The sequence below is a fragment of the Micrasema longulum genome, unplaced genomic scaffold (genome assembly GCF_059751315.1).
Source record: "Micrasema longulum isolate JH-2025_06_02 unplaced genomic scaffold, ASM5975131v1 h1tg002204l, whole genome shotgun sequence".
In the NCBI taxonomy this organism is placed as follows: Eukaryota; Metazoa; Arthropoda; class Insecta; order Trichoptera; family Brachycentridae; genus Micrasema; species Micrasema longulum.
Genome location: NW_028279367.1, coordinates 4,189 through 148,367, shown reverse-complemented (window position 1 = coordinate 148,367; position 144,179 = coordinate 4,189). Strand labels below are relative to the sequence as shown.

At 31.7% G+C, this 144,179-nt stretch overlaps 4 protein-coding genes and 1 long non-coding RNA gene across 8 annotated transcripts; 3 read left to right on the top strand and 2 right to left on the bottom strand.

The window, feature by feature from the left end:
* Positions 1-155: 155 nt before the first annotated feature.
* On the bottom strand, positions 156-29,059 carry nebu (solute carrier family 2 member nebulosa). Of its 2 annotated transcripts, none has more exons than XM_088239628.1 (3): positions 28,822-29,059; positions 3,494-3,611; positions 156-1,505 (listed from the first exon to the last, which is right to left on the bottom strand). In XM_088239628.1, exons 2-3 carry the CDS (start codon positions 3,588-3,590, stop codon positions 157-159), a joined length of 1,446 nt encoding a protein of 481 aa, XP_088095754.1. In that variant the 5' UTR covers positions 3,591-3,611; positions 28,822-29,059; the 3' UTR covers position 156. The 2 variants fall into 2 exon arrangements, with proteins under 2 accessions (XP_088095754.1, XP_088095753.1); XM_088239627.1 differs by lacking the exon at positions 28,822-29,059 and adding an exon at positions 4,551-4,765.
* Positions 6,566-8,469, top strand: LOC148272740 (uncharacterized). The gene is made up of 2 exons (XR_015824786.1): positions 6,566-7,907; positions 8,033-8,469. It is a non-coding gene; the product is annotated as an uncharacterized LOC148272740 (long non-coding RNA).
* A 53,126-nt stretch (positions 29,060-82,185) lies between the features above and the next one.
* Positions 82,186-89,228, top strand: brn (beta-1,3-galactosyltransferase brn). 2 transcript variants are annotated; one of them, XM_088239634.1, is made up of 4 exons: positions 82,186-82,259; positions 83,083-84,005; positions 85,800-85,971; positions 87,933-89,228. In XM_088239634.1, the coding sequence occupies exons 2-4, from the start codon at positions 83,165-83,167 to the stop codon at positions 88,123-88,125; spliced, it is 1,206 nt and encodes a 401-aa protein (XP_088095760.1). In that variant the 5' UTR covers positions 82,186-82,259; positions 83,083-83,164; the 3' UTR covers positions 88,126-89,228. The 2 variants fall into 2 exon arrangements, with proteins under 2 accessions (XP_088095760.1, XP_088095759.1); XM_088239633.1 differs by lacking the exon at positions 82,186-82,259 and adding an exon at positions 82,529-82,620.
* A 5,728-nt stretch (positions 89,229-94,956) lies between these two features.
* Positions 94,957-139,618, bottom strand: LOC148272736 (TBC1 domain family member 12-like). Of its 2 annotated transcripts, none has more exons than XM_088239631.1 (6): positions 139,560-139,618; positions 106,670-106,939; positions 99,423-99,629; positions 97,238-97,937; positions 95,586-95,922; positions 94,957-95,334 (listed from the first exon to the last, which is right to left on the bottom strand). In XM_088239631.1, exons 1-6 carry the CDS (start codon positions 139,571-139,573, stop codon positions 95,120-95,122), a joined length of 1,743 nt encoding a protein of 580 aa, XP_088095757.1. In that variant the 5' UTR covers positions 139,574-139,618; the 3' UTR covers positions 94,957-95,119. The 2 variants fall into 2 exon arrangements, with proteins under 2 accessions (XP_088095757.1, XP_088095756.1); XM_088239630.1 differs by lacking the exon at positions 139,560-139,618 and adding an exon at positions 111,322-111,488.
* Positions 111,631-115,165, top strand: LOC148272737 (polyprenol dehydrogenase-like). The gene is made up of 3 exons (XM_088239635.1): positions 111,631-111,725; positions 112,047-113,040; positions 114,155-115,165. Exons 2-3 carry the CDS (start codon positions 112,324-112,326, stop codon positions 114,506-114,508), a joined length of 1,071 nt encoding a protein of 356 aa, XP_088095761.1. The 5' UTR covers positions 111,631-111,725; positions 112,047-112,323; the 3' UTR covers positions 114,509-115,165.
* Positions 139,619-144,179: the final 4,561 nt, after the last annotated feature.

Genomic DNA, 144,179 nt, shown 5'->3' with positions numbered 1-144,179 from the left:
AAAATATCATTTAAATATTATTTCAGTTTTAAAACTGACCAAAAAGATTTACGTATCAAGTTGATAAGTCATTCTATCCAAAGATGAATAAAACATCAACATGAATTATGATAAAACATGCATTTATATCAAGTAAGAAAAACATTTATAATAGCTTTATTTATTTTCATTTTTCTCAGTAATAGGAGCCTCACCTCCAAGCATTGCTTGGATCTCATCGAGACTTTTACCCTTAGTTTCGGGAACAAAGAAGAACACTAAGGGTACACTGATTAAAGAAATAGCCGCAAAGAACCAAAAAACTCCATCACTACCCATGCTGTCCCGCATCATATTGAAAGTTCTCGTGATAATGAATGCCAAAACCCAATTGAAAGTTCCAGCAGTGGAACTGATGAATGCTTTAATGTTAGAAGTACATAGTTCTCCAGAAATCATCCAAGGAATTGGCCCAAAACCGAGAGAGAAACTAACAATGAATATACACAGGGATACAAGAGGTAGCCAAGACAAACTGGCTGCCAGATCCGGATTTGAACCATCATATTTAATATTAAAGTAAACTCCGAGAGCTATGCCACAAACCGACATCATGAATCCAGAAAACAAAAGCAAAACTTTCCTTCCCAACATATCAACAACCACCGTTGATATAAGTGTAGCAGCCACTTGTACTACACCGATAATGATTGAAGATATTTTACTCGAAATATCGGCACCAGATGACTCAAAAATATCTTCCGTATTGAATAAAACAGCGTTAATACCGGAAAATTGTTGGAAGAACATTAAACTGTAGCAAATTACAAGAGCTTTGATTGCACTTTTGTTGGAAAATGATTCTACAAAGGACATAGGATTGTTTTGAGAATCATTGACTTTTCTTTGAATATTTTGCAATTCAGTTTCAGAATCATATTTGTCACCTCTCAGGCGAATCAAAGCTTGTTTAGCTTCTTCCAAACGGTTATGAGATACAAGGAAGTGTGGAGTCTCAGGCATAAAGAAGAATACTATGGCAAAAATTATCGGAACAACCATACAGATAAGATTGAATGCAAACAGGGAAATATAACTGCCGACAGCATACGCAAATAGAATACCGACAGTTATCATGAGTTGGAAGAAGCTTCCTAGAGTACCTCGAATTTCATCCTGAGCTATTTCGCTGGTGTAGGTCGGAGCAGTAACACAAAATGCTCCACCTGCAAAGCCAACGACAAACCTTCCAACCATTATCATGGGAACATTTACAGCCGTCACCAAGAGAATCCAACCGACAACAAATGGTATCGCCAATAGTAACATGGTTAATTTTCTTCCCAGTTTATCCATAATGAAACCGATTGGGATGCAGATAAAAGCAGCTCCAAGGGTCGCCAAGGAACCGATCCAATCTGCTTCATTATCAGACACGGGGAAACCATATTCTCCATCCTTCAGTCTGGGGTTAGCAGGAGCGGACCATCCCAGTACAGTACCAGTGGCCAATGCACCCAAAGTAGCTGAAATAGAGGCATTTGTTATAAATTAGTATTTCTATAGTAATTAGTGTTGAACAACATGTTTTTTAGTAGAATAACATCGGTTATTAATTGTAATAAAATCCTAATTGTAGTTTACTAATTTGTTTTAAGCTACAACTATGTGAAAATAATTTGGTTAACTGTATCAATTGGATGTTCGCCCATTTTAGGGGTCTTATTTTACAAACTTCTAATGGATATGAGTCCGCGATACTACCACAGGACCACAAGCTGATTCAATAGTTTAGAGGTCTTCATATTAATGAACATTAGGAACATTAGTACCAATAAATTACAATACCTACTTCAATGAATGTTAATAAAATTTAAGCCACGCGATAATATCTCCTCACAGAGTGTCGTCTGTTATTTCACACCTGTCGCCCATAATCTTGACGCAGAATACAGGAAAGATGGAATATTCCTATCAGATATTCACATTGTCATAAAAAGTAGTTATTATGCGCCAGTGTTCTTAGACTTTGCAACAATGGTGATTGGACGCATCAAAGTAATTAACCAAAATCAATGATCATTCTTCCTATTTCCAAGAGAATAAATTGTGATTTTTCCAGAGTACCATAGCTTAGTACATGACATATCTACAGGCCTCCCAATAAAAAAATGTCTCTTTTTAATTAATGCATCGCTGTTGTAAAAATAATACTCTTTACTAGCAGGCAAAAGTCCACTATTGCCAACATTCAACCCTTCAGACCTCATGTAATCTGCCAGTGTTTTATCGGCCCTTTGGGCATCGGCTGATTAGAATCTCGGGCACCTAGAAATATCGTCCCTTTGGACCTTAGAATTTATTTTTTGTTTATAGAAGTAATCTAAATGTAATAAATAATAATCTATCACTTAAAATAATGCTACAAAAACCACACAAAATTTACCGAAATATGTAATATCCATGCAAAAACATCGGTTAGTAAGCAATTAAATTGAAAAGTGAAGAATCTGTAATTTAAAATGATAACAGTCAGTTGTGGATGACTGTTACATAATGGTAAGTTCGGCCCTTCGAGGGACATTTAATCGGCCCCATGGGTCTTAATGAACCTGTTCTCATGGCCTTATTAAATCAGTCCTACAAGCCTCAGTTTATTGGCTCTTAAGGCCTTGGTTAATAAGGATCTCGGATGCGCTACATAAGTACAAAGAATACAAATTAAAATCAATATTTATGAATCTAATAATAAAAATAAAAAAGACATGTTATTTAGGATACAACTGAATTATTTTAGAAATGTAGAAAAATAATTAATTCTAGGGGAATATATAAATACTATATTGTACAATTCATTGATTTGTCAGAAAATAATCATAATATTATTATGAATTATTATAATCTAAAATGTAATAATACATTTAAAAGAATTGTAAAATATTTTCATCGTTCATCTTTAAAAATAAATTTAGAGGTGTGTGATAATAAGCTTCTTCTTCTTCTTATCGTTCCTCTCCCCGACGGAGGTTGGATATCATCGTAGCAATTAGTGATAATAATAATAATAATAGCATCATAGTGATAAAAATAATTGAAAAATATTCTCATTACTCAATTTACACAAAACAAATACAGAGAGATAATTATTATTAAGCATGGTATAATTGTATCTTATAAATTTATAAATGTCTGTTGGCTTTCCAATGAAATAAAATAAAATAAAAAAATAAAATAAAAAATAAAATTTATTATAAACACGTGCATAGGCAGAAGTAAAAAGGGTAAACACAATACGGCAATTTTGTTTAATAGCTTTAATTTTTTTTTATTTACTGTGTTGCATTAATATCTTTCTAGCAGAGTTAAATTATGAAGATAGTAACATGGACCCTAATCGGCAAATTAATATAAAACTGGAAGAAATTGTACAAAAAACAGACGGGCCTCTGATTGAAAGAATAATATAATAGATTATGTGCAGATAGTACAAAATACAATTTGAACATGTAACTACCTGCTAAAGCTGCAATATACTGTGGCAATTTCTTCCCCGGATATGCACCATTATCAACTAATTGTTGTTGTGATATTCCTATGGGCGGATTCTCCATTGTGCCGGAGGTTTCTGGTCTCTAAAATAAAGAAATCAAACACTTATTAATTATAATTTAATTTGAGCAGAATATTAGTAAAATGGTTGGAGCGATGCGGATGGCAGTGTGCTGGGAGAGGTGGAGGACAAATATCCATAACATGTTGAAGACAAAGTGAGAGGGTGGTGAGAAGAACGGCGCAGATTATGATGATTAGTGAATGGTGAAAATATAGAGCAATTGGTGTTGTATGCTAAGACCTTTGAAAATCTCCCTTGGTAATATAGACGAGAATAAAATGTGAGCATAATTTTTTTTAATACTTTCAAGTATTTTTACTTTGATTTTTTCAAATAAATGGTAATTTCACATATTAGTTGAAAAATACATTAATACAATAATAAAAATACAGGTTAGTAGAGACGTTATAAGTGAAAGATAGCATTGAACATTTAAAAAAAAAAAAAACTACAAGTTTTATATTTATATAGTTGGATAATTTATATGGTGCCATTTTCGTGAAAATCTGAATATGAGATTAATCGTATGTATTCATTGATCAGATCAATAGTGTGAAAAAAATGTACATAATTTCTTTGAATGTAAAAAAAAACTTTATATTATAAAAACTTTAAATAACAATATTAGATTGCTTATTGCTTTTGAGCTAATATATTTGAAGAAATGTATTTTAAAAACATCAAATATTAAAACATGTGAAAGTGATTATTTGTAAGATTTTAAATACTTCAAAATAAACAAATACACCTAAATGAATACATATATTATATTATACCCATACTATTCAATATTACACAGCTGAATATTATACAGTAAGATAGTATTTTTAGAGGCCATAACAGAGGAATAGTAAAATAACTTTATAGCATTTAAACGTGCAGAAGTGGGTAATAATTACTGATCATTTTAAATAAATCAATGTATATGGCAAATGTATTTTAAACTGATAAATTATACCCATTGTGATGTGTTTCCATAGCTTGCTGGTATATAAGCTATAAGACGTTGTTGTTCTTCACTGTTTTCCATGTTTAAGGATGTATGTAAACTGTATTTTTATAAATATTTACGAACAACACGGTTGTCTACGTAGTATTTTGATAAGATTCGATAACAAATAATAACAACAAAATCGATTGTTTGCCGTTGGCTGTCACCTGTCATTTGTCAACCCAACGAAAATTGTCAACATGAACATATTCAGTGTTACCTTTATAAAAATTAATGCTTTATTTTGTAAGTAAGTATCTACGTGGTAATAATGCTAGAATATTGATGTCTACAGGCGCACAAAAGAAAAAATGATGAGTGTATGTTGGAGTAATTGATTTATTCCTTTTTAGTGGGTAAATGAGTTCGGTTTTCACATTAAAACATTCTTTTTTCTCAACAAAAATATTTACGGCAGACCTTATTTTATGGAGCCCCTTATTTTGTCAATTCCGCACAGTATTATTTTTAATATACAAAGATACACAACGGATTAAGATTTTTTTTAAAATATACTGTTTTATTGGTGTAAACTGTGGTTAACTTCTAAGTTGATAATCATTGAATGGTTTTGCTCATATGGGTGACTATTAGCTAATAGCCAATGGCTTATTATTATTCTAAGGATTGAATCAATGACGTATTAGACACGTTACAAGTGCGTAATACTTATAAATCGTCACTATAGATCGTTTTTGTCCAACATATCATTTTGAACGAAATTGAGTTAAGAGTTAAGCGTACAGGAGTTCTAAGAAATCCTTAATTTATAAAATTCAAAGGGATAATGTTTATTTTAAAAATTGTTTTAGGGGTTATTTCACAAATTTCGTCTTAAGTTGTGGTCATCATTTATGCCTATTTTGTAAAAATAACTTTAAAAATCTATTTCTACAGATTTGTGTTTTGGTATGTTGGACAAAAACAACGATATGCTATTTTATTTACCTTCTTGGCATTTTTTTTGCAGACAAATATTTGCACGCATATCGTGATTTGCTATTTCTATTTTTCATATTGTTGAGGACAGGGTAATATTTCCAATATCCAAGATGGAACCATTAAAAGAATAACTTGCCTACTAGGTACGTCAGTGGGTTGATTATAATTTTGTATCCACGTAAAATGAATAATTGTACAGAGCACCTCGTTGCTGATATTTTGGGATTGATGACCCCAATAAATACCTCTCTTATTTAGCAGACAGACGTAGTGCATAATTTACGAAAGGAAAGCAGTGTCGAATTAAGGATACTTTTATATTTTATAAATTATTTGTTATGTTAAAAATAATGTCAAATTCATTGACGTATGATAAACAAACTTGTTTTTTCCTCACTAAATGCAATTCAGTTTTGGCAAAGATTGCGTTGCCTTCACCAATTTGAAAAAAAGAAATAACAAAGCACAATATAATAATATGTTTACGTCAACGCGGTTTGACATTTCTCTATAAAAACGTATTCTCATATTTTCTTCCTGGATTATGACACTATGACTGACTGATTTTTTTACACACTATAGATCGGCGTGCATTGGCATTACTATTGGCGTGTCTCTATAGTTTTTTTTTGTAATTTTTTTACTATGGGAACTACAACCATCCAAAAATCCTTAAAAACGCTTGATTTTATCTGCCGTCTTCGGACGTACGGTATACAAATATGATAATTGAACGTAGTTATGCAGAAAGCAGCCAGCCATAGAAAAGTGAAACTGAGATAATAGCACTTTTATGAAAAGAGTTCATAATTATTTAAAATGATTTAGATTTCTACACAACAGTTGGAATGTTTTTCAATTTGACAAATGATAAACAATAAATACATTAGTTTTTAAATAATATACAAGAATTTAATTAACCGGTTTCAATGATTTTTAAGGTACCGTAAGATTTTTCTAGTGTTGTGGGTGTTTTCTGCAAATTGAGAAACGCCGTTTTTGTGATCGACACTATTTTCAGAAGGTGATTATTATTTTTTTTTGTATGAAAGTGGTTTGGCTGTTTTTAGCAGAACATAGAATTGACATTAATGCACCCGATAACACCAATATCCGAGTTTTTCAAAATTGTGGACTGGCTGCTTTCTGCATAACTACGTTAAATTATTATTCATATCCGCTCCCTAGAAGGAGAATATGGTATAAAAAGCCTCTGGGCATATCTGTTAGCTGCCATCTGCCGAGGAACAGTCAGCAGTGGACGTTCATGACGAAAAATTAGTTGTTTCAAATATATTATAGTTAAAAGTTCGGTTCTGTTTTTTTTTCTTCAATTAACCGGTCTAGTGATGAAAATTTTCATGCGAATCTTGGGAAGTGCAGATAAGTACTTTCCCTCGTTCCTGTAGTCGAACCACTGACCAGTCGCTCTGCACGCAAAAGGGTCAACGAACCCTTATACATTATTTATATGTAATTATTCGAATTGCCGAATTCCCAGACGGCGAAGGTACAGTCTGTTAACTTCACTATTGTTCCCACTATCCTCGGAAAAAAATATTGTGCATATTTAAATTCTAAAAAAACATGTAAATGTTTCCATAAACACTAGGCAGGGCAGAATTCTTTTTTGGGTTTCGCTATTCTAATATCAAAAAAAGGGTGTAAAATGGAGTAGAAACTAAGTGTATTTAAAAAAAAAAAAAATTGAAACTCGTCTTCTGTCTCCGGATTGGTTTTGAAATTTCAGAAAAATATTTTTTTATCAATTTTTTAGTTGGTATTAATGATTCTGTAACTAAAGATAATATCTTTATTTTCAAAGTTTAATAGGCTTGAAATAGTCTTAACTTTAAACATGACCTGAATAAGCCTTTGTTTTGACATATTAGTTGTGGTAAGAGGATGGGAACTCCAAACTCTACTCGGTCACCACAAATCACGCGCCAGCCATTTAACTGAGTGCTCACGTTTGGGCATCTCATCGATGTGTATCGAAATCGGAAATTATCATTAAGTTTGTGCTTGATGCTATGAATGATATAAAAAACAATGTGTTGCCAACTTATGCAGAAGTAATTAAGTTTTAAGAGTAGACGAGACCTGCCTTAATGAGCAAGATAAATATTCAAAATTTTCGAAAACAAGTGACATTGCATCCAACGAAATAAATGACGTAATAATTAACATATTTTCCAACTGTGATGTATGTTTATAATATGTCAATTCTTGTGTGCAAAAATCTTTAAGATAACGAAGAAAAATATAAAATAATTCCGTCGCAGTAGTAAAGTGTTCCTACTCCTGAGATCGCAACTGCCCGTGTGAGAGGAGAACATCTTAATTGATCAGCGAACATTGAAAAAGACGATAGAAACACAGGTATAACCATAACTGCCCAATCAAAAATTTCCAAAAAAACAGCCCTGCTATGGTAAAAAAAATACTGCGTTTTTAATTTATTATTTAAAATTTGAATGTAATAACCCGCTGAATCTCTATTTTAGCTTATCAGCATGTCAGATAGAAATGATATGGGAGGAAGTAATAAATGATACTCCACAACACCAAGACTTTTGAGAAGAGAAGAGGATTGCGGAAAAATCCATTTTTGTATTTTTTTCTTGGTGGGAATCGAATTTATAACAAAAGAATATCGAATTTTTCGATTTTTTCGATTTTTTTAACGTCTTTTATGTCTGATTCAATAACATCCAATATCACGATCATCTCCAAAACTGCAACACTAATTTGTAACAAAGGCCTGACACTAATAAAGATTTTTCGAAATACATGAAAATTTTCGATTGGTTTGGAATATTCGAAAGAGCAGCAGCAGCTATTGCTTCAGCAGTTCTGCACAATATCAAATCTGACGTTCTTATCTCGTCACATAATCTAATCATCAAACTCAACTGAAAATTTTGGCAACAAGGACTTTGGCAACAAGGACCTAGGCAACTTATGTTGTTTTTATATGCTTCAACTTGGTTTATTATTAAGATGGTTCCAGACATCTGTGGCAGTTAATTTTATTGTCAGTATAAGCCGACAATGGAAGCTTTTTTATGGGCGAGCCTTTATCTTCATATCGATAGCAAGGAGTTCCTCCACAACTACCAGGCATTATTGTTTAATGTTTTGTCTTAGAAAATTAATTTTTAAATAATTAATTTTTTTTTCGAATTCCACTTTAGATTTTGCGTTTTAAACAGGTCTAAAAAATGTTTACTCCCGACATGTTCTGCTGTTTTTTTTCAACTAGTATCTTATCAATAAAAACCAAATGAACTCATCAAAACCAAATGACCTTAAATCGAAAACATACTCAGAGGGAAATTGTCGGATTTTCAAAAGCATCTGGTGGAATTCGCAGAATGCCGGATTCCAAAAGCTCGCACAATGCGGAAAGAAAATGTATTTTTTCAGGTTTATAATTTATAAACAAACTTCGAAGTCACCGTTTACCAAAATTTTATAAACTGATAAATGAATATAGCCTAACCCTTAATAATTTAATAATAATTGCCTAACAAAAATATTATGTCGTTTATAACACATGGAAGTGAAAGTGGAGTGCCTCTTTTGCGTTTGCACTGTAACCCTATCATGTTATAAATATCCAAGCAGTCAATAATATCTGTGAAGAATATCAATGAAGCCTCAATAACATTGGTTTCCAAAAAGCAAAAAAAATATTTTTTTTAGCTCAAATAGCAACTTCTGTGTTATTCCACAGATCGTAGAAAAACATTTTTTTTGGTTATTAATTGGAAAGTATCAGTTTACCTATGTAACTGAGTAATATTTTTTTCCCATTAGAATACTTCAAAACGTATCTTTAACTACTATTTTAATTTATAAATGGGAAATTTTAATCAAGTTACATGCCTGTGTAAAGAGATAGATAATGGTATTAAAAAAAAAGTCAATCCGGTGACAGAAGATGTTATCTAATATTTATAAAACTTTTTAAAAGATCTCATTTAGCATTCTTTTTTCATTATTACAATTAGAAAAAAATATCTCCATACATTGGATGGCCCAGCCTAATACACACGGGACAGCAGTGGCGAACAGTGACCTTTTTAACAGGTAAGCTATATTTTTTTTCATAATTTGTACCTGCATGTATATACATATAAGTAATAAAGTATATACATGTACATTAGAGTGGGCCGATGATGTATGAAGTTTTTTATTTTTTTAGACATCAAAGTGAAAGGGGCCTAAAAAGTTGCATTTTGGATCACATTGAACGTAAAAATGATTAAAAAAATATTCTATACTACTTTTGGCCCTCAACCGAGGTTGGAAGTTTGTAACTGTCTGAACATTTTGTTAATTATCTATAGGTATATTGATAAAATTATTTTTTTGCTAGTAAAGATATAACTTAATCACATTACAAATTCGAACACGTTTTAAAACTACCGAAATGCAAAAAGATTACATTCCGCGGAACTGATTCCGTTGAGCGCCTGGCTAATATAGACGAAAACAATGGCTCATTAAAACAATGCTACCCATTTATTACAAAACAAAGTGCAACTCACACCCTTAGATGCTTATTTAATAAGGTTTAATGCACATTATATAATTTAATTGGACTGATTTTCTTGCTTAAATACGAAATGACAGCCGGTTGAGGGCAAAAACTTTACTTTTTCGAAAATTTCAAGCTCTGGTTGAGAGCCAAAAGTAGTATCAAATATTTTTTTAAATATTTTTGCATTCCGAGTAATTCAAAGGGCAACTTTTTAGACCCCTTTCATTTCAAAATTCGAAAAAAATAATATTGGCTCACACTAATGTACATGGTTCGTTTCCTTCTAAAAATGAATAATGCCAAAAATTAACGCTGCACCGAGCGGATATTAGCCCTTTTACAACACGGCGCCGCCACTGTTTTATAATTTGATTAGCCAATATGTAATCCGGCTAAAATTACAATCCGGCTGCGACATCATTTCTCTATCCGTATCCAGTGGTACATAGAACACCGCATTGACATTCCATTCGCTTACCTTGTGTATTTTTGTTACATGAAAGGTGTGGTGATCAGTCTTACGCTTCTGGCGCCAGTCTAGGGACAATGAAATATTGTAGTGACGAATCACCTTTAAAACCGATTTTCCACGTTCACCCTGCCAGGAATCGATCTAGGACCTCAAGTATGGTAAGCGAATGCGCTAACCACTACGCTAAGAGGCAGACTTATTTCTTTTTTCGGGATTTTTATCTAAGAGTAGTCGAAAACACTGTTCTAGTGCAAACAAAATAGTAAAAATGTTGAAATAAAACTGGTTTACAAAACAATATACACGTTCAAAAATACGAGGATAATGATTTGGTAAATAACAGAAAGCATAAATAGATTTGCAGGACCAAATGGCAAAACTAACAAGGAAAATTATTGCCAAACTTGTTCTAAGATGGCCGGCTGAAAAATAAATCTGAATATGGTTAGTACCTTGAGTAGATTGATTGCATTTTAACTTCAGTATTTATCCTAAGTCGGTTTTTCCAATTCTCTGTTCTGTGGAATTTCCAATATTTCCAATAACTGCACAGTACACAGATTTTTATTTATTTATTTAATTTTAAAATACTAATGATCAGTGAGTTTTTTTTACCATACAAGAGGTCTTGGGCTCAATTCCCGACATGATTGATATGAAATATTTATTTATATAAAATGTGTTTTTAGACTAGAATATTTCATTGTCCTTGGACTGCCACCTTAAGCGTACAAACTAAAGTGATCATCTTACCTTCATGTAACAAAAAATGATTAGGATACACAGCGATTAGTGTTCCAATGCAATGTCATAGGGCATTGCATTGGAACATGTAACTTGAATGAAAATTGCCTTTAACCTTATGGTAAAAGAAAATATGAGAAGAAAAACAGCCACTTGTACCACTTCATGTTTACACATTTAAAATTAATCCTAAGGTAACACTCAAAATTGTATGTTTAAAGCTGCGTGTGTTTTACACGAGGACAATACAATAAACAGGACAATACCTTCTTGTCCCAGATCCAGAAACAGCCTCGACCGCGCACGACAGGTCCGTGGGACAATACAACAATTCGACCGCGCGTAGTTCAATCGTGAGTCGTGAGACGCTGTGACAATGTCCTGTCCATCGAATTTATGTTCACACTAGGACAATAGGTTTGAAGCTGTGACAAAACAAGATTGTCCTGTCCTCTTGTAAACTACGCACAAGAATTAAATCAGTAAAAAAACATTAAATTGTTCCCCAGTGCAATCAGCTAATAATGACTTGTACCTCAAATTTCAACTATTCAAGTTTTTTTTTTTTAATAATGCTAATTTCGTAAACTTTGCTCGATGTATCAATAAAAATAATCGAATACCTAAAGATTAATTATGATATGCATAAGAAATTATTCCACGTCGGTATGTTGTATGTAAGTAGTATCTAAAAATAATATCTGCTTAACCATCACGCTTATCTAAAAATTTAGTCACAGAAATACAGAGTTTTAACACTTTTCTTGTAATATTATAATGTAAAATAGATCTTTAATATTTTTCAAGTTTATTTTTTAAACTGAGTATCCTACATACTTCAAGTGAAACAAAATGCCTGCTTATGAATATCAATCGTCCAGTTTTTCTTGAATGAGTTTTCTGTGGTTTTTTCTACATTAGACAAATGCGGAGAGGCTCCTATAAAGGTCGACGGGTGCAGACGTATGATGATGATAATAACTGTCTAGGGCAGTGTTTCCCAAGGTGGGGCGTACGCCCCACCGGTGGCATAACGCTTCAGAGGTGGGGCACCACGCTTCAGAGATGAGACACGTCGGCATTCCACATGTAAAGGGGAATACTCATCGGTCATACAAAAAAATGCCTGAGATGTACAAAATTGAAATATACGCCAAATTGTATTTAAAATAGAATGAAACCCGTTACAATTGCAATAATTATCTAAAAACACGGAAACTGTGCAGGATGTAGGAATAATGGCGTGGATTTGTGAAGAAACTAACACAAAATATCCTAATATTACTTTGCATGCCAGAAAATTATTATTACCATTTCCCACATGTTATTTGGTGGAATGTGGTTTTAGCGCCATAAGCGATTTACTCATTAAAAAACGAAATCGATTGGATATAACTAATAGAGGTATAGAGAGGACCTAAGACTGAAATGAACTAAGTTAGATTCGGACACCAAATTTCTTTGTAGCAAGCGTAACTGAATTTAATCATGAATTAGGCGTCAAGATATGTGTGTTTGTACTCAATTTTAATTGTCACTCGTGTTTTATTATTGTTTTCATTTTTATTTTATTCTACTTTATTACATTTTCAATTTGTGTTTTGTAATCATTTCAGTTATAATATATGTATTAGAATAGGTTTTATTTCATTCCATTAGGGGTTAATATGTTTACAAACAAATTACAATATGATTTGAAAATTTACCTGCTGTTTAATTAAAAAAGATGCCGGTGGGGCATCTGACTTTTGAAAAGACTACGGTGGTGTACTTTTATTATTATTATGATCGCAAAGTGCAAAAGATCTGTAAATCAGTTTTTCACAAATTTTCAAAGCAAATGATTTTGGAGTAAGGTTCCCTTTGATTTTATTGTGCTCATATATTACCAACATTTCCGTGAAAACATTAATATCTTTATATATATAATTTTTCTGTACGTGTGATGTCACTGAACTCCTCCTAAACGGCTAAACTGATTTACGAGCGGTTTTCAACGAAATGTAGATGTTTGCTCTGCGCGTGTTCTTAGATATTAAAATCTTCAATCGAATCCATTAAATAAATAGGAGCATAAATATTTTTCACACCGACCTACCAGGGTTGCATTCAACGAGAATGCATACACAAAACAAATGGAAGGATGTTTTTTATTTGCGTTTAAAAAAAGTTTATTTTTGAATGTTTAGAAACAACATTCGCTTTTTATGGATCCCAATCAAATTCTTTCTTTACATTCCTTATATAATTTTTTCCAATTTATTTCTTTTTACTGGATTTTTGCTAACACTAAAATAATATTAACTGACAATAAATACATTTTTGAAAATCGCATTAATGAATAGAGTGCTCCCCTGTTAGTGAGAAGAGCCGAGTTTGACATTTGCAAAAATAATTCTATATTTGAAAATGAATTATTATATATTTTGGAATTCAACCACAAACAAGTACCCATGTACCTACTTGTCAATGAAAAGTCTTTTTCCAAGGCAGGAAAGCATACGTTCGGGCAGGACAACGTCTGTCGGGTCCGCTAGTGTATTATAAATTATAATGTATGCAGCTGTTAGTCTGCTGTATTGTTAACATATTGTATAATAAATGTTATATTACTAAACTTACTTGTCAGCACGTAAAACATTATTTAAATCATTATTAGATACACAGGTACTTGGTTTTCAACAGTAAAAAAAAATCAGGTAGTATTTTAATCAGCTTATTATGCTAGTTGCTTTCGTAGGCAATTTATTCCTACCTACTCAAACTGCCATGAACAGGTTTACAACACATTTGCCTGAGAGATCGCATAAACTTTTTACTCATCATTTTAAAAACTAAATTTTAAGTCTTGTGATAATGGACAAATTTTGATAAAATTATTAACAAAAGTTCATATCATTATTTTTTGGTATGTGTATTTTTGTACATACACAAATCTGGATTTCTCCCGAGGGGGTTTCTCATTTAATAAGATATATACAAGAATCAAAATGGTACCAGTGTCGATATTCGCTAATAAGCGGAATGGGGAATGTTGTAAAAAACGTAAAGTGGCCACTCAACCCAGCCAATGACAGGTCATAAGCCCTGTAAACGCTCGAATATCGATAATCCTGAATTTGAAAAAATTCTACCTCATCTCTGTAGGAATATTGATAAAAAATAAAAAAAAAAGTTCATATGATCAATAAACCGTGGAGGGCACTGATGCCTTCAAAACTACACAATATTGAGTGTTAACATAAGTTGTGCTCGTTTTCTTCCAAGTGAAGAGAATAACAAAATACAACAAAAAAATTCAACGAGTTGTAAATAACTCAATTTTAGAAAATAGGAATCAAAGTGGGGTGGAGTGAGATTTGAACCACAAACCTTTGAGCCGTGAGTTCGAGATACTAGTCACGGCACCACAACCCGATTCAAGCCATTTTACTTAACAATATATTTTAAGGGCTGTAATCAAATGAAATGATTCATTATGTAACATAAAAGTAAACACAATATCTGTTGCTGTTTTTGGCTACTGAAGAGGAAAAAAATACACTTACTGTTTTGCAGAATAGAGCAGGGCTATGAAAGAAATTTTGATAAAGAATAGATACACTAGGATAAAGTTAATATTGAAACAAACAAAAATTATGACAATACGTCAATTGATATATTTTAATGAAATATTTTTTTTTTTTAAATGATTAATGGTTATACCTCAAAAGTTTTGACTAAAAAGGTTTTTTCTAATCAATGTAAACACGGATATGAAACAAAATATAAAAATGAAGTAAGGCTGCCATTTCGTAAGAAGACAAATTCACAGAACTTGTTGATGCATCGAGCAGTAGTTATATTTTAAGGAAATACCATTAGAAATAAGAGAATGAAAAAAAAATTCGTTTAAATGTAAGTTAAAAAAAACATGTGTGTAGCAGATAAGTTAGCTCTTAAAAAGTAATCTCATTCGAGTAGGCTTTAAATAAGTTTTTTTTAAGTGTACGTATATTGTTTAGAAATGTTTATAATTAGTATGTGTTTTAAAAATAGTTAGATATAAGTTAATATTAGGGACATTCATAGATTATGTTTGTACTATTTAAAGACTTTATAAATTTTTTTAAAATAAAATTAAAAAAAATATCCTGTAAAGCAAAGTTTTTCTTTCGTTCTCATTTTTAAATTTGGATACAAACCGGTACAGCTTTTGCTAACACCTAATACATAGATAAAAAGGATAGGCGTTATCAAATAATTAAATTTAAAAAAAATCGAACTATTTCATTTTGTTAACGACGTTTATCAAAGTAAAATTATGTTTGTAGCTTATAATAATAAAAGTCTAAGTTATATTTTTATACTTTTTGTAAGTCTTTTATCGTTCATAATATTCGCAGTTCCCGAGTACTCGAAGATAATGTTAGTTGATCTAATACCCCAATAAACTGTCTTATATAATATAATGATGATAAAGCATTATTAGGCATTCTTGGATAAGCCTGATTGTTTATTGTATTATGGAAACGTGATTGATAGGAACATTTTCACGGTGGGCTTGGTATTCGATCAGGTTAACGACGTTAGTCGTAAACTTTATAGCAGTTTGCACTCACTTAAAAAATTACAGAATCTCTTGCCAATTAACGTTAAGCAAACATTAGTCCAGAGCTTACTTCTTCCACTCCTTGACTGCAGATGTACGTTATCCAGATGCCAACTTTGAATTACTTGATACGTTGTAACGACTGCAGAATGTTTGTATACGTTATATCTTTGATCTTCGCAAATTCGACCACATAACCGAATATCGCACGCAACTACACTAGCTCAGTACCAGGCATAGAAGAAAAATTCACATTCTATAACTTCTTCATAATTTTCAAATAATCCCACTTCGCCTGTTTATCTGTGAGAGCTCTTCCAACCTCATATCAAAAATCACAACACGGACTGTATGTTCGTTTTAGTAACGATAGAACCCTTTTTATACCTTTTCATCGCTTTAATTTTCTTGCCTTCTCTTTTACAGTAGTAACTGCTTGAATGTGGAATAATTTACCCACTAATGTTAGAGACACCCCTTCTTTATTTACATTTAAGCCAATATTGAAATGTCACTTTCTGCCGACTGGATGCGATTAAACAAATTAAGTTTGAATATTTTGTTTGAATATAAGTTTGAATATGAAAAAAACATCATATATGATTTTTGGGAACAAACAGGATTTGAAAATTAATATTTCTCTAGGAACTGGCTATATTGAAAAGACCAATGTTACTAAATACTTAGGACTATATATTGACTCTCAACTTTCATGGAAATACCAATATGAACATGTTAAATCAAAAATAGTACCCGTAACTGGCGTTTTGCATAGACTTCGTGGTCTGCTTCCTCACTCTGTTTTGTTTGCCGTCTATTACGCTATGATACATTCTCACCTATCCTATTTATGCTGTATTTGGGGTTTCGCTAACAAAAACCAGATTTCTGAGATTCAAGTTCTTCAAAACCGAGCTCTGAGAAGCATTCTTGGTTTGAAATGGGATTCCCATGTCAAGGATATTTATCGTAACACAAAAATACTTCCTTTCAAGGTAATGGCACTGTATGACATCACTAACACTATTTCAAACATCATAAACTTTTCTGCTCACACAAATTTAAAACTTACATTTAATCATGAAATTCACAACTATAATACACGACATGCAAAAAATCTTCACATTTCTAAATTTTGTTCCACGAAGTTCGGCAAAAGGTCTCTGGATTACATTGGTCGTATACAATTTAATAAACTGCCTGATGACCTTAAAAAGGAAATGTCGAGTGGTAAATCTCAAAGACCAGAAATGAAGACCTATTTCTTGAATCTTTTTGAAAGTGATAGTTTTTAGCTCAGTTTCTGTGAATAGTCTATATATTGTGTTTTAGGTTTAAATGTTTTTCTTTTCTTTTTTTTAATATTAAGTTCACAGAATGTTTAAATGTTTTTATTTTCTTTTTTAATATTAATTTCACAGAATGTTTAAATGTTTTTCTTTTCTTTTTTAATATTAAGTTCACAGATTGTTTGAATGTTTTTATTTTCTTCTTTAATATTAAGTTTACAGATTGTTTAAATGTTTTCTTTCCTTTTTTAATATTAAGTTCATAGATTGTTAAAATTTGTTAAAATTTTTATTGTTTAAATGTATACTATGTATTGTTACAAGAAATGTACTATTTTTTTTATGTACCGTCCCAAATGAGTTTTCTCGTACAACTCCTGGGAATATAATATCATGATATTCATGTCTTATATGTTTTATAATAAATAAAAAAAAAAAAAAAAAAAAAAAAAAAATATTTAAGTTCTTCCTGTATCCTTATTCATTCCTTCCCATCCTCTCTGGATTGTAAAGTGTTAATTTTATATGTATATCCATTTATATATTTTTAGTTACTCTTTGTTTTTATTTTGCATAAAATCATAAGATTCAATATGTCAATGTACTTGTAATTTTCTCAAACTGAACGGTTTGGGTAGGTAGGAAGAAATGGCCTTAAGGCAATGTGCCCGCCCTTATATGTTTATTTATTGTATATGTATATAAAAAGTGTTCAAAAATATATATGTTTATATATATATATTCTTCTCATATAGAAAAAAGACCCACCCAATAAAATAAATAGTAAATAAAATTTTATGTAAATTTATTTCAACAGAGAGAAAAAATCGAAAGATCGAATTCGGGTTCTCAAGGATTGTAGGTGAACGCCTATCACTACATTAAGAGGATATGCGGTGAAAGTTTTGATGAATAGATATTTTCTGCCACTCTCTCGCAAATGCCTCCCGTGCATGTCAGACTGATTATGCATAATCAAAATCGACGTTCCATTGTCCCGTTTTCAATAATAAAGTTATTTTATTTAATAAATAAATAAAGTCATTTTTTTTTATTTTTTAAATAAATGCAAAAGAGAAATACTTGAGTTCTTATAATTAACTAAAATATTTAAATTTTCAGCCCATTTACTAAAAGTCGTAAATAACTTGTGCTGGAAAAATGGAAATCGAATTGTGGTAGAGTGGGATTTGAATCCCGGACTCGTGAGTCAAATGATTACTTAATTTTAATTAAAGTCAATAAATCATGTGATAATATTTATACGACGTTATATATTTTTATGGTAATTCTTATTGCACATAATTTACAATGCATATAAGTTTAACACGAGTAGCAAATGGACATGAAATACGAACGAATGATATGTTTTATGACGCCATACACGTCAAAATGTCATTATAATGTATGCATAATATTCGTGTTTTGATTGTGTGACGTTTTGGAATTGGAATTTGCATTTCCGTGAAAAATACGAACATCTCTATTCAGTAAATTGATGTTTTTTTTTTTTTAATGTTTCTTCTTAACTTCAAATCTATCAAACTAACAATACTTACATGTAAAACAAAAAAGGCATTTTATTAGATAATTAAAGTAAGAGTATAGAGTCTTTATTCAACAAAGTACACATTTTTACAAAAATAATACATTATAAAAAGAAAACAAAGTATTAATCATATTTTGCCCCGATAAACTATTAAATTATAGTTTGTCATCGGGTGCTCAGACATTAGTTTTAATTAAGAATCAAATAAAAAAGTACAGACATAATATTGTACACATATTTTTATTTTATTGATTTATTTAACACTTTATATACACATACAATATATATATACATATAAGGATGGGCATATTGCCTTAAGGCAATTTTTTCCTACCTACCCAAACGTAGAGAGAGAGATAGTAGATTGTCTTATAAAATAATTACCATATATTATTTTGATTTTGATGCTTTAAAAAATAAAACCTATTATTTAGAAGAAAGAGCAGAAAAAACTCAACAAAACTAGATAAAACGATTTGAAATATTTTTTTGAAAAGTAGGAAAAAAGAGAAAAATAATACAATTAAATTTAAAGAATAGCCTGAATAAAGAATAGCTTGAATAAAGTTTAAACATAAAAATATAGATACATGCATAAATAGTGGGTGCTCATAAATGTAACCAAAGCAAGATAAAAAATAAAACAAAGTAAATCAAAAATTTCAATTCACATCTACAGAAAAGAAAAAATAACAATAAAAAAACAAATTAAAAATACCCATTAAAATTAAGGTCTAAAATATGTAAATAAAATAAAAAAGAAAGAAAAGAAAAGGTTAAAAAGAAAAAAGAAAAGTGACACTTAAATCCACAAATTTGGAATAACCAGTCACCGGTTTCATCGCTTTCGCCACATCTTCGAATGTGTTATCTTTATTTATGTGTGTTATACAAAAACAGTCGGGATTAAGAATTAAAATTACATAATTGTAATTTAATAAAATTATTTTTATTTATATCGACAGTGGAAAGAAAAAAAAAACTCACATTCATGTAGCAACTTTACAAAAGAGCCAATTAAATGAAGAAAAAAAAAACATTAAGCATTACAAAAATAAATGCAAACAAATGGTCCTTGTAGCCACGAATTTTAAGATGATCTAACTTATTTATAATTTAATGAATCTAACTTATTTATAATTGAATAAATATATCACAAATAATACGCAAACAAAGTCCTTTTCATCAAAGATGGTATAATAATTATCTTTCTAATTACGTAGATACTATAATATTACGTACATTAATATGTATGAACTTTTATCTCAAACGTAAAAAAATGTTATCAAACAAAATTATTACGGTATATAGTACCGATCAATTGATTTTCTGATCTACCAAATTAATAAATATGGAGATATATCGAAGCTAAGATAAAAAAGATACGTTTGTTAAGTGTTGACATTAAAGAAAAGATTAATCTAGATACGAAAAAAAAAGATTAGGTACTTTTTGTCTTATAAATATTTTTATCACAAAAAACTCCCAAGTGGGAGGGTATAGTGAAATAAGTCACAAAATAGTTGAAATTAGATTTAAACGCCATATGATTCTATTTTTATTTATTTTTCGATGTAAGTGGTCAGTTAAGTACAGGGTTCAATCTTCTTAAGAGGAAACGCGGTCTGACTTTTCTTCGTACAAACCTATTCCCATATTTTCTCCCTGGATTATGGCACTAGATTAGGGTTGCCATTTGTCCCGATACATCGGTACTGTCACCGTTTTTGAGTTCTCTGTCCCGACGTCCCGATGAAACCTATTATGTCCCGATATGGACTTATACAGTGCAACGCTGTTAATCAACAAAAATCTTCCACGGCCTTACTGACAACGAATGTGAAATTAAGGTGGCAAATGGTTTCAGCAATTGATGCATCTAAAGAACTTCATAGAAATTGAACTTGCCTCGATAAAGAGGAAGTCGATAGGTTTTGTGAAAGAAAAATGTTTTTTTTTTAATTTTTGAAATTGGGCTAGTATTTAATTTGCATTCCTGCTCATAAAACCATAGTGGAAAAAGTTATATCATTGATGTTCGTCCAGTAAAAAGTAACGATAAAAAATATCGTCTGCTGCCAGGGACTGTAAAATCAATATTGCTGTAATGCGTTAATATTAAGTCATAGAAAATACACGGCCAGCGGTACTTCTTCCGCAAGAAGCACCACATCAAATGTAAGAAAAACATTTATATTATATTTCTGAAAAACCGTTACAAAATTCCTCTTTTTGCCTCTGTATATCCCCAATCCAGAACGTCCCGACGAGACCCTAGCGAAATATGGCAACCCTACACTAGATCAGTGTTTTTTTTACACAATATAGATATTTACTATTGGTGCGTCTTTATCGTTTTTGTTTGTTTGATAAATTGTTTATTATAGGAACTAGGACCATCCAAAAACCCTTAAAAGCGTCCAGTTTTATCTGCCGTCTTCGGACGTACGGTATGCAAAGATAAAAACTATTTTTGAAAATCGCAAAAGATATTGAAATAGATCATCTCACTCTGTCGATCGATTTTGTTGATTTCAGCTAGGCATAATCAGTCCGACGTGCAATTACAATCAGATGAACCTCTTCACAACAGTAAAGATTTCAGCTCTTTAACTTCACTCATATCAACAGACGAAAGAATTAGAGGACTATGAAAGTTCAAACATGGCAAGTGGCCACTTAAACCAGTCATTGAATGCTCGTAAGCCCTGTAAATGCCTAGACTTCTATATTTCATTCCTTAAGAGGTTATCTATCTTTGTTGTAATATTTTAAAATATAATATATCAAATTGATTTATTTAATGCATGGTAAGCGAAATAACCAGTATGCAATCTCCCTTTGCAGGGTTTTTAGTGAGAGTGGCCGCTGAAAAAATCTAAATTTATTACTCCCAAATAGATTGATTGCGTCTGTCACTTTTACTCGCGCACATGAATCCGAGTCTTATTATTGTGGTATCAACGCTAATCCAGGGTCGTTTTCATCTGTCAAAATTTGGCCAATTGCTAGCCCAGTAATTGAACGCCCGTACTCTAAAACTGTAATAACGAATAGTCAAATAATTGTAAAAATCCAATTGGTTTGAGACTTCTATTACATATTTTAAAAGATGGCCCGAAGAGCCGAATTTCGTTGAATGTAACAGTGGGCAAAATTTTCAAATAATTTCAAAATAATAAAATAAATTAAAGCCAATCTAATTTAATTTAATCGTGCCATGTAGATTTACACGAAACGTTTGAAATAGGCCATTCTATTTCGGATATCAGACGACTGGTTTGTTTATTTGTAAATTCTAGTAATAATGAACTTAATTAACCGCCTGGCATCCCATCAGACGTCAGACTATGACGCTCGGCACTTACCCATCCGAGCTTAAGGGGGGTATTTAGGGTCCCCCAGGGGTGCTATTCCGAATCTTCTTAACATATAACGAAATAATGCCTCCGCCCCTTTTTTCCATCAACTGTTTGTGAAAGGCGATAAAAAAAACGTAGAACTGAGATGGACCTTGTATGCATTTTCAAAATAAGTGATGTCCCATCACTGTTGCAATCAATTTATTTTCATGATCCCAACGATGTCACCAGAAGTCAAAATCTGCTGTTTGTTAAATCTTCTAAGAGCAACTTTTGTTTTTATGCCTTTCTTTGGGATAGATCTTCCGGCTTTTCGTAGATCTCTTCGCCACTAAAACAGTTTGGGATGAAGATGGATTGGCACGGTTTAGCTCAAAGTCTTATATGTTCATCGAGTTTATAAATATATTGTTCACTATTATTTTATTGCCCTTGTTTGTCTTTGCTACATAGCTTTATGTTCTTTTTCTTCAGTTTCTTGCATAAAAGTTTCTTCATATAACTGTTGTAATTGGCTAGGGCCGTATATGTAATAAATGAATAAATAAAAGTATATATTATGTTGAAGATTCCCTGAAAATATTATCTTGTTTAATTCTGTGTCCAGGCGGATAAAGATTACAGTTTTTTGTGTGAAATAGAACCAGATCCACACACGAGCGTTTTCGACTCGATGGCTACTGTTAGGTAAAAATCCTGAATAATGAAGTCGAGTGGAGATAAGTTCGCCTCGCCTCGTTGTGTAGTGGCTGGTGCGTTAGCCTACCATTCTTGAGGTACTGGGTTCAATTTCTGGCTGGGTAAATGTAAAATATTGATTTTAAAGATTGCTTAAACTTCAACATTTCATTGTTTTTGGACTGGCTGGCTCCTGAAGCGTAGGACCGATCACCTTACCTTCAAATAACAAATTATCGAAATACGCTGCATTTGGTTTAAAAATACAGTGCCCTAAAGCGGAATTATTGTGATGATAAATACCAGGATTATTTACTATTTCAATTAGTATTTGAGCTAAAGTAATTGAATATTTTTTTCTGGAATTGATTGCTAATATTTTTAAAAATTAAATTTAAGTATTGACATATTAAAACTATGAAAGAATATGGACATGCGTGTGTGTTTTTTTATTTTTATTATCTATTAACGATAACATAATATCTATAGATAGTGCGGCAGTAAATGTCATATTTTATTAGAAGGTATGGCTGAACAAGTAAAATTCCATTATTATATTACTGTAATTTCTAATTTATTTATTATACATATGGCCTAAGCCAAATACAATAGTTATATAAAGAAACGTATGTACAAAAAACTGACAAACATAACATAAAACTGTGCAGCGAAGACAAACAGGGGTAATAAAATAATAGTATACAATATTTTCATAAACACGATCAACAGATAAGACTTCGAGATAACCATTGCCAATCCATTTTCATCCCACACGGTTTTAGTGGCGAAGGATCTACGAAAAACCAAAAGTTCTATCCCAAATAATTCCAAGTTGTATGACGAATTGACTAATCCACACAATCTGGACGTTGGGAACATAAAAAGAAATTGATTGCAATGAATGTATCGTTTTTTGTTTTCTATCTGACGACGAAGTAGGATTTCACGTGTAAATACTCGTAGGAGCCCATTGCAGATATAGTAAAACCAACTGACAAAATTGACAATATTTTGTATTCAAAGATTTACTCTATGAGCGTTTTGTGTTATTTTTCAAACTGTTGATATTTTTAATTGGTAAAAAAAGGTTCATGGGTTATATTTACTAAAGTTTGCTTCACTTTTAAAATGTCGGTTAGTTCACTTCAGCTCCAATTGGCTCATGCGGTATATTTATTTATTGTGGAAATCGTACAGCTTTTTTAATAAACACAAAATGCAAGAAAAAAATTTAAAAATAAATAATGTTAGTTTATCCAGAGAATGCGCATCTTGAACATATATCTTTTAATATTTTACCGTTTTTGCTTGTATATGTAATTTTTAATACTATTTAAATGTTATTTGTGTTTTTTTTATACTTTTTTTGGCTTGTATACATAATTTCAATACGTTTTTGATAAAAAAAAACTAACCTGTATTGGGTGTGCGCATATTTTGTTAATTAAAAAAAATGATTTTATTTTGTACTAGTTCAGTATGTATTAATACATATATGTAATTTTTAAACTTTTTCAATTTTCTTTCCCAGATTGCATAATGTAAACATTATTTTGAATTTATTTCCATGCCTAGTATTCTGTTTATTTTGTTATTTTCAAGTATTTTTCATACCCTTTTTAATTTGTAGTATATCATAATTTTAATTTTTCTGCTTTTGTAAATAATATAGTTTAAAATATAAAAACGTCTTTAAATAAATTTGTTATCTGTATGTCCCTAAATGAGTTTTTTTTTTAAAAACTCCTTGCGAATATTGTATATAATTATGTATAATATGTTTTCAATTTAATAAAAAAAAAAAAAAAAGAAAGACCAATTACAGATTTATCATGAATTTTTCATGAATATAGAAGGAGAGGGGAAAAAAATAAACACTATTTTTTTAAATTATAATAATTAAATAAAAAGTACATAAAAGGGAGGAGGCATGGTAAAATCGCAACTCTACTTTCCTTCCCTCTCTCTGCTTCCATAAACATTTATATGTATTACTAAAAATTCACAACTAACAATAAATCATGAGGTACAGGTAGTAAATATATGTAAAAGTAAAAGTTAAAACTTAAGCAGGAGATACATTTTGAATGTCTTTAACAGATCCGATAAAACCATAGTATTTACAGTGTAATATGTCGATGTCATTATAGGTAGTCTGTATTCTTCGAAGAGTGCTATTTTTATATAATTAGTCTGAGCTCGGAATGTCGACGAGTACAGAATAACGAGTTCTACGGACAGGGACTCAATATTAAATGCTTCTAACAATATCTGGGCTTTCGATTAGGTTATTAATTATTAGTTAATTTTAATTATTATTATGAATTAATGTCCATCTTCAAGTATTTGATGGACTTGATCGCGCCATGTCTTTCTCGGTCTTCCTCGTTTTCTGCATCCATCAACATTTGCATCGTAGATCCTTTTAGCCGTTCTTTCGCTGTCCATTCGCTCTACATGTCCAAACCAACGCAGCACCCCTTTCTTGATTCTGTCAATAATGCATGTCTCAGCCTTACACACTTCACGGATCTCGACATTTGTGCACCTATCATACATCGTTTTACCACACATTCGCCTGAGGGATCGCATTTCGACAGCATTCAACCCACTTTCATCATTATTTTTCCAATAAAAATAAATACATCGCTTATATTTTTTAAAGCAGGTTACCACAAAATAAATTCTCAAGAGGAAAGTGTATTACAAAATAATTAATTGTAATAAAAAATACAAACATTGGAAGCTTCAAATTATACATAGATTGCCGTAACACATAACCATAAATTCATGGGGTAATTATTAAAACTATGTTACTTAAAAATCAGTATTTATGAGTTATCCACTAAAAACTATTTTTTTTAACCTCCTCCGTGAATGCTACAAATAGAAAAGTCATGCATTCCAATCATCATAGTATGATTGTAATGAATCACTATTTGCCTATTTGTGGCATTCACGGAGGAAGATACAAATATGTATTTTTAGTGGGTAACTCAAAAATGTTGATTTTAAAGTTAATTCGTGGAGAAAGATACAAAAATGTGTTTTTTGTGAGTATTTCAAAAAAGTTCATAATGTAGTTACTTAGTTGTATGAGAATCGTTTGATGGACAGCTAGCATAAGTGAGAAAACACACGATTTTTGTTATTTTTATAATTTATTTTTCAACAAAATTCCCTTTTAGGGCAATACTATTTTCAAGACGACTTACCAACTTCTTTATCCTTCCGAAAAGTAATTTTTCTTGAGCTCTTCAAAATAGCGAGAAGTTTTGGTCGTCAGGTCATCGTTTGTTGTAAAACGGCGTCCTCCGAGACATTTTCTTGGGTTTAGGAACAGGAAGAAGTCGCAAGGGGCTATATCTGATGAGTACGGTGGGTGGTCGATCAATTCGTAGCCTAATTGGTTTAATTTTTCCTACACGATGCCGACAGACGATCTGTGAGCTGGTGCGCTGTCACGGAAGAGAACATTTTTTGCGAGCCAAACCACGGCGTTTTTTATTCGATTCGGCGTCGAAACGGTTTAATAATTCTGCGTAGCAATCTTCAGTTATTTTTTTATCCTTTGCCAGTAATTAGTAAGAATAATACCTTCCGCATCTTAAAAAACAATTGTCATCACCTTATTGGTTGATCGGGTTGACTGCCTTCTTCTGTGGGCCATCGCCGCGTCTTCTTCACTGCTTGGACTGTTCTTTCGTCTCCGGTGAAATTATATCAACAGTGAAATATCGACGAAAAGATCCTACAGATCACATTTTATCTTTGCTGAAAGAATCCGTCACACGTGTGCGTTTTCGGTCGATAGTAAGCAAACGCCGCATCCATCGCGCAGATAGCTTTTTCATATCCAAATGTTTGTGTATGATACACGCTCAGTTGACATGTTTGCAGCCTCTGCTAGCTCACGGATTTTGATTCAACGGTTTACCATAATCACATCATGGATTTTGTTGACGATTTCTGGTGAAGTGACGATATTTGAGGGCCCTGGGTGGTCATCATCAAAAACACTAGTACGACCACGAACAAAATCAGCTTTAGAAAATGTTACTGTTGCTGACGACGCAACGGTGCAAACTCAACATGAAGAGCATCCAGTTCGGCTTTAATCTCTCCATTGGTTTTCCCTTTCTTAAAAAGGAACTTAATCAATGAACGATATTCGACTTTTTCCATTTTTCAACACACAAGTTTCTTGCTTGCGACGGCCGAAAAAACCAAACTTGTTTTATATTTATTATTTATATATGTATAATCCCTAACAGTAGAGTACAAGGTGCTATGTATATTTCCTAAGATTATTTTTTTGTTGCATCTATCTATGTAGGTAAACCCGTACCAAAATATATGCATGTTGTATATGTATGGTGTGGTATCGGTAGGGTATTGCACCCGCAGGCAGCACAGCAGAAAGCGACAGCAAGGCGATCCACGGCCACTCACTCAAATATTTTTATATTCACCTGAATGACACAACTATCATCGCTCACCATACCTCCAACAAGTACACTTATATACATGTTTATTAAACTAATTGTTATTTTTGCTTTAAATTTTGATAGACGTTATGTGTTGGATGGCAGATGTCTTAACTAATATGGCGTTCATTGTCACGTAACGCCTTCTATTGAATTTTAGCTTTCCGTCAAACGATTCTCGTAGTAATTACCCCACGAATTTAGTTTTCGAAATTTTCTTAAATCAACGTATTGATAGAACTGTTCTTAATTGTAAACAACCTATAAAAATAACTGCACAATTGCAACATAAAACCGTTATTTAAAAGTAAATCATAAATTTAAAAAAGTGATGCAATATTTTCGTAAAAGTTAACAAATAATAAACGGCAAAATACGGTTGCCGATAAAAATAGTCATAAAAATCAATTCAATTTTAAATCAAGTAATCAATTGGCGCAAGGATTTAGAGTACTGATTTCCAAATGTAAGACCAGACGTGTGAATTTAAGAAACATTTTTTCTGAAAAGTACTTTGAATTTTGAGTTAACAAAATTAGAGAGAAAAATTATATCTATATCTTATAACTAGCTTTTAATTTAAACTAAGTTAATAATTACTTCTTCAATAAATGCTGAATATTTGTATATTTGTATATAACCACTTATCGACTTTTCTATGTCTACCGGTTTCGAGACGTATCCGTCTTTTCGTCAGGGTACTAATTACACTGACATGTAAATATCATAATCAATCCCTTTCCGCACATAATGGTGCATACGGCACTGCATTGGTATACCAATCGCAGCGTATCTTAATCATTATTTTGTTACATTAAGGCAATATGATCAGTCTTACGCTTTAGGTGCCAGTCCAGGGACTATGAAATATTTCAGTGTAAAAACACCATTTTGCATATTTCATGTCAACAATGTCGGGGATTGAACCTGAGACCTCTTGCATGGCAGGCAAACGCGCTGACTATTAGACTACGAGGTGGACCGTAATTTACACACGCACCTTAACCATATTTGTTGAACAAAAATACTAAACTGGTGATAGGACACATGCTATTAGAAGCTAACGTGCACTAAATTAAACAAAAAAACTGTTAGATCTTCACAATATTTGACATATATTGATAAGCCAGCTGGTTTTAAATTTTTGTGCAACTACTATAGTGGAAGTGTTTAGTGGGATTGGCATGTCAGTTTAATTCGTGTCCTGACGAAGAGATCAGTACGTCTTGAAACCAGTAGACATATAAAAGTCGCTAAGTGGTTATATACAAATATTTATTGAAATGTTTGACCGCAAAGTTAAGTCTTTATTTATGTATATTTTTTTTTTACTTAGGTTTTATACATAAAAATACTATAATTTTTATTCAGTTTTTGTACATTATTTTCATAAATAAATGTGCAAATGCGTCTAGAAATAAATGTTGTTTTATCCGTGTCCATAAAAATGAGTCTAAACTATATTATGTAGTTTATTTTATTTTACAAAATAATGTGTAGTACCTATTTTTCTTAAATAAATAAAACCATGTGAGACATTAAAATTAAATCATAAGGAAAATAATTTTAACTCACCCTTTTAAGAAAAAAAATCAAATCCAATTTCAGTTGCACAGAAATGTAAGAATCTCACGCATAAAAAACCGATATGAAAAGTTAATAAGTCTCTTTTAAGCGTTCATATTGCACTAACGAGAGAAAAACATTGCAATTGTAATAGATAAACTTTCTTGAATCGTTTTTCCGAACAGAGAAATCAGATCAGCCCACGTTCAACCAACCGGTACCGCTGAACAAAACCGACTGACCACAATGCACAATCCTCAATACCCACTTCACAAGCCACAATCATCGAGTACGAAAATGATTGTTAGCGAGTTTATATACTTAAGTCATTTTGTTATAAACCGCATATCTGCCTATTGTTATAATTGCTTGACGTAGACTCCTTGTTATCAGAAAATAATAATGCACTCATTATAAAACTCCCACTAAATATAATTGCTAATAACTTTGTACATACGAGTACATGCTTTAATTATTGGAAATTTTAATTTTTTACATTAAAAATAATATTCGCCCACTGGAGTGGAGTGTCCCATGCCGAAGGACACATTTTCAATTTTTTTAAATATGCCCTAAATACATATTTTATTTTATTTTATTTATTTCGAATACAAACAAATGTACAGGTTAAATGAATATGAATATAAACTATAAAAAAATGTATACATAGCAGGGCCTGCCATCTGATAATATGTATTTACTAAATTATACTGCAATAAAGCGACGACGGTTTAAACTATATAAATAATAAATATATCATGCATTAAAATAAAATAAATATGGACAAAACAAGGAGGTAGTGGGAAGAAAAGAAGGAAATTGATAAGGAGTGGTGAAGGATGATTGAAGGAAAGTAGGAGTGGAAAATTGCACATTATTTAATGATTAACAGCAAGAAAAACGGTTAAACATAGGGTGGGTTGTGGTCCCGTGGCTAGTGTCTCGGACTCACGGCTCTAAGGTCCGTAGTTCGAATTCCACTCTACCTCACCTTGATTCCCAATTTTTCAAAGTGAGTTATTTACAACTTGTTGAAAATATCCCTCAAAATGAAATATTTGGGTATATCATAAGAACGCAAATATTTCTTTATCTTTGAAAAAAAAAAAAAAAAAAGTCCTGTTCTTTTTTTCTTCCTAGTCGGTCTCTCATGATTGAGCATCGTGATCATCATGTCGTACTCTCGAAACTTCAGTTCTCCACTTGTCTCGGCATTTCTGAGAGCTGTCGCAAAGGAAGAGCCCGCTGCAGTTTTTATCTGGTCAGACCAACGCATGGGAGACCTCCTTCGTCCTTTTCTTCCCTCTACGCTACCAACCACAACAAGCTTCTCCAAGCAATCTTCTTCTCTCCTTGCGAGGTGACCAAAATATCGAAGAACTCTTCTAAGGGATATGGTCAAGAGTCTGTCAGTTAGCTTCAATTTCTGAAGAATGGAGGCGGCGGTGCGTCTGACTGTTCAGGGTTTTCTTACCATATGCCTCCAGCACCACATCTTAAAAACATCTATCATGTTGCATTATTTTGCCCTTATAGTTCATGTTTCCACCCAATATAAAAACAATTGGAAGTTCTGACTTATCTCATTTTTGTCGTTCTGTAATCTACAATGTATTTTGCTTCTTCTACAGGTAAAATCACTAACATGTTTTTCCCGACTCTGGCTGATGCAGCAAACTTCCGTCATCATCACCAAAGTACTTTCGAAACAACCCAATTTTTTACCGGACACGGAGCTATGAGAAGTTATTTATATAGGTTAAAATTAAGGAATGATGACTATTGTCCATGCAATGATATTTCTTTACAGAGTATCGAACATCTGTTATTTCAGTGCCCACTTTTCAGTTTACAACGCCATTATCTTGAAGCAGAATGCAGGAAAGATGGAATATCCTTAACAGATATCCACACTGTAGTTAAAAGCAGTTATCACGCGCCATTGTTTTTGAACTTTGCAACTTTGTAATAAACCAAAATCAGTGATCGAACATCCCATTTCCAAGACAAACAACAACGATTTTTTCCGAGTACCTTAGCCTTGTACATGACACGTAAGGCCACTAAATACAGGGGTCCAAATATACATTTAAAAAAATTAAAAATAAATAAAATCCTATAAAAACACCTTTTTACCTATTCGGCCTGATCCATTCATCAATCCGCTTTCAACCTACCTCGTTAAAGTAAGATTACTTAATTGCCTTTATGGGCAATGGAAGTAGGTTGTATAACAGGGAAATATCACATACATACTACGAATACCGATAAAAATATATGAGATTGATTACGAATAATTAATTGTATTTTCAATATCAATGTGAGTATTGTAGAGAAATGTTTTCATACATAAATTAAAAAAGGAACTTAAAAAAAAATACGTCGCTAGAATAACGCAACATGTTTGGCCCTGACAGTTGTGACGTCAAGATTCGTGACAATGTTCTAAACGAATTTAAATGGGCAGGAACACATAAACATGAATCGTGACGTATTAGGGGCGTGGCCAATGGAATGACCGTTTTTGCGGGAATTCAAACTTACGTACGATACTTACGATAATGCGATAGTTCTCATTTTTTTTGTGTGATAAAGTGTTAGATTGTTATAGATAAATGTATTATAAATATACATTATACATGTATATGACAATCTTACACTTTATCACACAAAAAAATTAGAACTATCGCATTATCGTAAGTATTTATAATTGAATAAGATTTACGAAACATAAAACTATTCATTAATATAAAAATACTATAAAATATGCTTTATTGTTATAGAAAAAAAGACATTTATTTATCGATTGAAATAATTTTTTTGTTAGCTAAAGCGAAATCAAGAGAAAAAAGAGTAAATTTTTAATATTTCGTAAGCGGTAAACATTTTTCTAAATATGATAAACCTTTATTGTGTTCTATCACCTCTTTTTTTTAAGTCTATTGTCTGTGTGTCGAAGAAGCTTGTTCTGACTGAGACTTTCAGAAAAAAAAAATATTAAAGTTTTTTTTGCAATGGTTATTTGCTTTTAATGTATCATATTATCACACTATGATTTTTATAGGTTTTGTATTTCTGAAATTAATCCCCTTGTGACGTTTCAAGTCCTCTTCCAGTTCTTCTCGGTTAGATCTGCCGATTAGTCCGTTGACGATAAATAAACCGGAAATCTTCCATAACTATCTTATCATTGGTTGATTCATATGAGTTAGTGACGTCGTTCTAGGGTTGTTAAAAGTGGACGAATTTACATAAATCAATAAATATATCTCAAAGAAAAAATGATTAACCATTCTTGATCCATCATTATTTCTAGCAGGGGTGCTGGATTACAACACCCTCGAATCTCGTGATCAAATTTTTATTGGGAAACATTTGTATAAGCCGATTTCTGGAAGTATGTACAATCCAAATACACTGAAAGAGATTAGTTTGTATGTTCAGAATAATTATACTAGAGCGAAATCTCATGCACAGTTTTACACACCTAGAAGCCGTACACATGCAAGTCAGAGTTCACCCATTAATAGGGCAATTCGCTTGCTGAATGCGGCTTCTGTGGATAATATGGATCGATTTTTCTGCACATATCGGCAGTTTAGCAGCTATCTGCTTTCTATGCGCGATGAAGTAAACAGCTTGTAAAGTAATGCAGACTACAATTTGTCAAATAAATAAATAAGTGAATTTTCGATGATTGAATCGACGATTACGTATTATCTGTTTTGTATGTTTATTTGTTTAATGACTGAATTTCGGGGAAAGATAAAAAGGTGCGCGATAAAATATTGGTATATTTTATAAATTCATGTAAGGTAGTAGGTACCGATGTACATACAGGTGTTAATAAATTCATACAAATACATTCTTTCAAATTTTCAAGAACTCGTATTCATAACGTTGATTCGATAAAGATTGACGCAAATATTGAACATGTTGTCAGAAGTATTTAAACAAATCAGTAAATATTCCAAAAATATTATAAGAAAGATTTTTTTTTTATATGAGAGTGAAAATAATTTGCCGTGAGAGACAATTTTGATGAATTAGTATTTAAATATTGTTTTTTTGTCCCTTTCTCGCAAATCAAGATCTTCACAGGTCGCAGTGACGTCAGGAGCTTGCAAAGCACTGACCCCCACCACCAAGAATAAGTAGACATAGTAGAAATATAGTGAAAAACGTAATAAAATACATAATAAAAGAACATCGTAAAATACATGTTTAATAACTCAGTAAAATACAAAGTAAAAACAAAATATATAAAAAGTATTAGGAAAGGGGGAAATTTTGGCTGTAGCTGTACCTTTATCCGAACTTCACCCTTAATGAGAAACCACAGAAAACTCATTCAAGAGAAGTCTGACTATTGATAGACATCCGTAGGCGTACTGTTGCACTCGAAGCAGATAATATTTTGTCGTGTCTGTAAAATTTGTACAATACCTTTTTGATCACGTTCTAATTTTAATCCAAACTTCAACTCAGATTCTGCGTTCGCATGCAAATACTACGAGCAAATGGAAAAAATCGTCAGTAATAACATTTTTAAGACGAAAATTCCAATTAGAGACTTTCGGATTCAAGAATCCATTATTTTTCTGATTCAGAATCTGCGCGCGCGTGATCATATTATTATTAATTGTGCGCAAAACGCGTATTTTTCAACGCAGACTTTGGCCGATTTCACACGTATCTCCAAATCCACACATCACGGTAAAATTAGAGTGGGCTGACATATAGTAGTGGGATTGCAAAATTGTAGATCGGTAAATTTCTAAACTGTGCAGGAAAATAAAATAATTCAAGCATGAAAAAAACAAATGGAACCCCGTATATGGCTATTTTGAAAGAAGCTCTAGAGAGATATACTATTTTGTCGTATGAAAGAGCATCAGACTTATCAGAGTAGCGTGTATTATGTAAAAATGTTCGTTTTGAAAAAGGGACAGATGTACCATTTTGCCATCACGCTACTGATCTATTTTTTTTACAGTAAACATAAGAGGTAAAACAGAGTACTTAAAAAATAAAGCAAAATTACATAGCAATAAAATACATATTAATAGTTAACAAAAAAAATCCCACAAAGGCATGGCCTGTTCGTGAGTATACAAGAAAATTCTAATGAATTTTTGCTCCTATAATAAATAATAGACAGTTAAAATATTTTTGTGTAACATAAGAAAGAGAAAATAAAATATTCTGTAAGAGATTATATGGTATTTTTTTATAGTAATTAAAAAAAGGAAATAAAAATATATTATTTTATATTTACTTAAAATTTATTCAGCAGCTACTCTCAAGTAAAAAATCTGCAAAACGCTCGAGTGAAGATTAGGCAGCCTCGTGGTGTACTGGTTACTGCATTTGCCAGCAATTAAATAAATAAATCATTATTCCATGTCATATGAGGTGCCCGTAGGTCATCCAGGTATCTCTGTCGGCTGCCAGCTCCTGTACATCCTTGAAAGACAGGTTCGTGTCCCATAGTTCTGACATAAACTGCCGACAAACCGTCAGCATTGGACGTCCAGAACGTCGAGAACCTGATGCCTCGTGAAATAGGCAACCGTGGTTGAGGCTCTCAGGAGGCATTCGCAGTATATGGCCTAGCTAACCGTATCGCCTCCGCTTGACGACAGTTGACGCGGTAGTTTTATCGTTCATTCTCTTATTACTTCATTCCTTACAAAGTCAAACCACCACACAGACTCGGGCTCTTTTGAGGCATCTATTTTCGAAACTCAGAATAGCGTTGTTTTGGAACCAAGTGAGGTACCACAATTCGCTTAAGTAAAGGAGATCGAGTATTGAATTTGGTTTTCACTGAGTAAATCCAATCTACAGACAGCCTTCATACTGTTGAATGTGGCGCCTGCTATTCCTAGCCGCATTCCCAGTTACTTTTTAAAACTGCCATTTTCCGTAACATATACTCCGAGGTATTTGAAACTTTCGACCATATCGACGACTTGGTTTGACAAAGTCAGATCAAAAGAGTCAAATAAATAAAAATGATACAAAAATAAGTATCTATTATGTTACAATAAATATCAATCTGCCCTACGTTATTTTATTTTTATTTGTTTATTTAAATTTTTGTTCATACTTCAAGTTGTACGTTAGCGGGCTTAATGGCAATTTCTCTCAGTCAACCAATAAAATACATGTGTTATTTATATAATTTAAGTTTCAAAAAATAACATTGAAAAAAAAACTTATTACACGCAAAAATAGAAATACCAATATCAATATCATTTTATCGTGCCGTGTGGATTTTAACCATGTGTTAAATGGGCCATATTCGTATTTCAAAGCAAAAATAATTGTACCGGTAAAACCGGCGGCCTTCGTGGTGTAGTGGTCAAGACGCTTGACTCACACACGGAAGGTTCCAAGTTCGTTTCCCGTTGAGAACACAAAAATCAAATAGGATTTTTCCTAAGCCTGGGTGTTCTGTGATGTAATTTACCACTGTAATTGAGCCTCCTGTGCAAAAAAAAGGCAATAAAATTTGTTGAAAATTCACTAAAATATTTTTCAACGATGGAGTATTTCACATCAATAAAAGTTTCAACTCTTTTACTTCACTATATTTTTTTATAATTTGGGTTTTTAAACATAGGCGGAATGGTAAATGTCACACAGTGTGAGAAGTGGCCATTCAAATCAGTTAATGACAGGTCATAAGTCCTGTAAATACCTAGGCTTCCATATTCATTTCGCAAAAATGATTTTATTCTCCTCGTTTTTCAATTCCTGTTACAGGGTCATTTGTATTGGGTCAAAATACTAGGTATGACCGATATAATATGTGACTAAATTTTATATGTTAAATTAAAATTTATCGTTGATTTAAATAATTAAGTATAAGTGTTCCAGAACGTGCTTAGTGGTTAGGTACGTGCTAAATCCAAGGTGACCGATTCGATTCCGGGTCAAACATATTTTACCTTAGCACTATCCTATTTGTAGATCTAGTTTACTAATATTTTATTGAATGAATTCTTTGGAAAACCCCACGATTTATTTTTTGCAAAATAGGTCTCATCAGAAAACATTTAAATAAATTAAAATGCATATCTATATTATTAAAAATCTGGAGAATTATTTTGAAATAAGTGGATTATTTAAAAGATCATAAAATGAGATGATGAGAATGGAGGCTGCACAAAATCGCTTATATGAATGATTCGCCCGTGCATGCCAGCAGTTTTGTTCACAATAGGTATACCTTGCTTACCTGTTTCGCGCTTTTAGATGTCACCAAATAAGGCTAATTGTAGTTTTTATATTTATTAAAATATTGCTTCATACACATTGGTACTTACGATTTAAATAAATTCGTAGTGATATAATTAATAGAAATCCGTTAGATATATAATTGCGACGTAAAAATGTCATGAACGCTATTGGTACCGTTTTACTTGGAAAGTTGTCTTACTGTGCGATCAAGCGATTACTAGAAAATCTTTCAAATTAGTATTTACTAACCCGTACTAGAGAAATGTTTAATTAATTGATTACATATCGAGAAATTCATTACGAACGGGCACATCATGTACACTTTGGCACTTTATTTTCACCATGCAGTAATTTCCACACTGAATATTATATTATTTTCTAGAGTGGTAATTACAAAATTAAGTGGTAATTAAATAAGTGCCTACACCTATAAAATTCAAGAAAAATTGTATGCACTTACAAAAAAAAATCGATTTAATAAAAACAAAAGAGGATTATTCAATTGTAATGGTTATCTACGCATGTCTACCAATTAATAAATGATTCGCCTTCAGTCTGTAGTTAACGCAACAAATAGACTAATTTTTAGAATTTCAGTCATATCACTCCACTGCTTCGGGAATAGGGAAATATCACATGCTAAGAATACCGATACAAATATATGAGATTGATTTAAAATAATTAGTTGTATTTTCAATATCAATGTATTGTAGAAAAATGTTTTCATACATAAATTAAAAAAGGAACTAAAAAAAAAATACGTCGCTAGAAAAACACAACATGTTTGGCCTTGCCAGTTGTGACGTCAAGACTCGTGACAATGTTCTTAACGAATTTAAAGGAGCAGGAACAAATAAACATGAATCGTGACGTATTAGGGGTGTGGCGAATGGAATGACCGTTTTTGCGGGAATTAAAAGTTACAAATTTAAAAGTATTTTTTATGCTACTAATAATTAGCAAACAAAATTTTTTTTTAATGGTCAGTATTTCATAGACCTTTATTACCTTAAAATGTTTTAGAAACGTGTTTTTTCTTTATTGCACTGTCTACATTTTCCACAGAGAATGGAATACGAACCCTATAAGTCATTGTAAAACTCTGCTCCAGAATATCTAAAAGAGCCAAGCATTTCAGATGAACAAGCCGACTGACGTACTTTTTTATTTGTTTTTTTATTATTATTTATAAATCATATTTTACAAAGTATTTAAAAAAGTATAATACATATTAATTACATTTACAGGAGTTACTTCAACTAAATTCGGAACTTAAATAATATTACAATTATTTTTATGCACATATTCAGTGCAACAAAGAAATAAAGCATTTAACATCTTTATAACTAAATAAATCACAAAATATTTCTTTCACATACAAAATAAAAATATGAAAATGCTTTCAAGAACGGAGAAAGTGGTAAATTACAACTATCTAAATAGATACATTACATTTCACTTAACTCAAAATTATACCGTCGGCGTCGGTCGGTGTGCATTACCGCCAATCCACAATTTTGGCAATTTTTTTTTTTTTTTCTTACGGGATGTTTCCTAATCATACGATACGCGTGGGATCAATAGTAGGAGAACTTTCTGAAGAAGAACAGTGTTTGATTGCATTTTAACAACATTTTCACTTCCTCCTGGGATAAGTTGATTTAGTAGATTGGCGGTAATGCACGCCGACCGACGATATGCATTCTTTTTCGCAGATTCAATCCTGGGCAAAGTCCTACATCTCGTTTTCCACTGCTCTCTATTCCCTGCAGCCCTCTTCCGCTCAACAACTTTTGCTCCAAATACTCCCGTCTGGGGCATTCTCTTGGATTTGCCCCTCAGCCATTACCTTTCGCGACCCTCATCGCGCATAATGTGGCCGATCCATTGGGCTCGACTCTCTAAGATGGTTTTGAACGGGTGCCTCCCGTCTTCGAGTCTGCTGAGAACCTCGTCATTAGTGATGTGGTCTCTCCAGAAAATTCTTAATATTCTTCTGTAGCACCACATCTCAAAGGCCTCTCGTCTTTTTTTACCTCTTTCGGTAAGGCACCATGTCTCATATCCGTACATCAATATGATCCATAAAAATGTTTTGAAAAGTTGCTTGCGGAGTTTTAGGTTTATGTTATTAGACTCAAAAATCATTGTTTTTTATTGAACGCAAGCCTTGCTTTATGCATAGTTGACTTCTCTTTTTGTTCTACCATCCCAGGTGATCCTGCTTCCAAGGTACACAAACTCTTTCGCGATTTTCAGAGTTGCTCATAATATTACAACATTTATTTTCTGCTCATTACGGAATAAGATGTGTATTTGTATCATTTTACTAGAGGAGTTTTGTGAAAAAGTGGTAACAGATCGATTTAAAGAGTTCTCATTCATCAACAGGTTTATCTGACCCGGCAATGTAAGAATATGTGGCATGTGCGCTAGATCTGCATATATTATTTTGCAATTCCGGAAAAAATCGGTTGCAATAAATTTAACCCTGCAACTTCCTCTTTCCGGGTGACCAGGTTCTACGTCTAGGTAATTATCCATTCAGCTATCACAAGTACGAGTATAAATGATTTAATAGCGGTCCCAAGAATTCAACAAACTAACGCTAGATTGATAACATACTATACACCTTTCAAGGTAAAGAAAATATGCATATATTGTTTGGTATTTATCAAATTACACATTACGAGTACGTTATAAATTATAGACTTATAAGTCGTAAACAACGTTTTGAGTTTGTTCAAATTTTTTTAGACATGAACTGGATTCAACCCCCTGGGAGCTGTTCAGCTCTTTAACTTTACAAACATCAACAGATGGAAGAATTGAAGGAATGCAGATGTTAAAATATGGGCAAAATGGTGAATGTTACACAGTGTGTAAAGTGGCCACTTAAACTAGCCAATTACAGATCATAAGCCCCGCAAACGCCCAGACTTCTGTATTCCCTTCTTCATCTCTGTTGTTTTTCTTTTTGCGGTGCTTTATCAGGTCGCCCGGACGTTGGCGATTACACAGCAAAAGCTTCTCTATCCTGCGCTACTCCGAGACCAGGACAACTGCTTGTTGGATATACTCGCCATAGTGATTCCTAGGAAAAGATAACCAGAGCGGTTTCCTGTTGCCGTCTCTAGTAGATTTTTCTGTCAGGCCTACCTTCCCTTAACTGGTTGATTCTAGTTTGGAGGCGCCAGAAACTCTCGTTATTTGCAGTGATCACAACGTTGTGAGTGTGATCTCATTGCCCAGGGTTCGCGACGTGAACGCTAACGAATTGGACTAGTCAGTAGTATTGCCGGTGGAATGCAACTGGGCATTCGCAGCATTCAATGGAATCACAACCTCCAGCAAGATGTGACTCACTGCGATCCTACTGACGCATGACGGTTCGAACCTCTCTCTGTTTTAATTATGTTAATATTAACAGCTTCCTAGGGCGTTAAGTCCAGTCCTTGTCTACAAACATTTGGACAAACTCAAAACATTATTGATAATTTGATAAATCCACCTGGTCCAAGAAAAAGAAGATGCATTTTTTAAAAATATTTTCAGGCGTTGCCTAGTATGTGGGTGAAATAATTCAATCAGATAAATCTCACACACATCAGTAAAGGTTTCAGCTCTTTAACTTTACAAACATCAACAGATGGAAGAATTGAAGGAATGTAGGTTTTGAAATATAGACAGAATAATGAATGTTACACAGTGTGTAAAGTGGCCACTTAAATCAGCCAATTACTAGTCATAAGCCCAGTAGATGCCTATACTTCTATATTCCCTTTTCTAAAATGTTTTCTGTTTTAATTAGTTATTTTAAGAACATACCTATAAATAAATTAATTAAAACAATATTTCTACATTTTTTTGTTTCTACGGCGTAAATGTCTAAGGAAAGTGGTATTTACATGTACATATTATAAAGACAAATGTGAGTATTACTCACAAAAAACCCGGCAAAATCCAAAATCTAAAAAAATGAAAAAAGAATTGAAACTTATTCAGAAAACAATTATTTACAATAATTATAACATTGTCAGTTCAAAATACGGCTTTATTTGTGAGAATCTGACGTTCAAATTATTGAGTTTGCTGCAAACATGGCAACCACTATTTAAAAAAAATCATTTTTTTTAATATTTGAGGCACTTACTTTGGGAATAATTTTTATGTATGAGTTTTTTTAGAGATAAATAAAACAACTTTGTTTTATGAACCACTTTATTTATTTACACCACTGACTAGTTTCCGCAACAACACGTTTCCCTCTTCAGGGTTATTTAAAATCTAAAGTTATTAAATAACCCTAAAGATCTTCAATTTTTATATTTTGGTAATTCTTTTATATTTAATAAGTTAAAGTTCCTATAGCGCGCATCGAAGAACTGTTACACATAACTTAAGTTTTGATATGGGCGCATGACTATGGCTTAGTAATAAATTCTAAAGAAACTAAAATTGTTCACGTATCCTTACCATATATTACTAAATGTAAATTTGAAATAGAAATACAAGCTCATATAAGTTTTTGCCTTCATTTAAATTTAAATATAGAATCAGATAAATGTAATTGTCATATTATAGATGTTTTAAATAATCATAAATATTTAGGATTAATCATTGATTCTAAATTTAGCTGGGGTGTTCATATTGATGGAATCTGCGACAGATTAGGGTACTGGCTTAAGGTGATTAATGAAATCAAAAGCATACTACCTTTCAAAACGTTAAGATACATATATCCCTCGCTCATTGAATCCATTATATCTTACGGAGTGCGTGTCTGGGGTCTCACCTTCCAGTCTCATCTGGGTAAAATTTATGATATTCAGGTGAAACTATTGAGGGGGATTGTACCGGATAGCATAATCCGTGAGACGAAACATATGAGCGAAGGTGTATATTTTAAATTCTGTAATGTCCTGCCGGTAAAACAACTTTGTGACTACAAATTGATTGTAGATCACGTTGTTGATCCGGAATATAAAAAAAAGAGTTTCTCACACTCACAACACTAGATTAAAAATTAGAGGCTCCCTGTTTGTTCCCCTAATCACAAATTACTTCGGGGAGCGAGCATTAAATTGCTTCGTTCCAAGATTGTTCAATGATCTCCCATAAACCATCATTAACATGAAAGATCTTTAAATGAAAAAAAAGAACTGAAGAAATATCTTCTAGATACTTTATAGTGCCTGTTTAAAAATAAAATAAATGTAATATAAACCTGTCATAAAAAAAAATGTGTCCCACCGAAAAGTCTTTAGACTTAGTGGGTAACAAATTCTTATATGTATTTTTTAATTATAAAATAAACGCTGCTCTGCAGCACTGAAACTGAAAAATAACTCTGGATAGGGAAACGTGTTGTTGCCGAAAATAGTCGGTGGAGTAAATAAATAAAGTGTTTCAAAAAATCAAGTAGCTTTATTTATCTCTCAAAAATATTATATATGGCAACCTCTACTTGAGTATTGCAAAGTTGGCAATCTTCTACATTAAATTCATTATTTCCGTATTGTTTCTTAACATTATTATGAATTTCATATTGAGATACAAAGATAAAGAGCTTCTTTAGCGAATTATTACTACGCTAGTTGTTATTCTGTTGTAAAAAGTAGTAAAAAGTAGTAAAGTACGTAATAATGCTTCCATAAGTCAAATCACATTTGAGATTAAAATTCAGATGAAAACCGACAAGAAAAATCCTCCATAATCTCTGGCGAATAAACTGAGCAAACATTTTTTTCATAATGATAAGTAAGAATTAAATGATAGTCTTTGCGAATAATCATATAAGTTTACTGCTATCGTTAAACTGAACAAAAAGTTGCGATGGTTTTCACGGTCACTGTTATCAATATGTTTCTTTTTTGGGTGTTGGATTTGTTCCGACGTTCCGACGTTTTCGACACTCACTTTACCCTGAAGATGGCTCCTGCAATGGTAGCCGAAACGTCGGAACGAATCCAACACACACGGTTTCACCCAAAAAAGAAACATATTGAATAAAAAGTGTTTCTGAAAATATTTCTAATAATGCATGCAATATTGAAAAAAAACTTTAATCGTTATTTAAATTCTTTAATTGAGTATCGAAAACTATTTTAACCACAAAAAAAAAATATATATAAAATTCATTACCCTATTCACTACTTGGTGAGCAAGAGAAAATGATGACAAAATTCTTTCGAACATTTTTATTATTTATTTTATTTAGTTCTATGATTAACATGGTCTAATATATATTTACAACACAATATTTACATCTATACTTATTCTAACATTATTTATCACTATTATACACTATTATACACTTAATATCCTAATTTATAATATTCACTGTTTCATATGTACATTTTCATTCATTATATTTACTATTTACTTTTTTTATTTTTTTATTATTACCTAATATTTTTCACATATATACTTTTTACATTTAATTTTAAATATATTAACATTTATTTCATTTTTTATGCTTTCTGGCATTTCCTCAAATAATTGTATTCCCTTGTACATAAGGCAGTTCTGGGACATTGCTTTTGATTTCTTTTCCAGTCTTATATTTTTAGATCCTCTTGTTGCATAGTTATGAAAGAACTCATTATTTTTTTAGGTTATTTTGAAAATATCTCGGAACTATTCCTTTGATAATTTTGTTTATTTCATTAGCAACATTGAATTTGATTCTTCGATCAATTGTCATGATATCTAGAAGTTGAATCATTTTCTTAACTTTTGTTCGTCTCCCACATCTTAATATTATCCTCATCGCTTTGTTTTGTATTATTTGGAGTCTCTTTAGATCTCCCTCATTACTTAAATATAAAATACTGGAGCAATAATCAATGTGGGGAACGATAATACTTTTAAATATCAGCAGAGAGGTTTTAATGTCTAATTTATTCCTTATTCTTCCTAACAGGGATACCTTCCTAATATTTTGGATCACATAGGACACGTGGCGTTCGAAGTGGCCGTTTTTGGCATTATTCATTTGAAAAGGAATTGGCCAGTGCTCAGTGTTGACATTTCAATAATAATGGATGTTTCTGCTGAATGTTATTATGGTATTTTTTAATAAACTTTCGTACAAGTGTTGTATTAAAATTGTGTAGAATATTACTACGTGTATGGCGAATGTATTGTTTGAGTTGATTTTCACATAACCACGAAAAAAATGTGTTTTAAAATTATTTATTTATTTATTGACTTAAAGGCAGCTTATTAAATTTTATTTGAGACATGAGTCCCAACTCCATGGAACTTAAAGTCCTGTGTTGAGTTGAGACGAGCGATTAGTTAACCCAGACATATGAGTATATCATCACAAATATTATATAGGATCAGAAAAAATACACACAACACAACAATAATAATAATAATAATGATAATAAAACAAATATATGGCGCATCAATATGGTAAACAGTAAACTCAAACATTCTGAAAATCATTAAGGAGTTACCCACTCAAATCCCTCCCACTAAGGAAAATCCAATCCATAACTCCTCTTTTGAATATAGTTTTTGTCCTTGAGAGCTTAATACACTCTTCCAAAATATTGAACACTTTGGGTTTGACAAATGAGAGATATCTCTGAGCAAAAGTTGTCCGGGTTTTGGGTATGACATAATTTGTGTTTTGGGGAAAATCTCGTATGAACATTTTGCTGAGATTGCTTATTTATTATGTACTTATGGGTAGGAACAAATTGATAAACACTTTTTGTAGATTACCTATTCAAAAAAATCACCGCTTGCCACTGATGTAAGTGAATCTTGTAACCAATAATATTATTTTGGAATGTATTTTGTGTAAGTTAATAGTTTTATAATACGTTTGTTCTAAATAAATAAAATAAAATATGCACGTTTAGATGTGAATAAGAGAATGGTGATGATGATATGCATAATGTTCGGACCAATTCTAAACAGTAAATTTATATATACCTATCCATATCTGTCCTACTTTCCATTTTCTAGCGCACTCCACGCAACAATTATAACGCGTGTAGTGCCTGTCAAAAACACTTTTAATTCAGTACACTAATAATATTCTACGAGCGAAGGGCTTTCAACATACAAGAGCAACAACGGAGCTGTGCCAGCGTCTATCTAGACCGCCATCTCCATACAAGCTGTGCCAGCGTCGCGAGACCGCCAGCTTCCCCGTCAGGTGGCGGCATCACGTCACGCCTCATCATCAGCAGTTTAGTGGAGTTGCGCAACCTTCCTACCCCAACAATACAGCCCACTCCCTAAATTATCCTCCTCGGGAGGAAGTATTTCTTCACACCTCATCCACTCCTCAACGCGTAGTATCAACGAGAAACTTCAGCCCAACGGAAAATTGGATACAAGAAATGTTTTATTACATACAATAAATGTTACATTGTACGGCAATTTCCTGAAAATGTACGAAAAAGATAATAAAAAACATTTTGATAAAAATGAACTACTTTTATCGACGTCACTGGTTCATACAAATCAACCAATGATGAGACAGTTATGGAAGATTTCCTATTAATAAAATTGATAAAACACGAGACGATTAGTTGCAATTGCAGTTAATTGTTGTTAATGATAAAAGGTTACTTCTTTATGTAATTCTGTATCAAACCAATACAGTCTGCCTTGAATAATTTCTAACTAACGCCATTTTATCTAAAAGAATTATTGAATCGAATTCAACTTTTCTTAAGTCGTTCACTAATACAAGTTTCCATTTCACAACTTAACTATGTAAATTTATGACGTATTCATTTCATTTGTATGCACAAATAGCGTGCCAGTATTGCGTTTCGGACCTTTACTTTACGCGAATATAGTTCATCAAATACCTTGTATAAATAATAAGTAATTTTATTTGTGTTATTGAAAGGGAAATATCGAATTATGATTATGATTATGAAATTTTATAATGCTTGTATACATAAATATGTACGAGGGTGGGTATATTGCCTTAAGGCAACTTTTTAATGCTTACCTTAACCACTTAAACTCTAAACTTCATTGACAAATAGTTTATTTTTTTAAAATGTAAATAGGGGCTAGATTTCTTATTGTCCATGCGCTCTGTAGCTGCAAGACGTGCTGTTATCTAGCTCATATATATCATAATTGTTATATATTATAATTGGAGACGAGGAACTTGAATCCCATCCGTCCATGCGCTCTGTAGCTGCAAGACGTGCTGGGATATTTATTTACTGTACAGCGCCCTTGAGGTGATTTTCACAAAAATGGCGCTATTTAAATTATCCAAACATTGTTATTATTAACCGTTCAATTTAAGAAAATTCACACTACATAAATATTAACATAAAATAGGCATAATTAACTTATTTTATATTGTTAATATTTAGCATTAACGTAGTCAAACGTTAAAATAAATTTTACTAAATCCATGTGATAATATGAAACAGCGAGTCATAGCGACGTGAAATTTGAACACGTCTTCTATAACATGCGATTACTAAAACAAAAATGCTATGCCAAAATGATCTCAAAAGAAACAAAAAATTAAACAGTAAGTCGTAGCAATGTGAAATTTGGACACGTTATTCTAGTTGCGATTTTTTGGTCAACGGTTCTTTTTTTGAGTCAAAATTTTCTTGGTAATCCTCGAAAAAGAATCAAACTTTTCAACGGTAAGTAAAGACGTGAAATTTAGAATCAACTAGTATTTTTATTTTTCTTAATCTTTGTTTTTCATTTTTGTATAAAATTGTAAGATTCAATATGTCCATTTACTTGTAGTTTTCTCAAACTGAACGATTTGGGTAGGTAGGAAGAAATTGCCTTACGGCAATATGCCCGCCCTTATATGATTATAAACTGAATATTTATACAAAGAGTTAAATAAATAAATAATTAAATTGAAATTGAAATTTTGAAACCAATTGCAGTGTTTTTGAGAAGTTGTAGAGTCATGAACGTTAAAATCCATATGCAAAATGTCATTTCTTCAACAAACGCCCAGTTTCCGAAACAATTTTTTCTTGTTAAATTTAGAATACACATGCAAAATGTCCATACGTGATCAACCGTTCTGTTTTCGAGGCAAATTTTTCTCGAACATCTGTTGTACCGTTCATTTAATTGTATTATTATCTAACGTGAAATTTAAAATCGTCACTAGAAATGCTTGATCAACCGCGGTGTTTTTGAACCAAATTTGTTAACACTTTCAGACCTGGTGTTCATTTAAATATTCACGAAATTTAAGATTAATTTACTAACATACTTATTGAAATTAAGGAGATGGAGTGTATTTATTAACTACTAGTATCCAAAGTACGTCTCTAGGTAGTTGACATTACACAAAGTATTTGATTTAAAATATTTATGGACAATTCTTGATGGAATTCCATTGTGATGATGTAATAACTTATGTTTATATAAAGGTTTTTAATTAAAAATACTTGGTACACCTCCACTTATATGTTTGACCAATTAGCGCTTTCACCCTCTTGTGGGAATCTTCAGACTAGTGAATATTATACAGTATAAGGATAATTTATTTAAAACTTATTATTATCTTAAGTGAAGGTACATTTAAAAATAAGTTGAAAGATATACAATACGCAATATTTCAATGAAACAGAGTGGGACAAATTATTGAAACACGTGTTGCCAGTGTACTGTAAGAGAGGATTCTATTCTTTAAAAAATAACATTTATTGTTTTACTACAATGTATGGGGTCCGACTAAGCGGACTAATAAGGTTGAGCTTTTGAATTGTATCTGCTGATTTATTAAAACTCTATCGCCATTATTACTCTGTATAACATTTACCAGCCTAAAGATGCCAATATGAAAGCGCTAATTGGTCAAACAAATAAGATTTTAATGAGTAACTTATATGTAAATATAAGTTATTACATCATTACACAAAGTAGTTTGTTTTTTAGTTTTTCAGCTGGCTTCTGCCTAGTTTGTTCGCAAAATTCCTGTCGTCCTTATTGTTATTCCTTTTTCTTTTTATTTACAAATAAAAAAAAATAAAACCATACAGCAATTAATTAAGGTCTGAAAGGGTAAACGAGTCAAGTGAATATATTTTTCTCAAAACTACGTATTGTACGTTTTTTAAAAACCGCATTCATGAATAATGTGCATCCCTGTTGGTGAGAAGAGCCGAGTTTGACATATGCAAATAGAATTCTATATTTGAAAATTAATTATTTTATGTTTTGGAATTTAACCATTAACAAGTACCTAGGTACCTTCTTATCAATGAAAAGTATTTTTCCAAGATAGTAGCAGACGGGCAGGACAACGTCTGTCGGGTCCGCTTGTATGTATATAAATTGTATATGGTTATAAAGTGTAAATAAATAATTGAAATTTCTGTAAACATTTGGACGAACTCAAAATACTGGTATAAGATATTAAAGTGGCACCCAACATTGTTGAAATAATTGTTTGATAACTTTTGCATTAGAAATAATGCTTTTATCATAATAAAAACTTAACTACATTCTCTATTCAGGTCTTTAAATTGATACGCCTGACTGATCGCTTACATAATATTAAAATATCACATTGTACGTAACTAAAATATTAAAATGTTTGCAAAATCTAGTTTCTTGACCTGTTAGATAATTAATTCACGAATAACTTAGGAAATTAATAATTGATTTAAGGTTTATTTATTTATTTACATAGCCTGTAAATTTACAATAAGCTCTTTCTACAGGAAATATTTTTTTTCAATATTAATACAAGTTTTAAATTATTATTTTTTATACTTACGCACCCACACACACGCTCTCTCTCCCTTTCACACATACACACATTCACACATTCACATTCACACATGCAATTACGTAAACTCTTTTCTTATATATTATGTATTATTAGATTTACAGTGGATTTTTTGTATTGGCTCAAGTATTGTTAATATATTTCTACTTATTTTTTTATGTAATAGCTGTAAAAATCCCAAATAAAATAAATATAAACATGAATAAATAATAAAATATTAAACTAAGCCAAAATGTTTAAGTATCGTACTCGTATTATCAGCAATGTGATTTTTTAACGTTTTGTATTTCGGAAAGTACATCGCGTGAGTCTTTAATAATAAATATTCATTAAAAACATTACAACACATGTATGTGTACAGACAAGTTTTTTGATTAACATCGACCCTTTGCAAAATGGTGGCAAGAAAAATATGAAATCTTAAATTGGCCCTTTTAGATCCAAGCCACAGAATTAATACCGATGGCGACGGAGCTGTCGTGCCCAGTTTGTCAATATTATTGTTATCCTCAATTAGTATTTACATTACAGTTCGCAATTCAACAGTTCATATTGACGTCGATTCGCCACAAATAAAGAACAATGTCGAGGAAGTGAATAGTTTATTGCCAGTAGGTATTCGCGCTGGTAGACATACAAATCGATGCAGTTTTTCTGAATTCGAGGCAATCAAAACATTAGGAAGATTAATTTAAATCCGATTTCAAGGTTAAGGACAAGCGGACAATATTCAATGATATTTTTGATATCAATGAATTTTATACATTATTTGTAATTTTGCAGGAAACTGTCACGCTTCTGTAAATAGCGTAATTATTATCATAAAAAATATGCAATTAGTAGCATTTAACTGTCTCTTTCTACTTATTTCGACTATTATAGCATAGGTAATTTATTTAACAACTATTATAGCATACGTAATTTATAATTTAATACGTGACTTCTGTAGAGCAGGTAATGGTTAAAATGCTTGCTCGCATATTAGGGTTACGGTTTTAATTCTCAATGGGATCACAATTGTGATAAATATGATGTTATTTTTTTGTGTTATAATTTTACTGACTTAACACTTTATATACATACATATAAGGAGGAATATTGCTTTAGGCATTTTTTTCCTACCTACCTAAACTGATCAATTGGAGAAAATAAATACTAGGCGCAATATTCTAAACTTATAATATTAGAAATCAAACACTGAGTTGAGTCTACTACTTTATTTTTACAAATATAAAGACATTTGTTTGAAAATGCCCTAACAAGGCGAAACAATTGACACGAAATTTTTGTTTTTATATTTGTAAAAATAAAATAAAGTGTTCAGTAGACTCAAATCAGTGTTAGATTTCTAATATTATAAGCTTAAATATGGAGTTCTACAAAAAAAACACCAAATCAATCAACACAATATTGTAGTTATATAAATACAGAATCTTACTTATTTATTTATCCATACGCCCAATGGGCATTTTTAAGGACATAATTACACATATAAAATTATTATAAAGGAAAGTAGAAAGACAATGGTATATAGTAGACTTGGTAGGAATGGAAGCGGGAGAGAGGTGTTTATAATTTAATTGGATTCAGGGATCATATGAAAGAAGACAACTTGTTATGAAAGAAATCAAGACTGGTATGTTTGTTGGCAGACCTAAGAATTCTGGGCATAGGGGAATGAAAACCATAGTTAGTTCTATGGTTTTCTGTATGAAAGAGTAAGTTTTATGCATTTAATGATACAGTTTATTTTATAGAAACGAAAATTGACTAAAAATCTACACTATACTATGAAGAGAGGATTCACTATCATAAATTTACATTTTCTCCTCTTACAGCGCAAAAAACATAGATATTTCCAAACAACATATTATTTATGTACTGACAGTGGTTAAAGCGAATCTCATTGTTTTTAAATTGAATTATTTAATATAAATACACAAAATCTTTTTCTGTGTAAACACCTCACTGGTCACAACCCGTTTATAGGCATTTTTTTAGAGGAATGACTTACTAAGCCTCAAATTTAGAGGCAATTCAGAAATTTATAAAAAAATACAATAATTATCGTAACACCCAGATTTTTTTTCGCAATCAACTAACAGTATTTATTTTCAGTTCCTTGTTTGATTAGTATCCAAGTAAAAAAATATATATTATGATAAAATTATAGGACAGAAAGAAAACAATTGAAAATAAAAAAGTAAAAAATATACGAAAGGGAGAAGACGTGGATTAGAACTAGTTAGTTTATATAAAGAAAATTATGAAACTCCCTACACTCTTCCCTTCTCCCTCTGTTTCCATGTACTTTTGTATTTGTAACTAAAATTTCAAATCAATATATTAGATTAGGTTGTATATGTAAAAGTTGAGCAGAAGATAAATTTAGGAGGTATTTGTTATCAATATGTCGATCTCACTAAAACTGTCATTGTATGTAGGTACGTAGGTAGTCTGAATTCTTCGAAGAGTGCTGTTTTTTTTATGTAATTGGTATGCGAGTGTGGTATGTCGAAGAGTGCATAATGACGAGTTCTACGAACAGGGACTCAATGAGAAATGTTTCCGACAATTTGTGGGCAGATGATTTACAATTTTAAAGAAAACTTTTATCCAAGTTGGTAAATTTTATGATTCCTGTGAAAAATTACGTGCGTACGATAATATCTATCCACCTATCTGGCTTTCTCTATGTTGAACAATATAACTTTGGACATTGTCATTTTTCACGTCTCTGAGGGAGTTTTTCGTTACAAGATTCTCTAAGTTTTTTAACGTATTAATCTCTGGATATTATGTATATACTTATGTGTTATTTTTATTTATTCCTTATTTACAGACCTTATTTATAGACGACAGAATTTGATTCACGATACGGCACTACGCGATTTAAGGAGTACCGCTTTACCCACCGTTAAACTACTGGGAGTCATCCTTAATTCTGACCTTTCTCTTGACGCTCAAGTTAGTAGAACGATAAGTTCATGCTTTTACCAGCTGAGACAGATTAAATGCATACGCAAAAATTTGCCAGTTGATGCCGCCCGTCAATTAATAAATGCGTATGTAGTGTCAAGAGTCGATTATTGTAATGGTATCTACGCAGGTCTACCAATGAATAAAATGACTCCCCTACAATCTGTACTGAATGCCGCAGCGAGACTTGTTTTTGGAATCTCTGAATTCAGTCACATCACTCCACTACTTCGGGAATTGCACTGGCTACGTTTTCCACAGAGGGTGGAATAAAAATCTGTTGGCTTATGTATACGTCACTGCACAACTCTGCTCCAGAATATCAAAGGGAACTCTGTATTCCAGATAAACTAGCTGAAAGACGTCTTACGCTTATATCAGCTACATCCACGTTGAAAGGAAAAGTTATTATACCTCTACGCAAACAGCGCTCTAAATTCGGCGAACGTGCATTTGCGGTCGCAGGCCCTACGGCATGGAATGTTCTCCCAGCAGAAGTCCGAAACTGTGAGAGTAAGTGATGTTTCGGAAGAAACTTAAAACCCACTTGTTCTCTAAATCATTTGAATTAATTCTTAGCATGTGGTGACAAAGTACATTATTTTTCTAAAATAAAAAGCTAAAATTAAATTTATTTTTTTATGTTATCACTTTGTAAACCGCCCTTGAGGTATTATATTACGAAACTGGCGCTATATAAGTTATCCATAATTATTATTTTCGTTTTTATTTGAATTACTTCTACCTATATGTATGAATTAAGATATTCCATTTTGTAATGTACGTATGCATGAATAAATAAATTGAAATTGAAAAAATAAAAACACCATAATAAAATGAAGTTATTTTATGGTGGACGTTACGACCATTTTAAACATCTCAAAATAAAACCATAGCATCGAATTCGTAAACATATACAATAATATACATTTATTAAACAAATGAATTACCGAAAAGCGGAAACATACAATTTCACACCTATTAAATCTTAAATTACACGGCGCACCATAACACAAGTATAAATTATATGTTTACAATAATAACAAGTTATCATTTTTTAAGTAAATGGACTCGTTACAAAAGAGGCGACTTAATTATGGTTTATTTTTTCTTTATAAATCTTGAATGGTTCGGAATTGGAAACATTGGATTACGCTGACCTCTTCATTATATTAGACTTACTTTACTTTTTCCACGTGTTTTCCACGTATCTGACACATCACCATGTAGTGATGTGTCCAGACTCCAGACCCTAAGTACAAACATAAAAATAAAATCGCTTTAATGAAATTTTATCTACTACCTTTGGTTTAAAATCTTCTCCTTATATTGCTTTTTCAAATTTGAAATATTACTTGCTATACCTGTTATTCTTTCTTATTTCTCTGCTGCATTGACATGTTTTTATACTTTTAAACTATTTTTAATTACTTATATTGTATATGTATGAGTATATAAAATCAATATATTGCTGCTCTTACTATAATGTGTCATTAATTTTGAAGAAGTTTTTAAATTGACTTAAATTTATTGTCTTATTTAAAGATTCTTCTCATCGTTTCTTTGAATCCCTTAAAATATGGATGTGTATATTTATGTTTTTCCTTTTTAAAAATGTTATTATTATTTTATTTTATTTTTACATCTGAGCATGTTTTTCATTCTTTATTTTAATTCTTAATTTATTATTACCTTACCATTTTTTTTTACTTCAATTTTAATTTTTAAACAACTTCTATTTATGTTTTTTTTCTTTCTCTTTTTTGTACATTAATTAATAGCCTTACATATAATTACTTTATAATATGGAAACTTCACTGGTCCATTAGAGTTAAGTCTAACTGCGTAAAATATAAAACTATGTAACTGTACTGTATGTTTCCTAAATAAAAGAAAAAAATAATAACAATTACGAACAGAATTCATTCTATAGATGCCTTATGCTGTAAATAATTCGTTTCCTTAATTCATTCGTATCGTATAAGAGGGAACGAGAGCGAAATATGGTTTTGATTGCGTTGGAATTAGATGGATATATGACAAACGAACGAACTTACGAAACGAGATAGTGACAAAATAAGCTTGCTGTACAACTGTACATTCTGTAATAACTATTGTCAAGAAATATAGACCTTTAGTCGTGCATGCATATAAGAGATTTATGCATTCCATTAAAAAATATAACTCGTATTTTTCATTGTATTTTTGTTTTGTATGAGTAGATATGTACGAGTAAGTCATTTATGATCAATGTAATTTTTTTTTAAACTGCGATTATTTCTAAAAAAATACATAAATATTTGAGTTCTTATAATTTACCAAAATATTTTAATGCCGGAGGGCATTTTCAACGAGTTGTAAATAACTCACTATTAGCAAATAGGAATCGAGTTGGGGTCGAGTGGAGTTCGAACTTCGGACCTCTGATCTGTGAGGCCGCCATACTAACCACGGGACCACAACCCGATTCGTTTGTTTTCGAAGGCAAGAAGGTCGGTGGGATTTATTAATTTACTATCGTCGACTGTATAATCGCTCTCCTAGCACAAGAGCTTGCATATTTCTGAAGAGGCACAACGCAGCACCAGCGTAAGCAAAACGTTCGATTAAAATTTTATGATATTAATTAAATAATAATTAAATACTTACAAACATTTTAAACATAATTGTAACTTTATCATCATCATCATTTCGGTTCCCATATCCAGAGAACGTTAGCTAACATTCGTGGGCTGTGACAAATGGCACTAATCATTTGATCGTTTCCCTAGCCAGCTCTGAATAAGTTTTTTTTCTGTATCCAGAAGACTTCAATTATAAGCGAATTAAACTCCATTTTAAGCAAGCCATATGACTATTATTATGTAGATCTGCTGGCGCTCCGCTGCGCCCGCTTTTACCTTAACACTCGATTTCTCGATTAAAAATAACATGGTCTCAACTTAATATAAAAAAATGAACGCGTCGTCGTAAAAATCACAGGCATTCGAGAAGAATAAAAAAATAGGGTAGGCTTAGAGGCTCGCCAGATTTGACATAGAATAGTAGAATAGAAATGAATGATTTGTGTCCGATTAGACCCAGTAGTTTTGTATTATATCCTATCGATTATGTGAAAAGTATTTACGCCATTAAAAAAAAAACTATCTTGTATTTGAAAAAAAAAACATTGTATTTTATTTTTTATTTTTATTTATTAAGGAAAAACAACAGTTGTCATATAAGAATACAAAATATAAAAAATAGTACATACATCCAGTTAAAGTTTTTCACAAATATAATGAGAGAACATGTTACAGAAAAGAGAAAAACAATATATTATATAAGACATGAGAAAAAAAAGAGCTCGTTAGAAGGTTAAGGAATGAGGAAATAGAGTGAAAGGGTGGAAGAGAGGGATTTTTATAATATAGTTGACCAATTCAAAATTTTGAAACAATAAAATAAACATATTTAAAGGAACATAAACTTATTACACACTGACAAATGTTTCATTTCACAGTGTTTCAAAAAGTTTTTTTGAAGTCACAAAATTTTGTACTAAAAATATCTAAATGGGGACAAAGTAAATTAAATTTGGAGCAGCTACGATAAATAAATGAGTTTTAAACATAATTTTATTTGGGCAATGAATAGTAAAAAAAATTAACTTGTCGTGTTGACTTTACGGGACAATTGATTGAAATGCGCTCCAAGAGATATGGACTATCGATAAAATTGTTTAAAATTTCGAAGAGGAAAGACAGATCAGAAATGCTTCTACGTTTAGTAAAGGAAGTTAAACTATGAAAGGAAGAAAAGTCTTCATACGAGTCAAAATATGTAAGAGATTTTCGATCCAGAAGTTTAAGGAATCTATTCTGTATTCTATCTAGTTGTGATATATAAATTGTATATCGAGGATTCCAAACAACAGATGTATGTGTATTACTGATCTTTACGGGTGAATTTCTGAATTCATTTAATAGGTAAGTGAGTTTTAATATAAATCTCCATCAGCAAGCCACAGAAAGTGGCTTGGCGGGATTTTAGTTACTTGTAAAAAAATCATTGAAATGTTAAGAGAGTAAAAATGTATTTAAATGATGCATTAATGAAATACAGCATCTAATCACGTTTGAATTATATGTCTTGGCCACGAAGGTATTTCATTTGACCGTTGCAGACGTCCTGTAGCCAATATTCTTGATTAATTTATTCTGTTTTTATTTTATGTCTTGTATATTTTTTATCCTGACTACATTCCTTCGTTTTATTAGTCTACAACCAGATTTAATTAAATTTAGAAAAAGACGTCGTCGCACAAACGTCCAGATCACAATTTTAGGACGCCATGATATTTTCTTTAAAAACCAATTAGGTATATAATATTATCAATATTTTGAGTTTGTCCGAATTTTCGTAGACAAGGACTGGATTCAACTCCCTGGGGAGCTGTTTATATTAACATATTACAACAGAGATGAAGAACATTTAAGAGAAGGTAATATAGAAGTATAGGCATCTACAGGGCTTATGACCTGTCAATGGCTGGTTTAAGTGGCCACTTTACACACTGTGTAACATTCACCATTCTGCCCATATTTGAACATCTATATTCCTTCTATTCTTTCATCTGTTGATGTTTGTGAAGTCAAAGAGCTGAAACCTTTATTTATTTATATTAAAAATTAATAAAAGTTAAGGTGAAAAGATGATAAACAAAAAAAAATGGCGTTGTTATGTGTTCTGATAGATTTTCGGTTTCCGGGTAGCCATGTTTTTCAGTGTTTAGCGTATTTTGACAGGTACGGGGTTCTTCTTTTAAATGTCAGGAAAACTTACAGTCTCGAACTCGTGACGTCGAAGTGGAGTAATTTTTAAAAACACAAAACTTAAAAAAAATCGTCGCGCTGATAATACGATGCACATACTGTATTATTTGTACCTTACATTAGTTTGTCCTTGTCCAGATGGATAAATAATACAGTTCTGTGTGTGAAATAGAGCCAGAACCCTGGACGAGTGTTTTCAAATCGATGGCTACTATTGCGTAGAAATAAAAAAAAAAGGAAATCTAGTGGAGATATGGAGGGGTTGGCGTGTTCGCCTTCCATGCTTGAGCTACCGGGTTCGATTCCTGGTAGACACTAAAAATTAGGTTAAAAGGTGTTTTTATACTGTAATATTCAATGTGCGTGAACTGGCACTTGAAGTGTAAAACTAATCACTTTGCCTGCCAAGTAAAAAAAACGATCCAGATACACTACAATAAGAGTACAAATTGAGTGCTCTATGCACTTCTGGGTACGATTAAGGAAATGATGATGTCGTTTATCTGAGAGATTGATATTTTCGTAATTTTTTCCAAGATTACCGAATCCATATTTTTTATTCCTGGTACGCATACAGAACAGGCATAATTAGATTAACTAATATATTTATAAGTAATAAAAACTATGTTTGATTTTAATCAAATATTGTTGAATTACTACCTGGTAAAAGAAGAAGTATAAAAATTGGAAAATTATTCCAGGCGTTGCCTAGTAGGTGATTTGGTTCAGACGGATGAATCTCACCCACGTGATAAAGGTTTCAGCTCTTTTACTTCACAAAAGTCAACAGATGGAAGAGTTGAGGAAATGTGGATGTTCAAACATGGGCAGAATGGTGAATGTTACACAGTGTGTAAAGTGGCCACTTAAACCAGCCAATGACAGGTCATAAGCCCTGTAAATGCCTAGACTTCCATATTTCTTTCTCAAAAACTTTTTCCCTCTCTGTTGAAATAAATTTAAATAAAAACTATTTTTAAATTAAAATTTGTTGCAACAGAGAGGGAAAATTTTTTGGAGAAGGGAATATGGAAGTCTAGACATTTACAGGGCTTACGACCTGTCATTGGCTGGTTTAAGTGGCCACTTTACCCACTGCGTTACATTCACTATTCTGCCTTTGTTCAAACATCCACATTTCCTCAGCTCTTCCATCTGTTGAATTTTGTAAAGTAAACGAGCCTAATCCTTTATCATGTAGGTGAGATTCATCCGGCTGAACCTATTCACCTACTAGGCAACGCTTGAAAACAATTTTCATATTTGTATACTTCCTTTTTTAACAGTTAGTTAATTCGGCAATGTTTTGAGTTCGTCCAAATGTTTGTAGACAGGCTGGATTTCCTCCCTTGGGAGTTATTTAAATCTAAATTTGTGGCAACAGAGAGGGAAAACATTTTTGAGAGGGGAGTATGGAAGTCTAACCATTTACAGGGCTTATGACTTGTCATTGGCCACTTTGGACACTGTGTTCAAGCATCCACATTTCCTCAAATCTTCCATCCGTTGACTTTTGTGAAGTAAAATAGTTGAAACCTCTATCATGCGGATGAGATTCATCGGGCTGGATTAAATTAATTAAAATTATATTAAATGAGTCATCTAATTTATTCAAGCCGAATGCTGTGCTATACGACGCGTTGTCACGTTGCAACTTATCCAATAGTAGGAGACAGGCTCGTTGTCGTAGTTTATTGGCATCATATAAAATTTAAAAAATCTATTTATATGCAAGAGCTGTACCTTCTTGGAACAACAATACCTGTTTGTCGTCCAAACTCAATTCAATAATTATCGACTAATTTCGTCCTCAGAGGTAAAAAGTCACTTAGAGGACACCAGGGGCGAATCGTCCAAATAAGCGGTTATGCACAGCTTACCATTATATTTTACTTTCGATAATAATGTTTTATAGTAACCATGTTTATAGGAAAATAAAGAAAATAATTGTTATTTATTATAAATCTCAACCACCGTTTATATCTTCCTACAAAAAATATATCGTGGGCATACAAGAGAAATTGACCAAGTGACAAAATCAATAATGTTCAGGGGAGTCATTTTAGTGTTTTTCTAGAGTTCAATTGCTTCTCAAAGATCAGATTTTTCAAGTAGGTGGTTAATAATTGTACATTATATGTACGGTACTTTCAACTTCAATGTAAAGAATAAACGTATTTCAAAAACATTAACACTTTTAAATAAAATTTAAAAAAATAAAAACTTAGTAAATTTTGCCTGTAAAATTTGGCACGAAATTTTGTAGATGAAGATTTATCTTTTGTTCATTGAGGGAGGTAATACTTTAGTTTATTTTATTTTATAACTATAAATTATGTTTTTGGGATTTTTTTAAATTGATAAAGGGTTAATAAACACAGAAATACAAAATAAATGATAAAGAACAAATAATTAAGAAGTGTTATGTAATAATTTAAGGAATAAATTTTATTAATGAACTTTTTATAAAAAAAACATATTTGTCAAATACAAAAATTACCTACACTAACTTACTAACTACTAAGTCTAACTAACTCTTCTCTGGTGACATCTAACTACATGTAAAATATTACTTGGTCAATTCTTTGGGTCTTAAATTTACTAATAAAAGTGACGATGTGTGTTGGTCAGTTTTACTTGTCAAAAATCTGTGAGCTTCTATCAAATGGTCACATATTTTAAAAACTGATTTTTTTTTGGAGTGACGGATTGACTTGGCTTTTTTACCAGTCAAGCATTATGTTAATACGATGTCAAAAAGTCAATAATCTAAATTTCGTCATTTTTGCAAATAGTCACTTTTACTTGTATAACCACGATCTATGTAATGCGCTCCGAGCCCAACCCGTTCTCAGTGAACGATGAAACTAGCCGATTACCTCAGCTTATTTCTCCATACAAAGAAGTACACTGGTAAGTAAATATTTGGATGGGAATACCATCCTTATTCTACCACTATAATAAGGATGGTATTGCTATCCAAATTATACCACTATTTTAGGCTTAACTTTATGCCAAGTTTATGAGTAAGGCGCACAAGTCAGCTTTTTTAGTACTAAAACAAGCTTGCAAATCACAAATGTTATTTAAAGATTCTCTAATTGGAAACTACTATTTCGAACATTAATTCTGAAGGACTATTTTTCTTTGATAGGATACCGTTGACATATTATGTATCAAATTATCACATCCGACATATTGCGTTCGAAGTAGCCGTTTTTAGTATTATTCATTTTAAAAGGAAACGGCCAGTGCTCAGTGTTGACATGTCAATCATAATGGATATGCCGAATGTCATTGTGGTATTTTAAAATATTTTTTTGTACAAGTGTTGCATTAAAATACATAATGTAGAATAAAGCTACGTATTTCGCGTGGTTAGTAATAATTGTTATTTGAGTTGATTTTCATAGAACCACAGAAAAAATAGTCAGTCATAATTATGTTACTTACATATATTATGTACTTATATGCTGGTACAAATTATTGAACATGTTTTGTAGATTACCTATGAAACAAATCACGGCTCGCCACTAGTTTCCACTGGATCTACATGCAATAAACATATCCAGATACGTGCAAAATAGCCAAAGAAAAATATTGGTTTTTACGGATTGCTGGTTTTTTAAAATTATTTTATTTGTAAATGGACTATTAAACTAAGCCAAAACCATTTTTTTTTTCAATTTTTATATATCGTTTTACCAGCCCTATGATTTTTTAAAGTTTTGTACATCTGAAATAACTCCGCGTGTGACGTCAGAGGTTCTCTTCCGCTTATTCTCGATCAGTTCTACCCACTGTTCCATTGACGGCAAGCAAACCGAAAATCTTCCATAACTCTCTTATCATTAGTCGATTCATATGAATTGGTGACGTCGTTCAAAGTAGTTCGTTTTTATTAAAATGTTTTAATTATTTTTTTCCGTAAAGTTTCAGGAAACTTTGCTCTAAAATTTAACGCTTTAATTTTTGCCGCGCTCATAAAAACATTTTTTGTATCCAATTTCCCGTAGGGCTGAAGTTCCTCATTAGGGAGGATTTGCATGTTAGTAGATAGGGGATAGTTAAATCTTAAGAAAATTGTTGGCAAACTGCAGGAATACTTTATTAATTAGGATCTTAATATTATTATCAAAAATACCCTGATTATGTGCAACAAATATTGTCCTGACTATGATCAGCCTCTCTAAAAAAATGGGCAGAGGGTCGAGAAAGTTGACAGCTTTAAATACTTAGGAGGTTTCATAACTGAGGATGGTAGCATGCAGAAAGCAACCCGACTAGGAATTGCTGGAGCAACTTTTAACATGATGCGTGATGTCTGGAACTCCAGCCTATACTTGTTCAAAATGAAATACCGATTATTTAAATCTTGTATAATGCCAGTACTCCTTTTTGGGCGCGAATCTTGGCACCTTACAAAAACTCGAAACACTTAACTTCTAAGTTTTAAGAAAAAGTGCTTAAAGATTATATTAGGCATAAGGGAGTTTGATTTCAGAACTAACATTGAAGTCCGAGAACGGACGCGGCAGCCTCTTATAACGAGCGTCCTAAGGATGCAGCGGTGGATCTATCTTGGACACATGCTGCGCATGCCTCAGGACAACCTAAACCCAAGTTGCCTCTTGAAGGCCGTCGATGACGATCTTTCGGCTTTTTTCGGCGGGACTAAGATACGCGGGATTGACGTGGAAGGAGGCTAGAGTGCTGACTGACGATAGGGTCCCCTGGAGGCGTCTGGTGGTGTCCACAAGTTCCATCTAGGAGCGGATGTGGAAAAATAAAAAAGGTAGGGGCAGTGTCAGAATAGGTTAGCAAAAAAAGAAGGGAAGCTCTAATGCATAGGGCTGTAGAGAAATATTGTGTGAATGATTCTCGTTTCTCCAACGACACTGAACATTCATTTAAAATGTTGTTAGTATTGTAAAACAAACATTGAATTACGACATCGTATTTCTAGTAAAGTCATTTATCACTCTTTGCCAAAGACAATGAACAATAAAATGTTTAGTATAAGTCACAGAGATAATATAATAGAGATACAATTTATTATCATTACCTTTACCTAGCAATATAATCAAATTTTTAATATTCTCAAACAAAAATGCAAATAAAAATATTACAAAAGTAATAAGTGATTTCCATTTGTGTAAAAAAAATCATTAATATTTTTATCATTTATAACACAATAAGTACCGGTATTTGTTTATTTAAGGTTTTTGTACAAAATTAATGCACTTTAGGGGGCTTATTGCTAAAAACAATATCTTTCAACCACCCAAAAACAAACTGGTGAAAACAGTTAATTATGTACTTTTTTATATTAAATGTTTTTAGCGGGCAAATAAAGCTTAGATTTAAAGTTGTAATCAAAAATACTTTTGTGATATTTTATATGATGAGGAAAGTAATGTATAGAATGCGGGATAGGGAAAGGAGTTTGAGAGAAGACAGAAAGAGGATCAAAGAAAGAAGGGGAATAAAAAATGGGAAATTATGGTACTGTTTAGACCAAAGAAGCTGCATTTTTAAATAAAAAAATATCTAGCTCTGTTTATCTTTGTATACATAATTCTTCTGTACGCGTGTATGTCACTGAACTCCTCCTAAACGCCGGGATTGTTTTGTATAAAAAAATGAGTGTTCGAGGGGGTCCCCGAATGGTTAAGATTTACAATTGGACCCGGTAGGTGGCGCTGCGATCAGAAACAAACTCTGTAAAAACAAGAGTCGAACGACGCAGGATAACGATATATTGCACTCTTGTTTTGATTTTGCTTTGGGCAACAGCAAATTACAAAATGACGAAACGAAAAGATTGAAATGTCAAACTCAATGTCAAATGTCACTTAGTATATAGTTTATCGAAAATTGGAATATCGATTAAACGTTTGCTGAACCAGCTAATAGCAGGCAAACCAACGATCGGGCAGAACAACGTCTGTCGGGTCCGCTAGTTTAAAATAAATACTTTGTTATATTTATTAATTTAGTATTTATACTGGCCTAGAAATTTTGTATACCTGATACAAAAATTTTCCTAAAATTAAATGATTCATACATTAAAAGTCATATAAATTAAGGATACATTTATTTGACAAGAATAATATACAAAACCTTTTATATTCAACTAACTAATGTAATACTAGTTTCTTATTTTGTGTAACGTAAGATTTTCGTTATATGTAGGTAGGTACTTTGCTTTGAAACTTAAAGTACATAAAATAAATAACATTTTTTTACGATAAGACTGTTTGTTTAGATTTCAAATATTCAATTAAATGAATTTAACGACAATTAGGTCAATCTCAATATTGAATTGAAAAATAACACACTTAAGTAATTGATTGAGTAATTAAAATCATTTTATCGACGATAAATTAATATCTAAATTCCTCGATGTCAATAAGTAAGTTCAGTGCTATGGGAAATTGGATATAAAAAAATGTTTCTTACATGCGGTAAAAATTGGAATCGAAAGAAAACAAAAATCAATGATAAAATGTGAATCAAAAACGTTGAATTAATAGTTAAATAAAATATACTCATATTGAATGATAAATTTTACAAAGTAAAGACAACTTTAGTGCCTAAGATATATTTATGCAAAATAAATAAAAAAATCGAATGTTCATAATAACCCAAATAAACCCAAATTTCTAAGTGACTAATATCTCAACAGAAATGAAAGAAATTACTTTTCTAAACATATCTCAGCCGAGATGAAAAATTCCTCTGTTGACTTTTTGACGAAGTTTTTGTTTTTATTTTTAAAAGCATTTTTTTGTCAACTTTTCTTTCAAATTCGTATTGTCTACCGTTAAACAACGCTCGTAAGAATGATTAATTTCCGTTTCTTCAATTAATTGAACTTCTCATTACTGTCAATATTTTTCTGTGGTATCTTTTGATTAAATCCTAGGAATGTTCTATTCCAGTATTAGTCCGAAAACAATTGGACATATTATTCAAAATATTGCTAAGTATTAAGATAAAAAACTAAGTTATTTAAGCCACCGATTAAAGAGACATGCGTGAATTTAGATAAAGGATGGTGAGTAAGAATAAACTTGAAGTATTTATTGGTTAATATGATTAGGAATGAGAAAAGGAAGATAAAAGGCAGCAATCTTTTCTTTTTTACTTATTGTTTTTTTTTTAAAGATACTGTTGAAAAAATAACAAAAACACCTGGACACAGAGGTTTAGAAGAGGTTCATAAATACTAATTAATTTCCCACCCTAACCTCAGTGTATAAATATTATACACATCATGTTAGTTAGTAAATAAGTTTAAAAAAGGGTTAGTGTTTTTGCCGAAACTAGTTAGTTATTAAATTATTTAAAAAAATAAAGTGGTTCATAAAAAAATAACGCTTTATATATTTTAAAACTTACTATGTTCCAAGCCCTCGGAACTTTAGTTGATTATTTTATTAATGTAAACTATAAATAAATATTTAAGTAATAGCCAATTGGCTATTGATCTATACATATTTTTATCACACAAGACATTTTAAAGACAAAAATAATGCACGTCCATACGTACTCGTCACATTTATATAAAATTGTTTTATTGCATAATAACATAGGTTTAATAACGGCGGATGCAAATCTAAGAGATATGAAATGATTGATGGTCTAATAATAATATCTGCTTGTGCATAACAAATATTATTTATGATATTTTCTAGGCGATAAGCTTCGCGCAACAATTGAAGACACACGTGGATAAGAGTGTTATGTGACAAAAACAAAAAGCAAACATATGTGGGGTTGACGTTTTGTACACCAATATATTTATTGATAGTAAGAAAATTATCCAACCTAAGATATACTGATGACACCACACTCATTGCATCGTCGGAAATTGAAATAATTAAATGACCGGTACAAACGTCTGCTGAAGAAATATTCCACAAATCACAACTTATGACACCAAAGCAATTATACGCTAAAACAACTAATTCAAAAACTATTCTTACTCAAACGAAAGACATAATCCCAACAATACAACACACAAAAATAATGTAATCACTAAATTCTCAACACAAAGACAACTTAAACAAATACGAACTAAAATCACTTACGGATTTTGAGAATTATGCAATTCAAATCTATAACCTAATTCCACTGTCCATTAAAACGATTAATAACGAAAAAATGTTCAAAAAGGCTATAACCAAATAGATAATGGAGGTGGGTAGAATTAAAAATGTTTGTCTCATTTGCCCAAACCAATCTGATCCATAAACGTTTATGTTATGTTTTTGTTCTTTTATTGTAAATAATAAAGGTCTATAAAAATGAAATATAAACATAAATACGTAGTTCTTAAAACTGTATTAACATTTTGTAATTTCTCTCTGTATCTGTAGTCTACTTTGTATATTCTCACACGTAAAAAAAATAAAAAAGTACATTGTTAAGTGTCCTCGGCACGGGTAACCCAAAAAAGGTTACATTATTTTTATTATGTGTATATATTTTTTTTTAAAGGAATAACCCGCTAAGCCTCTATTTTAGAGGCTTGTCAGCAGGTGGGAAAGAGGGGATATGGAAGAAGGCAATGAAAAATTCACCACAACACCCAGACCAATTGAGAAAAAACCTTTCATGCATTTTTTTTTCACAGTCGGCCGACTGCGTCACTACGCCTGTCATATTGTTTATAATGTGAAAAAAATTAATAAATTGATAGATTATGTTAATTAGGACCTGGATCACTCAATAAATATGAGGAAACTAAGCTTATGGTAAGCTTTAAACGCTCGGGAGTTCACATAACTGAGGATGGAAGCATGCACAAAGAGCTCGCAACCCGCCTAGGTATTGCTGGAGCAACTTTTAACATGATGCGTGTTGCCTGGAACTCTAGTCTACATGAGAATGAGAAGTCTCTAGACATGCGAAAAAACAATAGTCTAGTATGCAGGGACAGAACACGTAGAAAAAAAACATATAAATGTTGCAAATTAAACATTAAAAAAACATATTCATCATCTAGCTAAAATAGTATGCATTTAAAAAAAATAATAACTTAAGTTAATTTTTTCCGTCAGAAAATTCACCTGAAATTGATAATTTTCTATCAAATTACATCGTGTTGTAACCTCCGAAAAGAAGCAGCCGTCGTTTTGTCGTCTACGGTTTTTTTGTTCGGGATATTTAGCATCATTTTCCCCCTAAATTTTTTATTTTTTTTAAAAAGAGATATATTAGAATTCTTATTATTTACTCAAATATTCAAATTTTTAGACCATTTCCTAAAAGTCTTAACTAACTTGTGCTGGAAAAATGGAAATAGAGTTGTGGTAGAATGGGATTTGAACTTAGGACCTTTGGTCCGTGAGTCCACAATACTACCTCAGAACCACGACCCGATTCAAATATCCCTATTCATTTTTCCTTCAAAACGTCTATGCTATTTAAAATGTAAGTAATAAGTAAGCATTTGCTTACCGCTACCATTCATATACCATACCATTTTACGAGTATCTGCTAATTATTCTGGTAACTGCTATTACACTAAAGTTCTTGTAGCAATTTGTTAACTGCTAACTTATGATTATGCTAATTGCTATTTTAGTTATCTGAAGGTGTACAAAACGCTAATTTTGTTAGCTACTGCGTATTTTTATCTCTGTAGACTTTCATTCCATAATACCTTTAAATCTCTGAAAACACATTGGCGATACTGACTGAGATTATTAATTTCAATAAATCGGGTTATTCGTGTTTATCCCTGCGGACTCAGGATCAGAGGTTTGAAGTTCAAACCCCCCTTCTGCTGTAACTCGATTTGCAATTTTTAACACGTTTGTTAAGGTTATATCTGATTAACTGCGATCCTAAAATTAAAAATCTGAGTAATCCCTTGAAAGCGGCATTTACTTTTTTTAAATTCCATATGCGCACTGCACCTAGTACCAATCTTTTTGCTACACAACGGCAAAATTATCAGTCTTACGCTTCAGCTACAAGTCCAGGGCCCGTATTGCAATGATTTTATTACGGTGTTTTATTTAACTGTCCATAAAATAAAATCCAACTTTCTGTATAAACAATGAAATATTTTCATATAATATGTTTTGCAAATAACCAACGAATATACTTAAAATTTACACAAAAATATTCACATTTTCGTACAGAAAATTCAATTGTACTTTATAGACAATTAAAGATAACTCTAAAATTAATATTTGAAGTACTAAAATTGTGATTTTCCATGTTAAATATAAATAAATATTAACTTTGTTAAATATCGGTGCATACATTTTTTATTTGCCGACCGGTTTCAAAACGACTGTTCCTTTTAAAAGGCACAAAATAAAAATTACTTTAAAAATATTATTTCCCTCTTCCAAAAAATAACATGAATCTAAAATGCATCATTTGCTGTTAATGTTTTTTCACTATGTATTTTTGTATTATTTAATTTATTACATACTGTTATTTGGCATATTATTTATTACTCTCATTTTGTACTATAGTATAGAGTGAGTTACTGGAAACTATATCTCAATTTATCATTTCAATTATGTTTTCATCTATATTTTTTTCTATTGATTTCAATAATACTATTATTTTGTATATTTGATTATGTGTGAATCTAAATGTGTACAATTTGTATTTTAATATTTATATTTTTTTTTTTTTTTTACATTGTCTTTTTTTAGAATTTTATTATTTATCCTTTGTTTTTCTGGATTGTTATTATATTGCATCACGTCATTATAATTTAATCAAATTCATTTTACCGTGCATTTTTAATTGTTAATTATTGTGGCTTGACACGGGCACACCCTAAAAAGCGTTAATAAGTTCATTCATATTTTAACGAGTGTAATTTTGAATGAATAAATAAAATAAAAAAAAATAATATTAACACATAATGTTATCAAATAATGCATTTAAGATTCTTACTCCTTAATTTTTGTAAGAAGTAAATGATATTTGATGTTTTGAAACCGGTCGGCATATTAAAAAATGTATTAAGCGATTTTAAACTAATATACCTATTCATATTTTGAAGAGAACTTGGTTAACTTTCTTTTGTTATCGGTGCCCGGGTACAGCCTTGCTGTCGAAAACACAGTAATATTATTTACGCTAACCACGATGATTACGCCAAATTTAATGTATGCGTGTTAAACGTTGGATTTATTTGCTGCCTACTGGGCCCTGGTTAAGATGTTGCGATGCCTACTGTGGGTAGGTACCACATTTTTGTCCCCAGCCCAAAATATTCAATATTCAACATTACTCAAATGTGTAGAACAAAATATAATAACCGAACTGTCAGTGTGCATGTGCTTTTGATATTCTCACCGCGATCGCAAATAAGTAATTTTTGCAATCAATAACTCACTTAATCTGCTGTGTCGTGTAATAATCGAAGAACCACGTCATGTGCCCCTCTATCCTGACCACAGGATTTGATCTGATCCCGACTGCTGTGAGAAAAGTTTCAAACAATAAGGTGCCAGAATTCCAGTACAAGGTAGGAAATTGCATTAATTGTATTAGGGTTCAGTGGCAAAGTAAATAAAAATAACGCATCCCGCGAACCAGACCAATTTCGAACGTTCATCTGCCAACTGGCAAGTGGCACGATCACACGAGGTGTCCCAACAGCAAGATTACTAGTGCTCTTTTCTTTTATCGTAATTTTAAAATGCTAATGCTAATGATTGTAATGATAACTGATAATAATGTACATGCATTATATTATGTACGTGATGAATCTCGAGTCAAGTGTCGATATGGGTCAAGTAACACAGAATAACAGAATACTTATCTGATGGAAAAATTCAATCTCGGTAACAATAATTTAATTGTTTACTACTCGAACCACATGCGACTCTGGGACGAAATATTCCACAAATGACAAAATCTTCCAACGCAATTTTATGAATGAACTCATGATAAATGTATGTATCTAACACGGTGCTGTATATTATTTAACGCGGTGATCCATTTAGGTATTTATTTATTTATTTTGATTTATTATTTATTTACTGAAAGACAGTTTATTGCACATTATTTGAGACATAAGTTCCATGTTCATTGTATAGTTTAGTTCAATATTCAACTAAGCGCATAGTTCAATAAGAAAGTTCAGTGTTCTTTTTTTGTTCATGGACTATCGAACTCAGCCAAAACAAGTTTGGTTATTTTTAAATTACTCCGCGTGCGACGTCACAAGTTCTCTTCAATGAGTTCTGCTGATTGGTGAATTGGCTTCCCGTAAACCGGAAACCTATCACAACAATATCATTGGTTGATTCGAAAGAACTAGTGACGTCGTTCAGGGCAGTCTGTTTTCATTAAAATCATTTTTATTATTTTTTCCCACATTTTCGAGAAACTTTACCGTACAATTTACCGGCTGACGGATGCAAATCCAGAATTTGATAAAATGACATTTCGATTTTCGTATCTATAGTCCTTAAAATATAGCTTGATTAGAATGACATTTGTCAGAAAAAGTGACGACATAACTTTGTAGTAACGTCAAAGGAGTTATTTATATTGACACACGAAAAATCATTTAATACAATGCTTGACACATGAATCAACATTAATATATAAACCAGCTTTAAAACTAAAATAAACCTAATTATTAATGACGTTCTTAAAAGGTTACATCATTTTGCAAAAACGTTAGAGATGGGACAAATTAATCAATGTAAATTGATCGAATAAAAAAACAATCCATTTGCTGTTGTTCGTGAAAAAAGTATCAATGTCTTATTTTTTGGTGAATAATTGTGTTAAACAAACTATAAAAGGTTTGTTTTTACGTTTTTTATGCCAATTTTCGGATACAGAGTTTGATGATTGCATGAAATAACTGATAAAATCGATTTGATCAGTGATCAGTAATTTTCCATCACTAATGAAATTAGTTTGATAACTGTCATTCTAATCAAGCTAAATTTTAAGGACTATAGTTTATGATCATGTCCATTGATTTAGAAGAAATTTAAGTCTTATAATGAAAGAACCAATGTATTAAGATACTGAACATACAAATTAATGTTCTGAATGATTCAAAATTACTTAGAGAAAGTAAATTATATAGTCTATTGTTGAATGTTTGACGTTGGGATTTGCATCCGACTGCCTCTGAGGTAGAAAATCGAATGCTCTAATTTTTACCGTGATTAAGAAAAAAAAAATACATGCAATTTCCCGTGGCACTAAACTTCGAAAGATTTATCAGAATGATTAAAAAGATAGCTTACATTTCTCAAAGTTATGCAAGTATGTTTATCTTAAAATGTTACTTTTATATGATAGGAACTTTATTACGATACTCGTTATTCGTTATCGGCTATCTCTATCTGAATATTTCATAGAGTTATTTCGACATATGTATTTTTTAGATAATATATCAATTTGTACAAGCTCTCATAAATTACATATAGGGAAGGACTAAGTTGGGATTTTTATTCTTAATTCTGTTGCCTATTGTGCTATTTTTTTTGTTTCTCTCTTTTAAGTTATATTACCTTTAAATCCCTTTCTCTTAAATATTGTATTTGTTTTATTTTGTTTACGCTATTATTTATCACGTTTTACTGATTATTTATACTTTGTAATGGTTGCTACCTGCCCAATCGAGCTGGAATAAAATTATTATAATAATAATTATTATTATTATTATCATTACTTTTATTACTATAATTAATGGGTTTATTTAAAATTATTATTTTTATTATTATTAGTATTAATGTAGTAAAATATTAATATTTTTGGACACTTTAAGGACAACTGGAAAGAAAAAACACATAATTTACAAGCTCAATAAATTGAGATCTCTTTTTAACAATGTTTTGAGTATGCCCAAATGCTTGCAGACTGGCTGGATTTTCTCCCTAGGGAGTTGTTCGTATTTAATTTCTTTGCAACAGAGAGGTAAAACATTTTTGAGAAAGTCAACAGGTGGAAGAGTTGAGGAAATGTGGATGTTCAAACATAGGCAGAATGGTGAATGTTACACCGTGTGTAAAGTGGCCACTTAAACCAGCCAACGACAGGTCATAAGCCCTGTAAATGCCCAGACTCCCATATCACCTTCTCAAAAAGGTTTTCCCTCTCTGTTGCAACAAACTTAAAGAGACCTTTTTTTTCATTGAAGTTTTTCTTTACATAAGTTGACAATAAATACACATAAAAACATGATATGTCATAAGAAAACAAAATCCATTTGGGTGATTAAATATAATTAAATACAATCAGCACGAACGTTTGTACTAATTTACGCATACATACACATAGTTATATATACATATATTTATATATATATATGTAAACGTATATCCAAATATACATACACTTAGTTACAAATATATATAAACATATGTACCAATATACATACACATACATTTACACACATAAAAATATATACGTATACTCATAGTACAAATATATAAACATACATATAAACAAATATATATACACATACATACACACACAAACAAACATATGCGCATGCGCATAGTTTATATAAAAAATACACTAAATGAATACTTTAGTATAAAAAAAGAAAAAAGAAAAATATTTTATTAGCAATTTACCTGAAGTAACCAAAAACACCGAACATGTATTTCCATGACTCACTTTTTTGAATATTTTACACATAATAAAAAATAAATAAACGGATAAAGTTAAAATGTTAATTTCTGGAATTATATGTAGGATTTCGATGCATGTTTTTTTTGTTGTTAATTTGGTTATTTAATAAAATTTTACTCGTATTAAGAATTTTGATATAGATACTGCTTAGTATAAGTTTTTAGGCCCTCCAAGTGTCCATATCCATGTTATATGTGTATAAATTTCAATAGAATATTAGGTAGATACTTTTAAAAGTTGTTAGAATCATAATTAAGCCATTTTTTTATTTTACTTAAAAAATATGAGAATATTATTCGCGTCATTACAGTTTACTTAATGTAATGAATAAATAATGTGTTATGACTTAAAGGATGCAGTAATTAGAATGAAATCTGATTTTATTTCTGACCATTAAAATATTGACACTGTTTTAATAATATTTTTAAGCAGCTCCAAATATTTGTAAACAAGACTGGATTTTTTCGCAAACGAGTGGAGGCAAAATAAAAAAATAAAAAATAAAATAAAATTAAAAAAAAATAAAAAAAGACTGGATTTCATTCTCTAGGGAGTTATTAGGTTTGTAATCTAATATAATAGAGAAAACTTTAACCTTATACTGTTCTATTTCACAATAGTCAACAGATGGAAGAGTCGAGCCAATTACAAGTCATAAGTCCTGTAAATGCCCTGACTTCCACATTTCCTTCTCATGAATGAAGGGTAGGCACAAAAAACATTCGTAGTCATGAAACCAACATTCCGAGAAAAACGATTTTTTGGTTTCAAAACCGTTTTTAACATTATCGATGGATGAAGTGCTTATCTCTTTTTTGCGTATTTTTAGTTTATCAACATTTTTGAATGACTCCAAATAAAAAGTAATTATAAAAATAAGCAAACAAAAGTATTATGCAGATAAATATAAAAATACACCTCATTGTAGGCGGAAGAAACGTTCAAGTGTGCTTTATACGCGGAAGAAACCTTCGAAGTCAATGTAATTTTAAACTAAGTCACATTCCAAAAAAAGTATTTTGGGCTCAGAGTTAGTTTATTGTGTAAAAAGATAATACATTGTTCCATTTTTAAATTTATTTTCCAAAAACATAAAACAGAAATTATTAATTATAAATTCAAAAAATTCAATGTAATGTAAAAAAAATAGTAAAGAATAATAAAACATATTTAATTTGAAACATATTATTTAATCATGCGGAAGTTTTCAATAATGTTTTTTTGTATCTTAGTAGCAAAATTTTGCCAGAACTTAAGTATTTTTCTTTGGTCGGTTTAAAGCTTAGAGTATATATGTATATACTCTAAGGTTTAAAGGGTTTCGAGACAAAAATATTTTAAAGCTTTTGTTTTTTTAAACATTGTTTTCTTTTCATAGTACTTGCTCCTTACTTTTGTAAATAGGTGATAGACGCATGTATTCCATTGTTTATCGTCATTTTAACTTTTTTTAAATGTTAATGTAGATTTTTCCTACGATGCATTATTACTGAAGAATCTGTCCGGGCTCAGATATGGTTACTTGTATCTCTTTTGTGAGTTGAATGGGGAAATTGCATTTTTTAATAAAATATTGTTCGGGGAACTTGGCCCATTCTTTGAGCGTTTCCCTTTTAAATGCCTTTACCTCGAATGGTGCCGGTTTATTTCAAGATGTTTTCAGCACTTCAATTTTTCCATTCAACTTTTCATTCGTGTTTTTAAATTTACAATTCCGAAATTTTTATCATATTTTGGCATATATAATTCAAATCTGTAAAAATCATGACTCCGCATGTTTCTTCCGCCCACCCTTCAAATGTTTTCCCTCCCTGTTGTAATAATTGAAATTTGAAGTTGTTATAATATTATGTATTTTCTACGTTATGCATTAAAATTATTATAATATTGAAATATTGTTTGTAGATGTAGGGTTGAAAAATAAAATATGTATTTAATTCGCAAGGTAGTAATTTTTAAAAAATGAACTATTTTCTTCAAAAATTATACGAGTATCTTGAAAAACTTTAACTGCATGAATACGTTGGTTATCCATGGGAAAAAGATTTTTAAAAAGTACCCATTTTAATACAAAAAATTTATAATATTCGGTTTAATTTGTGGTGAGAAATTTCAAGACGGAAAGTGAAATGTTTTTCCTGTGCACGACGTTTAATATCTTGTCCGAGATGACTTTGCAGCGGATTACGCGTTGCGGATCAAAGCGGGTTCGACTCTGCCAACCACGCGGCTTTTGGAGTTGCTCTCCGCAACTTCATCAATTTTTAGAACCAATGTAAAATAATTTTATTGGTAATTGTAATATTACCTAAATTGGATATAAAAAAGTGTTTTACCTTGTGAAATGAATGTGGTTAAAAAGCTGTATATTTATCTAACATTTTGTAAATTATATAGAATGTTAGAATGAACATTAATTTTAGTATTTTTAAGATTAAATTGATTTTTTTACCAAAGTTATCATTCATTAAACAGATGAATAAAATACGCTTTGTTTGGTGTACCAATACAGTGCCCGACACATCATTGGATACAGACACAGGTATGATAAATCAAAGGGTTTTTAAAGTGTTAACTGTTCAAAACTTGTAGGTATCGAAACTAGTTTAAAAGTGTATGTGGCCGAAAATGTTAGTTAAGATATTACTTTAACATTTGAGAGTACCTAAAGTGGCCACATAAACTAGCCTATGACAGGTCAGAAGCCCTGTAAATGTCTAGACTTCCGTATTATTCTTCCAATATGCTCTCCATCTCTGTTGTTATACGTAAATTTCCCTAATGATCTTAAAACTGTAATGTCACTAAATAAATTCAAAGTTAAGTTTAAAAAAAAAAAATTGCACCCGAGTAAAAACAGCGTTCCTATTTTAATCTGTATTACTGTATTATTATTTCCTATTTTTCTCTTTATTTCGTACCTTTTTAGTTATATTATTTTTATACTTATACTTACGTTTTGAGTTTTAATTGATTTATTTACGTTAACATGTTTATTTCTAAATTGCTACATTGTATTTATGTATATTTATAACATTTGTAATATTTTCGTTTTTTTTTTAAATTTGAAATTACCTTCAAAGCTCTAAAAACCTAAAACAGTGTAAGCCACTCTCCAAGCACAAGAACTAGTCTCTTTTTTGGAAAGTTATAGCTCGAAGATAACTAAATAAATTAAAAAGTCGATTGTAATAGAATACAATAAACATGTACTTATTATTAATTAAATGTACTCGATTTTGCCAATTATATCCTAAATCCTCTCCTGGGTCGACTATTGACTTATCATGCCAATCATTTTATATAAACAGAAAAATAGGTTCTTGATCAAATCGGTTGTGACTAATTTCAAGTGAATTTTTATAAAGATTAAAAAATAGATTTATACGGTCAGGTAAGAACTCCTTATTATTATTTATTATTTTCATAATATTTATTAATTATTCACTTTACCAGGCTCTATTTTCCAATAAAAAATAAGAATTATTCATTATTAACATAAATGTAATTGTTTTTAGGTATTTTTACAATACCTAGTATTCTTATGTAGTATTACTTTTATATGAATATAAGTTTCTTGATGAACGATGATGAATATAGATTTTTTATTTATTTACGTTTTTGAGAAAGAGATTTTTAATTCGGTTCTTACTCTTATTTTTTATGTTTATAGTAAGTTTATTTTATATAAATTTATTTCTAAAATGAATTAAAAAATCGTGTATTTACATGTCCTAAAAACGATATTATAATACATCATATCAGTTGCCAAAAAAAAATAGGGCTAAGTTGGGCTGCTTTCGGCGAAATAAATATATTTTTAAAAATAAACGAGTCCCTGTGTGCTTAAAAAGACAAGTTTATGAATCGTCTATATTTCCGGTGACGACATACGGACTAGAAACAATTTCTGTGACACAGAAAAGTAGCCAGAAACTAAAATGCACGCAACGATCCACGGAAAGACATATGCTCGGTGTATGTCTAAGAGACAATAAGAAATGAAAAAATACGGCGCTGAACCGGAGTCATGGATATCATGTATCGTGCAGCAAAATTAAAATGGCAGGGGGAAGAACATTTGGCGAGGTAAAATGATGGCAGGTGGTCACCCAGAATAATAAAGTGGAGACCATGGGCAAACAAATGAAGTGTTGGAAGTTCACAGAAAAGACTGGTCGATGACATTACCTCGATAACAAGTTAAACATGGATGATGAAAGCGAGTGATAGGAAGGAATAGAGACGTTTGAAGGAGCAAATAAGGCTGAAGAAGAAAAAAGAATGACTCATCATATCAATGTTTATTGTGCTTCAAAACTCGATTGTAGTGTAAGGTTAAGGAAATTGTAAATATTTGCCTGTTATTTTCTCATTATAGTTTACACTCGCAATAAACAAATCATTACAATAACAATTGAAAAATAATTATTTGTGATGAGTGTTAGTTAAATGTCCGGTATTTAAAAATAATGATAATTGTCAAATAACTTTGCTTATTTTAACAATTACCTAATAATGTAAAGGTTAACTTTTTGTTAATTTTCCATAATTCATTATTATTGGAACATAACCTAAAGTAGTTCACGGATTTTTCCAATTGATCTAGAAAAAACGTTTGTTTACATTGGAAAATGCCACTCCGAAATGTTGTCTCGTAGTTGTTATCAATGTGAAATCGTCAAGTAGCATTTTTTCTTTCTTTATTTATTTGTGGTCAAATGAAATACCTTGACCGCCATTTTTCAAGTTATATAAATTACAAAAATCAAAGCCATTTGACTTGTTGATTCGCCTTCACCTTATTGCATTTACCTAGAAAAAAGGACGACCTGGATATGCTGTATCAGACAATTATGATAAATACGTATTGTTATTCTCTCGCAAATGCCTCCCTGATACTGTTTTCCGCACCCCAAAAATGAACCAATTTGGTTGTTTTTTTAGAAAGAGTATCAGTATGAAATTTTCTGTATCGTTCCCTTTTGCGTTTTTCAAAAATAGTCTGAATCGGCCTAGCCATTCAGGAGAATGCTATGTAAAAGTTATCAAAAAAAAATACCATACGTTTTCTCACAAACGTACAAAACTGTGCAGATTAAAAAAATAAAAATAATAAAAAAAATCTTACAGAAAATAGTCATAAGAAATAAACACATTTTTCATTTCCACTCAAATTTAAATTATTTTTGTTTAAAAAACCAGCCGTAGCTAATTATAAAATATTATATTATTTACGTTCAAAGCATTGACTTTGTAGTCAAACATTTTAATTAATGTTAGGAAATATCTATTTTTATGTACTTTTTATGTCTACCGGTTTCGAGACATACTCGTCTCTTCATCGGGACACTCACTACACCAACATGCAAATACTAAAATACACCTTCACCTTCACCATCACCGTAGTATACATAGTATTTATGAAAAAAAATCTTAACCCCACCCCCACACATTTTGCAACATATCGCTGAATATTATTAGCCTTATTTTAATGCATGTTCGGACATGGTGGTGTTTGCATCCCCTTTAACTCAGCATGTAATTTATGTATTTTTTCGTAAATACTATGTAAACTACGGTGATGGTAAAGGTGAAAGCGTATTTTAGTATCTGCAAGTAGTATATTTAATAACCTGACGAAGAGACGGGTACGTCTCGAAACCGGTAGACTTCAAAAAGTCGGTAAGTGGTTATATACTCATATTTAATAACATTAATGAAAGATACGTATATTTTGTTATAACTTGAAAGCAATTTAGGTAGGTACTATTAAAACGTAAGTATTTTTGAATAAATAATGCGATAAAATAAACAATGCACATAAATTAACAATACCACCATGGTTAGAAATGGATAAATTTCTAGTTATCAATTTCCGTCAAGTCAAAGAATTTTTAATCTAAAATATCAGAAATTATAATTTTAACTCACAACGGGCTCTAACATTTTAATTTCCTGTTGTTTTTTTCGTATTTCCTGTGATTTGAAAGCGGCACACAGAAGTAATCATATTTAAAAATATTATTGCAAATGAAGTATCTATTGAAATAATTTTGATGAGGGCAAATCATCTTTAGGTAACACTGGAGATCTTAGAGTCTCTATTGCGTACCTATACCAGCAGCGCAGAGCCATTTAGGGGATCCGAGGGGTGGGGACGAAGTGTTGGCCTCTGTCCACTCATCATCCTCTCAGTATGATTTGTGGTCCTCTCCCTTCACTGATTTTCTTTCCACTGTGCGAAGCTGACAGGTCCTCCAGAGGTGGTATTCCAAACGCTCTCGCGGCCGTAAGACAAACTGTAAATACACGAGATAATACGGCCGCCAGAGCGTTTGGAATACCACCCCAGGACTCAACGGCTGCGGGCGATAGCGTGCTTGTGGATCCGCTCAACGTAAGTTAAAGGATAATGGTCAATATACCTACCCCTTGAATAATGCAATAAATAAGAAATATTGAAATTTGAAAATATGTAACTTGTTTTCGGCTGATATTTTCATGTTTTAGCAAAAACTTTAATAAAGGGAAAATCAGAAATCATCATTCGGAGGATGGATTTCCGATAATTAAAAAAAAAAATAAGTGGAAAACATTGACTACTTACAATCTATCCAAAATGATAAAAATTAAAAATATAAAATATATGTGGAAAAATGTAAAAAAAAGGATTATGTAGGTAAGTGGTTTGAACATGTTTGTAGGAACGTTAGTTAATAATTAACGTAATACATGTGTTTTTACTTTTTTATTTTACTTCAATATGTATTGTTACGGATTATCATATTTTGTAGCGAATCACGCAAATTAAGACCCCTTACGAATGTACGATGTAGACATGTATAAGACATTATGCGTTACATTTACCTACCTATATACCTAAATTTAAAAAAAGCAAAACATATAAAAACATTATACGATCTCTATTGTACGATTCAATGTATTAATTAAATTTTAAATGTATTATTTTTGGAATACTAAACAATTTTTCATTCACATGTAAGCTGCAGCGGTTTGACATATTTTTAATGTCAATAATAATTGTTTTCGATTTAAGAAGCCCTTGAGGTAGGTATCTAGTTAAAGTTCAAGGTTATTTGACCATACGTTTATCGAATTTATTCGCGAAATGTAGGTACGCTAATATTTTAAATATTAAATGAACAATACTTATGAAATATTTCCTACCTGGCCGCTGAGCAGGCTCGTAGTTTCGGTCATCTTTACGCCTTTATCACAAAACTAGAAACAATAACACCTGTATGCTACAGAATATTGGCACATGAATGGGAGTGAAATGTATCCAGCTATTCCCAGGTTCTTTAGACAGCGAGCGCATGCGTAAATATACCCACGTAATTTGGGGTAGGAATCAGACCTGACTATGACATTTTTAGTACTCTATTTTTAGATCAATCAGCTAGTAATAACGCTGTTTAGCATCGTAGCAAAAAAAACCTTTTTAGAAGGTAATGAAGTGACTGGGATGAGTTACTGGACCTCATAGTAATTAGGTAATATAAAAACAAAGGATGATCAAAGTATAAAGATATCTTCTAAAAATTTGTTGTTTTCTTAATTATTTTATGTAATTTGTTAATATTAACAGCTTCCCAAGGAGTTGAATCTAGTCCTTATCTAAAAAAAATTGGACAAACTCAAAATATTGTTGATAAATTTATTTATTTTTTACGCGTTATATTTCACGTTTTACATAAAACTTTTTTTAAAATATGAATACCTCACTGGGCACAGCTCGTGTCGAGGCATTCATTTACATGATTTAATATATTATACTTATAGTGTCTAAAAATATATATAAAATATTACATATTCACATTTACATCCACACAGATATATAATAGTAAAAAAGAAAAAAAAAAAGAAAGAAAAAGAAAACAACATTATATTATTAGTACAGCTCACACATTTAACTACTGTGCAGACATTAGGTCAAGTAACAAGCTACTGTCAGCTCCCGGTGGCCCAACATCCGCACAAATGCCAAATATACGAGTATATGACATATATTCATAGAGACACTGTGTGGATACAAATACAAAACACGAAATGCAAAAATATTTCTATATTAACAAGTTTACTGCTTTGGTGGGGTGACCATCTCAAGACAATTCTCGGGACCCAAATCAAGTAGCCATTTTTTTTACAAATAGTTTAAATTGGTCAAGATTTTTATCTGCTTTTGTGGCAAATGGTATATTGTTATATATTCTTGGTCCAAGGTATATTTGACTCCTTTGACCAAATGATGTTGTCATTTTAGGTGCAATGTATAGCTGTTTTCTTTTAAGACGCGTTTCATAGCTAGTATTGTAAATTTTATTTCCACCGTGTTTATGAGTGAACGAGAAGGGCCTTAGCATACAGCTGTAGGTGTCCTGATCCTGATAGGGACCCCGAGTAGAGCCTTTAGAACACACTTTCGTGCAATTCCTAATGCTAGCATTTTTCCTGGCCCCACCCCACGCAATAATATCATACTCAATAAAACATAATGAGAAATACACCTTTTTCGAAGTTTTTTTGTCCAGAATGTTTCTTAGAGAGTTGAAAACAAGCACAATTTTTTTTAATTTTTGTTGTTAAATTGTCCATTTGAGCAGCCCAGTCTAAATGCGAATCTATGATTACTCCTAGTCCATGAAGAAGTATAGAAGTAATAGGTTTGACTTCGTAATAAAATCAAGTAATAATAATAAACAATCTTTATTAACCATTATATATCATCATTCCCTTTCCGCACCTGCACTGGTACACCAATCGCAGTGTATCTTGATCGTTTTTGTTACATGAAGGTACGATGATCAGTCTTGCGCTTCGGGTACCAGTCCAGGGACCATGAAATATTCTAGTGTAAAAACACCTTTTTAAATAAAAATTTCATGTCAACCATGTCGGGAATCGAACCCGAGACCTCTTGCACGGTAGGCAAACGCGATGACCACTACACCACGATGCCGACCACAACATATACCATTGTATATATATATTTATCACATTTGATACATACAGAAAAATAAAACAAAGGTATACACGGTGTTAAATGGTGGACTTATTGCCACTAGCAATAATTACAGTCTGACGAAAAACAGTAATAACAAAAATTGAATAAAAAATTATAAAAGTTAAGAGAACGGACGAGGCAAACTCCGGTGATAACTGTCATCAAGCGGAGGCGATACGGTTGGCCGGTCACATACTGCGCATACCTCTTGAGAGCCTTAACCACCCTTGGGCAAGCGTAGAGCCTTAACCACGTTTACATGCCATGTAAAGTAGGTTGAAATGTGATCTATTAGACGAATGTGTGGGAAATCAATGTATGACAGGGTTACGAATGATAAAATCAGGCGAGAGTGCAAATCTGAGTCAAGTATAATTGATAAGATTAAGAAAGGGTCTCTGAGATGGTTTGGTCACGTAGAACGAATGGACGACGAAAGAATGGTAAAACAAGTAAATAGGTATATGGCGAAAGTGAACGTTTACGTGAAACGAGGACGACCAAGGAAGACGTGGCATGATCAGATAAACCAAAATCTTAAGTCTGGTCATGTCAAAAGCAGACAGAACTTCGGTTGCCTTCGGGGCATGTATGACAAGATGTATGAATGTGGAAGAAGCTTGGAATGTATGCCAGGATAGACTTGTGTGGCGGTCCATGCTCTCTGCCTACCCTTACGGGGAAATGGCGTGATGGTAGTAGTAGTAGCAAAGTAGGCACATTACAGTACATCAGGTTCTCGACGCCCTGGACATCCACTGCTGACTGTTCGTCGGCAGTTTACGCGAGAAATACGGGACGCGAACCTGACTTGGGAGGATGCACAAGAGCTGCCAGGCGCCAGAGATGCCTGGAGGCTCTTTGTGGATACCATATGCTCCGACTAGGAAGCGGACATGGAATGATGATGGTGTACGAACTTCGGATCTCTGATCCGTGAGTCTGCATCACCACCACGGGACCACAACCTAGTTATTCTTATACCTGCTCAATATTTTTGTATATCTACTATGTATTTATTTATTTTATCGTATCGTAAATTTGTAAATTATCAGGTTTATATAATATTTTCAAATACACTATTTAAGTACTAGGTAGGTACCGGTATTCCAAGTTCTAACTTCGTTAGGAAGTTCGTTTCGTGGTGAATTGGAGGTTGAAATACATTAATAAATTAGATATGAATTACATACAAACGTTAAACATAAAATACCTTAAAAATATTAATTTCTTGGAAAACAAATATTTGCGTTCTTACGATTTACTAAATCATAACAATTTTGAATCCATTTTCAAATTGTTCTGAATACTCACTACTAGAAAATGCTAGTCAAGTCGTGAGAGAGCGTGAGTCCGCGATAATAGCCACGGGATCACAATTCAATGGAGAGGATAGGTCGCGGTGTCAGAGAAATTCGATGAATAGATATTTGAACATAGTTTTGCTGTCACTCTCTGTAGATGCCTCCCCAATATTGTGGCAAAAAGACAACTGCACCCCGGACTAATCGACCAAACTAAAATCGACAAAATCAACGTTTCGCGGTCTCGTTTTCCGCACCCCGAAACTGAACCGATTTTGTTTTTTTTTTGAGAAAGATTAGGTATTAGAATGAAATTTTCTAAGTCGGTACCTTTTCCGTTTTTCAAAATTATTTATCATATTTGAATACTGTACGGCCAAAGACGGTAGATAAAAATGGGCTTTTTTAATGGGTTTTTGGATGATCCAGTTCCCATAAGAAACAAATTAATAGAAAAGCAAAACGATAGACACACGCTTATGATAAATATCGTGTAAAGCACTACTTGAGTGCCATAATCCAGAAAGAAAATACGAGAATACGTTTGTATGAAAAAAAGTCAGACCGCTTTTCCTCTTTACAAAAAGCATACCCATGAAGGGCATCAGGAACCTCTCACTAAAATCCTTTTCTTCCTTTACAGTCCTGAAAAGCTGAAAAATTGAAAAATATTACAGAAAAATTACATTATTATTATTTTGAAACATATATCAAATATTACGTAACTACCGATGTATTGTTTGTTAATAAAATATTCAATATTATTTTAAGCGTTTTGTCACACAAAAGGCAATAATAATAAATATATTAACATTAGTAGTCCTACATTTAGCCTTGTTATAAGATAAATTTTCTGAAAGATTTAAAAAATAGTATTTGGAAAGTGTTGAAAACTATCTTACCTAGATTATGTTACATGTAGATTACAAACAACAAACACAAAATATATTAGGAGTATTCTTAAACTTAGTGGTAAGCATCATTGAAATTTGAGCCTTGCCTAATTATTGTAGTTAAAAAATAATTTGTGTGTCCTTATTTAAGAAATCTACTTTGAATTTTCAATTTCCACTGATGATAAAATGAAACGTCGTCCCAAGATATTCAAACGAATATTTTTTATCACATGAAAAACTCCGTATCTTTTGACAATATGTTATTAAACCTTAAAATTATATGAATAACGCCATAATATGTCCATTAAATAGATACATATTTGGTATAACGCGCAATTTTGTACCAGCCCTGGGGTGATATTCCAAACGCTCTCGCGGTCGTAAATAACACTTTTATCTCGCGTGTTTTGTATGTAAATACACGAGATAAAAGTGTTTTCTACGAGTAAGTGTTTAGAATAGCACCGCTGGACGACTGTTTTCAACTTAATGGCGTTAATCCGACTATCTGTATTTCTACATATCCGTATAACGTCTGTCACTCATTAATCCGCATAATTGGAGTTTTACTGTATCGTATAAAATATACTTTTACCAGTTTCTGTACCGTACAATATCATCTGATCACATTCATCTATGGTTGTCCAACCGAAGTTTTTGAACGCTGCCCTAACTAAGCTGAATATTTTTTTATCTGTTAATTTTTCAATTTTATGGCGCAATGGCGGTGACAGCGGGGGCCGAACTTCAAATCTTGCAGTAAATACATGTTTTGTAAATCTATTTAGTCTAAAAATTTTAAGTATAAACGTTTTGAATTTTCTGTTTACAACCTATTAATACTAGTATTTTTTCTTTGATTTCCATTCAGAATGTGTTAGGAATGTCTTTCTCGACACGCTTTGATATTAAACATAATATGAATATTTTTTCAACAATAAAAAGTGCTTAATCGATTAGTCATCAATTATAATATTATTATCATTTATCCTTTATCGCATATGACCAATAAAAACGAAGTGAGTGCAATAGATTATACGGAACAATAATCATATGTACGAGTGTGCAACTTAATGAAGCAAGACATAAAAGACAGCTTTTATTGTGATATGAATACATGGTTTGTTTACTTATGTGTATTTCACGAAAATTTAAGCCAGTGTCGTTTATAATATAACGAATTAGCTGTTTCATTATTCTCAGGTGTGCTTCAATATAAAAATTGAGTCAAACTATCACCTGTTTCATTTTGAAAATAGAATGAACATCAATAGGTACTTAATTCTTTTGTTTTTCCTTCATTTTCGTTTTCATTTTACACTAAAAAGCGTCTTCAATTACCCTTTCACAAAATTTAAAAAAAACAGCAGCATTAGGTACAGCATATATAGTTATTTTTTGTTTACCCCAAGATGTGTTTATAACTGTCACAAGTCTTTTAACTTATATAACTAATTTAATAAATCATATTTTTTTAATGATTTTTAATGTTTCTGTGATGAAAAGCGTTTACTCCACAAAATTAAAAAAACATGTATATGTTATATTATTACATTTATTAAGTAAATATATTGTTTTACAGATGCAAGAAGTCTTCGTACCAAAGAATATATTAACTTAGTGTAATTGTCTATAAATTAGATATTTGATATTATAAAAGTGCCATGACCATTTCCACAATGCCGAGAAAGCGAATGAAGAATCTTTTTTCTATAATATTATTACTAGGAATTATCAAGATATTTGGATTACACACATATTTGTTCGAAACGAATATCGAATTAGAATTCGATTATCCGCTTTCTGAAAATATTTACCCATTGGTAGAACAAATGCGGAACAACGACAAGCCAAGTGTGGATCCCATAAATGTGTATAACTACACGTTTATTTCACCGTGTGAAAATAAGTGCAAATCTGATACAGATATTAGACTAGTCATTATCATCAAATCAGCGATGAAGAATTTTGATCGAAGAATTGCAATTAGAAATACTTGGGGATTTGAAAACAGATTTTCAGATGTTACAATTAAAAAAGTATTTGTGTTGGGCGTGGCAGACGAGTCTGAAAAATCGCTTCAAGAATCGATCGTAGAAGAGTCGCATAAATATAACGACATAGTTCAAGCAAATTTTTACGATAGTTACTTCAATAATACAATTAAGACGATGATGGGTTTCACGTGGGCTATGAAGTATTGCTCTTTTGCGAAATTTTACATGTTTTCCGACGACGACATGTACGTGTCTATCAAAAATGTTCTGCGGTTTATCAGAAATCCTTCTCACTACCCGGAGTACGTTGAGGAAGCACTTACCGCCAAAAGAAATGCAAGTCCTAACAAGAGTCAGCCAAAGACGCCTCTCAAAGTAGCTGGTAAAAATTTACTGGGGAGCAAGAGTCTCTTGATTTCTCCGCAGGAGAATTCCCCGAATAATGTTAGAGTAAAGCGACAGGCTCACTTTAACTACGAACTTCCAGATGATGCCATTCTTTATGCAGGTATTTTCCCACTATTTATGCTTATTGAATACGGAGCAGACTAATCAAAAACAAAAATACCATAAAATATTAGATTTTTTTTGTCAGTGAGTATCAGGGCTCCGACTACAGTGGGAAGTTAACAGTTATTTTCAAAATTTCTTTCTGAAAATGTGTAATTTTTTTTATTTAAAATGTGTTCAAAATACTATGTACAAGTTACTGACTAAATTTGAAAAATATATATATATATAGCCACATATTTTCATATAGAAAATTTGAGTGTATTTATTATGGTGGCCTGCATGGTGGAATGGCTTGCAATAACTTGATTCATGCACGGAAGGTTCCTGGTTTGATTGCCGTTGAAAACACAAAAAATAATGTGATTTTTCTCAAGTCTGGGTGTTCAGTGCTGTAATTTACCTCTGTAATTGGGCCTCTTGGCCAAATATAAAATAAAATAAAGTGGTGCAAATATAAGATTTTTTTGAAAATCAAGATTATTAAAGATAACAATTAACTTATTGTAATTGGGGCCTAGTTGCACCAAAAAAGTAAAATTAAAAGTCAAATGATTTTGTGTTTTGTCAAAATGGATTATGTGAAAATGGATGATAAACAACTGTTTTGAGGAAAACACAAAAATGAGAAAAGGTTTCAGCTCTTTCACTTCACAAAAGTCAACAGATGGAAGAGTTGAGGAAATGTGGATGTTCAAACATGGGCAGAATGGTGAATGTTACACAGTGTGTAAAGTGGCCACTTAAACCAGCCAATGACAGGTCATAAGCCCTGTAAATGCCTAGACTTCCAAATTTCTTCTCGAAAACTTTTTCCCTCTCTGTTGAAATAAATTTAAATAACTTCAAATGTTTTATACTTAACTTTTTGTGCTGCAACTGGCCCTAAGGTATTTATACTGTTTTGGAAACTATGTTTCTACCTTCTTTAGAAAAATCTAAAATATCTATTTTTATTTTTTATGTGTACTTATGTATTATATTAAGTTTGTTTTGTTTTGTTTATATTAAGCTTTTCATTTATCCTCTTGTTTATATAAAGCTTTTCATTCTAGTTTGTATATCTGAATAGCTTTATACAAACATAATTCATTTAATCTAAATTCATGTATGAGTCAAGATTCTTGGGGTCACTGGTTATTCCATATTTGTGGAATAAAGTATATATATGCAAGAGGAGCCATCTGCTGATGAATGTTGATAAATCAAATGTGATGGTTTTTGAATGAAATTAAAGTATGACTAAATGTGAAATGTGTAAACTATTTTATCGTGAAACAGGTAGAGGAGTTTGTGCATCTGGGAAGTATGTTCACTAGGCATTGAAATACTGAGAAAGATGCTGAAAAATTGAAAGCTGAAAGGATTAGTGCCGGGAAAAAAAAGTAAAATCGGCCTTGGCAAATAAATGAGTAAGCGAGGTCTGTATGCAAAGACAAAGTAATATTGCATTCTATCCTCTCTACGTACCCATATGGGGAAATGGCGTGATGGTTTGTTTTTACATAATGTAATTAATTATTGAAATAAACTATAAGTGATTCTTGAAACAATCAAATTATTATGTGCTTTCAATGTATGTAACATTTACAATGAAAAAAAAAAGGTATTTTTCATTTGTTTACTAAACCAATTTTTAAATTTAATTTTTAAAAAAACATTTATCAAATTGCTAATAACATCACATGGTATTATAATGTCGTATAAACAAAATGAAATGAAAAAGTGATGTTGTTTGCATTGAGTAACAATTAGGAAATGATGTATATAAACTTATTATTGTGTATTTCAGGTTATGTGTTCAAATCCTCTCCGCATCGTCACATCACAAGCAAGTGGTATATCTCATTAGAAGAGTATCGTTGGAACAGGTGGCCCCCGTATGTGTCTGCGGGGGCCTATATGTTGTCTCAGGAGGCCCTTCTCTCCATTTATTATGCTAGTCACTTTGTCAAACATTTCAGGTAAATAAGTACTTCTAGAAACATAGTAGTTCATTAATTAATTAATTATTTCCGCACCTAATGCTACATACGGCACTGCATCGGTACACCAGCCACGGCATATCTTGATCATTCTTGTCACATGAATGTAAGATGATCAGTCTGTCCCCGGACTGACACCTGAAGTGTAAGACTGATCGTCTTGCCTTTGTGTTACAAATTATTTAGATACGCTGCATTTGGAGCCCCAATGTGCCCTATCCAGCATCAGGTGTGGATAGGGGTTTGATGATGATTTCATGATTATTAATGATATGAACATTTTTGTTGTAACACTAAACTTTCAATTTTCTTAACTAACTAACTAACTAACCATCACGCCATTTCCCCGGAGGGGTAGGCAGAGAGGATAGAACGCCACACCACTCTGTCCTGGCACACTTCCTTTGCTTCCTTCACATTCATACATCTTCTCATGCACGCACGTCGATTATTCCGACTTTTCACATGACCACTTTCAAGAATTTGTTGTATTCAATTTTCATTATTTATCTAAATAATTGTACGCAACTACTCAACTTATAGTAGGGCCAATTTAATAGGTCACATTTGACATTTGTCGGTTTTAGCTTCATAGTGAGGTGACCTGCTTAAAAACATCGATTAAAGTTAATGAATCGATTCGGACTTCAAACATAATATATGTGAAATGAATTCAGTTACTATGAAAAAGTACTTATAGGTACTGTAATTTTATTGTAAAACCATAAGTCGAATCCCTGTCCCATTATTATTTTTTATCGTAAATTTAAGGAACAAAATAAGATAAGTACATAATTTAACAAAACTATCATCATTCGATTTTTCTAAGTAACATCCCTAGTGTTTAAAAAGAAAAAGGGTTCACTGATGCAACATTGTAATGACGTTTAGAACAGAAAAAGTTTATTATGTTTAGAATGGTTTATTAGTGAAAGTAAATCGTAAAATTACCTTCTTTTGTCATTATTACAATAAATATGTAATCGTAATTGAAAAAAGGTAAACAATTGTGCAGTTCTAAATTCGAAAAAATAAAAAATAAATTAATATTTTATTATTAATTTTGATGAAGTGTCAAATGTGACCCATTAAATTGGCCCTACTATAAGTGTTTTATTTTGTTTACAAATCGATATAAAAATATTAAGCAATTTTGATACGCCATAGACGTAATTTTGCAAACTTTATCATATGTGTTTTTACAAACTGTCCAATATTTTTTCTTGAAAAGTCAATTTACAGAATTAAAATCAACATTTAGTAGATTCAATTTGGTAGTCCGCACATCTCTGAGTAGAACTGTCAAATGACTTTATGTAAGGTTGTAATGAGGAATTCCTTTGTTTTCTAATTATTTATTTTTCTATTAGCGTACTAAGCAAAAATATATATTTTTTTTTTTTTTGTGCGTTATTTACAAAGATATGATTTTTTAAAGTTACATTTATCAAATACCTCGCCAAACGACTGTAATCAGTGTGTCACTTTTCAGTAGTGACGTCATGAAACGGTTGGCGTTCTTACTTTCACTAACCTGACAAGAATCTATGGAATATTGCTTTGATTACTTCATTTAGTTGATCGTAATTTGCTCATTTCTATGTTATTTCAAATTATACTATTTTTTTTCTATGGTCAAAACGTTCGCGGGGGATTTAAAGCGGAAACTGGAAATACTACACGTAGATATAAGGAGTGACGTCATTATTTACGATTTTAAAATGAATACTATTTTTAACATTTTTTATTTATTTTTGCATGCGTTTTTGAGATATTTCATCCTACTCTAAAATTTTAAAATATTCACGTGTACGCAAAAACATTTTTTAAATTTGATTCCGGGTTGGGCTGGAATTCCTCATTGTCTCCGGCTATTCCTGGAACTTTCTTTGCATGCCTGTATAATCATAATTAATTTATTTGAATTGTCGATGTTGCAGGTTTGACGATATATATCTAGGAATAATTGCCAAAAAGATGGCAATCGAGCCATTCCATTGCAAAGAAGTTTATTTTTACAAGAAAGATTATAGTGTCCACAACTATCGGTATGTTGTGGCGTCTCATGGCTACGATAATCCTGAAGAGTTAGTCACCATTTGGAATGAGCAGAAGTCTGCGGGGAATGCATAAACCCTAGTCCATTAACTCAGCCATCTTTTGAGACTTGGAGACCTTTTCACTGTGAGTAGGAAACAACACCCAAATACCCGCGCTGTGAACTCTTTGCAATGTTTGAAAACATTATTTGTAAAAAAGTTTTTTGGCACTGGGAAGTAATATTATCCGTCCTTTTTTAAAGATATTAGACAGACAGATTAGAGGATCTATTTTCTATAAGATAAGGAATTTCAGATTATATGTTTTTTTTTTTTTAAACTAACTTACCGCCATACTGATTCTTTACAAAGAGTATGGAAGACAATACCCAATATACTGCTTCTTCAATATTTTATGCTGATATTTCATGTATCCCAACATTTGACATTCCATTTTCATATATTTTTTAGTATAATTTGATAAAAAATGTGCATGTTTTTGTGGTTACATCAACATCAAAATGTTATTCAATGACATTTACTAAAAGTAAAAATTTCATTACGCACTTATACTCAACGATAAACGATTAAAGATCCATATCATGTGCAGCAAGATTAGAGACTAAGGAGTTATTCTTGATAGTAGATTGCTGTTTAGGTCTCACATAAATTCTATGGTTGGAAAAGCTTACCAAATGCTGGGTTTCATTTTAAGAATTTCCAAACCCTTTAAAGAACCTAATAATAAAATTGAAATCAAGTTGGGGTAGAGTGGGGTTTGAACCTCAGACCTCTGGCCGTGACTCCGTAACACTAGCCACAGGACCACAACCCGATTAATTTTAATGTCCCATTTCGCGTGACAAGAAATAAATATTTATTCCATCTGCCAGTCTGTAGCACTAACTATGCATAACACTCTTTCCTCTATCGTTCTTGCTCAAATTATAATAAGTGTTTTTTCATCTATTGATGTATTTATGGTTGATAACATTTACATATTGAAGCAAGATTACCAATCGTCTTGCAGCCACAAAGCGCATCGACGAGTGAAATTCTAGCAACTTAAAATTATATCAATAAATTTACAAAAAATAAATACTGAGTAGAGTAGATAAGTAGCCAAGTGTTCATGCCAAAAAGTAAATAATAAAAATAAAGCACTGTTTTAACATTATGGTCAGCAAAATAAAGAAAGGTATTCGAAGGGTAGCTTTTGCAGATGGTAGATATTATGGTTACTGCCGGACATGTGGCTAACAGGCTGCTCACTGATTCTTGGGAGATTGGTATTGTCCAAATGACTAGGTGTCCATTTTGGTCCGAATTGTTTAATTTTATGATAGGTACGCAACATTCCCTCTCAATTTACTTTTGTAAGTGAATATTAGACAAATGCGTGAGTGAGAGTGGTATAAGGATTAATTTATCATGTATGATATTAGAAGGAAGGTATTTAATATATTAACTTTAATATATTAATCAAAAGACTTAATTTTTTTATTTCAAAGCACAATAAGCTCACTTTCAGTAGCACTGTTGTAATTTATTATGGGTTAATTTATTAGGTTTCAGATAGTTAAATTTGGGTACTTTCAAGTAAAAAATTAATACATTCTGAAACAGTTTTAATGATTTCATATGATTTTTAAAGTAACAGGCGCACTGTTATTTTAGAGTTTCCGTTGCTCACCACTTGTCACATATTTTGGTAAGAATAAAGTGTAAAACAATTCAATGAAATGAATAGTCTTCTTGATCCACTTTTTGTCCACATGACCCACTTGTAAACACTCACTTAATGTTTTTTTACAGTTTTTAGTTTTTTTATTTTTAAAAAGAAATATTTGCGTTCTTATGATTTACCCAAATATTTCATTTTGAGGGCCATTTTCAACGAGTTATAAATAACTCACTATTAGAAAATGGAAATCAAGTTGGGGTAGAGTGGGATTCGAACCACAGACCGAAGGTCCGTGAGTCCGAGACACTAGCCACAGGACCACAACCAGTTGACAACTTATTTTAGAATTTTAAGCTACGATTGGAAAGAGGAACTTTATTTCACGCCCAGCTGATACGGTGGCTGAGCGCGAACTTGATATTAGATAGTCCACAAATTTGTAAAGACTAGTGACCGGTTTCATCACCTTCGCGACATCTTCGAGACTGGCGAACGAGACTATAGACGACGAAACCTTATCTTTATTATATAATTTAATCATTGTTAACTGTTTCGGTAAAAAATAAATAAATAAAACGTCGTAAACGTCATCAAATGAATAAATAAAATGTCATACCACAAAGTGAAAAATGTTTTTGATAACGAGAATAAATAAATCACTATTGTTTTTATTTCAAAAATAATTTTAGAAAATTTTGCTGATTTTCTTTCAATGATACAAAAATATATCAACGCTGGAAGGAAAAAGTTACCAAGTGGCTTGTAGTAACTTTACGGAAGAGGCAATTGAAGTTTTTTTTAATTAATGAATAAAACGTATATATGCGTATTATTTTTTCCTGATTCCTACATAATTTAAATTCGAGATCTTTTATTAATTTAAAAATAAATAAAATCTTTAATTGGCTCCTCTGTAAAACTCCTGCATGTCGATATCTTGTCATATAAAAATATGCTAATTTTGACTTTATCCTGAAATTCCTTAGTAGGTTAAGTACTTTTATTTTAAAGCACAATAAATTAATTTGACATTCTGTTAGTAGATAAAATGAGATTTGGATACTATCAATAAAATGTGAGAATTTTAGGGTAAATATGAAAACAATTTATTTACAATATAAAAGGTTTGTCTTGTAGAATTTGACATTCTGTTAGTAGATAAAATGAGATTTGGATACTATCAATAAAATGTGAGAATTTTAGGGTAAATATGAAAACAATTTATTTACAATATAAAAGGTTTGTCTTGTAGCTGTTGTCGTAGTGTTCTTTACATACATAATTATACATAGGTATAATTAGGTAAATGAAACACATTGATCTTAATTTGTTATATATGGTTCGGAAATTCTTTTTAATTAAGGTGATAGAAGAGTTATTTATTAAAACAGTAATAGCAATGTTCATTACACTATTACTCGCAATATTAGAAAAAAATATATTAATATTAGCTATGTAAATTATGTATGTACAGAGTTAATGATTATATCTCAGGCTAAGAACTCAATTGTTCTATTAGAATATGTTTTGTTGATCAGAATAATCGAGTAACGAACCCATGATATTATTTCTGTGGATTTACAATTGGCTAAGCTTGAAACTATTTTCATTATTTTGAAGGAAGATATATAAAACTTCATTCATAGTTGTAGAAACTATGATCTTTTGGTTTCTACAGTATTTTACAGATTACTCGAAATTTTACAGATAAAAAGAATACAATTAAATGCAAAACATGTGATATTGTATTAAAGTCTGATTGTACTTTCACATATTAGATATCGAATTTAGTCTTATTTTTATTAAAAATGTTTGTTAAAAGTTACAATATTTTTTTCTGTAAATGCCTTTACTTTGTCTTATTATTTTTTTGCCAAATGCAACATAAGTTTTAAGTTTATTGTATAAATTGATTATGTTTTTAAAAATCATTTGACAGAATTTAATTGATTTATCAAAATTTTCTTCACATTTATGTATGTAATTGTAAAAAAGATATATTATATTCAATTTTTGTGTAGTAGTGTATTCACGTTTTTAAAAAAAACAAATTAATAATGTTTTTTTTTTAAACAAACATATCTACACATACCAACTTAATTTTAATAGTTAAATTTACAATAATTGATACCCTGCAATAATTTAAATTTGCAAACTCTCGTCACTTCAATTTATGAAATTTCTTCCATTGTAATCTTTAAAATGTCTATACAATAAATGCTGAAATACAAATTGACAATAAAATGTATTTTATGTATCTACACACTTAAATACTTTAAAGAAAATACACATTAATTTTAGAACCCTAAATTCTACATACTCTGTTACCTTTTTACACCACTGAGCTACAAATTTTGTAGTAGAAATGTTTTGTTTTTTTTTTTACCTATTTTCTGTTATATGTATGTATTTATTTTATAAACATTTTATTTCCTGTATTAATTTCAATACCAGATTTAACTTATTGTTAACCTTTTGAAAATATTTTGACTGACAGATTATAAAATTTAGTAGTCAATACCGAACCGGCAGTCAACAAAAAATATACCCAAGAGATCAATAAACGAAATTCAGAATGATTATGTGTTGAATTTTTTAAAACAAAAAAAACAAAATTCTTATAAGAATTTCATAATAAAACTTCCATAACAAAAATATGCTGTTTTCATATGCAAGAAATGTAATTTTCGGGACATATTTAAAATATATTTAGTATCAAAGGTAGGTACATACGTATATATCGTCGGCCCAACTTGTAAAAAATAAACTGACTTTTTATCAGGAGAGTTAAAACTGCTTTTTCTTCTTCAGAAAGGAAAAACCAGAAATAAAAAAAAAACGTTCCATTCAAATAACAATAACCAAGAAATGAGAATCAATTTTATCGCAATCAAAACACAGTATTCAGTTATATGATAAATTTATTCAGCGTATTTAACATTGATTATTTCAATACAATTAAAATGCTAAATATTTTATGTAACATATTTACACTATAAACATATTAATTTAAAGACATTAAGCCTATTACTCATAAAGCAAACAATAATATCAGATTTATTCAATATCAAATATTAAAAAATATATAAACTGCGGTAGACATTAAATATGGTTTGTATTATTATTTTTAAGTTGGAGAGTTTTATTAGAGATTCAAGAGTAAATTTTACTTATTAGAGGAATATCTATGTATTCATAATTTCATAAAACATTTGAGGTTATGATGAATATGAAATATTTTTAAAATACACATACTGACATTCACAATTAGTTTTGTTGCAATGTTATGTTGTTCTTATTGATTGTATTGAAATATTTTGTCCAAGCGTAATAAATTGATCAAATTAATTATCTTTAAAAATTATTATGCCATAACCGAATAATGAAAATCAGCAAAATCAGTTTTCATGCAAGTACAATAATATTATTTATTGCGAATGTCAATATGCAAATTTGCCATGCGTGGAAGATTTAAAGGCAGTGATGGTTGTATAAAAATGAATGAATGAGCACAGATTTTTTTACGAGAGGAATAATAAACTGTAATAAATTAATTAGTTTAATAAATTTATTCAGTACAACATAGTGTGTCTGAAAATATCTTCTGAGTATGTGCTTACATTGAGAGAACCTTTGATAAAAAAAAGAATATGGCAGGAGATTGCATATTGCTTATAAAATTTACGTAACTATATAATAGCTCTAAAACATACAATAAAAATAAAAAATCATTATCTATATAATTATATACACATATATTTTTTAAGCCAATGATAACATCATTTCAGATAATATGTTCATAATATAATTTTCAGACTAAGAATAATTTTAAGGATAAAACATATTTATCACAGTCAAAGATTTTTGATAAATTTTATATGGTATAAATGTTTATATTTTGGTATAAAAAAAATACAGTTAAATTAATTTTTAAATCTGTCAAAAGTACTTTTTTTTAAATAACCGAAGCAGTAATTAAACACAATTTGTTTTGCAGTGCACAAAATATATCCAAAATACTAATCAAACATACTTTGCAAAGCACCCTGGAGGTATTATTTTACAAAAATGGCGCTATATAAGTTATCCAGAATAAAAATAATAACATCAAAAGGTAACACTAATAACATTTTTTTTGTAAATTTGAAAACAAATACTGATTTACAGATTAATTATAATTAAAATAAATAGTAATGTGAGTAGGAAGTTATATTGGAAGATTCTGAAACAACTAATAATTTTTTTTTTTTTTACTAATGGGCAAAACGTATGTTTTGTAACTAAACATTATGTACTTAAAAATACTCTTTGAAACTTAGGCACTTGGATTAAGATACATTTTAAAACCAAACAGATTTGAATTTATGTATGTATTGAAACTAATGCTGATTTTTGACAAGGAATAATTACAAATTAAAATATAATTTGAAAATAATAAATGTTTTCAATCATAGTAATGATCTCGGAGAATACATTTGTATCAAAATTTACAAAAAAATTCAAAATATTGGTTAGTTATGTTTTGATATCGAAGAACTCAATCATAAAATGCTTATAAATATACCAGAAAAAATACGTTGATACATTTAAAAAAAATAAAAAGCAATAATTATGAACACTTGATGTTGGTACAGAAAAGTTCATAGTAATGGCAAAATTTATGTCAGTGTTGTACAAAAATACTTCTTGTATATCCACAGCATTATGATAGAATTAATAATCCAAATTTAAGGCGGTTAAAAAATAAAATTAGTTCCGCCGGGTAAAATAGGTTTTGCTTTATTTTATTTCATTTAATCTAATTAATTAAACTAATTAATTTGAACTGATCTGAAACCAATAAAAAAGAATATTCTTAAAATAATATTTCTAAAAAATTTAGCAAATAAATGCAAGATCCCCCTCCATTGAGTAAAAAAAATGCAAGAAATATATTTTCTTTATAAATACGTGTAAAAGAGAAACATCCTATGACTTGAGTTGTATATTTCTGATAATAAAATCTAAATTGTAAAAAATAAACCATTAAAAAAATGTTACAAAAACATGCTTCATAATTTAAAAAAACTTTTGGATCAAGAAACCTCTTTGGTGGTTGTTACTGTAAATTAGTTTTGTTGTAGAACAGAATAGTCCTCATTGAAAACCAAATTAATTTCAGAAAAAGTCAATTTGCTAATTGAAAATATTGTTTTGAAAAAAAGCTCGATTGAGTATTATTTTGATAATTAATATAATATTGATAAAAAGATGAATTTCCTTTTAAATAATAAACAATAATTTGAGTAATTTATTAATTGATAGAATAGCTGAGTGCAAGTAACACAATTAACAAGTGATTTATAATATAAAATATGGCATTTGTGAATATTTACAGGAGCATTAGTTGCTAGGTAATGGCAAGTTATCTGTCAGAGTCGTCATCAAGAATGGTACTTCCCTCTTCTCTAAATTTATCCACCAGTTGTTGGAATGTGAGTTTGTCCGCTGTCATGTTGATACAACTTATGCTCTTGAACAAGGCATCTCCGGAAAGATCTTCTGGAAGTTTAGTTAGAAATTGTGATGCTGTAATGAAGTCCATTTGCAGTAACTCTTCTTGGTACAAGTGTAGAACTCCTGTAATGCAGAAAAAATAAATAAAAAATCATCATTCACTAATGGTGCACGGGTACTGCATTAGCACACCGATCGCAGTAAATCTTGATAAATTTTTGTTAAACGAATGTAAGATGATCAGTCATACATTTTATGTGTGTTATCAACGTGCATAGGGCGCTACATTGAAATATCGAATGCAGCGTATCTCGATCACCTGTTACGTGGGACAGCGAAATATTGCAGTTCGGTTCAATATCGGATTTACTAACCTAGAGCTGTTCTGAATAAAAATTCTTCTCCGTCCCTCACAAACACATCCCAGACCCGGCAGGCGACGTCCAGAGGCATAGCCTTGGCGAAGCCGCTGTACAGCCACTCGAGCAGGTAGAGCTCCGGTCCCAGCCCCGTCTGCAGGTGGTGAGCGTGCAGGGCGGGAAGCTGCGCGCGTAGCAGCTGCGCGTGCGCTGCCCACAGGGCCTGAACCGCACGTCCATCCAGGGTGAAGGCCGCACGCAGGGCAGGGGAGTTCAGTAAGTTGGCGAAGCAGATAAACGCCTCCGGCGCATGCATGTTCAGTATGAGGATAGCGGCGAAGAATGACATGCCCTGGAAACATAATACCAAATTATTTAGTTTGTTGGCAAACTGCTTCAGATATACATGGATGTTTTCTGGATTATCGTGCCATGTGTTGTTTCTGTTCTTTGCTGACTGCAACCTTGATAATGGACGCTGCAATGCAATCCAAAAAGTCAGAGTGCAAATGACATTTGACAGTTTTCATTATTGTGTATCAAATAATATGAAATAAAATTTTAATATCGAATTTCCTCTAATATAAGATGCCATCGATTATTTATAAGACACACCCTTATTTTTCGAGACTTTACTAAACACAATAAAAAAAAACTATATTATAAATGATAATGTTCTCAGAGTAATAAATACGCCAACTGCTTATACAGTCGCTCATATAGACAAAAACCATTCTATGATTATCAATCACAAAGTTAGCTACAGTTTACAGCAATATATAAGCAGGAGTGAATTATTACTCTGAGATAATGTCATACAATTATAATAAAAAAGATTTAAGAACAGGCATATTATTTATATACTACCACCATCACTGTCTGAAATTTCTTTAGATTCGGTGTCAGTTTTATCTGTGTCACTTTTCGATGAGTCTTTGTCTGCGTCTTCCCACAAAACGTAGAATATTCGCTTCACTTATGTCAAATTTAGGTCTTGCAGCTCAGTTTTTGTGTTTTTTTTTCATATACAATAACTTTTCTTTTTAATAAAAAATCATAACAATGACTACACTGACAAGACGAGACAACATGACTTGGCCGGCCTATAATATGTTAATATCTTTTGGGTTTTCTAAAATTAAAAATACATTTTTTTTAAATAAAATCTTCTTGCCGACATTTTAAATGATAATTAGGGCCATTTATAAATATATATATATATATATATTAGACATAATTTTACAGCGATTGTAAGACGCCATAGAATATAAAGTGCACCTCAAATTCAACGACACCAAAATAGGAAAAGATGTGGGTCTTATAATTGGGGAATTACGTTCTATTAAATATCAAATAATGTTCGGCATCAACAGAAATATGGCAATACAATCAGGTATTTAATTTATGCTATTTATTGACAATTCTTGATGAGATTGCATAGTAATTATACAAGTACTGTCTGAAAATGTTCTTTAAAGGGTGAAAGTCCTAATCGGTCAAACAAATAAGCGGAAGTGTACTTGATTATAAAATCATTGTTTTAGTTGAGTTGTACTGTTCATTATTTAAAAATCTGATTTTCAAATGATATTGAAATACTTAAAGGTTATTTTGTTGGGTGACTAGATGTTTTTGTAGTCATAGGCGATAAATGTTACTGTAATTACCTGTACGTATCCAACATCAGGTCGGTAGCAAACATAAGCGGCCAACAACTCATGAAGTACATCAAAATATGGTCCTCCTGGCTGGAATATACACAGATTAGGGAAAGTCCTCGCTATGTCCAACTGTATCAACTCCATACTTCTCTCGTTACTGTGTTCGCAAAGATCTGGGTCCGACTGGGAGTTCTTCTTTAAACTAGATTCTAGAGAATGCCGACTGAGATTCTGTTCGCTGTAATTCCGTAACTTGGAGAAATCCTTATTATTTACCCTGTCACTTAACCTCGAGCTCAACTCATCTTGCTGATTAAGGCAGTTGAGACTTTCATCAGACATTTTGTGATTGATATGATTTGATAATTTGTTATTCCTATCTAAAACACTTTGGTTACAATGTCCGTTTGATTTAGGGTTTCTATCAGTTTCTAAATCATTGGAGAATCTTTGATTAACTTGTAGAGGTTCACAATTATTGATATTGGGTTCCCTTACCCCGTTAAGAGGATTATTAATTTCTGTTTTGCTATTACTCTTTTTAAATTTCACTTCTACTAGTTTTAGCTTGGCTCGTTCCACGCAGATATGGTATAGTTGAGGGGTGATGTTGAGGTTGTTAGGAATGGCGAGTTGCCAAACCTTTCCCCTGACGGCCGGAGGTATTCCACACCACCATAGTTCTCTTGTTTTCCGAGTGTTTTTCCTGAAAAAAAAAAGACTATTAAAAAAAAATTAAAACCTGATATTTGAGAATGGGCTATTATATAGCCCATTCTAAATTCTAAAATATAAAAAGATGAAAACTCACACAGGAAAATATTTTAAACTGCACATTTTCTTTGGTTTCAAGGCCAAAGATTGGCATCAGATAATGAACACAATGTTAATGTGTGCTTGCACAACATTCTCGAGTGTAAAATTAGACGCGGTACAATGTTAGTATGTCACAACAAAAGCAGTCACTTATATATTTGATGTTTACAATATTCATTTGTAGCAATATTTCAACATATTATTATGCTGCACCAACTAATACATACACGATGGTTAAATCAAGAATGACAAATTGTAATATGATGGAGCAATAACCATTTATAACAACAATATGAATGTGTGACTTTTTAACAACACAGTAAGAAAACCGTTCCTTTATTTAATAAATATGTTAGTAACTTCAAAAATGACATTCTCTATATACTTATGTCAGTTATTGCTATTCCCATACGCACAACAAACTGAGGCCAACAAAACTACTCATAAATGAGTAGTTTTACGTTTTGCCCATTAGTTACTCTAGACGTCGCGTCGTATGTAACTACGCAACTTCCGACGTACACAACTGCAGATTTAAATTCAATTACGCCGTGCTGTGTCATTTTTAAGTGTGAAAATACTGCTGGGATTAAAAGGGAATACGGTGGATCACATTTCATGTGTAAGTAGCGAATTCACAAATAATATTATACAAGAATTAAATTATTTTACCATCTGTCAGATTGATAAATAAAACAACGTGAATATTTTGTTAGTATCGCCAGGGTAGTCGATTTTTTAACCTGGCCTTTCTAAGATGTACTTGGCTTTGAACTTTAAATTATATTATTTTTGTAAATATTATTTTCCTTTTTATTTTCCATTTTTACCAATAGTTTTGCTACATTGTTTATTTGTTAAATTCATTTTATTGAGTAAGGATTTTATTTTATTTATTATTTTTGGTTCATAGATTCTTATTTTTGAATAATGTATGTATTTGTAAATATTATCTAACTTTTTTTTACTGCTTTTAATGTTAATTTGACTTTAATTAATTTTATTTGAATGTTCATGCAAATATACTCATTTTCATACACAAATATCGATTTTTCTTTATAGACAGACAAAAATAACTCTGTTAACTTCCCATTGTAATCAGGGCCCAGGTGCTAATCCAGGGACTCCCTGACCCTCCCAGGAATTAAACCCTTGTACCTCAAGCATAGTAGGCGAACACTACACTACGAGGTAGACTTATCTCCATTTGATTTCATTATCCAGGATTTTTACCCGAGAGCAGCCTTCGTGTCGAAAGGACTCGACCAGGAATCGGGTTCTATTTCGTGTGAAATTCTGTGTGTACAGAACTGTATTCTTGATCCGCACGGACACAGAATGTATATCAATAGAGGAGAAAGAAGTAAATTCTCACATGGTCTCCCAGGCCGGTAGCACCACCTGATTCCACTCGCGCAAGGCTTGGCTAAGAGCTTCCTCGTGGCGGGCTTGCCGAGCCAGGGTGCGGCGTCGCTCTCGGGCCTCGCGGGCCTCACGCCGCCTCGCCCCCTCCACCATGCGCTGGTACTCCTGGCGGTGCCTGGTCGCCTCCACCTCATCCTTGGCCGGAAGGTTCGAAGGCCTGTGGTAAAGAAAATACATTAATAAATACATTATACATTTCTTAGTAAAAAAATAAACATTTTGATATTGTCATCATCATAACCCCTGTCTAAACCCGATGGTGCATAGGGCACTCATTGGATTACCAAATTCAGCGTACCTCGATTATATCGACCGACTTCAGGTCAAAGGCTTCAAACCACAATTCTGGAAAAAAGCGGTTTCATTATTTCACATATGCTTTAAACCAAAAGGGAAATATCACCTTTTTTTTACACTTTTAAAGTAATAAAGGTCTATGAAATACTGTCCAGTAAATTTTTTTAAACTTATAATAATACTAATAAGTAGCATGAAAAATATTTTTAAATTTGTAATTTTGAATTTCCGTAAAAACGGTAATTTCATTGGCCGCGCCCCTAATACGTCGATACCAGTTTAGGGACAGTGAAATATTGCAGTGTGAAACCACCTTTAAAACTAATATTTTAAGTCAAGCCTGCCTGGAATCGAACCGGGGATCTCAAGAATAGTAGGTGAACGCGCCATCCACTAGACTACGAGGCCGACTTATCCTCACTTGATTTCCTTAGCCGAAATTTTTACCTGAAAGCAGCGATCTAATCAAAAGCACTCGACCAAGGCTCTGGTGCTATTTTACACACAGAATTGTATTTTTTATTCGCCCCGACATAGATATCTTCAGGTCTGAGTGAAATCTGCCATTTTAGCAAAAAAGTACACCGCAGCTTTACCATTGTACACGGATTTTTAATGAGTAACAGTAATCTACCACTTATTTGTTTTTGGACTTTTCTACACCGCTTGCTTCGCCTGCTACTCAGCAGGCGAAGAGAGGTATGCTTAGAAGGCTCTGTATATCTTCGAGTGATAAAAACAATGCCGTACCAAAAGTGTTGGTACAAAATTCAGTATTTTAAATTAATAAAATGCAGTTCCACCAAGAAATGTTAGAAGAGAAACTCAATTAATAAATTCGTCGCAACAGAGAGCGAAAACATTTTTGAGAAGGAATTTGGAAGTCTAGGCAAATTTTACACAGTGTGTAAAGTGGCTACATAAACCAGCCAATGACAAGTCATAAGCCCTGTAAATGCCTAGACTTTCATATTCCCTTCTCAAAAAAGGTTTTCCTCTCTACTGCAACGAATTTAGATCTAAATAACTCCCTAGGAAGGAAATCGAGCCTTGACATTTGGACGTAATCAAAACATTTTAAAACAAATCAATTTTACTTACAAATCTCGTTTAAAATAAAAGGAGTATAAATAAGGTATACAACAGTAAAATGCATAACACAACATAGCGAATGAAAACGGAATATAGTTTAGTAAAAGGAGAATGAGCGAACACTAAAAACAAGCTATTATACTTAGTAACGCCTTTTGACTATTGACGGCAATGAAAAGTTAAACTGCTATTAGAAACGTCATTAAATATGCAAAATGTAGTAATTATCCATTAGTAGAATGTTTGTTTAATATTAGGGGTGGCACAAAAGCATTAATTTTTAAACATACGTAGGTGCATATCGCACCTATAGAACGAAAACGACTTAACTAAAATAAAACCTTAAAATGAGTTCAGACCATGAAACGACTTCAATGAACATTATCTATTTCTTCATTAAAAAAAATGCAATATTAGGGTGGGAATAGGACAAAACCGTTACATCGGTCTCATTGTTACTCAGAGAATTTAGGTTCCGTGTCAGTACGGAAGCGACGCTATTAGTGTTGTGTTTATATGGCTGTGTAAAGGACGCAGCGCAGACAAACATATAGTCACCGAAAGCCGATTGAGTCGATTTTATTCTGATACAAATGGCAACTTTAATTTATTTAAAAAAAATATTTAAATGACCAATTTAGTTTTGTGATTGTTTCGTTCCAACTTACCGATAATCTTAGCGACTTATTTAAGTTTATGTCATTTCGTGAATAAACAAAAACATGTGTTTGGTGACCTGATCTAACCTAATAAAAATAATGTCATTATCTTATTTATCAAAGTGCATTCGTTTGTTTGCTTTTTTCAATCTAATAATGACTTATTAAATAAATGTCTCGTTTAAACTTATAATATTTTTTTTACTACGCTTTTTTTTCATAGATTCATAGCCTGAATGCCTCCTAATTTGGTGCTTACTTCGAAAAATACAAAACAATCGACGAAAGAATACAAAGGTGTCACAATTTACATTCTTCTTTTGCAATTTCCCAAAATGTTTATTTTTATTGTTCAGTTTATAGTGGCATCAACCCTGAATGCACAAATATGATAAGCAGTTAATGCAAGCAAGCTCGATTGTACATGAAATATTCACACAATCATTCAGTTTAATATTTTTGATAATAAAATGTAAAGTTCTATATTTAATTACAAAATAACAAAAAAGTCACTAATCACTGAAACTGAAAATTTAAAATGCATAATACCTGTTTTTTATGTTTAAAAATATTTTTAAAATTTTATTTATTTCTTAAGTTAGCTTATATTACATAGTATATAAACTAATATTTACACTTACTTTACTTGCATATCTATTTACATCATTTTAAAGTAAACAAAACATTTATTTTTAAATTCATTCAAACTATTTTAATTTTTCATATATTCAGGCATCTCTTCATACATTTTCAAGCCATTTACATACTACAATTTTGGGATTCTGTTTTTTTTTTAATGTCAGCCTTATTCTATCCTTATTTCTAGTAATATACTTACGAAAATGTTTATTTAACACTATCTTATTAATGAAGTATTTGGGCATTCAATTGTTCAAAAATTTAAATATAAAAATAAACATATTTATTATATCAGTCTCTTTTTTATTGCTACCCAATTGAGTCCTTGTCGCATTTTATTTGTTCAGTCTCTTATTTGTTTCTACCCAATTGAGTTCTTCTCGCATTTTTTCTATTTTATTATACCTTCTTTAGCACTATTCTCATGGTGTTTAGTAAATAACCGCATTTATCGATATTATTCCTGGCCGATTATCTTTCTTTCCCATCCTTCCCTTGACCCATCCTTATGATACCTACATTACATCAAGATAGAAGAAATTCAAAATTAGAACATTTGGATTTGGAACAAAACAAAACAACATTTTGAAACATTACATTAGATTGCATAAAAATTCTTCGATTCGTCGCGCGTCGTTGTAAACATCGTTACATTTCATAGTGTATTTCATTATCCAGTGCCCAAAATTGAAGAACATTCACATCGTATCAAAGGTAGGTGCATATTCCGTGTTCCTTTCCTTTCTTCAAAAACCTTTTACAAAACTGAATGAAATTAGTTTTTTAGGTACAGTCCGCTTTTCGTTAACACATAGCTCTATTTTGAAGTACTTTCAATTTATTAAATTTCCGTCATTGGCTAATAATACTGCAGAGCAGTAATCTATAAGTGGAATAATTATAGTTTTATATATGAGTTCTGGAGTATTTCTATCTAATTCATTTCTCAATCTACCGAGAAATAATATTTTTTTTAATACAGAATGTATGTCTAACGAATACTAACCACATAACTATTTTATATCCCATTTTGTTTCATTTTTAACGAAATTGAGTTAAGTCGTTAAGTGTACAGGAGTTCTTAGAAAGCCATTATTTATAAAATTCTAATGATATAATTATATATTTTTTTAATGTTTAAGGGTTTTTTAAACAAATATCGTCTAGAGTAGGTTGTGGTCATTATTTATGCCTATTTTGTAAAAAAAAACTTAAAAGCTCTATTTCTGCAGATTTGTGTTTTGGTCTGTTAGACAAAAACTAACCGAAACGACGATGTGTCATGTTTACGGCCTCTGAATTTGAAAAAAATAATTTTTGAAAAGGGAACATGGAAGTCTAGGCTTTACAGGGCTTATGAATGCCTAGACTTCGATATTCCCTTCTCATAGATCATTTCCCTCTCTGTTGCAATATATTTTAATCTTGATAACTCCTCTGGGAGTGAAATCTAGCCTTGTTCACAAACATATGGACATACATAAAATATTGTCGATTAAAAAAATAATATTAAACACAAGATATTTACGAGTTATGGGGTTATTAAAATACAAATATTAATAAAAATGTGCGAAATAATAATCACACAATAACAAAGAATACATTAAGCGTGACGATTTCGTGCTTTGCGGATATTAACATGCGATTCACATCAGGAATTTGGTGTACATACAGAATTTCCAATAAGGCATCAGTAGGTACTGGGAATGTCTGTTTGTGTTGTCATATGAATACGAAAGTAATTAGCTGTGATTTGAATAACTAAACTTACGCATGCCCAAAATTATTGGATTGGAATTTTCACAAATCCATATATGTATATCCACACAACATATTTCGATGCGGTATATTCTTATGCTCTTTATAAAATGGTAATTCACTTTTTCGTAAATACCAAACAATCTGGTGGATAGGACACAGCATTTGAAAAACCTATAATAAGTTACAAAATGAACTATTCGTTATCAAATATACTGCAATATTTTACATGCGAATGTATACGAAAATGTAATATCGCTGCCGCTGGGTAATTACTACAACTGGGTAACATCAAAATCAGCATATCAGAGTTACCCACATAAACTCATTTTTTTATCCTCCTCCATGAATGCCACAAATAGACAATTCATGCATTCAAAACATAATTGTGTCGGGTTGTGGTCCCGTGGCTAGTGTCTCAGACTCATGGATCAAAGGTCCGTGGTTCGAATCCCACTCTACTCCAACTTGATTCCCATTTTCTAATAGTGAGTTATTTACAACTCGTTGAAAATGGCCCTCAAAATTAAATATTTGCATAAATTATAAGAACGCAAATATTTTTTATAAATAAAAAAATTTGTATGATTTGAATGAATCACGAATCACGACTTGACTATTTTTAGCACTTACAGAGGAAGATACAATTGTGTTTTTAGTGCGTAACTCAAAACGCTGATTTTGAGGTTATCTAGGTATAATAATTAATTACCCCATGATATATTTCTGATTTCTTTTTTTCATGTGACATATAACTCTGTAATTGAGGCCCTAAGTATCAAAGATAGCCAAACACTAAAAATAGTATCAAAAGCAGCCAACTGAATAGCGTTGCTTATTATGTTAACCTTTAGGTTAAATTGTTCAGAGTGTTGATGGCACCAAATATTATCAATAATTATTTTTTTTTGTAAATATTTAAATTGAAAAGCGCTATCAAAGATTTTAGTGATTTCTCAAAAATAGGTATGGGGTCGTTTAGTCATCTTTGATACTGAGAGCCTCAATTGTATTCTTGGTCGTAAATGTAGTAACAGAGATAGAGCAAATATGGAATAAATTATACTATTTTATTAAGCAATATAAACATGTTTTTACAGTTAATATCGTTGTAACTATATCTATAATATTTTCAGTTCATTTGTTAGCTTAGGTAATTTGTTTTTTATTCACATAATAAATATTTTTATCTATATACTTTTTCTAGAACTTTAGCTCTTTATATACATAAAAAGTAATTTTGGATACCTGTAGGTCTATGTATAATATGTCCTTGTATAATAATAATATATAACTCAAAGTACTTTATATTTTTACAGTACTTACTAAATGGTATATTCGTTTCAAATTTGCTTTAAATTTTCTATCCTAAGATCTTACATACTGCGGAAAATATTTTTTTAAACATACTATTTAAAAAACACTAAATTATTATTTATTTTATTTATATATTTTTTTTTGCACCACAACAGGCCAGGAGGCCCAATTGCAGTGGTGAATGACATCACAGAACACCCAGGCTTGAGAAAAATCTCATTTAATTTTTGTGTTCTCACTAGGAATCGAACCCGGAACCTTCCGTGTGTGAGTCAAGCGTCTTGACCACTACACCGCGGAGGCCGCCTATACTTTTTGTTTCCATTTATTTGACTTATTTTTTTAATGAAAGAAAAGATATAGCCACTATCTCTCACTGATTGGAAATTCCAAGCAGATAACAAAATATAATGGGTTCTTATTATTTTGTTACAGATAACCTGTAACTGTACAAATATTTATTGTTGGAGTTTTATGACTGCAAGTTTATATTGGTTGAAATTCCACAGGAAATAGATAAAAACATATGATTTATTATCTGAGAAGGTAAATATTATGTTATTTCAAACACTATTTCCCAAAAATATACACTGTTCAGATTTTAAAACTGGGAATTGACAAGCCCCTGTCTAATTTAAAAAATATAAACGCTTGGTAAATATGAAGAGATAATAGTCTCTTCATAGTCATGAGTTCTGTTCAAACGTGCTAATTTCTTATTGTGAACATTTAGTCTCTTACTCTCACCGATTGTGTGCTCCATATTGTGGTGAATGTTTAGTTCCAGATTATTTCAATATAGAAATAAATAGGGTGAACATTTACGATCTCACATCTATATCTCTCAACCATCTCAGGATAATAATTCAAAACTATATTTCGAGTTTGTCCAAATTTTTGTAGACAAGGACTGGATTCAACTCCCTGGGAAGCTGTTAATATTAACACATTACAACAGAGATGAAGAACATTTTACAGAAGGTAATATGAAAGTCTAGGCATCTACAGGGCTTATGACCTGTCATTGGCTGGTTTAAGTGGCCACTTTACACACTGTGTAACATTCACCATTCTGCCCAAATTTGAACATCTATATTCCTTCGATTCTTTCATCTGTTGATGTTTGATTTCACAAACATCAACAGATGAAAGAATTATGTTTGACTTCACGAACATCAACAGATGAACGAATTGAGGGAATATAGATGTTCAAATTTGGGCAGAATGGTGAATGTTAAACAGTGTATAAAGGGACTACTTCAACCAGCCAATGACAGGTCATAAACCCCGTAGATGCCTAGACTTCTATATTACCTTCTGTAAAATGTTCTTCATCTTTGTTGTAGTATGTTAATATAATCATTTATTATTCTGAATTTAATTTTTAGAGCCCCTTACCCTATTGCACAAAGGGTCAATGTATAGAGTTCCTTACCTATTGTGTTGGATGAGGGCAATGGAGCTAGCGACCAGGTCGTCGAACAGCTTTCCGTCTCCGTTGCTGGCCGTGCTGCCCTGGCGGCGGTGCGCGCGGCGCGGCGTGCTGGCGCCGGAAGAGCCGGGCGTGGCGGGCTCCGGGCACGCGGGCTCCGGGGGCGGAGCGGCGGGCGCGCGCCCCCCGAACAGGCGCCACGTCGAGCCCCCTCCTGGCTCCGGCTTGCACGCCTGCGCACCATGACCGGCGCTACGCCACGGGAACACACCTCTGTAAGAAAGAAAAATAAATATAAATAAAATAAAAAAATTAAACTTAAATCAATCTTTATTAAGTAGCGTCTTCATCTGTATAAAGCAATTTTACCAACAGTCTAATGGGTAATTGTACCGAAATGTAAAAAAATGTTTTGGTCGAAATGGGCAATTAAGTTGCTTTATCTATTTTTTTTTATTCAATCGGGTTGTGGTTCCGTGGCTAGTGTTGCGGACTCACAGATCAGAGGTCCGAGGTTCAAACCCCACTCTACCCCAACATGATTTCCATTTTCTAATAGTGAGTTATTTACGACTCGTTGAAAATGGCCACTAAAATTTAAATATTTTAGTTAATTATAAGAACACTAATATTTCTTAAAAAAAATAAAAATTGCAACTCATTTAGTTCATTTAGACCTAAGACACTCTGTGTCTAAGAGCTTCTCTCGGCTTTACTAAAACTTGATTCTGGGTTGGTATTCTGAACGCAAAAGCGCGCGTAGAAAACATATATATATATACATTTAAATCGGGTTGTAGTCCCGTGGCTAGTGTCTCGGACTCACGGACCAAAGGTCCGTGGTTCGAATCCCACTCTACCCCAACTTGATTCCATTTTCTAATAGTGAGTTATTTACAACTCGTTGAAAATGGCCCACAAAATTAAATATTTGGGTAAATCATAAGAACGCAAATATTTATTTTTATTAAAAAAATATATATATATTTTGAACGCATATTTACGTACTAAATACACGCTAACAGAGCGATCTCTTCGCGCGCAATTCCGTTCAGAAAGCCAGCCCTGGGGTGGTAATTGACATATTTAATCACGAAATTAAAATTACACAAATATTTAATTTTTCGATCGTACTTTAGAAAATGGAAGGCGAGTTTGAAGCTAAGCAACAAAGTAAAACTCAATTCAAATATTTAATGAAAAGAAAATGCTTATTTTTGGCTAGTTGAGATGCAAAGCTAATTAATATAACATTTAATATAAAATATCAAGGATTCGGAAATCAATAAATCTGTAGGTATTAAGCAGAATGATATTGAAAAATGAGGTCTATGATTGGAGTGCAGATTGTAAAAAGGGGTCAAAACAACCGGAAGTTACAAAATATAATCAGTATGGGAAGAGATAAGAAAATATGAGTGTTCAATATGATATAAACACTGCCAATTAAAAAAATACTGTCACTCCTAAATTGTGTTCGTATTTAATTATTTACAAGCAATATACTGTGCGTGTTGCTCGACTGTGGAATTATCTCTCATCCAATATCAAAGATGTTTCTCCAGCAACTTTGTTTAAACCACGTCTGAAGAAATATTTTCTACCTCTTCCAAACACCCCTCTCTTCCTGTCCTTTTATTCCCTAGTTCCCACTGGAGAACAGTATCAAATTCATTTATTTACGTACACATTTTGCTAGTCTTCTTTTAGTATATATGTAGGTAGGGTAGGGCGGGGCTAGTTGAACGTAGGGGCAAGTTGGGCAATTGAAATATCTAAAAAGATACGCATTTTAGGACGACACTTCAAATCACGAAAAGAGGAGGACGAGGGAGAGGAATACATCGCGCCGCCGCCAGTTGCATATTAACCCTAGCGTTATTAGTTAAGGATTGGGCTCTGGAAAATAAAATCTTTCACTTTTGATAGGTTATGCAAAGATAAACGTGTACACATTACATGTATGCATTTAAATACAAACAAGACAAGTATTAAAGTGCACATTTGAATGCATATTTTAATAATACATCATTTCAATATCATATTGAGATAATCTGAAAAAGTATTCACTAAATTTTGTATATCGTCCGCGTATGCACCGTTGTTACAATACAAATGAAAGTATCTACTCAATATTCAATATCCTTGTACACATCGCGATATCTGAACTATTTATTATAAAGGTGTGAAATGCAATCAAATAGTTATTTGATTCCAGCTAAGATTAGATAAAATGAAAGGAACAAGGCCTATCTATTAAAGTAGTGCAGGTAACAATTCAAGAACATAACAATTATAACGGACTCAGTATTGATGTAGACATTTTTAACTGCACGTTGCATTTGTACAGAAAATTTCTTCATGGGGTCGATTATTTGGGATAGTTGCTGAATCTTGAGTGGTTTATGCTATGTATGTGTGCCGCATGTAATGTATATATTTGTGTATGTTTTATATGTGCGTTCATGTGTGTGCGTGGATGGCTCGGAGTGTACATTCGGTATTTTTATTTATTTTAATTTATTACCTCCATGGAAAACGCAAATGTCAACAATTATCCTTTTCTCACTTAAAATTCTTATTTATTTTTTGTCACATTTAATGTTTATGTCTTTTTAATTTATGAAAACTTAATTGGTCTTTTTATGTTAAAAAATTGTTGTTTTTAGTACTTATTTTGTATGACTGTATGTTTTCTAAATAAAATAAATAAATAAATAAATAAACATCTCAATGGTAAAAAGGCTAAATGACTAATACGCCATAAAGTTGATTTTGTAAGGGAGACAATTGAAGAATGGTTGGTCAGTTGAACAGCCTACCAAAAGAGGTGGATCTTTTCCATGCTGGGATTACCAGTTATAGGCTATTCCTTTCTAATTATGTTTGGTAATGTGTATTAGTGACTTATTAGTAATTGTTTACTATTTTTTTTATGGAATATATATGTTCGGCCTTAATAATCTATTGTGCTTTTATAAAACATGTTTTTGTAATTACCTAATAATAAAAAAAAACTAAACAATTAAATGTATATGAACTCTTTCAACTAGAATCCTTAAAATTTATTCCTAAATTAGCCCCTGATGTAATTTTAGATGAAGAACTAAAATTTTAAAAGAATGTAGTAAACATGGACACAATACGAGCATATCATAACAATATCATAAACACCTTAGTCGAGGCTAATAAACCAGGGACTGAAATTATACCATAAACTACCAGACAAAACTAAACCTAAGACAACCTTTACAAAATAATATGTTAAAAATATTATCATTATTTTTTTTTTTAAATAAAAAAATAATCCGTAAGGATTTATAAATAAATTTCAAATTAAAAATATATGCTTTAATGTTTATTGTAATTGGCAGTAGTGCTATATTGTAAATTTAAATAAATAAAATATTTTAACAATAAAAATGAGTAAAACTTTTTTATTTTAAATCAATTCCCAAAGAAATGTAGTTATGGGTATTATGTGAATAAATACCGAAACAGATTTTAATGTAAATCGAAACGGCAATTCTTAAAAATAAGCCAAACTTTGTGTGACATAAGTATAGATGGACTTAGAGTAATAATTCGCTCGCGCTTAAAGATAAGCCATTTAGCTCTATTTCATAGAACAAAAGCGTTCAAAAATTTTTGTTTGGCTTTTAGTTTAACACACGTGTAACGGACGGTTTCGGTTTGCGCTTGCAATTCTCGACCTGGGTACATACAGCCCGTTGTATTGCACTAAACTGTAGCTAACTTCGTAGTCGATATTCATAGAATGATTTTTGTCCGTATGGCCAACTCTATTAGCCGGTGGCGTATTATTACTCAAAGGGTATAACAGCTAATTTTATGAACGTCGTAAAAGAGGGTTTCTGATATCAACGTCAAAATTTACATCTGATATCCATGGTCATACGACACAGCTTAAAATTCTAAGAAAAGTGGTATATACATATCTCATTTTCGGCTATAGTGACGCATCACCCACTTACCCTTTTCATGGTCGATATTATTATATATTTATTTAGTAGCAAAAATAAATTTGATAAAAAAAAAAACGTTTTAATTTAATTAACCCAGATAATCATAAAAGCAGGTATGTGGGTGGGGGCAGATGAGGTATTTAGATATTATTAAAATAATTTAAAAAAACCGGTCTATTTATTGAAAACCGGCTGACAAGTTGACATATTTATATGATCAAATAAAGTACAGGTTTATAAATATAAATAACAACATATAATATTATGCTTCACCTCAATGTTAAAACAATCTTCAAAATACACAAAAGAAAACAATTAATTTAATCACTCAATAATATTTACATGAAATGCAAAACCATTAAATTAAATTATTTCTATAATACATATAACGGCTGTCAAAGGGAGATTGATTGGTGATTTTAGATTCTGATTGCTGTTTACATAATATTTTACAGCTAGCTATTTTGAGGCACATTCTCACTATTTACATTTACAAATCTATGGAATTGAAACCAAAACCGCTAGTAGAATTATAAATAGATATTTAGACTAATGAAATAATAAATTAGCGCACAACGCGGCTTAATTATTATCACTTAATTAAAATAATTCATATTGTACAAACACATGTTATTAAAATTATTGTTAGAAGACAAAAAAATAAATTACCTCGATGCCTCTAGGGCGAATGGTACCTCGCTGAGTAGCATATTGTTTCAGATAGAAAATTACATAAGAAAACGAATAATGCTAATTATCACGGCACACTAACACCGCACACTACCGACTACTAACTACTAATACTAACTGACCACCGACACCGATCACCCAACTCCAACACAAACGCCGACTAATTCTTATTATCTTCGAAACGATGGAAATGTTTTCCGCTCATGTTGCAGATAACAATAGAAACGAAGTCACGATATTTTGAGATAGTAGTCTTCTGAATTGTGTTTGGGTTTGTACTTGTACGTAGTACGTAATCTGTGTTGAACGGCGGAAGTTGGAAGAGACATAAACGTAAATATTCGTGTGGCAAAATTAAAGGAAAAACTATGAGAAGAAAAGAAGTATGAGATTATATACTACCATCACGACATTATAATGTTATTTGTGTGTAAGAGATTTTATCGAGCGTTTAAAAAATTTAACACGTAATTTTATGTACCTACAATACATTTACGTAAATGTGTCCACAATGGCACTACTGTTTGAATAGTTACGTATCTAGTATCTACTCGTAATAGAAAAGTTAATCTATGAACTTAAAATGAAACCAGCGAACATATTAATTGAACGATACGATTTTGAACATTTATTACTGAATAAGTATGTAGGTATGTTAAAGTTTGTTTTGTATTACGCCATTGATAATAAATTACTTTTCGCAGATAATTTCTGTCTCTGACCGCAGTCAAGGGTGAGCGTACCGGCGCTGTTTAAGTACTGAATTACAGGTAGAGCGACCTTGCCGCACTGTCACGGATAGTTGGTTAGTGGACAGCGCGCCCGGAGCGGGAGAAAGTGCAGCGAAGAGGCGTTACCGAGCGCGGGAAAGTTCTTTACCGAGCACTGTCGTCAGACCTCAGTCGTCTCTTCTTATTCCGTATCAGGCGCTCGGCGGAGTCGCCCGTTGCCCAAAACGAGTATTTATAGATAAACCGGAAAATGATATTAGCCGTCTGTTCGTTTACTGTCGTCGCGGGTCTGATATACGCGATGGCCACGCGCAAAAAACAAATCGCGCGCAAACTCCAAGAATGGAAGTACGACTACAAGATCCAGGATATAGGATTGTGGGCCATGATAGACGATATAGCCATGAAGAAGCGCAACAAGTTGGAAGACATCCCGGATGTGACGGGGCGGATAGCCGTGGTCACGGGAGGGGCGAGAGGAATCGGGTACCACGTCGTGAAGGAGTTGGTCCAGAGGGGGATGAAGGTAGTGCTCGGGGTCAGAAACGTAGAGGCCGGAAAGAAGATGGGAGAAGATTTTAAAAACGAAGGACTGAGCGGAAGCGTTCATGTGCACAAATTGGACGTGTCGTCTGTTAACTCCGTGGAGAAGTTCGCTAAGATTGTGACCGAGGAGTATCCGAGAGTAAACGTGCTGGTAAACAACGCCGGTATCATGTTCGGAGACTACAGGGTGACGGAAGACGGGTTCGAGAGCCAGTTGGCTACCAACTACTTGGGACATTTCTTGCTGACGCACCTGCTGCTGCCCAGCCTGAAGGCCGCTGGAGAGGAGCTGAAGACATGCGCGAGGGTTGTCAATGTGTCATCTTGCGCGCATAAATCAACGGAAATATTCTTCGAAGACATCAACATGAAACATGGATACATGTCCTCGGCAGCTTACGGCCAGTCGAAACTAGCGCAGGTAAACAAATACAATTCCGTAAGTTTATTAAATGTAGGGGTTAGCGCGTTCGGTTACCATGTATTTGGTCCTGTGCTCAATTCCTGGGAAGGTCGACATAAAATATTAATTGAAAAGGTGGTTTTCTACACTGCAATATTTCATGTTTCTAGACTAGAACCTAGGCTGATCACCTGACCTTCATGTAACAAATTATCGATATACGTTGCATTAAATGTACTCCCCTATGAACCATTCGATGTAGACAGGGGGTATGATGATGAAGTTGATAAACCACTAATTAAAAATATTTACTACTGAAATAAGCTTATGGTGTTGATTTAAAACCACTGCAACGTAAATAATACTGGGTAAATAGTAAATAGACATTATTTTTAGTCCAATCCGATCTTATTTTAGACGATTAATAAGTAATTTATTATATAAATAAAACACGAGTGATACTTTAATCCACAAATTTGGAATATCCAGTGACCGGTTTCATCGCTTTCGCGACATCTTAGAGACTGGTATCTTTATTAAAGAGTTAAATGTATTTATACAAAATTGTTTTGTATAAATACATTCAACTCTTTAATAAAGATACCAGTCTCGAAGATGTCGCGAAAGCGATGAAACCGGCCACTGGATATTCCAAATTTGTGGATTAAATAAATTACAATGAACTTCCATCAAGAATTTTCACTTACAAACTTAAATGTTTTAGATTAATAAGTAAACCAACACATCAAACACATCCATCCAATTACAGGTTTCTCCTTAATGTTCAAAATAAATCTACAATATTTATACTACTTTCCTGTTTCGTATATTCGCTGTCCATCCTCAAGTGTAAATTATAAATATATTGAAAACCGATAATGGGATTACTGAAAACGAGAAGTGTTGTGTATTAAATTCTAAAATAAAGTCAACAAACGGATTATTTTAAATCATTTGATCACGTCATTCCACAATGTAAACGCCGATATACATAATATTATGATTCAATCCATGATTATTTTTCATTGACGTAAAACATCCGACTATATTTCAAATAATTCATAGGTCCCATTGTTCTGAAATTCCATAATGCCTTTATGACACACATTCTATTACACATTCTGAATTACAGATAATGTCCGCCAGGCATATGGACAGACTGTTACAGGCGAGGGGAGATAATGTGCACTGTTACTCAGTCCACCCGGGCGTTGTGGACACGGATTTATTTCAAGGGACGACTGTCAAAAAATACTCCCAGTGGTTCATGAACATCTTCTTCAAGAAACCCGAAGAAGGAGCCATTTCCATCCTCTACACGTGTTTATCTCCGAGATTGGAAGATGACGGGGGAAGGTATGTCAGCAACTGCAGAAAGGGATCCGATTCAGAGTACTCGAGAAAGGAAAAGGAGCAGGAGAAACTGTTTGAAATCACGTGCGCTTTACTCAAAGTGAAAAATTTCGGTACCACCGAAAATACTTAAAAATAAAGGTTATCAAATATATGAAACTCAACTAAGAAGCGTCGAGTCAAATTTTACGAAAGAAAAATGAACATTTCTACACGAAATCAACGAATTTCTAATATATTTAAAATCAAATTTAAAAAATAAAAAATGCATTTATGAGATTATCGTGGTTGAGGGTTACCGTTTAAAATGTGATAATTTTAAATTTAACGTATTATGTGCTTAATCTAAATATTTATTAATTATACGAGAAGCGCCTAACAATTTGTTATTAATTATTATTACGCAGCAGTCAACTAATTTTGTAATCATTAGGTACAGAGTGAACATACATGTATTTAAAATCATTCAGTGTGTGAGTGTTTTGATCGCTGAAAATCCTTAGTGTAAAAATTATGGCCAGTCAACCGTGGTTTATGGAATAGTTACCGCTTTCTCTGCGTGATAACATTTGGAAAGTGTGCATTTTCTATTACTGGCTTCATACTATGGGTCTATATACAGATTTGGATAAAATATTGAGGTAATTACGTACCTTACATTGCGTTTGGAAACCAAGACAAACAAAAACAGATTTTTATAAAAAATATGTAAGGATTGTTTATTTTATTCCTTCCCTTGGCACTTGATACGAATTACGTGTGAACATTAAAAAATTACAAACATTCAAAATGTGTATATTATCTCAAATCTTGCTGTGAACCCGAGGTACTGTTGCGGATTCCGAATAAGAGGTCCTAGGTTCGATTTTCACTTTACCACATGTTCTTACGGTTCATTCCTTTTAAAATAAGAGACAACTTGCCTCTTCAGTCGGGCTGTTGGTTTATAATTGAAAACGAGGTTGGTATTAATTTGAGGGCGTAAAAGTTATTCTAATTCAAAATACAACTATCGTTTTTCTATATATTAGAAAACACATATTCGTATAGGCGTAAATAAGAAGTGTCGCTTTTTGAAAAGAAGAAGTGTCACTTAACCCAGCAACCTACACACGTCACAGCCTGCCAGAGTTCCAGAGGTGAAGATTATGTCGTAAGTTGATAATAAACATTCGCGATAAAGTTAACAGGTTCGCCTTGAAATACAACTAATCGCGTCAAGATTATTAAATTCAAAGTCGAGGATCGTCATTGTAAATGAAAATGACTAAAATCACATTTACAGATCTCAGATTTTAAATTAGTCAAGAAGTGGAAATCACAAAAAAACGTGGGAATAAAATTTCTTAGTTTAATTATTAAGGCTGTTCAGAAGCACAAATAGTTTTTCTGGGTTATTATGCCGTGTGTCATTCGCACTTTTTTTCAGATCGCATTATAGGGTTGATAGTGTCCATTATCAGGGTTGATATCAAACCTACGATAGCCACCCAGAAAAATTCATCGTGAAACGTGGTATGTTTTATTTTTTTAAAGTCTGTATACCTTGTAAATATTCGGATACGAATTATTGTCAAGACGTGTAGATTGAGTAGACGTTCTGTATGTTATTTAATAGGCAATAACGAGGGTAACACTCACAATGTTTTTAATGAATATAAACCATACAGTAAAGTCTGTTTTATGTAAAAATGTACATGCCTAGATATATTTTACCAAAATAAATAAACATGATAGCAAGACGCAATGGACGTCATCTTGTGTGGCTGTTGGCTGTGTTGTCACTCACATCGCAAACAATATACTTGTTTGGGTTTAATTTATAAATTTGATAAAAAACAATACATGGAAGAGACCATTGCAGGAGACTGCTGCGAGACATTGCATAGATTTATATACTATTACTCGTGTTATTATGATTCTGGATAACTTATATAGCGCCATTTTCGTAATGTAATACCTCGAAGGCACTTTTCAAAGTGATTTTATAAATATATAAATTTAATTTGAACTTTTTGAAGTTGTTATTTCAAAGTTCCCTTAGATATTCCGGAGCAGAGTTGTGCAGTGACTTATACAAAAGCCAACAGAGTTTGTATTCCGCCCTCCGCCGTCCAGATGTTTATTAAAATAAACTTTTGTGTAATAATTTTTATTTCGGGTATTCTTTAACAATATGCATGCTTCTACTTTCAATGAATAAGTTTAGTGTTTTTATTTTAAATATATATATTTGTTAATGGACTATTAAACTAAGCCAAAAGCTTTTTTTTTTTAACTTTTATATATCGGCGCTATATTTTTTTATTATATTTCTGAAATTACTCCGCCTGATGATAGGTGCCCTAATGTCGAAATTAGAGCAGAATGCAAGGCTGAGTTAAGCATTATCGACAAAATTAAGAAAGGTCTTTTGCGATGGTTCGGTCATGTGGAGCGAATGAATGATGAAAGAACGGCTAAAAAGATTTATGATGCGAATGTGTCTGGTTGTAGAAGTCGAGGCAGGCCGAGAAAGACATGGCATGATCAAGTACAACAAATTCTTGAAAGTGGTCATGTGAAAAGTCGGAATAATCGACGTGCGTGCATGAGAAGATGTATGAATGTGAAGGAAGCAAAGGAAGTGTGCCAGGACAGAGTGGTGTGGCGTTCTATCCTCTCTGCCTACCCCTCTGGGGAAATGGCGTGATGGTTAGTTAGTAGTTACTCCGCCTGTGACGTCTCAAGTTCTCTTCCGTTTCTTCTCGGTCAGTTCTGCCGATTGGTCCGTTGATGGTAAGCTAACCGCAAATCTTTCACAACTCTCCTATCATCGGCTGATTCATATGAACTAGTGTCGTCGTTCAACAAAGTAGTTCGTTTTTTTTTGTACATTTTCAAGAAACTTTGCGGTACAATTGAATGCTCTAATTTTTACGGCGCGTAAGAAAAAAAAATTGCATCCAATTTCCCGTAGGGCTGAAGTTCCTCGTTGTATCCCAACTCAACACAGGGCTCTTGGCCTCATACGTTATTAATTATATTGAAATTTGTTGCAACAGAGAGGGAAAACATTTTTGAGAAGGGAATAAATAAAAATTAAATATAAATAACTCCTTAGGGAGAAAATCCAGCCAGTCTGCAAGCATTTGGACACACTCAAAACATTGTTATTATTTATCTTGTAATATGTATCTTTGTGTGAATAAATAAATCAAAAATTAAATATCTCAACTTAAATCGATGCGTCGATAAAAAAAAAAAACATTTATTTACCTATGAGTAACAGGCATTGTTTGTATGCTTGCGACTAGAATTCACATAATACTTCATGACAATGTAATTAGAGCTCCTGGAATTATATATATATATATATAATTATATATATATATATATATATAATAAGAAAATATATATATATACGTATATTTTCTAATTTTTTAATTTTTTTTTGTTTTTTACAATATACATGAGGTAAAACAGAGTATTAAAAAAATAAAGCATAATTATATAGCAATGAAATACATATTAATAGTAAAAATAGTTTTTTTTTAAATCCCACAAAGGCATGGCCTGTTCGTGGGTATACAAGAAAATGTTAATGAATTTTTGCTCCTATAATAAATAATGGACAGTTATAATATTTTTGTGTAACATAAGAAAGAGAAAATAAAATATTCTGTAAAAGATTAGATGGTATTTTTTTATAGTAAATAAAAAAGGAATATAAAAAAATATTTAAAAAAACATAAAAATATTCCTTATTATTGAAGGGCAACAAAATATATCATAGAAGAAAAGAGCTCATATCTTTTGTTTGAATCCAGGATAGTGCGTGTTTTATATTGTGACAACACTTAATGCTAATTATGGTCTCCAGAAAAAACTACCTAGAATAATCAGACTGGTTAGCGAAAATCAGAATTTGAATTGTTTTAGGGGTAAATTAAATAACTTTTTTAATAAATGAAATAATGAATGACCTTATTCAATAAATCCGTTCGCCCATATTAAACCTGGATCCCAAATGCCTGTTGTTTCTTTTTCTTTCAACTGTTTTGTTTCTAGTCTTATATTACTGTATGGTAAATATATTGTATACTCGTATTTCGTTGTATAACTATTTTTTTATATTTTCTTTAGTTACGGTATTTTGCGGACGATAAGACGCATCGGACTATAAGACGCACCCCAATTTTTGGTTGAATTTTCAGGGTAAAAAAAGTGCGTCTTATGGTCCGAAAAAAGCGGTAGTTAATATAAATTTTAAATTACCTAATATTTATGGACTTAATATTCATATTGAAACATACATAAAATATGTATTTTAGGCACACATAAAAAATAATTAGTGTGCAGAAAAATCCATCGTTATAAATAATTATGATAGAAAATAAAAAATCATATGCACATTTTTAATATCGATGAATTAGCTTGAATACTTTTATACGAATTAACCATGTTCTTTTTATATACCTACAAGTCTAGGTGTCAATACGAACCGGTTCATAGAATTCACTTCAAAACCTGAACGAGGCGTGTGAAATATTTGCTTAAAATTTGTAGTGACACAATATACGGACACTCAACGAGTTATGGTGACTGGTGACGGATAATGCACCATGTTTAAATTAAGGAAAAGTCACAGCTTTAGGATTATATTTATTTGCAACTATTCAAATAACGTAACAAATATAATATAACAAAATGCACAACGTGCACATTGGAACGTGCTTTTCTCTTTTGAGTTTTGCATGTTATTTTATATTTTATTTCGATAATTTTGCTTTTAATTTTATCATTTTCTATTTTGTACGTAATTTCGACAGTATGCAATAATGTATATTATTAGATAGAAATTAGTTTAAAAAAAATATATATTATAGAGTAAAGATAGGTATATTATACAAATAATATCTTAGTTTTATGCACCTATTGCAATAAAGCAATTAAGTAGGACTTAATGTTTTATATTTTTTGTTGCAATGGAATTATTGAACAAATAATTTTTCAATGGAAAGTTATTAAGGAAGATTTCTGAAATTTTACCATGAACAAATAAATTAAAAATATAAAGTTTTCATTAAAATCGTCCGATTTTCCATATTATAAGCACAAATACGAAGAACTCAATACAATTTTGAAAACATTATTTTTAATTTATACAGATGTTCTTTAAATTCTGTCACATCCAAAACCACAATGATCAGTTTGGGCAAGAAGACATATTAGCATATTTGAAAAAATATTTAGAACAAAGAAAATTTTCAAAAATAAAATATTTAAAAAAACAAATGGTTGCTTACTTCTGCAGGGGAGAAGTGAGGGGATCGCGGCGCAGTATCAGACTCCCCCCCTCCCCTCCTCGTTTCTCCCCTGCAGAAGTAAGCAATCTTTTTTTTTTTTTTAAATTTTATTCGTTCAAAAAAAAATATTTTAATATGCCAATATGTCTTCTTGCTCAAACTGATCATTGTGGTTTCGGATGTGACAGGGTTTATTGAACACCCTGTATATTATGTAAGACTATTTTGTGCATAAGTAATAAATTCGTGTTCTTTGACTAATTTTAAATACGTCTTTAATAATATGTCATTTGCCTGTCCTGCTAAAAACTTCTGGGGAATATAAAGTACAGACAAATTTGCTTAGGTAAATTATATTGATGTTATTGAATTTTTTTAAAAAAACAATACGTAGGTACGTACGTTATATGAATCTACACGAAGAGAAATGTTAATTTTCAATACCATACAGAGATGGCGCAAACTACAGCAATCTCAACTGAGCCAAAACTGGTATTATGACGTTTTCTAGGAATTGACTCTTAGTAAGACCAGAGAAATCTCACTACAATTCCAAGTACAGTGATGATAAATGTATTTTTCTTAGCAAATTAAATGATTAGATACACGTAGAATCACACCAATCTTTATAAAATATTTTAATAATTGTGTTGTTAAAATGATTGACCAGAATCACGCGACAATGTTGTAGTTTGTATCACGTACTGGATGCGTGAATCAATTATTGAAGTCGTGAGTCGTGACCGAGTGGAGCAAAACGGTGATAATTAATAAAGTGATTGATTAATATACTAAAATTACACATGAGTCTGTATAATACATCTAAAAAGAGTAATAATTAACATATTTTGTGATTGGCATTTTACTTTTTACCATCCCCCACAAAACAAATATATTTTTGAGGAAGCATTCTGGAATTATTGTTATATTATAATACATTATCCATAATAGAATTTATTTATCATTATAATAGAATCCACGGAGTGTGACGAAAATTGACAAAACCATTTGTGGTTAGGTTACAAATTTTTACTTTGTTTTGGGGTCAAATGCGAATTAAGGGTCAAATAATTTCCCAGAGACTATCTTCGATAAAAAAGATTTTTTTTATATCAATTTAAGCGAGTTATATTAGCTGAAATATAAATAAATTCGAAAGTGTATGCATGATCAAATCGTGATTGGCTAGCATAATGTGTTTACTTTAGATTGACTTTAACTGAAATGTTAGAATTTTAACATAATCTAGAGTCATACTGATCGTGTTCATTGAATCAGTGTTCATGTTTTTATAATTTGATAAGAGATATAAAGGCTACCTAAAGAATGGCGATGGATAATAACACAGTGGAACCGATATCCTATGCGTATGTATAAACGTACATTTATTATTAAAAATACATTTTAAAATAAACGATTTGAATAATTGTCATATCCCCTTCCGCATGATGGTGTATAGGGCACTGCGTTGGTATACCAACAAAAATTAACAGCGTGTCCGATAGCTTCGAAAGACTCAGAACCACATTTGTAATTGCTTTTTTTTGTATCGAATTACGCGATAGGTACTCGTATGTTATTCATATAGTGCGATATTCGTTAAGAATATAGAAAGCGAATTTCTGGAACGGTTTTATCACTTTCAATTTTACACGCCGAGTCATGTCAATTTTAACATACCTTTAATACGTAGAATGCCATTATTAATTTTAAGCTAACAGTAGGTTCCATCTGCGGTATCAAAATATAAATGTGTACGTAATTACCGCTTACTGAAGGCGTACATCGGAATCGGAAGAAACGGCTCTAGTAAAATCGAGCTACTGTAGAAAAAAATGTCATAGTCATTAGTCCATCTACGTATATTTACTGACGAGAGCTATATACGTGTTAGTCCGCAAATATCAGCAGGGAAAGTGCCGAAAGTGAATGAATACTTAATAGTTTGCACCGGCTAACAAAACAACTTTCAAACTTTAACAAATCGATTTGGCATAGAGAAAAATTCCTTGTTTTTATACGTTCAGAAGAATAAGTTTCTAGATAGTAAACAAATTAATTATAAAATGAACAGAATCACTTAGGTAGTGCAATAAAAAGTGAGGTAATGAGGCTTTTATTTGTTCACTATTATACTTTTTGTGACAAAATGTACCAAAGCATAATTAAATCATTGCTCTATTCAACTGTGTTTGCTTGCTTGCCTTACAAGATGCCGTTGAATGCCTCAAAGAGTTTTCCTAGTTAGTAGTCGAGTCGTGAAAATGTAGGTATTTTAGTCTCAAACAATTTATTGGCGTTTATCTTTTTTTATGCATCAAAAATTAAAAGCAAACAAAATAAAATATTAAAAAAAAAAAAAAAGTTATATCGCGAGACCGGCTTGTCAGCAGATTATTATTTTTTAACAGAGGTCATAAGCCCCGTAGATGCCTAGACTTCTGTATTACCTTCTCGAAAATGTTCTTCATCTCTTTTGTTATATGTTAATATTGAAGATAAATGTTAACTTCCCACTGTAATCGGGGTCCAGGATAGAAAAATGATAATTCGTTTTAAACACAAGGCATTATTGCATATCAGCAAGACAGTATTTTTATTTTTTTATGATATCAATGCTTCCTTTTGAGCTGTGTTGAAATTTTTCGGAATAATTTAACTTAACATTCTTCGGCCACACGTGTTACAAAACCTCGGTACCAACATAAAAACATTTTAATACGAGTACTATCATCTGCTTGATATCTAGTTGAAAATATTTATTTAAAAATCTTTATCTTGTTCACCGACTCGCATTTCATAGTTTAGTCATAATTCCTCATTCATAACTTGAATTCAATAATTTTTAAATAGTGAAATATAAATATACAAATGGTTAACAGATAAATAAACGAGAAAATATTTTAAACAACTTAAATTTAGTCAAAATTCTTAAATTTATTATATTCCTTAGAATAACGTAAAATTGCCTAATCTTAATTGATTAGAAATTTGCTAATTAAGTACATATTTAACATGAGTAACGAGCAATTGAGGACTGTTTTCACAAAGTAAAATTTCTACAAAAAAAACCAAACGCGTTTTTTTATTAAAATGCGTTCTTCCATGTGAGCTTTATCGATTGGTGAAATAAAACTTTAACAAAACGATATATATGCGAAGTTGTAGCTGTTCAAATATCGTGATTTTTTACAAAACGAAATAACTACACTACATAGAGTTTTCACAAAGCGAAATATCTACATATTTTTGTGGAGTGTTAAGTTTTTTAAAATCGAAAAAAAATCCACAAACAACATGATTTTGGCCAAGAAAAAAAATGTGAAGAAACTTCTGGCCTACTGTATAATAATACAATGATATTATTTTAAATAAATTTTGTAATCACTTTATTTGTGCTATTATGTATGTAAAAAATATGTCGGAGGTTAATACCTAAATGTGTATATTTACATAGGTACTTAGATATGTCAGTAGACATATAATTTTACAAAAAAATTTAAATGAATTTAGTTTAAAATGATTTCATGCAAAAGTAAACTTATTTAATTCCCAACATAAATCAATAAATAAAAAATATGTAGATATTTATATTTTGTGAAAATTCGTGAATTTAGAACATTTTTATAAATAATTTTACTGATTCTATATTGTTGATTTTTAGTACATGTGTAAGGCTTTTGTATTTCTATAAAATGTAATTTTTATTTTATTTAAAATCGTAATAGTTTTATTTTTAACATGAAAAAACCTTATCCTTAAAAATTTAAATTTTGTAGATATTTCGCCTAGTTAAATCGGTCCTCCATTACAAACATCTGCGTTTCTGATTTATCGCAAGGACGGGTGGTGATATAACATCCATGTATCTAGGACAAGTTTTGTAACGCTGACTTTGATCGCCAGTCTCCGCAGTCCAGGAGTGGTCGCATCTCCGAGCTATCCTACTTCATTAGATCCACGATATTTCATGATGATAAAATGGCGGAATTCCGCTCGTGATGACTGCTATATTAAGTTTATTAATTTGACAGAGGCGAAATATGAATTCCTGACCGGCACGTGACCAGAGAGAATCGGAGCGTGGTTGAATTACAAAATTACACATTACTAAAATAAATTAGCGATATAAGACGCCATTTTATTCATAACAATAGTTAAACGTTTCGGGTATAATCAAAAAGCACTTTTATATTAATAAGAAAAATAAAATATTAAGTAAGTAGTATGTGCTAAACTAATGAAACTTAGTAAGTTATCTCAAAATTGCAGTTCTGAGATTATGGCCGTTTGACGTGAAGTTAATACATGGTTTAAAGTGATAACTGTCAATAAACTAATAACAGAATGATAATGTTAGTAATTACAAATGTCTTAGTCATACAAAGACACAACACAGCTTTTATCTCAGACCTGCAATTATTTTCAAGATATTTGATTTTAATTTTAATTATTTCGAAACAAATATGTACATTAAGATATCGTAGGTATACTGGCAAAAAACGTTAACTCGAAAATATGCGGATTTGACTTAATGGTGCAGTTTTGTAAAGTTTTTAACGCCCTACAAACTGGCGAAATACACTAAGTCATATTCAATTTCATATATCTGTAGTTTTAAAAATAAATTTGAGGTTAAGTCGTATACCCGGTATTTTATTCGGACTTAAAGATTTAAATACCTTAATATTTACTTTATATAAAATTAAGAAACGGAAAAATTAAAAACATGTTCTTAAATGAGCAATTAACATCTTACTATATTTAAATAAGAAACAAAAGAGTAAAATTGGAAAAAAAACTCAAATGCTTGATTTCTCAAAACGGGGATTTGAGAGTTGAAGCTTTTTGCCTGTGTACCCACGATATAGCCTTAAAAATCATTTTGTGCTTAAAAAATATTCAGCTTATTTTGGTAATTTTTACGATTTTAAAGAAGCGTGTTGTATTCTAAATGGAAACCAGCTATTTAAGTAAGTATCAATATTTATTAGATTATGTTTTATTTAACAATGTTTTGAGCATGTCCAAATGTTTGTGGATAGGCTGGATTTCCTTCCTGGGTAGTTATTTCGATTTAAATTTGTTGCAACAGACAGGGAAAACATTTTTGAGAAGGGAATATGAAAGTCTGGGCATTTACAGGGCTTATGACCTGTTATTGGCTGGTTTAAGTGGCCACTTTACGCGCTGTGTAACATTCACCATTCTGCCCATGTTTAAAAATCCACATTTTATCAACTCTTTCCCATCTGTTGGTTTTTGTAAAGTAAAAGAGCTGAAACCTTCATCGTGTGAGTGAGATTCACCCATGTTAAACAATTTCACCTACTAGGCAACGCCCGAAAACGATTCTTCAATTTTTATACTTCTTATACCAGTTAGTTAAATTAACGATGTTTTAAGTATGTCCAAATGTTCGTAGACAGGCTGGATTTCCTCCCCAGGGAGTTATTTAGATATAATTTGTGGCAACAGGGAAGGCAAACATTTTTGGGAAGGGAATATGGAAGTTCAGGCTTCATGTTTTCCCTCTCCGTTGCAACAAATTAAGATATCAATATTTTGAGTTTGTCCAAATTTTTGTAGACAAGGACTGGATTCAACTCCCTGGGGAGCTGTTTATATTAACATATTACACCGGTGAGAACAAAAAAATTTAAAAATGTGATTTTTCTCAAGCCTGGTTGTTTTGTAATGTAATTCACCACTGTAATTGGGCCTCCTGGCCTGTTGTGGTGCAAAAAAATTAAATGTAAATGAAAATTAAACAACAGATAAATTACAACTGCATAAATAAAGGTTTCAGCTCTTTAACTTCACAAACATCAACAGATGAAAGAATTGAAGGAATATAGATGTTCAAATATAGGCAGAATGGTGAATGTTACACAGTGTGTAAAGTGGCCACTTAAACCAGCCATTGACAGGTCATAAGCCCTGTAGATGCCTAGACTTCTATATTACCTTTTCTTAAATGTTCTTCATCTCTGTTGTAATGTGTTAAATTTAGATATGTTTGATTTAATTATAAAACCATTGGATTTTTTTTATTATTCGTTGCAGCGCATCACTTAAGGCAAATGTTATTTAAAAATAAATGAACATAGACCCGTTTGAATGGGGCATTTTGATTGAAGGACTAGTTGTCTAGTACTTTAGTGATATTGAGCGCATTACAAAGCCACGTTGTGTATTTATTGGATGGAATGCCGTTTCAGATGACCCCATACTGCGGCATGTGATCCCATCCTCTGCTAGACATTCGGTAGTGTGTGTTTATAGGAGGAAGGCCCATTTCACACGGCCGTAAAAATCCACACGGCACGATTAAATTACTCTAACCTGTTAACCGAGCGGGACGTATAAATACGTCAAACGTAAACAATATCGGGTACGGGCAGGACATATGAATGCAAATGCATTAGTAATCTATACATGTCTCGACATAGTAGGTAGCACTGTGTCAACAAATGTTTTAAAATACATCACACGGAAATTGAGTTTTGATTTTTTACATATATATATTTAAATTTATAAAACTGGTTATTTCTATTTTATTTGTGTGCTTTTGTTTATTGTTCTGTAATTGTTAACTTTTTAATGTTTTTTATTGTGTATCTAAATAAAATAAAAAATTGTATTCTTTATAATTGTTTGTGAAATCAATGTTTTAATTCGATGTTTGCCTTTTTGTTGGTATTTTTATCTACTTATTTGTTTGTAATTTTGTATTTTATTTTGAAAAAATATATATTTTATAGTCTTTTAATTTATGTTAAGCATAAATAAAAAAAAAATATATGAAATTACGTCATCCGGGCGTGACGTACTGACAGGTCTAAGTGAAAGAGCCCGTTATATGCTGCGTAATTGAAAAATGAATTAAAAAATTAAACAGGTTAATACGGCGAATTGATATTCAACGCGGGTATTATAATTATTTTTATTTATCTGATGGCAGACAAACTCATTAACCAGTATGCCACGAGAACGACTAATCTCCACTCAATTTTTTTTTGCATAGTTTTTACCAAATTATTTTATTTATTTAGTGGCTACTGGCTGCTCTCGGGTTTGAATCCTGCAAATGTAGGCTAGCCGGCCTCACGGTGTATTAGTTAATGCGTTTGCCAGCCATTAAATAAACAAATATTATAATACGATAAAAATCAATCCACCCTGTACTATTTTATCGTGCCGTGTAGATTTTTACCTTCGTATAAAATGGGCCAAAGGCAAACACGCTGCAGCTCTAGTTCCGAGTTCAGACTATGGCTAATTTCATACGATGCGATAGAAAAAAAATCCACACGGCGCGGCGCGACAAAGTTACACAGGGTCGGTTGATTTTCATTGTATCACTGATTTTTTAAATATTTTTGTTTATTTAAATTGGAAACATACTATACATAATTTCATATAATATTCCGAAGGAGATTTTGGAAAAAAACTCATTTGGGGACATGCAGATAAAAATATTTATTTGCAGACGTATTTATATTTCAAACGATAATATTATTTACAAAAGCAATAAAAAAAATATGAAACATTATAAATCAATAATTTATCGCGAAAAATGATTATGATTACAAACTTATATTTTAAGCTATTATGCGTACGAAAAAGTACATATTATATGATACACGGTAAAAAGCATGAGGTAATTAGAATTGTATATACGTAATACAGCTTTAAAGTATGTGATTAAGTATTAAAAAATACATATAATATATATACGGTAAAAAGCATGAGGTAATTAGAATTACATATAATATACGGTAAAAAGCTTGCGGTAATTAGAATTACATATACGTAATACAGCTTAAAAGTATGTGATTAAGTATTAAAAATTACACATTATATAATAATATACGGTAAAAAGCAGGTGGTAATTAGAATTATATATTCGTCATATAGCTTAAAAGTATGTATTCTAATTAAGTATTAAAAATTACAGATAACTACATGATACAAATCAAAAGAGTACAAAAAAGTTTCAAAAAATCACAAAATATACACAATACACGCTAAAAAGGTAAGGAAATGAATTAAAAATTATCTCTGCATAATACAATCTTTAAAAAAAAAAACTTTAAAAATTACATGAAAGTACATAAAGGAAGCTATAAGAGTATGAAATTAAAAAAAGAAAATTTCACACATACATAATACAGTTAAAAAAGAATTAAAAACTTTTTAAAATTAACAAAATATCTATATTTATATATATTTTGCACCACAACAGGCTAGAGGGCCCAATTATATTGGTGAATTACATCACAGAACACCCATGCTTGAGGAAATTCACATTTAATTTTTGTGTTCTCACCGGGAATCGAACCGGGAACCTTCCGCGTGGGAGTCAAGCATCTTGACCACGGAGGCCGCCAATACAATATATACCCAATACAAGCTAAAAGAGTATGAAAAATAATAAAAATCGTTTAAGTATTCAAAAGTACATAATATACAAGCTAAAACGGTAAAATATAAACAAAATTATATATTCAAGATATGTACGCATTCTCTGGATCAACAAATATTATTTATTCGAAGTACTTCTGAAAAAAATAATTCTTCAATTCGCACGTCCTGTTTCTGTATTTTTAATTTTATTTATTTAATGGCAAGCAAACGCACCAAACAGTACCACGAGGCTGATTAATCTACAATCAGGTTTCTTTTGCAGGCGCCACTAAAAGAGTGTACAAAAAGTAATAAATATCAAGCCATCAAAATTTTACCGTGTCGTGTGGATTTGGATGATACGTATGAAATAGGCCTCAAGTTAAGGACAGGAAGTTATACCATTCCATGCAAACGTGACCCGTTCGTTGAGCGTATCAACTTCATTAAATAATATTCTTCTTAGTAACCTATTCACTCATCTGCTTCGGTACAAGACTCAACTAACAAATTGCTTTGGAATGCGAGAGGAAGCGGAGGATTAAGCGACAAGACATTTTACGAATAAAAAGAAAAGTTAACGAGATGGGAGAACCCTTTTGTATATTACATTAACAGACTAACACGAGTAAAACGTGATTTAATAATATAACCAATTGCCAAATAGTTATATCTTAAATTTAAAGCTGAACCAAAAAACTAATCTGTTTTATTTTTTAATGTTTTATAAATTTCCAATGATTTTGCGAAAAACTCATTTTTGATGTCAAGTAGACGAAAGTAGGCATTTTCGACACCTCTTTCTGTTCGCGTTCAATCGAAGGAATAAAGCCGCCAAAGATGCTCGCGATACTTGCAGTGTGCGGCGAAGAGGCTATGAATTATCGACTAATTTGTTGTAAAATAATTAAGTTAAATAATTTATTTTTATTTTATTAACATATACGGCAAAATTGGCTAATACAAAACTTATAAACAAACAAACACACCTCTACACTTACTCTCATACAAATACACATAAACACACCCTTTTGTTGTACCACAATTTAATATGTATAATTTTTATTTAGAAACTTCGCTGGTCTGTCTTTAAACCGTATCTTTTTTATGTTATTATATCACTGTCGACTGTTTGTTTCTGTAAAATAAATAAATAATATAAAAATATAAGGTTTAATAATTTGAGAAAAAAAAAACATTACTTATTTAGAAACAAAAATTAAACCTAACAAATATATAATACATTCAGTACAGTCAGTTTAAAACAATGAAAAATTAATGCATAAATCCAATTAAATAATAAAATATTGTAAAGGGTAAATATAACAGGAATATCTTAAAGCTTTCATATGACAGTCTGTATTGAACACAATCTGTATTGAATGCTGCAGCGAGACTTATTTTCGGAATCTCTAAGTTCAGTCATATCACTCCACTACTTCGGGAACTACACTGGCTACGTTTTCCACAGAGGGTCGAATACAAACTCTGTTGGCTTATGTATAAGTCACTGCACAACTCGGCTCCGGAATGTCTAAGAGAACTATGCATTCCAGATGAACTAGCTGACAGGCGTCTCACGCTTAGATCAGCTACGTCTACGGCGAGAGGAAAAGTTATTATACCTCCACGCAAACAGCGCGCTAAATTTGGTGAACGCGCATTTGCGGGCGCAGGCCCTATGGCATGGAATGCTCTCCCAGCAGAGGTGCGAGGCTGTGAAAGTGAAGTGATGTTTCGGAAAAAACTTAAAACCCACTTGTTCTCTAAATCATTTGAATAAATCCGTAGCACGTGACAACAAAATAAATTATTTTAATTAAATTACAAATTTAAAAGCTTCAATTAAATTAACTTAACAATAGAATCACCATGTAAAGCGCCCTTGAGGTATTTTATTACGAAAATGGCGCTATATAAGTTATACATAATTAATTAATTAATTGACAGTAATACTAAAGGCTGAATTACCATTCACCATCTTTGAAAAAGTTCAGTGGGTTTGATCTATAAGAACAATATCCTACACTAAATATATGCGATACGTGGGAAAAACTATTGCCGAGTTTCTGGAGTCTATTTAATACAGCATTACAAGTATACACTTCCCGTGAATTGTTTCTATAAAACGGTGGTATAATTATACCTGTGTAGTAATTCTTCCAGGCACCCTGAAGTTGATGAGAGATATCAGTTTCGGACAATCCCATATTGAATTTTCAATTTTGAATAAGTTTATTAAGTCTGTAATTTTTTCTTCGATTATAAAGTTTTAACAAATTAAATGTTTTTAATAAAAAACGTAATTCGAAAATTCGTAACTGATTCCAAGTTTAAGATTTATATACTTTAAGATTTTTTTTGGACTCATTCCAGATAATTTTGGTGACAATTGTGGTAAGGAGTCCATATTGTAGAGTTGTACTCTAACTGGCTTCTCACTAATGAAGTATACATCAACTTCAAAGTGCGTATGTTTTTGAATTCCTTAGTCACACGTAACACAAAGCCTAACATTTTCAGTGATTTACTAGTTATGCTGTTTATGTGAGTAATGAAGGATAATTTTTGATCGAAAACGACATCCGAGTCGCGGACCTCAGAAGTTGAGACTAATTGTATATTATAATCCCGTATTTTTTATATCATATAATAAAATAATACGGGATTTTATATTCTGAAAAATCGCATTATCTGGCGTTTTTTTTAATATTAAGTTGTAGTTTATTAGCTGAGCACCATTTATTAGCAAGCAATGGAATCATAGAATTATTTACTAATTTGTTGTATTTTTTTTGTTGCGTTCTCTTGTTCTCCTTCTTTGGGAAAAAAAACGGACACAATTTATGCAAACATCCAATATAAATGTAACTATTGACTATTAATAAATAGTATTAATGAACTGGGTAATTTATGGATTAACCTGGTTACATAAGGCAAACTCTAGTTGTAAATGGCTAGCCATTCTAGAATAGATTATTGGAAATACGATGTAATCAAAACAAAGTCAAGGTTAAAAACTGCTAACTGGAAAATACCAAGTATAAAATGTTCCACGCTGGTTCTACGTAAATCAATGTTATTATTATTTCAATCAGACCCGGCCCGTCCGGCGTTTCTGTTTCACACGAATAATGCATAAGGTCAATTTTTTAAATGATTTTGGCAGTGGGTTGTTAAATACTTTTGAAGCAACATGTACTTTTATTTCAGATACTGGGAATCAAAACGTTTTGCGTGTGATCTCATCGTATCTTTTCGGTGGTAATTGTTGCATTCTGAGCAAAAGGAGCATTAATTTATTTTCGGGGCGCAGCGTAGGGGTCAAAAAACACTACAATGTAACATGTACAGAATATGAAGCATAACAAAAGAATGAACAACAATGAGAAAAGATTGTTACGTATCACATCTTCACAAAGAGGCTGAGTAACCAAAATAGATTGTAATATTTTTAGAAAGACTGAGCAGTGTCGACCAAATACAATAATATAGCGAAGTAAAATAACAATGGTGTAAAAATTTGAGAGTAAGAAAGGAAAATAGTCGAGAAGTAAAATTATAACTGAGCATTAGAACACGAAGTATTGACCGCTACGAATCGGACAATGCGAACTCAGTGTAAAAAAAAATAAGTATCTAAATAATATTATAAACAGTTACGTTTTTGTCAACAGATTTATGAATAAAACCATTTTTCTATTGAATATATAATGACTTTTTCCTTCGACTTTTTTTTATCAAGTAAATATTTTTGTCTTGCCTGTATCCAAGCGGACGAAGAATACACTTATCTGTGTGAAATAGAACCAGAACCCTGGACAAAGTTTACCACTCGATGCTACTCTCGGGTGCCAAAAATGCCGAACGGGAAATCGAATGGGCGAAGTCGGCCTCGTAGTGTGACGGTTGGCGCATTCCCCTACGATACTTGAGGTCCAGGATTTGATTCCTGGTAAGGTCGACATGAAATATTTTGATCCCTGGACTAGTACCCGAAGTGTAAGACTGATCACTTACCTTCATGTAAAAAATTCTCGAGATAAGCTGGATTTGGTATGCCCGGTTCTGTATTAAGCTTTATTGATGGAAGTTATTTTTAAAGTAGAATCTAAATCTTTTAGAAGAGGCTAGAAGTATCATAATATACTACGCCTCAAGCGATCACTTGACAAGTTCACAGTACCTAATCTATTTGGAGCTGAGACCAACGCATAAGGCATAACATAGGCGCATAACTCAACAAGACGGATGGCAGAGTTAGCGAGACATAGTCTTAGGTATTATCGGGTGTTTGTTTAAAGCGTAATATAACTTTAAATTCTACATGACATTCGACAAATAAATGCAGGCAGTTAGGTACGTAAAGTATTCTGTCGGTCTTATTATTGACCATTTTAGAACAAATACGGCGTTATTTCCGAAATGGTAACAATTTGTTTTCTTAAATTATGGACTTAATGCAGCCTCAGAGAAAATGGCGTCAAATCACAGGACCGTAAAAGCCAATTAACAGGACCATTTCCGGAAATAAAAGTCCATGGCTTCAAAAGTCATCATAACAGGTAATATATTTATGGCTTAAAAACCTTATACATTTGGCAAACTGAAAGCTGATTTTGAAAGAAAAATTTCCACAATTTGTAAGCGTTGTTTGAGTGGAAGACGTTTCATTATTAATTTGAGTAATGTTACAGAGCATCAGGGTGTTACGTGGCGATGTAGTAGCACACAAAGAAGGATTAATCGACGTCCATTAGATTAATTGACAAGACACGAATATGTTGTATATTAATGTATTATTAAAAAAACATTAAAAAGAGCCATTATACTAATGCACTTGAAAGCTACCGGATTTATTTAAACTAAGTATTACGTCATAGTGACGTAGTAACGACATAAGGCTACATTTCTAACTGCCCCCAAAGGACTGCGTATGGACTTATAAAATACAATTTTGAGTCCTTGTGAAAGGGATACGTAAAGAAAACTATAGTTTTTGTTGTTTTGGTGATTATTTCTGTCTAAATGCTCCCGTTTGGCGATGCATGTGGTACTTGACTATTAGATTTTTTTATTAATAGCTATTTTGAATAGCAGCTGTAGATTTTTCTTCTCTTAGTGCCTGTTAGGTATCCTCAACGCTAGCAATCACTCTGGCAAAAGTCTCCCTGTCCTGTGCTGCCCGGAAAATCTGCTCCACAGTCCTGAAGCCAGTCCAGTCACGTATATTTCTCAGCCAGGACATCTGTCTTCTTCCAGCCTCTCTGTGACTCTCAATCTTGCCTTTCAAATTTAAATGAAGCAAGTGGTACTTTTCTCCACGCATTATATGCCCCAGATATGAAATTTGACGAACTTTTATGGTGGTTAAGAGTTCTCTGTTAGCTCTAGCTCGACTTAAGACTTCTAAGTTCGTTATTAGGTCTGTCCAAAATATCATAAGCATTCTGCGATGCAACCACATCTCAAAAGCCTCCAGCCTATTCATAGTGTTCACTTTCAGAGTCCAAGTCTCTCAGCCATACAACAATACAGACCACACATAACATTTTACCAGTCTTTGCCTTATTTTCAAGTTGAGATTAGCATTGCAGAAGAGGGACTTCTTGCCGTCTCAACTCTGCATTTAATTTCTATATGTTAGAATGCTGCCGAGGTATTTAGTTTAGGTGAAGATAACATAATTTAAAGTACAGTATTTTTGGTATTACAGATAATCTTAGACAAGTGTCTCCCCCTAGGGAGACGCATCATTTTTAGCATTAATCTGCATAAAGTTTATATTTCTTAGAAATCTTGTTAATATTCCTCTATGCGCAGCTAACAGAGTCCCTCAGGACTAAAACAGCTGCGGGTGGATGACGGGTTTAAGGATCCTCGTTAGTTTGACAAAACAAAATACCAATGAAAGTTTAAAAAAACACCCGTTAGATACACGTACACAGGACAGAGCTGGTGGGCGACTCTTGTCTCGAGATTAGCAGCAATAACAATGGACCAGTTTAGCCTTTATCCACGCCGTGATGTCATAACAAAACGAATAACAAAATGCACATTTACAGACGCCATTCATTACAATCACGAGAACTTCACAAGAAAATGAAAATTAATATTCAGTGTCGAGCATCTCATGAATACAAACACAAAGACGACAGTATTGAGGTTAAGGAAAAATACTTCATTTCAAAAAAGAAGCAATGTCTTATCCGCTACATATTTTAACAAGAATACAAATTTAGCACGAAAAACATTACATTTTTTAAGACTGTCATTTATTTGCATTAAAAAATAATATCAGTGAAATAAAAAGTAAGCGACTATGTTGTAAGTTAATGAGGAACAGCCATTACACACACGATTAAACACGTTATTAAAATAAATTATAAAGGTCTCTAGTGCCAGTCAATTGCTTACTTATTATTATGGATAACTTATATAGCGCCATTTTCGTAATATAATACCTCAAGGGCGCTTAGCAAAGTGATTATATAAAGAAATAAATTTTATTGTAACTTTTTAATTTGGAATTTAAGAAAAACAATGTATTTTTTATAATGTTAATAATTTAATATAATGTTGTGTAATAAGATCTGGTCAAAAATATAAGTATAAATAAATTGCAGAATCATCTGCAGGCGATTACTAGTACTTAATTTAACTCGGAAGAGTCTTAAATACATAAAATAAAGTAATATGCTAATTAAAAATACTTAACTTCAATATCAATACATAGATGGTGCTCCAACACGCTAGTGAATGCTTTCTCATTTAATAAGATATATACAAGAATCAAAATGATACCAATGTCGATATTCGCTAATAAGCGGAATGAGGAATGTTGTTAAAAACAATGTACTTTGTCAAACCAAATGATTAAGAGAACAAGTGGGTTTTAAGTTTTTTCCGAAACATCACTTCACTCTCACAGTTTCGCACCTCTGCTGGGAGAGCATTCCATGCCGTAGGGCCTGCGACCGCATATGCGCGTTCGCCGAATTTAGTGCGCTGTTTGCGTAGAGGTATAATAACTTTTTCTTCCGACGTAGATGTAGCTGATCTTAGCGTAAGACGTCTGTCAGCTAGTTCATCTGGAATACAGAGTTCCCTTAGATATTCTGGAGCAGAGTTGTGCAGTGACTTATACATAAGCCAACATAGTTTGTATTCCACCCTCTGTGGGAAACGTAACCAGTGTAATCCCCGAAGTAGTGAAGTGATAAGACTGAACTTAGAGATTTCAAAAATAAGTCTCGCTGCGGCATTCAATACAGACTGTAGGCGAGTCATTTTATTCATTGGTAGACCTGCGTAGATACCATTACAATAATCGACTCCAGACACTTCTAACGCATTTATTAATTGACGGGCGGCATCAACGGGCAATTTTTTGCGTATGCATTTAATCTGTCTCAGCTGGTAAAAACATATATTATATACTAAATTTATTTACTATCACGAAGCAGACAAGGAGAAGATACCAATTATAATTCGTCGTCTTAGTAAGATACCTATTTCTAATTGTAATTAATTTTAGTATCTGTGTTTAAGAGGAAAACGATTGCTGCCTACGATATTTTGAGTTTTCCAAAAGTTTGTTGACAAAGGACTGTATTTCACCCCCTAGTGGTCATTAAGATTAACTAATTACAACAGGGATGGAAAACATTTTAGAAAAGTAAATATGGAAGTCTAGGCATTTACAGGGATTATGATCTTTGAGGGATTATGGCTGGTTTCTATTATATTCTACTGGACTTCACTAAAATCAACAGATGGAAGAATGAAAGAAAAAAAAAAGGTAAATGTTACACAATGTGTAAAGTGACCACTTAAACCAGCAAATGACAGTTCATAAACCCTGTAAATGCCCTGACTTCCATATTTCACCCCCTAAAATGTACTCCATCCCTGTAGTAATTTATTAACGATTGCATACTTTAGAAATTTATTGATTATCTTTTTAAAAATAATATTGTTTTAAGACTATTTCTGTAATGTTCGTAAAAGCCAAAATAAGGGAAATGATTGCATACGAAATGTTAATACAGGGAAACCATTAATTCACTGTACGATGTCATTAAATGTTTTCTATTTCAAAGTAAAGGTGACTAGAGTGTGGTTTTCTAGGAAAACGGTGTTATCAACACCATTTAACACCGTTTCCCTAGGAAACCACTCTCTAGTCGACGTTACGACAGCTGTCCACCGCATCACCGTTCACTACGGCCGTTAAGATACGGGCACCGCTGTCCTAGGAAACCCTAGCTTTAGGGCCTTACTTATAAATCGGGTATAAAGTTAAGCTTGAGAATAGGGGTAGAATAATGATGGTATGGAAAAAAGTATTACTTATAAACCTCGCATAGAGTTAAACTCGGTATAAATCTGGTATAGCGACCATAGAAACTTAGACCTGCACATTATGTGGTATAACGCTGGAATAAGCACGCGATCTGTCAAAAGTCGTATTTTTCGGTAATTGAAATGGATAGTTTTAGATCCATTTTAATTCATTTAAGTCCTGCGACCTTCTTAATTCGATTCAGTTGATTTTTAATTATTTGTTTAAATAATATCTGAAACGTTATATGTTTCTATGTGTTTTAATCAATTATGATAAAAAAGAAACACGAAAAAACTATAGAATTCGTTTTTAACTTCTCCTCTTCTTCCTACTTTTGATTTATTTTTCTTACGGTTTTCTCCATGTTCTCGATTACACTGACAGTAGTCTCGATTTGACTTTGACATTTGTTTGCGTTGTTATAAAAGTTACTGAAAACGCGCACATATCACTGTTGACTGTTTAAAAAAATTAAGCATGAAATAAACTGTGAATTGTTATTCTAGGTAATAATTATTTTAATAAGTAAGCTTTTTTTATATCAGTTATAAATAGTTAAACTGGGTGTAGTTATTCCTAATATAAACCTGGTATAAGGAAATCTAATAAGTAAGGTCCATGGTTTCGTTTGGAAATGAGGCGGAAGTCGCTAAAGTGTGATTCGGAAAATCAATAACACATTAAGAATTTCCAAACAATCCTCCAAGAATAACAATAATGAGTAGTAAATGATTTAACACTGACCCCGAAATTTGGCGGCCATCCAGGTATTTGAACATGGATGTTTTAAGTATAGGCAGTTGTGTAACACATACAGACCGAGTTGTGTATAAAGTAGGAGCATAATATACAATTATATGTCTAATGGCTATATGCACTTATTATTTATTATTTTGCTTTAAACAGGTTTAGTTAAACATCAGACTAAAATAAAAAAATTATGTACTTTGTACAGTTCTGTACTCAAATACTACTTTCTATATATGTATATTTATATATTATGTAAAGAGTCGTGATTTCTTAATAGTATTCGGAACGCCTTCGAAAGGACATCAATCAAAGAGATTGATGGATATTTTTAAGGATGTAAAAAGGAGTGAGTTAAAATGAAGAATACAAAGACCCGTACGTCTGAGTCATACAATTTGTTCATTTATTCACCAACAAGCCACAGAAAGTTGCTTTGTGGGATTTTAGTTAAAAGTGTAAAAATGTTTATTAACGAAACTAAAAAAAATCCTATTTAATTTATTGCAACAGAGAGGGAAAACATTTTTGAGAAGGGAACATGGAATTCTAGGCCTTTACAGGGCTTATGGCCTGTCATTGGCTGGTTTAAATGGCCACTTTACACACTGTGTAACATTGACCATTCTGCCCATGTTTTTATACTTCTTCTTTTACCAGGTAGTTCATTCAAAAATGTTTGATTATGTCCAAATGCTTGCAGACTGGCTGGATTTCCTCCCTAGGGAGTTATTCAAATTTAAATTTATTGCAACAGAGAGGGAAAACATTTTTAAGAAGGGATGTTTAAACATGGGCAGAATAGTGAATGTTACACAGTGTGTAAAGTGACGCAATATGACGTGACGACACTTGCTCCCTCCGCTGGTCATTCCCTTTCCTTTGGGGACGACTTTTTAGCTCGGGTTTGTATGGAGTGTCATCTCTATATTATATCTCTATAAATTATATGTTATGAAATAAATTAAAAATGTATGTATGTATGTGATATATAAGTATGTATATAACATGTAGGTAAGTTTATAATATTAACAGATCACCTACAATTTAAATGACAATTGTTAACAAGTTTTCCGACTCCTTGCTTCCCATGTCAATCAACCATTCGCCATTTTCTTCCCAAAACATGTTCTACTTTCATTTTTCCAGATATAAGGCACTAAGTTATACAGCTTTGGTCCCGTATAAATAAAAGATCTTTAAAACACCGCTACATGTGCTCTAGGCACCATTGAGTCATTCCTTACAGATCTTCGTGATTCGTGTACATGATGTGCCCTGTCTACGGTATCCCAGTGTTTATGGGTTTCAATAAAAAAAAATCTTGTATTAGATTGCCTTACGTCAAGAACTTGTAGAGTTACACACAACTCTTCACTCGGGGACCTACACGATATTAATTTACTTTTTTTACATTGGGACACAAGTCCTAACTTTATGGGACTAAAACTTCTAGGGTAAGTTGTAACGAAAAATATACTATCTACATTAATATAGTACGACAAAAAATCATCATTATTTATAGAACGCAGGGTAAAATTATGAGGCATATTTTAATAAAACGAATACACTCTTGTTTTTTGAAAATTACTGGGTATTTTGGAAACGCAAATTTAAATGTCAATTGTTCCATACTGTATACTATAAATAATAATGTTTGGTATAAAATTATCATATCAAATATCGAAATGAATAATAATGAATATACGGGTTGTGGTCGCGAACTCCGGATCAGCAGGTCCGAGGTTCGAACCCCGATCTATCACAACTTGTTTCCATTCTCTAGCACAGTTATTTATTTTTAAAAAAAATAGACCAAAATTGAAATATTGGGGTAAATCACAAAAATATATGAGATGGACTGAACGATTAAAAATAATTTAAGCATTTAATTCCACCACGTATACGGAGAAATCATCATTATTTATGTGAATTAAATTGAAAAAGGGAAACGAAAAATTACGACATTTATCAGGCAACCATTACCATTTCTTATAAACAAACGCAATAATAAAATATTGTGCGTAAAAAAAAAAAGTTTTGTTATTACTCTTAGACTCATTGAAGGCACAAGAAACTTATTAAATTATGAGTAAGCCTCACAGACCATATGTTTTTGTTTATAAATTTGTAAAACCACATTAACTCGACCGGTTTCGAGGTTGCTACCTTATCGCAGGACTTATTACAAGCGTTACTAATAAAAATATTGAGAGAAAAGAAGAATAAAAGAAATAAATAATGAATATAGATTAAATCATAGCGGAACCGATCGATGTACACAAAACTCTAATAAAAGCGCCTTTTAAAAATTAATCAACAAAAAAGTGTAAAATGTCATACCACAATGTTAAACACAGTATTGAAAATACACTAAACAATTTTGCACTCACCCGTCAACCGACATTAGAAGGCTTCGGACACGTTTATAATGATAACTTTAACATGCATATTATACTTAGTTTATAATCATTAAGAGTGCGTGACGCCATATGCATTATTTGATAACGTGACGTAGTGTTTATGATTGATCAGCTGTGCAGACAGATAAAGCATGGCTTCGTGGAACATGGTTCAACACTTAAGATGCGAGATAAAAACAGATGAAATTAATTTATACGTCATATTCACATTGCTTATCAGAAAATAAATCAAACGAAAGCTACAAGATACAATTTAATTTTACATGAACAAGATGGCAAAAACTGTAGATAATATTATATTTTAACACTAGAACAGTCGCGCGGACTACTATAATAGTAATCCAGCGGTGCTATTCTGACCCGCTCTCGCGGTCGCAGAGAACACTTTTATCTCGTATATTTCGTATGTAAATACGCGAGCTAAAATATTTTTCTACGGCCGCGAGAGCCTTTAGAATATCACCCCAGGGCCGCGATTGTGAAGGCTATCTTCATCGGTATATACTGAGACGTTATAAACTAATATCGATATTTATGTACGAAAGTGTGTATATTTGTATGAAAATTCTAAGTATCTTCGTCGGTAACCGGTAATTTATTTTATTTTATTTTATTTGGGATTTTTACAGCTATTACATAAACAAAATAATTAGAAAAATCTTAACAATACTAAAGCCAATTAAAAAAATCCACTCTAAATATAATGACACATAATATATAAGAAAAGAAGTTTAGTAATTGTATGTGTGTGACGTTTGTATTCATGTGTATGTGAATGTGTGTATGCGTGAATGAATGAGGGAGAGGATACATGTGCGAGTGGGAATGAATGAGGGAGAGGGTGCGTGTGTGTGGGTGCGTAAGTATGAAAAAAATAATTGTTTTAAACTTGTAAATTGTATTAAAAATGGTACAATAAAGAGCTTAGTAAAAAGTTAAAAACCTTTTTGTTAAAATTCAAATGACAAAATGATAAAAATTGTTTTTTTTTTTTTTAAGTATGTTGAAGTTCAAAACCGTATTCTGAAAAAAAAAGAAGCATTTTATTTTAAAATTTAACTGATACACATCGAATGAATAATGTGCGACGAGTCCTATACAATACAGTAGGTAACCACAAAATGCAGTAAATACGAAATAATGACAATAATAAAATAAGGTTTGACAATACGCGAACGTTGATTCAAAACGAACACACAAATGCATATTATATGCACCTACATAATATATAAATAAGAATACCATATAAGTTTAATAGAAATGATTCGGATTATAAAAATCAGGTGTCACAAACAGTTGGCCCGCAGTACGGGGATACATAATTATATTAAAAGATCTTCTCACTATAAAACTTATATTTGTTTAGGGATAGAGAGCAACGGAGAGGAGGATGCGGACAAAGACAATTTATTACCTATGGCAGTTTTGATAAATTTAATATTTTTGGTAAATATATCTATTTCGTTAAATTTCCTGTTATACGTATCCATAATACGGTTAATCGTAGCGTTTTTTGACGAATTTGTTCTGCATTTAGGTATGTGGAAAAGTTATGTATAACACGTTTGTCTCTGTGGTACCTTAAGATGAATGCGGGTAACCAATTCGGGGGAATCTATTTTATCAGATATTATGTTGGTGAGTAACACTATATCAGCAGTGGTTCGACTATCAGCGAGAGTTTGAATATTATGAAAAACGCACGCTTGGCGATAATCTGGAAAATTGAGTTTATATAATAAAAAATTTAACAAGTTTAGAAAAAAAAATTGAACACATATTCTATTTTTCATACAGAAAACTTAACTTTACTTTGTGGATTAAATTGAGGTTGAAAAAATAAAAAAGGAACTACTTCGATTGGATTCCCGAGTACTCAACTTTATGAAACAAATGATTTCTAAGATTTTTTGGTGATTTTAGTTATAAGGTTGGTTGATCTGTCATAAATCCAAAATTACTGTTTTTTAACCATGTCCTTAGAATGAAAGGTTTTTTTAAATTTTTCTCTCTGTCAAAACTTTATATTGTCCTTTTTTATAGTTTAAATAAAGGTATATTTTATAATAAGTTTTTTTTTCTAAAAAAAAATATTACCTAAAACAATACACAATCTTATTCTACTTCGGCCTACAATAGTAGGCCAAGCGAGAATTGAGGTAAAAATTTAAGTGCGGTTACTTTAGTGTTAAATCTCTGTAAATCACATGTTCATAGACTTAATGATTGTAGTTGATTGAAGAAAGTAATATTTTAATCGATATTATACTTGCAGCTACATACATGAATAATTTAATACTTTTACAAAGCGTAGTATAAGCTACAGATTTTGATTTCATGTTTGCTTTTACTTGTACTTTTATACGTACTTAGTTTCACTCAAATTTAGTCTAATCATCCATTAAATCTAAACAGCGCTTGTAAAGTTGTCTTGAACGTTAATCGTTATTCAGATCGATCAGTACCTTTCTGGTTGACATAAAATACTGCCATGAAAAACATAAAAAAAAGCTTTAACGTATGGTAAATCTACATACAAACGTATTAATTATTATGATATCAACCATAAAAAAAAAACATGATTCATATTTAATTTATGATCCATTATAAATTACAATAAAAAAAAAACAGAAAAAGCAATAGATAAACGACAAAACTCTTACAGAATTAAAAGGTTACACACTTATTTTCAAAAATGTATTTTTCAAAACGATTTGTGAATGATTAAACATGATTGTTATATTTTTACTAGCCCTATAATAAATATTATTTCATTGCCTTGACCACATGGCCTTTCTGCAATAAACGATTCAATTAGAGTTGAGGCTATCACTATTTGTAATAGTATTCTTCATAAAAAACCCATCACGTGCCAGTTATAGTGAAAAGTGGGAAAGTCGCCAAGCCCTACGATTTAAAACTAGGTCATTGGAAGAATAGGCGGGGTACTAAAATATGGTCGTTTAAACACGAATAATAGAACCTTCAGGATCATTATTGGGTCAAGTCGGTTTTCATAAACCGCTGAAAAATGATAAAATACGAAAATTGACGATAGACATTGCGTACTAAATGCAAGAATGTAGTCTAAATATTGATGGTGTTAAAGTCTCCTAAAAATGGGGAAAAATTATTCTAAGACTTAGATCTTTAAAATCATTCGTTTTTATAACGAATATCTGGTATTATTATTGTAACCAAATTATAACAAACAACACAAACTTATCATAAAATCACTATATCTTCGATACAAAGACAACTCAAACAAATACAAACATACGTTTTCGCTCAAAGGGACTTAAGAGTACTACTTACTACTATATAATATGACGCAATAACCTATATTATAAAAACCAGCTTACACGGTATATTAAAACAGTAACGATAAAATGTTTAAAAGAGCAATAAAAATAAACAAAGGAGGCGGGTAGAAGTAACATAGATTTTTTTAAAGTAAATATTTTTTTTATGGCTTTCCCATTGTTGTGGGGTATGGACATTCTTTTTTACGTTTAATATTTATGTAAGCAAATAATTACAACCAATAAATAAGAAATAACTATTTACACGGAAATGTAATATTGTTGTACATTATTTCATAAAAATATTCATTACAATAACAAGTAACGAGTAAGTAACACGAGATAGATATGTATTAGGATTCCCTCGACTGGATATTATTATGGCTGTATTAGTGACTATTATAGTAATACAAAATACATACATGGGATAGTGTAAAATGAATAATTATATTGCCACATCGCATTAGGCTTGGTATACCTATCTCCGACCAAACAAATAACAATCATTATTAACAATGTATTTATAAACAATAATTAATAATAGCTATACTGTCGCCATATAAATGTTGTTTCGTTCGACAGTATTCGACACAAGTAAGGATAAAATCACATTCCATACGCTTTGTCATCCTCAGACGTCAGACTCCTGAAAAAATATGAATGTATGATTCGCAATTAGCAATATGGCGATCAAAATAGTGTAAAATTCAAAGTTTATATTTGAAGCACTAACTTTGTGGTTATTCATTATAATAAAACAAATAAAACAACTTTGTTTTTAACCACTAATTTTTATTTTTCACCGACCGGTTTGAAAGCAAACAAGCTTCTTTGTCAATAGTGAACATGATAGAAATAAAATAAAAAGGAATCAATTCATTAGTTACGTAAACTTTGACAAAGAAGCTTGTTTGCTTTGAAACCGGTCGGTGAAAAATAAAAATTAGTGGTTAAAAACAACGTTGTTTTATTTATTTTATTAGTGTAAAATTCATTTTGAATTAATTAACCGAGTATTTAAATATTTTAAACGAAAATATTATACTATGTAAACGAATTCAACATATTTAGATACACTAAACTAACAAAATATCGTAATCAGCAATGGTGTTTTATTTATATGTATACGCCATCGTTACAAGTGAGAGTAACATTTATTTTCCAACCTTGTAGTGGTTATTAAAAGCTCGATGTTCGAATCCCGAATAGGCCCTCTACCACTACTTTACAAACAAAAGTTATTTCCGAATTTCAGAAGACAGCCAAGGGTGATATTCCAAACGCTCTC

Bases quoted from the DNA above. Each gene is read 5' to 3' on its own strand.
- LOC148272736 (XM_088239630.1), bottom strand. From the start codon at position 111,362: ATGCTACTCAGCGAGGTACCATTCGCCCTAGAGGCATCGAG. The intron at 95,923-97,237 runs GTAATTACAGTA...TTATGTTTCCAG, and splicing joins CTGATGTTGGATACGTACAG to GGCATGTCATTCTTCGCCGC. The intron at 95,335-95,585 runs GTTAGTAAATCC...TCTGCATTACAG, and splicing joins TTTATTCAGAACAGCTCTAG to GAGTTCTACACTTGTACCAA.
- brn (XM_088239634.1), top strand. From the start codon at position 83,165: ATGACCATTTCCACAATGCCGAGAAAGCGAATGAAGAATCTTTTTTCT. The intron at 84,006-85,799 runs GTATTTTCCCAC...TGTGTATTTCAG, and splicing joins TGATGCCATTCTTTATGCAG to GTTATGTGTTCAAATCCTCT. The intron at 85,972-87,932 runs GTAAATAAGTAC...TCGATGTTGCAG, and splicing joins CACTTTGTCAAACATTTCAG to GTTTGACGATATATATCTAG.
- nebu (XM_088239627.1), bottom strand. From the start codon at position 4,622: ATGGAAAACAGTGAAGAACAACAACGTCTTATAGCTTATATACCAGCA. The intron at 3,612-4,550 runs GTATAATTTATC...TCTTTATTTTAG, and splicing joins ATGGAAACACATCACAATGG to AGACCAGAAACCTCCGGCAC. The intron at 1,506-3,493 runs GTAGTTACATGT...CCTCTATTTCAG, and splicing joins GTATATTGCAGCTTTAGCAG to CTACTTTGGGTGCATTGGCC.
- LOC148272737 (XM_088239635.1), top strand. From the start codon at position 112,324: ATGATATTAGCCGTCTGTTCGTTTACTGTCGTCGCGGGTCTGATATAC. The intron at 113,041-114,154 runs GTAAACAAATAC...TCTGAATTACAG, and splicing joins GCCAGTCGAAACTAGCGCAG to ATAATGTCCGCCAGGCATAT.